The 143,101-nt window shown below is 39.1% G+C and overlaps 7 protein-coding genes, 2 long non-coding RNA genes and 1 other non-coding gene across 13 annotated transcripts; 7 read left to right on the plus strand and 3 right to left on the minus strand.

The window, feature by feature from the left end:
* The first annotated feature begins 19,493 nt into the window (after positions 1-19,493).
* LOC146484083 (uncharacterized) lies at positions 19,494-22,441 on the plus strand. The gene is made up of 3 exons (XR_014863685.1): positions 19,494-19,634; positions 19,751-19,786; positions 20,837-22,441. It is a non-coding gene; the product is annotated as an uncharacterized LOC146484083 (long non-coding RNA).
* Positions 22,442-23,429: 988 nt separating this feature from the next.
* LOC146484084 (acyl-coenzyme A diphosphatase NUDT19-like) lies at positions 23,430-28,031 on the minus strand. Of its 2 annotated transcripts, none has more exons than XM_085105425.1 (6): positions 27,825-28,031; positions 27,327-27,670; positions 26,825-26,984; positions 26,515-26,606; positions 25,095-25,197; positions 23,430-24,349 (listed from the first exon to the last, which is right to left on the minus strand). In XM_085105425.1, the coding sequence occupies exons 1-6, from the start codon at positions 27,951-27,953 to the stop codon at positions 24,074-24,076; spliced, it is 1,104 nt and encodes a 367-aa protein (XP_084961551.1). In that variant the 5' UTR covers positions 27,954-28,031; the 3' UTR covers positions 23,430-24,073. The 2 variants fall into 2 exon arrangements, with proteins under 2 accessions (XP_084961551.1, XP_084961553.1); XM_085105427.1 differs by having other exon boundaries at positions 27,772-27,964.
* Positions 28,032-28,075: 44 nt separating this feature from the next.
* Positions 28,076-30,311, plus strand: LOC146484085 (small ribosomal subunit protein mS33-like). The gene is made up of 4 exons (XM_085105439.1): positions 28,076-28,265; positions 28,757-28,892; positions 29,871-29,931; positions 30,049-30,311. The coding sequence occupies exons 1-4, from the start codon at positions 28,186-28,188 to the stop codon at positions 30,078-30,080; spliced, it is 309 nt and encodes a 102-aa protein (XP_084961565.1). The 5' UTR covers positions 28,076-28,185; the 3' UTR covers positions 30,081-30,311.
* Positions 30,312-34,813: 4,502 nt separating this feature from the next.
* LOC146484086 (uncharacterized) lies at positions 34,814-85,813 on the plus strand. Of its 3 annotated transcripts, none has more exons than XM_085105391.1 (54): positions 34,814-35,378; positions 36,146-36,306; positions 36,754-37,026; positions 38,395-38,581; positions 39,409-39,602; positions 40,299-40,430; positions 40,722-40,950; positions 41,975-42,081; positions 43,047-43,109; positions 43,209-43,346; positions 44,336-44,492; positions 45,149-45,382; positions 46,216-46,412; positions 46,716-46,850; positions 47,497-47,742; positions 48,316-48,399; positions 48,977-49,081; positions 49,689-49,796; positions 50,329-50,433; positions 50,657-50,764; positions 51,064-51,180; positions 51,525-51,632; positions 52,432-52,539; positions 53,239-53,307; positions 53,584-53,691; positions 54,908-55,006; positions 56,476-56,563; positions 56,843-56,974; positions 57,708-58,175; positions 59,083-59,303; positions 60,394-60,456; positions 61,376-61,423; positions 61,760-61,831; positions 65,035-65,117; positions 66,156-66,357; positions 66,660-66,824; positions 67,416-67,582; positions 68,078-68,381; positions 68,877-69,109; positions 70,205-70,362; positions 71,081-71,154; positions 72,534-72,669; positions 73,380-73,522; positions 75,012-75,095; positions 76,796-76,936; positions 77,022-77,105; positions 77,853-77,981; positions 78,310-78,366; positions 81,160-81,222; positions 81,342-81,452; positions 82,293-82,337; positions 83,081-83,852; positions 84,533-84,570; positions 85,448-85,813. In XM_085105391.1, exons 1-54 carry the CDS (start codon positions 35,225-35,227, stop codon positions 85,526-85,528), a joined length of 8,088 nt encoding a protein of 2,695 aa, XP_084961517.1. In that variant the 5' UTR covers positions 34,814-35,224; the 3' UTR covers positions 85,529-85,813. The 3 variants fall into 3 exon arrangements, with proteins under 3 accessions (XP_084961517.1, XP_084961518.1, XP_084961519.1); XM_085105392.1 differs by having other exon boundaries at positions 73,401-73,522; XM_085105393.1 differs by having other exon boundaries at positions 72,534-72,663; positions 73,401-73,522.
* A 13,630-nt stretch (positions 85,814-99,443) lies between these two features.
* LOC146484087 (uncharacterized) lies at positions 99,444-103,192 on the plus strand. Its single transcript, XM_085105384.1, has 2 exons — positions 99,444-100,024; positions 101,451-103,192. Exons 1-2 carry the CDS (start codon positions 99,937-99,939, stop codon positions 102,314-102,316), a joined length of 954 nt encoding a protein of 317 aa, XP_084961510.1. The 5' UTR covers positions 99,444-99,936; the 3' UTR covers positions 102,317-103,192.
* A 2,415-nt stretch (positions 103,193-105,607) lies between these two features.
* Positions 105,608-105,680, minus strand: Trnas-gga (transfer RNA serine (anticodon GGA)). Its single transcript has one exon. It is a non-coding gene; the product is annotated as a tRNA-Ser (tRNA).
* Positions 105,681-110,655: 4,975 nt separating this feature from the next.
* Positions 110,656-131,676, minus strand: LOC146484089 (medium-chain specific acyl-CoA dehydrogenase, mitochondrial-like). The gene is made up of 17 exons (XM_085105416.1): positions 131,522-131,676; positions 127,215-127,247; positions 126,295-126,361; positions 125,539-125,636; positions 124,972-125,041; positions 123,574-123,674; positions 120,447-120,527; positions 119,900-119,977; positions 118,137-118,189; positions 117,451-117,553; positions 116,989-117,060; positions 116,261-116,329; positions 115,370-115,465; positions 113,398-113,490; positions 112,892-112,975; positions 112,610-112,681; positions 110,656-111,611 (listed from the first exon to the last, which is right to left on the minus strand). The coding sequence occupies exons 1-17, from the start codon at positions 131,567-131,569 to the stop codon at positions 111,531-111,533; spliced, it is 1,299 nt and encodes a 432-aa protein (XP_084961542.1). The 5' UTR covers positions 131,570-131,676; the 3' UTR covers positions 110,656-111,530.
* Positions 131,624-133,647, plus strand: LOC146484090 (uncharacterized). The gene is made up of 7 exons (XM_085105492.1): positions 131,624-131,869; positions 132,256-132,330; positions 132,467-132,532; positions 132,621-132,686; positions 132,771-132,836; positions 133,303-133,383; positions 133,546-133,647. The coding sequence occupies exons 1-7, from the start codon at positions 131,738-131,740 to the stop codon at positions 133,645-133,647; spliced, it is 588 nt and encodes a 195-aa protein (XP_084961618.1). The 5' UTR covers positions 131,624-131,737.
* Positions 133,648-134,656: 1,009 nt separating this feature from the next.
* Positions 134,657-136,629, plus strand: LOC146484091 (uncharacterized). The gene is made up of 5 exons (XM_085105432.1): positions 134,657-134,689; positions 134,874-134,939; positions 135,271-135,564; positions 136,130-136,300; positions 136,402-136,629. The coding sequence occupies exons 3-5, from the start codon at positions 135,280-135,282 to the stop codon at positions 136,489-136,491; spliced, it is 546 nt and encodes a 181-aa protein (XP_084961558.1). The 5' UTR covers positions 134,657-134,689; positions 134,874-134,939; positions 135,271-135,279; the 3' UTR covers positions 136,492-136,629.
* On the plus strand, positions 136,627-137,966 carry LOC146484092 (uncharacterized). The gene is made up of 4 exons (XR_014863726.1): positions 136,627-136,658; positions 136,968-137,070; positions 137,186-137,230; positions 137,519-137,966. It is a non-coding gene; the product is annotated as an uncharacterized LOC146484092 (long non-coding RNA).
* Positions 137,967-143,101: the final 5,135 nt, after the last annotated feature.

Consider the following 143,101-nt stretch of genomic DNA (forward strand, 5'->3'; position numbering starts at 1 on the left):
CTATGGGATGAATAAGTCTCAATTGCAAACCAACAAACCTTGGTAGTCACTCTTCAGTTCATTAAATTCTTCGGTTTCCGCTAAAAGAAGAAAAGGATATCAAAAACATAAATCGATGAGATCTTTTAGGTCTCACCAATCATTGTAATTTGTAGGAAGACAAATGTGATCTCTGGAAATGGCAATACTATCTTTCAGTTAGCTAGAATACTAATTTTCATGCCAAATAGGCGGTTTTCTAGGTTCGTTTGAAATAAAAAAATGATTTCTATGGGATCAATGTGCCTCAATAGCCCTTTTCACGGTTGATTTTTCTCATTTGCATTACAATGTTATCCAACCTGGTTGCGAGGCAATTTCGGGCTAAAACTACAAAATAGCCCAAAATTGCCTCACACACATACTAGATTTCATTGTAATTCAAATGAGCAGAGTTAATCGTGAAAAGGGCTATTGCAAAAGCAACCAACCTTGGTAGTCACTCTTCAGTTCATTCAATTCTTCGGTTTGAGCTAAGAGAAGAAAGGGATATCAAAAACATAAATCAATGAGATGTTTTAGGTCTCACCAATCATTGTAATTTGTAGCCACACAAATGTGATCTCTGGAAATGGAAATACCATCTTTCAGTTAGCTAGAATACTAATTTTCATGCCAAATAGGCGGTTTTCAAGGTTCGTTTGAAATGAAAAAAGATTTCTATGGGATGAATAAGCCTCAATTGCAAAAGCAACCAACCTTGGTAGTCGCTGCTCAGTTCATTCAATTCTTCGGATTGAGCTAAAAGAAGAAAGGGATGTCAAAAATATAAATCAATGAGATGTTTTAGGTCTCACCAATCATTGTAATTTGTAGCCACACAAATGTCATCTCTGGAAATGAAAATACCATCTTTCAGTTAGCTAAAATACTAAATCTCATGCCAACTAGGCGGTTTTCAAGGTTCGTTTGAAATACCAAAAAGATTTCTATGGGATGAATATGCCTCAATTGCAAAAGCAACCATTCTTGGTTGTCACTCTTCAGTTCATTCAATTCTTCGGTTTCCGCTAAAAGAAGAAAGAGATATCAAAAACATATATCAATGAGTTATTTTAGGTCTAACCAATCATTGTAATTGGTAGCCAGACAAATGTGATCTCTGGAGATGGAAATACTATCTTTCAGTTAGCTAGAATACTAATTTTCATGCACGATAGGCGGTTTTCAAGGTTCGTTTGAAATACTAAAAAGCTTTCTATGGGATGAATAAGCCTCAATTGCAAAAGCAACCAACCTTGGTAGTCACTGTTCAGTTCATTCAATTCTTCGGTTTGGGCTAAAAGAAGAAAAGGATATCAAAAGCATAAAGCAGTGAGATGTTTTAGGTCTCACCAATCATTGTAATTTGAAGCCAGACAAATGTCATCTCTGGAAATGGAAATACTATCTTTCAGTTAGCTAGAATGCTAATTTTCATGCATAATAGGCAGTTTGCTAGGTTTGATTGAAATAAAAAAAGAATTCTATGGGATGAATAAGGCTCAGTTGCCAAAGCAATTAACCTTTAATTTAACAGCCAACCATTAACTGAATGTTAAAACCTTCAGTTAATGAAATTTAGTTAAGTGCCCGTTTTTACTTTGCCTCGCATTGTACATAATGTGCGACTTAACCCGAATGAGAATGGTAACGTACCAGCAAACTGATCCTGCAGCTGTGTCACTGTTTTGTTCAAAGATTCAAAGGCAGAATGGAGCTCTAAGAGATTAAAAAGGAGTATTAAACCTTAAAAATAAACGTTTTCCGTATAAACTGTACCAAACGTTACACAGCTCTTCGGTTTAAGCTAAAACTAAGAAGAAAGGAATGTCAAAAACATAAATTAATTAGATGTTTTAGGTCTCACCAATGATTGTAATTTGTAGCCGGATAAATGTCATCCCTGGAAATGGAAATGCTATCTTTTAAGTTAGCTAGAATACTAATTATCATGCCCAATAGGCGGTTTTCTAGGTTTGTTTGAAATTAATGAAAAAAGATTTCTATGTGATGAATAAGCTTCAATTGCCAATAAAAGGCAACCAACCTTTGAAGTCACTATTCAGTTCATTAAATTCTTCGGTTTGCGCTGAAAGAAGAAAGGGATATAAAAAACATAAATCAATAAGATGTTTTAGGTCTCACCAATCATTGTAATTTGTAGCCAGACAAATGTCATCTCTGGAAATGGAAATACTATCTTTCACTTAGCTAGTTGTCACTTTTTCTGTTCATTCAATTCTTCGGTTTGAGGTAAAAGAATAAAGGGATATCAAAAACATAAATCAATGAGATGTTTTAGGTCTCACGAATCATTGTAATTTGTAGCCACAGAAATGTGATATCTGGAAATGGAAATACTATCTTTGAGTTAGCTAGAATACTAATTTTCATGCCAAATAGGCGGTTTTCAAGGTTCGTCAGGTTTGAAATGAAAAAAGATTTCTATGGGATAAATAGGCCTCAATTGCAAAAGCAACCAACCTTGGTAGTTACTCTTCAGTTCATTTAATTCTTCGGTTTGAGCTAAAAGAAGAAAGGGATATCAAAAACATAAATCAATAAGATGTTTTAGGTCTCACGAATGTGACCTCTGGAAATGGAAATACTATCTTTCAGTTAGCTAGAATGCTAATTTACATGCCCAATAGGTGGTTTCCTAGGTTTCTTTGAAATGAAAAAAAGATGTCTATGGGATGAATAAGCCTCCATTGCAAAAGGAACCAACCTTGGTAGTCACTCTTTATTTCCTTCAATTCTTCGGTTTGAGCTGAAAGAAGAAATAGATATCAAAAACATAAATCAATGAGATGTTTTAAATCCTTTTCGTAATTGTGTAGACTGTAAAGAAATTTGTTTTAGTTACGCATTAAAAACTCATCTAATAGGCTTTTGCAACAATTGGCCACTTCACCAATTATCGTAGTTTGTTCTTGGACCAATAAGGTCTCTAGAAATGGTCTCTAGAAATACTATCTGCCTATGACCTAGAACGCCAATTGTCCACGATCTGAGGGTTTGGATACTTCAGAAATCATTAGATTTTGTATTGAGGCGACAAGGCCTAATAACACTTTTCTACTTAGTTTCTTGATTAAATAAAGAGAGTTGCTGTATAACTATTAGCAATAGGAAGACCATCATAGCAAGAGATTTTAGGCCAGTAGAGCACAACGGGGAGTTTTAATTAATGACAGTTCAACGTATCCTGTAGCCTTTTCTTTAGAGGATCAATTTTTTCCTTGATAACTAAGACGTTAGAAAGGAAGAAAACATTATTTTATTTAAATGTACAACTCTTAAAAACTGAAGTGATGTCTGTGAACCACAAAACAAAACTTTGTAAACTGTATTAACACTTGATTTGAACAGGGGACAACCAGAGAACAAACCCAGCTGGAAATCAGAACTCTGAACATCCCGATTACCAGCGCGCGGGTCTAAGAACTCGCCACACTTCAACGCCCGCTTAGTTTTAATCTTTTATTCATTATCAGAATTAAAGAAAATATCGATATAAAGTAATGGAATATGTTAAGCCTGGTGAATAAATGATAATGATGTATTTAACCAGTAAATGACACAGGCATACGCGGAAAAAAATCCGAGTGCTCCGATCAGGAGTCGAACCTAAGACCTTCCGATTACTAGTTCGGATGCTCTACCACTGAGCTACAGGAGACACGTGGGAGCTAAAGCCATTAAACAAGGTTCATGGCACAAACATCCTGCGTACTGCTAGGATTGGAATGTCAATGTGTGGCATATACGCAATGGAAATAATGTGATGTAATATGTTAATGTAACACTACTAAAGACACAACTAGTCTCAAAAACAGTTTATCGTACATCCGTTTCAAACACAACATGGAAGCTTGACTACAAGCATGTCTCGTCACAACTTACAACGCATGCCCGAGCTAACTCGGGCTCAGGCCCTACGCTACACTACCCCCTCCCATATAAGGTCCGAGGTTAGAGATTAAATAAATAAAAAGTTAATAAGCAATTGTTCCAACAAGAGTAAAAGGCCACGTAGGGTAAACAACAACTGCCCTAACATAGTCCTGGAGCCACGATGGCTCCCTTCTTCGTCTAACTGGAATTTGAATTGATTCATTGTTCTCAGAAGGGACCTCCGGCTGATAAGGTACTTCCGGGGGCTGTGCATCCGGACCAAGGGTAGCACTCGCGCCCCGAAGCGTTTGATGGCCCTCTCTGAACAGAACAACAGGATTTTCCAGCCATTCTAACTCGACCCCGCCAGTATCGTCAGCCCCTGCCTGAGTTGGCTGTAGCACATCTCTAGACTTTTATCGAGCCGCTTCTCCGGAAGTGGTTGCTGGAGGAGGTTATTCATGGACTGGCGGCAGAGTAAAACATGGTTTCAGGTAATTGAAATGGACCACCTTTCTGTTGCGTGGCTCCCCCACTTTCCTCCTCTCCTCTTCAATGCGATAGGTAACATCAGAAAGGGCTTTCACAATTTTCCAAGGACCACACCAAGGTTTAAGGAATTTCTTTCTCCTTGATCTGGCTCGGTTTCGATACCAGACTCGGTCTCCTACATGAAACCGCTGACCACGGCACTTGGTGTCGTAATATGCTTTCTGAGTTTTCCGTGCCCGCTTGAGGTTCTCTTTCACCATGTGCTCTGTTTCCTCCAGTTGCTTCTTCTGCTGAACAACATAATCGGGATAACTTTCCCCCACTCTCTGGGGCGGTTACGTCTCAAGCTTCAGGACTGCGTCAAAAGGCAAAATAGCTTCCCGGCCAAGCATTAGACAGTAAGGGGTAAATCCTCATGCACGCTGGTATTGTATGCAAGAACCGCTTTTAACACAAAGTCAGAAATGGTCAGAAATGAATTAGCACAAAATTTTTACCAGTGATTTGTTTAGTTTCTCCACTTGCCCATCCCCCTGAGGATGATATGGAGTCGTTCGAGTTTTTGCTGCATCAATTAAATCACACAGTCCCTTGAAGACAGCTCCATCCACATTGGCTCCCTGATCAGAATGTAAGCTCTCAAAGCAGCCAAACCGACATATATACTCGGCCATCACTTTCTTTGCAAGTGTTACAGCTGAAGTGTTCCTCATGGGAAAAGCTTGGGCAAATTTAGTGAAGTGATCGGAAACCACCAGCAACCACTCGTGACTAAAGCTTGACTTTGGCGTAGGCCCAACAATGTCTATAGCCACTCTCTGCAATGGCTGACCCGACTTGACGTTGATAAGAGGAGCTCTAGGCAACTTGCTTGGGTCATTAACTTCAGCACATGGACCACACTTTGTGATGTGATTTTCGACATCCTCACGCATGCCATGCCAGTAAAATCTCCTTCGCACCTTCTCTAAAGTCTTCGACACACCGAGGTGCCCGGCTGAAGGGCTGTTATGAAGGACATGCAACACTTGAGGCACAACGCTGTCTGGCAAACAAATCTGCTAGTAGACCTCTTGACCTGTGTTTTGTTTTCCCAGCGTCTCAACACCAGACCATCCCTGAGCAACAGTCTTCCCCACTGTGACCAGTATGACAGACGTTTGCGCCCACCTCCTTCCACATCACACGTTGCAGGTCTCACACCAGTCTTAAGCCAATCCACCACCTGCGACAGAACAGGATGCTGTTTCAGGGTTGCTTTTATACTTTCCCTTGACAGCGGCTCTACGTTGACAGAGTGGATCAACGTGGCATCCTCATCCTGTTCAGCGAAGTGGTACTTTCCCATGTCAGGCGAAAGAGTCCATCTGCATTTCCATGCAGTTGTCCAGAGCGATGTTCCACCTCAAAGTCGAAATCACTCAGCCTTTCTAGCCAGCGAGCAACCTGACCCCTGGGGTTCTTGAAATTCTTTAGCCACTGTAGAGCACTATGGTCAGTCCTAGCAAGAAATCGTCTGCCGTAGAGATATGTCTCAAAGTGCTCCGTTCCCCAGACAAGGGCTAGGAGTTCCTTCCGGGTGGTGCTGTAGTTTATTTCGGCCTTGGAAAGTGCCCGTGCCACATGAGCTCTAACACGCTCTTTTCCAACCTGAACCTGAGATAACACTGCCCCCAAACCCCTGTCGCTGGCATCAGTGTCTAAAATAAATGGCTCGTCCAACTGAGGAAAAGCAAGGATGGGGGCATTCATCAGCTTCCGCTTAATGCTTCCAAAGGCTTCCTCACACTGCGTTGTCCATCTAAAACGTTCACCCTTCTGAGAAGCACTGTGTAAAGGGGCAGCAATGCCAGCGTAGTTTGGCACAAATTGACGGTATTAACTGGCTGTCCCCAAGAATGCCTTCAGCTGGCTTTCGTCCTCTGGCGCTGGCCACTCCTTAATGACCCTCACTTTCTCTGGATCAGTAGAAATGCCATTTCCCGGGTCACCCCATGACCTAGCACAACCACTCGTTCTGACAAAAGTTTGCATTTCTCGGGGTTAATCTTCAAGCCTGCTTCAGACAAACGTGACAAAACCAGTGACAGTCTCTCTCGATGCTCTTGCAGGGTTCGGCCAAAGATAATGATGTTATCTAGATACACTAGACAGTCTGACCAGCACAAACCTTTTAAGACAAGGTGCATGGCCCTCATGAAACACGCTGGTGCATTAGTAAGACAAAACTTAACTTGCGGAATTGGTAAAGGCCGTCCGGGGTTGTAAAGGCTGTTTTCTCCCGATCTTCTTCCACAACATCAATCTGCCAGTATCCAAGGAGCAGATCAAGGTGAGAAAACCACTGTGCACCAGCTTAACTCTCCAATATGTCATCACACCGTGAAAGCGGATACAAATCTCGCTTGGTTACCTTGTTCAAAGCTCAATAGTCCAAACAGAAGCGTTGAGTGCCGTCAAGCTTGACAACCAAAACCACAGGAGAGGACCAAGGGGATTCTAAAGGCTCTATGATCTGTGCTTCAAGCATTTCATCCACTTGACGGCGCATTTTCTGGCTTTTATGGAAAGGGACTCTTCTAGGAGGTACCTGTATTGGCTGTGCTGAACCAGTGTCAATGGTATGTTTCGCACCTTTGGCTGTGCCTAAATCCCATGGTTCCCTTGAAATGCAGTCAGCATAGGTGGATAGGACCTCATAGTGCTTACGTTTTTCCTCCTCCGGAACTGAATCACTACTTATGGGAAGCACTTCCTCGAACGGAACTTTGTCAGCCTCAGAGTTTTCCACAAAAACTGCACTACACTCCCTAGCCCCCGACTCTCCCTTGACATTTTCTTTAGCACCCCTTACAACTTTGTAACCATCACTCACACCTTTGTCAGGCAGTTCATCGCCTTCCACTAGTGCGTGGAGGTCTCCAACACCGCTGCAGAGATAAATTTTGAGAGGCTTGTTGAGGCAATTAAACACACAAACTGGTATTTGACCTTCTTTTACAGTTACTGCAGTCCGCAAAGCTCCAACAGAATACCTTTCTGCGAACTTGCTTCCTGGTTCAACCACACCCACACATTCCTTGTGACCACTCACCCCCTCAATCACACAAGGTATATCAGCAACCATATTTGGTGATAATGTTACGGTTTCAGCAACAGTGATCCTGTAAACTTTATCAAGGGGACCATACACCATCCTATTGGGATCCCCTTTATTGTATACAGTTAATACAAAGTTAATAATACACTTGTGAGTCATTAGGAAATCTATGCCAATCAGCACTTGCTGTGGTAGTACACGACATACTATCACCTTATGTTGCGCTTTGATACTACCAAGCTCAAGTGTCAACTCTGTTTCACCAACAACATCAAGCGGCAAGTTATTGGCCCCAAGGACAGGCTTTTGTGGGAGTTCGTTCTTATTTGCATTAGTGTTAATACAATGGTAAATGTCATCACTGATAATTGTTGCTTCTGCACCAGTGTCCAGTAAGGTAAGGGACGGAACACCATTGACACGACATGGAATAAAGTCACCCTAAGATTTATCGGGGGGAGGGGGGGGGGGGTCACTTCTGGCTGCGCCCCGCCCGTCTCCAGTTTCCCTGGTCGTGACGAACTTGGTGAGGACAATTACGGATGAAATGGTTCAGACTGCCACACTTAAAGCATGCTCTGGGGTCCTGAGGGTACTCTACACTTTCATTCCTATCTTGCCTTCCTTGGAGAATGTTTTTCAACTTCTCTTAAATTTCTGCTTGTTGTTGAAAGAGCTACTGAGCCCATACGGGGGGTTCTGGAGTCGTCTGATGTGGAGTAGAATTCCCGTCCATCTCTTCGGACGTTGAAGAAAGGACGTGAGCACTCCCTTTGTTTAATACTTTTTGATTCGATTCATATCACTGAGCAACCGCCAGTGCCTCATCCAGTGTAATCGGGCCCAAATCTAACACCTTCTCTCGTAACGTAAGGGGAGTTAAAGCGCCAATGAAGAAATCTCTTGCAGTACGATCAAGTATAGCTGGTGGGTCGTCGGGATATGCCAGTTCGACAAGGCGGGAAATTTCGCATCGCAATTAATGTAAATCCTCGTCAGGTTGGCGTAACTTAGCTCGCAGAGTGGAAATGTACACTTGTCGTGATTCTTTGGGATGAAAACGATCTGCCAGAGCGCGTTCAAGAACCTCCATTGTGGATGTTTGCTCGGCAGTCAGACTGGGGTATGTCTGCTCGGTGAGGCCTTTCAGGTAAGCTGGCAAAATTTGACATCGAAGCTCAGCTTTCCATTTATTCAACGAAGCAATGTTTTTGAATTTTCGCAACCATACTAGCCAGTTTTCCCCTGAAGCAGCTGAGAAAGTCTCGGGTTTAATGCGAAGAGAATGATCCGCCAAAACGATCGGTGAACTCGCGGAGCCGGGCGAACTGGACGCTGTTTCGCCTTTCTTCGCAAGGTTAGCTTCCAACTGGGGCACTTTCGTCTCCAAAGCTTCCGCAGTTGCTTCCATCATTACAGATCCCACCGCTGCCACCAAATGTAACACTACTAAAGACACAACTAGTCTCAAAAACAGTTTATCGTACATCCGTCTCAAACACAACATGGAAGCTCGACTACAAGCATGTCGCGTCACAACTTACAACGCATGCCCGAGCTAACTCGGGCTCAGGCTCTACGCTACATTAAGCCTGGTGAATAAAGGAGAATGATGTATTTGTCAATGTGAGGCATATGCATTGCGCATATTTTTGTCCCATGAACCTTGTTTAATGGCCTTAGCTCCCACATGTCTCCTGTAGCTCAGTGGTAGAGCATCCGAACTAGTAATTGGAAGGTCTTAGGTTTGACTCCTGATAGGAGCACTCGGATTTCTTTTTCCGAGTATGCCTGTTTCATTTACTGATTAAATACATCATTCTATATATAGAAAATATGTTTTCAAAATCAGAAAAAAAGAACCAATCAACGAACTGAAAGAATGAAAAAGAACAAGAAAAAAGGAAAACAATTGAAAACATTTCGTGGAAAGCTCTAGATTGGTTGGTCTCGCTTACATTCTGTGCACTCTGGAGAACGCTTCTTATCCCTTCCTGCGTCTGACGTAATAAGCATGTGCGCCAGCAGGAGACTTACAATGAGAATATAGGTAGCCTTCATGAAGAACAGCTTACTACGAGATAACACGTTCAGGTCTACAAAAGCAAAACAGAAAATTTGTGAGAAAGAAAATATTAAGTAAAACAGCCATATCTTGGTTTGTAATACCTCCTTCCAACAGTAAATATACTAATTTTACGGCTTATTCGTCGACTCCTTCAAAAGGTATAAACTAATCAGGAGAAACAGAAAAGCAGGTACACCTCATTTAATCTGACTCCAGAAAACTCTCACGAGTTTTTTTCCCCAGGCTGTAGGCAGATTTCATTTAAGGGTCCTAACAACAAATCCAAAGTAACCACCCCAACCAATCGCAAAAGACGTAAACACAACAATGAACCAATCAGAACTCAAAGCATTGCTTGCGAGCAGGCCGTGATTGGTTTTGGTTTTGCTTCTCATTGGTTTAGAAAGTGGCCCGAGTTTAATTTTGCTAACCATTCACAATACATGGTGAAGCAAACGTGAATTACTTTCGACACCCAATTGAAAAGCGCTGGAATCTAGGCTTTACTGCAACGAAGGAGTATTGAGGAATTATGAGTGAGTAACAGACAAACTGGAGAAAGAAAGAGACCAGTTAGGGAAGTTTGATTAAAATTGAATTAAAAGGGCTGTTTTACAACTCCAAGCGTTTTGTTCTATTCTTTATATTATTACTAAGAAGATCTGTCATACGTTTATCAAAGCTAAGGGAAAAAATCCCTTTATTCACGCAGACATAATAAGTTTGGTAAGGATCTAGAATCATGAGTTAAAAGAGGACCAACGAATTCAGCTTTCCACACAAATTAGTGGTTAAAGAGTTGAACCAGAACCCAGAGAATGAAACTTCTGTTTTCTTCACATGATGCACGTGAACATTTTTTCCATCATATTTTCTCCGTGGTTTAGCGTTATTTTGAATCTCCCGGAGAACTGCGAGTAGTTTTGGGTAGTCATACATCAAATGTTAAAACCTTTATTAATTTAGACGTTTTTTCAGGCTTTCAAAGAAAAAATAGCAATATTTTAAAAACGCATTGAAGTATCATGACAATCAGCGGGGGCAAAAAATAAAATATATATATATATATATCGAACTTAAAGCTGGTGAGCATGACATCTTTTTAAAGCGAAATTGAAATTAACTGCAACTTACAGCTGGAATTCAGCGCAGGTGCAATTAAATAAGCCACTCCTCTTTAAGTTCTAATAATTCCTGCTGGTAGCTTAGACGATTCCACACTGCTGACTGTCGAGACTACGGTCTCAAATAATGACACCACATGATTCCACTTAGTAGTTCAACAACTCGGATAGAGGACGGTTTATAAATTACTTCGACCAGTAATCTGAGTAATTTCCTCGAAATAATCTATATATATATATATATATATTGGTTCAAAACCTTTTTTTAGTTGAAAAAGTTTCAAATCAGTTTGATTTTTATTGTAATGAAAACTGTACAGAGGAGAATAAAATTAAATTGGTTTGAAAAATTTTAAACCCAAAAAAATGTTAAACCACAACATATGCATCCTGCTTTTGTAATTCAAAACAGGTTAAACGAATGTTTTCCTTGAAATTGTAATGTGGTTTTCATTTTGACTGTGCCCTGTGAGAGTCAAAAGCACGCAAATGATGTGCGAAGAACTTCCAGATTGTTACCAATCTCGCTTTTTTTGTGAACCAAAAGGGAATTTTCACGATTTAAATGGTAAAAGAATGACTTAAAAGAAGATAAACTAATTCAACAAATTCAGATTGCCACAAAAAAGTTGTAAAACAGTTGAAAAACAGAGAACGAAATTATTTTCTACACGCGGGACCTTTCTTTTATGAAATTCTTCACCATTTTTGTGCATTTTCGCTAACAATCGCTGCGCTGTCTCATTATCGATCCCGCCACGAGTTGAAGCTTTTCAGCAATCTAAATTCACTGCTTATTTTTCCACTGTTTAATTTTCTTTGCCATCTCATCTCCAATTCGTAGTTATTGTCGCTAAAATACTGGAATGTATTTATTCACATCCAGAAATTTGTGACGTTGTTGGAAAAAATTCTAATGGGAAATGAACACCTTTTGAGGCCTTATCGAAAAATAAATTATTGTGCATGTAGACAAAGAACTTTCGCACAATTCCGACAAACCAAGAGCTGGGTCTTGCCTCTAAATGAAAATTCGAGTTTCTTTAATATTCTCTTAAGCTTCCGTCGGAGGTGCGATTTGTGTAGGTTCCTCTTGAATTGAAGACGGGTGAACGTCACGTTCTATTCATTTATGCTGACAAATAATAGTCATAGCTTCTATAACAGAAATTCAATCTCAAAACGTTCTCCCCTGCGCTCTATTGTTACAAGCAAACGCAATTACCAAACCTGTTAAAATAGCATTGATTACACAAAGAAAGGGAAATATAGAAGCTTTACAAGCCCAGTTTTATTCCCTTCATTTGACAAACAAATTCATTTATACGGTTTCCAAAGTGAAAAAAACTTGCTTTTTCCGCATCTAATAATTTTGCTCAGTAGCTTTACACAAATAATGATTTGAAATAGGATAAACGAATTCAGCTTCCATAAAATATTAATTGTAAAGCAGTCTTGTATTGTTACAAACAAACGCAATTACAAAACCTGTTAAAAAAGCATTGATTACACAAAGAAAGGGAAATATTAAAGCTTTACAAGCCCAGTTTTATGCCTTTTATTTCACCAACAAATTCTTTTACACCGTTTCCAAAGTCAAGAAAAGCTTAATACGTTTTTCACATCGAATAAGTTTGCTCAGTAGCTACACACGATTTAAATTAAATAGAATAAACGAATTCAGCTTCCCTCAAATATTAATTGAAAAGCATGCAGCCGAAGGTGTTACTCTGGTGTGTAGTAAGGAACAGACAACGAAAAGATTGTTTTTCGCAAGTAAAACAATTTCTTAGTTACATTTTTCACTGGTTTGCAGACCCACATGTTTTCATTCAGAATTTACACGCTCTACCATCATAATAAATCGCGCCCCAAGTTGAAGTTTAGAGTTCTATAAATTTGTTGGTTGGAGTTGTTTCTTGAATATCTAATTTTGTTTGAGTCCTTTACTTCTAAATTGTCTCCAATTTGTTAGTTGTTGTTACTAAAATACTAAAATGCTTTTATTTAGGTTTAGAAATTTGTGAGGGGAAATTAATGAATACCTTCTAACATATTATCGCCAAATAAATCATTAGGCTTGTAAACAATACTCTGAAAAATCAAGAAATTTAACTGGCACTTACTTCTGGATGAAGCGTATTCGAGTTTCTTCAATATTCGTTTTACTTTCCGAGAGAATTGCGACACAGTAGTCTCTTGTTGAACTGAAAAGCGTTAACTGACGAAGAGTTCTATTCTTCTATTCATTATGGGCCCGTTGCTGGGCATCGAAAAGAACATTGCAAAGAACCCAAACTGAAGTAATAATGCCCATCGCCAAACTGTGCAATGATTTGACATGCAATGTCAAAGTCTGTCACTAATCACTGAACGCCTCCAAAACAAGTTGGCAAGAAAAGTTTGTAATCTATTCAGACTGATGAGTTGATTTAAAATGTTATTTTATATTTTAACCTTGCAATGCCAAAAAAAGTACAAAACAACAGACAAATTACGCAGGTAGAAAGAAGAAAGAAAAAAAATATGAGGGGAAACAGAACTCTAGTCTCACTTTAACAAAACCTGATCAATAGCAACCGTCGAAGCCATTACCAATCAAAATACTATATATTTCCATTCGCTTATTATACTAGAAAAATAGAAGTCTGCTGTGTGCTGAAGAGAAACTGTGTTTTTCAAGAATAGTATAATGTAACGTAATAAGCAAAAGTAACAAGCACACACATTAGAGCATTATAAACAAACAGAGAAAAACATTAATAGTATATACAGTGTCAGTTTTATTCCCTCATTTATTAATGGTTTTCAATGTTACAGGTAAGTAAGAATTTGTTCTATGAGGTTTAGAAAGTTCACGAGTCGAAAAATTTGCTTTCCGTTCCAGAAGTAATAAATTTGCTGGGTTTGTAAAGGAATGAGTTAAAAAGAGGATGGACGAACTCAGCTTAATGCTACAAAAATTATAAAACAGTTGAAACGCAGTTTTATGCCTTTTATTTTGACCAACAAAGTCTTTTGCGCAGTTTGCAAAGTCAAGAAAAATTTGCTTTTTCCGCATCTAATAAGTTTCTTTTGTAGCCGCAAACATCGTGATTTAAAATAGGATAAACGAATTCAGCGGTTTCCACAAATCAGTATTAATATGTAAAGCAGGCGCAATCTTGTAAGTTACGCTCGGGTGTGTATTTTAGAAACTTAGAGAATGACACCTTTACTCTCCGCAAGGAAAACAATTTCTTGGCTAATTTTTTATTAGTTGGGAGCATTTTTACTTAGAATCTCCACGCTCTACCATCATAATCGATCGCGCCACAAGTTGAAGTTTAGAGTTCTATAAATTCGTTGATTGTTTTTTGGATATCTAATTTTGTTTGCGTCCTTTTTTATCTAAATCAGCCCCAATTTGTAAGCTTTTGTCGCAAAAATACTAAAATGTCTTTAATTTAGGTTTAGAAATTTCTGCCATTGCTGAAGTCCGAAAGGGGAATGAATACCTTCTGGGACCTAATCGCCAAATAAAACCTTTTCGCTTGTAAACAAGGCAGTTTCCCACTACCCTGAATCAAAGGGCTTTGTGAGGCTACTCGTGAAAACCAAGCTTGTTGATTTTGGCATATTTATACACGTCGGCTTTATTTCGGGCCATAGCGACACAAAAGGAGTTGTTGGCCACTATTCCACTATAATTTCACGCTATTTCTCTGGAATTGGTTTAACCCGATGTCTCCTGCGAGATTTTGGAGTTTTTGCAGAAATTTAATTTTTTCAAGAAAAGAAAAATTAACCCTACTTCGTAGTAGATAAAGAAAAACCGTAGGTTTCCTAATTTAACTTCTTCTTAAACTGGAATAGCGAAAAAGAATTTCTGATGCAAAAAGCGATGGTTACGTGTCAAGTCATTGGCTACAAAACAACCTCCAAGCCGTCACAGACTCGCGTTCACTTCTAATCTCGTAGTAAAGTAATCAATCTGATAATCCAGATTTTGTTCACCCTCAAAGTTTTTGCTTGTTTTTGCTTTGTTTGTGTCATTTTTTGGTTTGCATTTTGGTCTATATTTTCACAAGAATCGCGTGACGACACGATATACTCGGCTAGCTGTAGCCTGCGCACGGCGGATACACGGCAGAATTTTTTTCTTGCTGTGCGGGTTGCTATGCACAGACTAGAACTGTGGTTATCCAAATATTATGCAAAGATGATGAATTTTGCGATAAGGGAAAGCTGCATTAAATAAATAGAAAAAAATAGGACAAAGTAAGCCAAATTTAAACGAACAGGAAAGGGGGCATTTGATTTTAAGTTTTGAGCGGAATTTACATTATGTCTTGAAAGGCGAAGAAATCACTGAAGCTCGCGCGAAATGGATTGTTTGTTTATTTTTTTGTCTTTTCGTTACCCACTAACACTCACAGATATATGCACAGCAGAAGAAAACGTAGCCGCGTTCATATCGGGTCATATTTCGGAGAAACTGAACTGATTTCGGTGACGCTTCTGGAAGTGCGAACGCTTCTGCGCCCGCGATAAACGAGAACATAAAGTAGAGTTGGATGTTCTGCATTGCTCAGCGGAATTTCCAATGAAGAACTGAGTGAACGCCAAACCTGCACATTTAATAGGGAGTTTAAAAAGCTACCACGGTGAACGTCACAAAACAATAGGATATAATGAGAAAAACAAAGGCCCTGCACGTGCGTTATGAATTTTGGTACATTTCTCCACTTTGCTCGGCCAAACAACTGAACGTGAAATAACCAAATTCAAAGTTTTGTGGAGAACGTGACCACATGCATATGACAATAAATTGTTTAATCTCTGTCTCAACTTGAACGCCGTTTCCACCTGTTCTGTTACTGGATAGTTCGGGCACATTGTGCAAGTTGAACGAATTGGAAAAATCGCGAAGTAGTACAAGTAACACGAACTTATATTTTCATGCAAGCGACGTTTTCGTTGGCGTTGCCGTTTTGGTTTTCTAAAGTCCTTAATATACTTAGTTCCAACGCTATGCGTCTCCACACGTAAAAGGCACAAAATTCAACTGGGACTTACCTTTGAATGAAAAGCTTCTGTGAGAGTTGCGCGACTCTTCTGTGTAGACTCTTCTTGAACTGAAGACCGGTAACTGACGGATGTTTCTAATCATAATAGGACCATTGGTAGGCATGGTTTCGAAAATACAATTTAAATATCAAAAGCGTTCCCTCATTTGCTTTTTTTTTTTAGCAAAAAATGCCAATCACTAAATATTATTAAATTATTGGTGTGTTATCAGGTAGTCAAAGATACTGTTCTAATGTAAATATACAAAACATATATTTGAACTGCGGATGAAAGATCAAATAGAAGAAAGATTCTCGCAGTTACTACGCAACTTAGCAGTTGCGAAAAGAAAGCCTGAAAAAACCTCAGGCTTGAACGGGATTCGAACCCATGACCTCTGGGATGCCGGTGTAGTGCTCTACCAACTGAGCTATCAAGCCAACTGAGCTATCAAGCCAACTGGGAGCTGGTCAGCTCCCAGTTGGCTTGATAGCTCAGTTGGTAGAGCACTACACCGGCATCCCAGAGGTCATGGGTTCGAATCCCGTTCAAGCCTGAGGTTTTTTCAGGCTTTCTTTTCGCAACTGCTTAAGTTGCGTAGTAACTGCGAGGATCTTTCTTCTATTTGATACTGTTCCAATCTTATTGAATTGCTAATGTTATCAAGAAGCACATATCATTTGTCAAAGTCTGTCACTGATCATTATTCGTTACAAATGTCTTGAGAACTCAAGCCGGTAACGAAAAAAAACAAAACAAAAAAAAAAAACAGTAAAAAAAAATTCGAACCGTCGAAGCCACTGAAATTGGCCAGCTATCAAAGAACTAAAAATTTTTATTCTGTTACTTATGTCTGCTTGTGTGCTGAATTAAAACAATTGAAGTCTGGGTAATTAGCAAACATATTAAAAAAGAAAATTATTACAAAAACCAGTGCTAGTTTTATTCATTTCTTTTATGCATACGATTTACAAAATCCTGACGGAAAACTTGCTTTAGACAAAATGTGTTGCTCCAAATATGATGTTGTCAGTTTTACTAATTTTAGATAGGCAACGCCATATAAATATATTGAAATACCTTAATACATTGTTGTTGAAGTTAAGTCGTTGTTGTTTTTGGTTCGCATAGGCAATATTATTAAGATTCTCACCGAACTAAGGAACCGCAAAAAAACTGAAAGTATACGAAAGCTTTATGCAGAAGTGATAACTTTGCTGGTAATCACGAGCCAGGCATGAGTTGAAAGAACGAATTCGGCTTCCCTCAAAATTTCGTTGAAAAACAAATATATTATCATGTTAAGGAAAGACAGAGAATGAAGCCTTTGTTTTCTACAACAGAGGCATTTGCTTCGTGAAATTCCTCACCGTTTTGGTCCAGTACCGACTTAGAATCTCCCCGAGAAATTTCAGCTGCTTTCGGGGAAGACATCTTTTAGGTTTCAACAGTTATTGAATCGCGTAACTCTTGTTTTAAAATTGAAAGTCTTACAATGAATCAGGAAGGTGTGAAATATAAAAATGCAAAGAAGTTCCACAGTTGTCAACGGCGATAAAAGATTAAAACGACGGATTTAAGCATAATTGAACAAGCCACGGATATAATCAGATAAATCGCAATCCACTGGATACAGTACTCCAACTTAAAAACTTTTTTTGTTCGCAGGATAGCGACTTATCCGCTTGATTAAAAAGTAACCGCCTTGCTAACGTGGAATATCAACTCCGTAGTTATGGATTAAGGTCCTTTTCAGTAGCCTCACCCCAACCGTGGAATTCCCTGCCAAGTTAAGACTCATCTTTTTAGGAAAGTTTTTCTATAAAATTAAACTGACCACATTTAGACGTTTTGTACATTAGAAATATTAGACCTAAATATTTAAATGTAATTTTCTTTTTAATATTCAGTATTGTATGGTGTAACGAAATTTATTTGCTGTAATTGTGAAGCGCGATTGGACATCGCTGGAAATCGCGCTGTATAAATAGAGTATTATTATTATTATTATTATTATTATTATTATTATTATTATTATTATTATTAAAAACATTGAGAACATAATTTTATTTCTCAGTTTTTCTTATTTTTCTTGGTAGCCTTCCATTTGATGTTGGTTTTTATTCCCTTTTTTTCAAGATTTTTAACTTTGTATATATGATTGATTTTTTTAATAAGAATAGCATAGTAACTTTATCAAAAAAAATCGGCTTGAAAGTTGTCTCTTTTTCATCGAAATAATTTGTAAATAGCTTTTTAATAGTTCTTTTTTCTATTTTTAACTTGTGAATAGCAATTTGCTTGAAATATGTTAATAAAGAGTTCTCATTTTATTTTTTTTAATCAAAAAAAAAATTATTATTATTTTTATTAGCTGCGTGGAAAGAGCTTATTGACAACCATTTATGGCTTGGCTCGTTTCACTTTGTTCGTAGGATGAGTTGGGTTCACTCGGGTCCGATGAGCTTGCGGGATCATTTCCTGAACAGCGGATGGTAATCGAGCCTAAGGGATGCAGGGAGATTCCCAGAGACAAAGAAATTGAAGAAATTTAATTGCGTCAATGGTAAAACGTGGTCAAACGTGTAAAGTAATAGTTGTGCGTGTGTTATTGGGTGGTAAAAGATATACTTCCAATCTGATTGAATTGCTAAAGTTATTAAGAAGCGTGAATGATTTGTCAAAGTCTGCCACTGATCACTAAACGCCTCCACAACACGTTGGCAGAAAAAGTTTGTAATCTATTCACACTGATGAGTTGATTCAAGTTCCGTGCTCTTTACAAACATTTTGAGAGCACAAGCAGTTCAAAACTGAAAAAAAAACAATTCCCAACCGTCGAAAGCACTGAAACCAACAATGAAAGTACTATATATTTTCATTCGGTTTACTTTTTGGCCAGTCTTCTGCTCTGTGAACGCACCCTCTCGACTAATCAGAAAGGGACTGCTTGCAGTCTATTCGACAATCGAACACAATCGAACTCTCACAAAAAAAAAATTGGAGCAATCGAACCCAATCGAACTTTGATTGCGTTCGATTAGGTTCGATAGTCCAAGTTGGCATACATTCGATTAAAAATGGGAGTTATATAGGAAAATTGCGCGTGTTTTGCTGAAGGCTTCCTTTTTCTAGGGTGTCTTTATAGGATCGATGATAACAGTTGTGGATCATGAAATGATGTTTCAGTAAAGCTACATAAACTCATCTATTGTTCCTTTCATCTAATTCTTTCTTGTTCTTGCTTGCTAAAAATTTTTGTTTCAAAATATGTCTTGTCTATTTCGAGTGATGTAGAACGTTCCATTAAGTTCGATTGGGTTCGAAAATCGAACGCAATCGAACTCTCATATAAATTTTTTGGTTCGAAAGTGTTTTATTGCCGAACTCAATCGTACCCAGTAAAGCCAACCCATCAGGTTGGGCGATGTTATCACATGACTTTTCAAAACTGCCACATCGCCGCGATCAGCGTATAAAATCGCCAAGTGTGTCGCTGGCTTTAGGTCGCGTCACCGACCCTACATAATACTACCGTGATAAAGGTTTATAGGGAGGATGGCTTTGGTCCATAATTAACCGAATGGTAATTTGCTTAATAAATAACACAAAGTGAAAAAGGTACAACAGAAAGTTCCCCCGGCAATACCTGTATCACTGGAAAGAGTTTCGTTAATGCCTTGAGTAACTGTATGAGAACAATGTTTAAATACTAAGGGTATTACTAGGGGTACATGAAAAGTCTTACAAGTATCTAAGACCGTGAAACGATGAAGAAAAGTCAAACGGATCTACAACTCGGGTGAAAGTTAAACAATGAAGACTGCTGTGATCTTAACCATCTTGGTTATTTGGATGGTTTGTGTTGCTGTTGAAGCTAAAAGTAAATACAGTGATCAGGTTGATTGAATATATTGTGCTATGAAACAGCTCCTTGAAAGGAAATTCATACAGTCTTCCTTTCTTAAAGGTTTTAAGAATTTAATTTTCTCTTTTCAGATGAGATGGTGCAAAAACGAGACACATTTGTCAGAGGTAAGACTACCACTACAAAGCAAAAAGTATGAAATTAAAAAATGAAAGAAAAAAGAAAAGATATTGAGTTCACTGAGGTAAAATGGTACCATATAGCTGCGTAGTAAAGATAAGAGATGAGTCAAGAAGCCAAACTGTAGTGTCTCCCAAACAATAATAACATCATATCTGTAAGACAGGTACAGTTCGGTACTTTATTTCCAGAGCAAATAAATTATAACTAGCGAACATGTTTTCCGTCGTTACACCTAGAAGAAAAATTAAGTGAGATTCCTGTGTTTTGTTTTTGAAGAAGGCTATTTAGTTTTGTCTACACAACATTGCCATTCCAAGAGGGATAAACCAAAGAAAAGAAGAAAAACCTTTAATTTGGCAATATGGTTACTTGGCGAGGCAATTTATAGCATCTGTTCAAGTGTGCATCACGAATAAGGCGCCGACAATAGCGCACTCGGCAATTAAAATACCACCACCCTAAAATTACTTTCTTTTCCATCTCCTTTGGCTGTTTAAATATTTTCGTTTGGGGAGAGGCGGGGAAGAGAACTTGGCGCATGCGAGAGAAGCAAGAACAGACATCCTGTTTGAAGATAATTTAATATACCCAGGGCATCCCGTGCAATGGTAGATAAAGGGGCGGTGTAATCTATTTTTAGTACTACTTTAAAAAGCTGGAAGACATATTGGTATCCAAAGCCTGAAATCCAAATGTATAAATATTTCAGTTTTAATTTCAGTGTTTTTGCCGACAGATGGCCAAAGAATGGAAAAAGGTTGGTTCTTCCCTTTTGTCCGTAGAAACTTGAAATTGCTAAAAACTGATTTAAGTCCACTTGATATTTTCCCCTTAGTGCTCCAGGAAAACATCTGTGGGGAAAAGGTTCTTAATTTTATTTTCACCAACGTTTTACAATATCCACGGCCCCGAAACCTAGTATTACCCGCGCTAAGTCGAAGTTCTTTCCGGTGCTCAAATTCTTTATAGAAAATTGAAGGCCGTTGCAAACGTGCTGTGATTTTACTTGTGTGACTTTAAACTTAACTTTCCAGGGTGCAACGAAAGAGAAGCAAGAGCACAGGGCTGCAAGAACGGGGGCAGATGTGAAATAGTCGAGAGAGAAGGTCAGCAACAGAAGAGTTGCCGTTGCAGAAGGATAGGTTTCAAAAGATATGGTGGACCGAAGTGCGAAATACTACTTCCAGGAAGCAGCATTGGCATAACTTACTCTGGTTGATTCAGTATGTGACAGAAATAAATAAATGAATAACATAAAAATTAGCTTGCTAGTGACTCGTTGTTGATAAAAGCAATTAAGTAACTGCAAATTTTAACCAAAGAAAATGTTTGTTTACTGAAAGTCGTTCAAATTAGTTTAAAGAACAGCTTAGTTTCTAACGTCTTATAAAGATCGCTTGTTGCTTGAATTAATGATTCCGGGCTACCTGCCACACACGAGCAGTTCTATAATAGTTATGCAATGTTTAAAACACAGGCAGCAGTGTTTTATCGGGATTTAAAACCACGAGGCGCAGCCGAGTGGTTTTAGACCCGATAAAACACGTGCTGTGAGTTTTTTTTTTAACGGCTTCAGAAACATTCCTGGAAAAGCGTGTGTCAAGAGAGTTCATAGCAATGATACTTTGGCGAACGTTGTAAATTAGTATAGGAGAAAAACATAAAACTCCGCATACTAATAAGGAGGAGGTTTATCGGATATCAGACCACTGCACGTGATGTTTTATCGACCATTTGATAGGTCAATGGGCTTATGAATTATCAATGAATTTTTGAAGTGGTTGCACTTGAGCAAGTGAAATTAAGAAATGTTCAAATACTGGAAGGAAGCCAATGACACCAATGAATTTCATAATTCGTATCATTCAAATTTTCATAGTTATACTGCAGGGTTAATTCTCTGATCTCTCAGTTGTGTAACCTATGGTGCGCCGCACAACACTGCATTTAAAATATTTCCAGCTGGTCCGTAAAAATTGCACACGGCCTCATTTTGCATTGGAATGGAGCTCAAACTAAAGCGACAAATTTCAGGATACAGCTGTTTCGACAAAGGTTGTCCAAAAAAAGCGTAAAAGCGTACGCGACAATGTAGAAAGAAAGGCTGGGAATACCCAATAAATTTCGATGAAAGCTCAAAATCTATAATCACTAATGCCTCGACCGTACAGCGATGACATGAGATGGCAGGCAATATGGATTCTGAGCTTTCATTGAAATTTATTGGGCATTTCCAGCCTTTCTTTCGGCATTGTCGCGTACGCTTTTACGCTTTTTTTGGCCAACCTTTGTCGAAACAGCTGTATATTTTATGATATTTAAAGAAGTTGAGGTGATAACAGAAAAATACCAAACGTTGAAGTAAAATTGAAAAAAAAAAAAATCCAGATAATTTCGTCCTCAAGATGTTTATTTACATGATTCATTTATAAGATATCGGGAGGGTTATGTTGCGGAATTCTTTTAACCCCGCTCCGCTGGTTCAAACAAATCAAGAGGACTGTATCTTTCGATGTAACAACACGATTTAATCCAATCCGACAATCTACTGCGATGTACAATTCTCACATATTCAACGTTCGTAACACAACGATCAACGTAACTAAACGATCAACGATCAACGATCAACTAAAACATTCTAAGTACGGGCCGGGGATTTTGCGAGCTCACATCTGCGAGCTGCGAGCTGCGAGCTACGAGAAAAAACAAATTAAATAAATAATAAAAACAATAATAATAATAATAATAATAATAATAATAATAATAATAATAATAATAATAATAATAATAGGAAAAAGAATAGGACCGACCTTCAGTTTCCTTAGTAGCTTTCTTCCCATATCTTTTCGCAGCCGCTTATGTTGCGCAAACAACCCCTTTCTACTATTTTAATAATTACGAGATTTATTCGGCTAGAGTCATGTCGCCATGATGAGACGACACCTGATACAGGGAAGACTAATTACGTCGATTCCACACGCCAAGGACCTCTCACATGGACGTAGACACCCCCGTGGATATTCTATGATTGATTGTTTCTGTTTAAATCCCGGCCCGATTTTCAGCTGGTCGACTATCAAAGTCATAATACCTTTGAATTCAAAGGTCCACACAACGCTTCCGTTAATCTGGTCATTTTCTTATGACGTCTATATTTATAAATAAACCTAAAATTCGAAGAGAAACGACCCTCGTTACTGTCGGAATTAGCGGCAGCCATTGGGGCTCGCTACTTTAGGGGAGCAAAAAAACCTCATATAACGTCAAGAGATTTTCTCTTGATAACGTTCATGCAACTAAGTTTTTTTTTTCGAAATGTTAGTGAAATATTCGTTAAAAACAGTAGCATCCCTCCCAGACGTTTTCCATTTCGTCACGCAATCTTCTCCTCCAATCTTTGGAGAGGAAAGCGGGATTGCGTGACGAGGCAAATGAGACTCCCGTCGCGTGTTACTCGCGCTTCGCACTCTCCTCGTAAGGCCTTTTTTTTTTTGGTATTTCGAGGATGATACATCAATTCGCGTAAATTTTATTTCCTAATTTTTTTTTATGTAATTATCTTTTGTTTGCAGCTCGCAGCTCGCAGCTCGCATTATTTCAGCTCGCGTGTTCCCCACATTCTTCTAAGTATACAGTGGTTCTTCTACTATCCTTGCGCAAGGCAGTATTTTTACATTAATCACATGTACAGTAAAAGTTCCCATTGTAATGTATCTAAATTAAGTGTCTATTACAAAATCGCTCGTTCTCTCACCTTATTTAGCCTAAGAAAATGCATGCAGTTACATCATTTTATATCGTAAATATACTCGGACTTTGTTACCCTGGTCCCAGAGGTTTTTCTTGATTTTTTCCCCACGTGAGCTGCTACATTATAATTTAAGTTGTGAAATTTGCATGCATGTAGCTTAATATAACGACTGGTGTGTGTTATTAAGGAAAAAAATCAACAAAGTATATAACATTTAAATCCACTGTCCAAATTTGAGTCCATTCCATTCAGTATTTATGGTCAGGCGATCGGGGATCATTTGCGGTCCAATCTGGGGATCATTTCCCGTCCGGGGATCATTTGCGGTTCAATTTGGGGATCATTTCCGGTCCGGGGATCATTTGCGGGCCGGGATCATTTGCGGGCCTGTACAGTTCTATCTACATATGTATATTTTCAGCGTTTGACTGTCCGTTATGCTTTTGGGGGCAAAAATGTGAACCACCCTGTTAGGTTGATGATAGGTGAAGACCAAATCTCTCCAGAAAGACAAAGCTCCTTAAATATGCGCTTGTAAGTCTTTGCCAAGCTCCTGAATTTTCGTTAGATCAGCCACAGGTGAACACTGTCCGTGACGAAATGAAACATTACAGAGCATTTGAGGTGGATGACCAGACTGAAGAACTAATCGATTAAAATTCTTTCCTTTAGAATTACACTCTGCAATTGTCTCTGAGCATTCTTGAATTGAAGCTTGCCCTGAGCTGCTGTTTGACAACTCCTCTAAAACTCTGTCATAAAGTGACGGATAAAGATCATCAAGTGGAAGCAATACCTGAAACACAGAGCTAGGAACGTTAAAGTGCACATGTCAATATTGAAAATGAGCACAGGTTTTCTTTAATTTCCTTGAATATTGTATATTTTTCTGCTCCTTCCATGCCATACATAAATTTGTTGTTACGTGTCTGCCAGTTTCCACATAATCTCTCCTTTAGTCTGAAATGCCAGTCGTCTCCTCCCCCTAACCCACAGGGGGCGCTGGAGAGAGAGCCTCTCTCTCCCGCTCCCCCTGTGGGTTAGGGGGAGGAGATGGCTGACATTTCAGACTATCTCTCCTTCTTTCAGTTCCCTTTTGTACAGTTAATCTTTAATATTTTGCCATTATTTACAGTTTTAACCTTTCATACAGGAATGTCGCAAGTTTGAGACAACCAAACAATCTGAGCCTGGCCTCAGATCTTTTATTCCTTTTGCACATGACTGTTAATGTTACCACAAGTCAAATTTGTTATGTCCTAATTATAAAGCACACTACAACTTAAAAATAAAAAAAAATACACTGCAAAGTTAAAATTCAATGAAATTTAATCAATTAATTTTTGATAAAGGCCAGGTTGCAAAATCCTCAAAACTGCTGAACAAAGCACCATGAGATAGTTCTGGGAAATTTTATAGACATGTGCATGCTGGTGTCTGGGAGGACTGTGGGTGCCAGCAAGCAATCTAAACTTAGTTAATGTGCGTTCAATTGAGTCCACAAATGATAACAAAATTAAGACACAAAAGAACCTTTTTACCAGTGTTCCATCTGTGCACTTTAACATGATAGCTTGCCACTGTGAACAACCTTGAAATGCGCGTCCTTCCTGAAAGGCCTTGAGGTCGGCCCACTTTGGAAATCTGTATTAAAAATACAAGTACAACCAGAGTCATTATCAGTTAATTGAGTCGCTATATTTTGCTCTTCCAACAGAAGTTGTGGAGATGCACTTGAACTGGGATATACATAAGTTAATCAGTTGCAGGATGGTTGGGGAGAGCTGCAGATCTTTGTATCCTTCCTTGTTGCTTCCTTACGAAATAAAATAATTATTTTTCTTCATATTGTTTCAATTTCATGCAAGTCTATAAATGCGTACTAATAAATTCCAAAATCCTTTGTTTAATCCTGCAATGGACTTAATCAAACTTACAAGTGATAATATACACTCGATTGCAAAAACGTTGACACCTAAAAAGCATAAACCTTGAATGATGAGACCCAAAGGATTTGTGGGTAATTTTTAAACAATAATCTCATTTCCATAATCAAAAATTTACCATTCTCATTCTTTGCAATACAAAATACAGTGCTGACTTAATTCTTTCATATAATTTTCTACCAAATATTTCTTAAGTTCATTGACTGATTTGAACTTAGGCCAATCACTCAAATTGACCCTTGTTGGCCAACTTGGACACTTTAAGTAAAGCTTGGACAGTTTCCATCATTCACCACGTGCAACTAATTTTGGTTATCAACCATCGCACGAGAATAGAATATTGTGCAAATAAATTTAGTAAACTTATACCAATAAAGCTATCGGGTCTCATCGTTCACGGTTTATGCTTTTAGGTGTCAACGTTTTTGCAATCAAGTGTATACAATGTTGTTTAAAACTAACTTTCAAAATTTTAAAATACAGTCGAACCTGTATTAAGCGGTCATCCTTAGGGAATGGCTAAGTTACTGCTTAATACAGGCTGCACAGAATACACGATTTGATAACTTAGTGTGCAGTTTATGGACAAAGGCACTCACAAAATCACTTTCTTGGTTAAGAAACTGCAGCAATAAAATGGTATGACAAAGGAGAACATGGTATTAAGAAATGGACAAATAAAACATTAATGTCAAGATCTTACAGTCCGTTTTGTAGGTCAGTAGAAATTCAGTTGCCTGTGCATGCTATTTGGGACCATATTTGAGTAATTTCCTTTTACTAAGTGACCGTTTATAACAGGTCAAGACAATTTAGAAAAAGCACAATGGGACTTAGTAAAGGGTGACCACAACCGCTTAATAGAGGTGACCATTAATACAAGTCAGAATTACAGTAATTAAGGGATGTAATTTTCGGGACTTTAACAGTGGATGACTGCTTAATATGGTGCTACTTAACACAGGTTTGACTGTAGTATTTTCAGTCCAAGAGGATAGGTATCCTTATGGCTCACCTGCAAAATCGCAACAGCTCATAAAGCTGTGGCCATCCAATTTTTATTTGCCGAGAGATAAATTTTGAAGCTCCTTCCGCTGGCATCATCCACTATATAGTATGAGAAAAGAATGAGGACACCAATGGATAGGAGAATTTCCTCTTTGGTATTTAGGATTAAAGGATTAATATTTTGCTTTTCAGACCCTACCTGAGCCACCCTCCCCCCCCCCCCCCCAGGGATTTCCAATGATCCTCCTAAGGTGGGCATAGCTACACATATTTGAACAAAATCAACAAATATAAGACCACTGATACTTTTATATCACCTTTGAGTGAGTCACCTCCTTGTCGTCAAGAAGCACAGTGGGTTCTTTATCAAGAAAGCAGATGTAAAATAATGTGTCATATTGTCTTGGTAGACTGGCAGGTGTCAGCCAATTAGACCATTCACTAAGAGACCATACATCAGGGATGCACTCCAATTCCCTGCAATGAACATGAACAGCAAACTGTCACTTGTTCAATGCTAAACCCCACCAAACAACCACACCATGCAGGGTCATCAAGAGTAGCTGGCAGGTGGCGAAAATCACCATCTATTTCATGATCTCGGCCAGCTACTCCACTGGGCCTTTTGACTGATTCTTTACAAAAGATGGCAGAACCTGCTGCCTACTCCAACAGTAAGGCCACCTACTTCAAAACTTTGTGACAAGCCTGTGATTAATAAAACCTAGGCACTCCACTTATCCCTTATCTCAATAGCATGATTTAGGGACATTCATCGCTATAACTAAAATATTTACACCAGACATCTTTATTATGTACCTGCACATTGTAATGAATTTTGAAGCATCTGTATGAACTTCTTTCCTCCACTTCTGAATATTGTCGTCTGGTAGATAACCCTGGCATGTATCTTTGAGGCTTTTCAGCAACAAAATACCAGCCTCCTCAAATGTTTCTCTAATTGCACATATTCTAAAGGCGACTTCACTTGGGATGTCTGTGGTTGATTTCTTTAACACAGGTGGGCGTGGTCCTTGAACGTTGACAAGGGAGGTAAAATCTCTACCAAATTTGGCAAACGAGTGTTTAAACAGTTCCATCCAGTCATTTGAAAAGTCAGCTTTTTTCTCAATAATTCCACCAGGGAATACATAAATACTTGGCTGAAATAATTTAGAGAAGATAAGTCAAATGCGATAAGCAGATGTAATTTTAACCATCTTGTATGCAGCGGCGACGGTAGCTAATTAACCTTAATACTTACCCTCTCTGTCGTCTCTGATCTATGGTGGCCATAAAGTAAAAAAAAATAGTTACCATAAATGCACTTTTGGCTCCTCTCTCAAGCAACAAAACCCTGTAATCAAAGTGGCTGTTAAGTGTAGCGTTTCGTGCAACTAATATTAAGGTGGCGGCATCCCGTATCGTGGTTTTAATGCCCTTCATTTTTCTGTCGACCTGTGTGCATTCAGTCTTACAATCTCGGCAGACATATTGGATTCACCTGACCGTTTGAGATCTGGGCGTGAAACGTTTAGGGCAGGTCACCAAGCTCTCGATCCAGTCTTACTCTTATTACAAAATGGCGACCAACAGGGGTAAAGGATGACATTCTAGCTAAATCAGTAAATTATAGTGGTTTTGTTATTGCGAAAAGGATTAAATCTTCTGGATCAAAATGAGTGCGAGCTACGCGAGAAAGATGGACCTATTAAGATCAAGGATTTTTGGCAAGTTGACTCGCCAAGTCACCCCACAGTGAGTAGATCAAAGTTTTGATCAGAACTAGCTAAGTTTTTATTTTACGCCATCTACACAGTTTAGGGTTAAGCAACGAACGGTTTTCAAAAGATTTAGGTCTAAGCACTTCTCTATACTATTAAGTGTTAAGCACTTATTATACAGACAGTTAGCTTTTAGTTGTTGTCATGGCAGGCATTTGAGTGATTTGACATTATATCTAGTGTAAGAGATGGTGATTAAGGTTTGTGGTCTTTAAAAAACAATGAAATACCCAAGCAAAAGGAGCAGACAAGAAATGACTGTTGATGAAGTGACAAGTTTGTTATCGGTATGGCCTTAATTGCATGTTTTCATGGTTTTTCCCCAAGATGTGGGCATTCTGAGCTGTAGGTTAAGGCAAAGGGAAATTCTTAATACTACCAAATGAAAACAAGTTAACGCTGAACTCAAGATAGATGCCAAAAATTGTATCTTTGAAAGGCAACCAAATTCATTTTCTCACACAGGTCATATAAAGTTGTCAAGAATTTTGCCAGAAGACCCCTTGGAGGCGAGATTAATTCTTACTATCCCCCTCTAAAGAGGTTCCAGAGCCTTCTCTTTAGACTGCGGTATTTTGGATTCTACTATGATGAGCACTTGGTGAGTACTGTACATGCCAGGTTTATAATATTTCAACTGTAAAAGGGGCAATGTCACCTGCATGATTTGTAGCATCACTTTGAATAGCCAGAAACTACTTGTATCCATGGAAACATCAAAATAATGGTTCAGTTTTGTTAACAGTTACCCTGCTAAACTGCACCCAAATTTGTAATGATTATTTGATCGGTTTCCATGTACATGATGGGAGGATTGGCCCCATGCCCAACACCTAGCCTGGAGGGCCAGGTTTTTCCGTTAGGGTAGCTTTCCCTTAGCCACTATATCCTGGTATTTAGAAAGGCGCCGGATACTCGCCTAATGCCGTTGTCGCTCAGCTGCTGTGGCACTGCAGTACCAGGGTTATGACGAGGACATGTGACAGTCGACTTGGCGGCAGGGCCTATGACACGGTTGGCATTTCCCAGCATTTATGAAGCACACCTGGTGGCCCCAGTGTACTCCACTGGGACCCCTTACCACCCTTCAACCCCATTTATTCCTGTTCAATTTTATAGGATAATTACCAGGCCCCAGTTGTTCAAAAGCTGGATAACTTTATCCAGTGGATAAGTCACTATCCGACAGTTTCAATCTGTGCAAAGATTTCAGTATTTCATCGTGTAAAAGCGAATATGCACACTCTAACCACAGTCTAGTTTAGGAGTGTACGAAAACCTTGGACAACGTTTAACGTGAAGTATATTTTAGACCCCGAATAGTGCCTTATTCAGCGGATAATGTTATCCGGCCTTTGAACAACTGGGGCCTGTATTGCATAAATTTACGATTCATCCTCCATGCGTTTATTAAATGATCAGCTCCCAGTTGGCTTTAAAGCTTAGTTTGTAGAGCATTCCACCTGTGTCACAGAGGTCATGGTCTAGAGAGTGATTGAACAGACTAGACAAGGTTAAGGAGCAAAGAATTGAAAGAACATTTCATTGAGCCTAATAACTTGTCAAACTATCTTCACAGAATTTCCGAGAAGAGATGGCAGCAAAGAGAAAAGAGAGAGGCAAAGGTCCCCCCAAGAAAGGTAATAGACTGTATAGTTTACGTTATGCAAAAGTGTAATGCACACAGAATGTCTCCTGGTTTAGTTAAGTAATGATAATTGTTTTTCTTTTAACTAACGTAACTGTTTGTTTTTCAGGTGAAGGCAAGCGGGCCAAAAAGAAGAAATAAAGAGGAGACAGTTTTGTTTTTTCAGAGGATTGTTTATCCAGTAAACAAGTGCATAAATAGAAGTTCATGAACGTTGTGGTGTATGCAAAAAAAGTCTGGACTTATACCTTAACATTACGGACAAAAAGCATAAAGTACGAACGAATCAGTCACAACCAAATCATTCTTAACTACGCTATACTGTTTATTGAACGGAAATGAATAAAAGCCAGCCAGCAGAGTTTGTTCTCATCTTGTCTTTGTCCATTTTCTATTGTATAATCAACCGAAGTATGCTTTAAATAAGAGGGAAGGTTGACAAGGTAAAACTTTCAACACGGAAGACCTCCGGCTGCCCCATAAAATTGCTGCTTCCTTAAGCCTGGTAGCGGCACACTAGGCACTAGCGGCACAAGCATACCTGGTTTTTTATGTCAAGTGAAAACGAACGCGGCACAACCACAAGAAAAGGAAAAATTTTGATCCTTGTGCCTGTGCTTGTGCTTATATATGCTTGTGTCGCGGCCGTTTTCACGGTGAAATAAGCATTCTTTAGTTGTGCTTTTGCTTGCGTCTGTGCTTGCGTCGCAAGTGAAAAACAGGCTTTACGCTTCACGATGTAGTAAAAGTGCGTCAGTTGATTAAAAAAGGAAAAACATTGGCCATTAAGTGAAGAGATAATCCCAAGCAAGCCATGCTTAATTTCACATTTTCCTTGACTTTCTTAAAGTCCCTCGTTTCTGCTTTCCGCTCTCGGTGGTCCTTGGTCCGTAGCTCAACTCGTGTGTAAGTCTCGTGTTCACTGGCATTCTCTTTTTTTTCAAGGAATCCCGTAACTCTATAAGGCGTTCAGGCATTAATTATTGTTATGACGGTGATAAGATAATAGAGACGGCGACGACCAAATGGAAACTTAAAATTACATTCCAGTTTTTTTTTCTTTTTAAATAAATTCGCAGTTATTTCTACTCATTTAGTTTGTGTAATGTGGTGAACTATCCAGGAACTTACGTTGTAGGAGCGACTTTAAAGTTCAGAAAAAGAAAGGAAATTTATCATTATGCGTTCACGTTCTCCATGAAAACTTGAATGTAGTCATTTCACGTTGTTGTTTTGCAGAGGATGTAAAGTTCTGTACTAATTCAAAAGTACATAACGCATGGCAGAGTCAGTGTTTTGCTAGTTAAAACTATTGTTTCGGACGGCTCTCGTTGCTGTCCGTTGTCGTCACTGCTAAAGGTCCCTATATTAAAACTTGGAACCGACTTCGAAAAGGGAGCACGAAATGGATCGTGACTGCTTCCTTTTATATTGTTTTTTCAAAACTTGGTGCGGTCAGGAGACTACACCATGCTTTATTAGCGGAGCGAGCAGTCGCGCTCTTACTTCTTGATTCATTTGTCCGCAATCTGTTGACTCGACAATTCAAGTTTGTTAGATTGATTTGTTGACAATAAACGCAAAGTAGTGACAACCATATCCTAATTATCGCAAAACATACGTTGCATTTATTCTGAGACATAATCTCCCGAAATGTTAAAAATTCGGTTGGTCGAATTGCTGATGTTGTCGACTGTTTAACAGTTAGTTTCTAAAGAGAGTGCGCTGCCGAGTTGGTGGAGGGGGGAAACGAATGTTTGGTTTATCAACAGAGTTGATAACTAAACGTAAATTGGCCACCTTAAAGAGATTCGAGTGCTAATGTTTTACTTTCCCCGAAACGCTGTACGTGCAGAATTTGAGCTTTTAAAGGTTTTTTCTTTCCTGCCCTCTTACATGAAGGTACAATCGGCAAGTAAGATTTCCTTCTTTTCACAAAGCATTAGGTCATATTTTTCAAATCAAATCAAAGATGTATTAGTGTCACACTTTGGGTAGCCTCCCACGCAGTCGTTTTTAGGGGAGTCGTATTAGGGAGCTTAAGCAACGACGACGGCGACGGCAACGACAACGCCGCAAAACAATAGACTTAATGAGCAACTGACAATCACTCTGCACGTGCGTTTTACATTTTGGTACATTTCTTTGTCGTCCTCTGAAAAACAACAACGTGAAATGACCACATTTAAGGTTTTGTGGAGAACGTGAACGCATAACGGTGAATTTTTCATTTTCTTCTTTAACTTGTACGCCACTCCTACCGATTTGGTTCCTGGATAGTTCGCCATTTTGTAAAATTTGAGCGAGTTGAAATAATTCCGAAGTAGCACAAATGAAATAAAGATATATTTTCAGGTGACATTTTCGTTGCCGTTGCCGTCGTCGTTGCTTAAGCTCCCTAAAATTACGAGTCCCCTAAAAACGACTGCGTGAGAGGCTACACTTCAGGGTGTCCTTTGCTTTGCCGGCGACCCATAGCACAGGTGACAGCAGGGCAGGGAGATTGCTCTACAAGGCTGAGATACACTGAGTCCTAAAGTGTGACGTCATAAAAAAGTTGAATTAGTGGCCGCCTGGCACAAAGATAAAGCAAAGTACTGCACTTCGGGGGGTGAGATAGTGACACTGTTATCGGCTCCGATGACTCGATACAGATCTTTCTAATAATTTTGTCTGGGTTTTACGTAGTTACGTTCAAGACAAGATTTAATAACAGGATTTTGGCAATTTTATGCTCTGATGAATCCATAAAAATCCTTCTATTAAAATCAGACAAATTTAGAAGGATTTCTATCGAATCATCGAAGCATGACAGTGCCAATTTACCGACCTGGTTGTAGGGCTGACAGTACAGCACAACCGAGTCTTCTTCAGGGCCAGAGTAACTAGTTGTACTAGTTGAAATATTGGCCCAAATAAATAACCCCTTTGTCGTAGTGTCAGTCCTACAATCGGTTTGGTTTATTTACACGTAAAGTGACGTCTGGCACGTGCATTTCTACTACAAGAGATCCGGCAACGGGATGTATCTAACAGTTTATTTTGCGTCGTGTGATCCCCTCCCCGCCCGGGGGACTCTCATATGAAATGGGAGAGGATGCTCGTCGGAAGTTTTGAATTAAACCCCTAAAGGGGACCAATCTGGGCATGGCCCAAACTTTTTTGACCCCCTAAAAGAGACCATTTTAAAACACACACAAATAAAAATTACAGTAACTTTTCGCGTGCAACCCTAAACGAGACCTTCACTACTAAATATACTGGCTTTTTACCCAGAACACCCTGAGTGAGACCAAAATCCGAAATTTACACCCCTAAGGGAGACGACAAGCATCCCCGCCCCTTTCATATAAGAGTCCCCCCTGGGTCCCCTGCATCCAAAAGTTTCCTAAGTGCCAATATAATAATAATAATAATAATAATAATAATAATAATAATAATAATAATAATAATAATAATAATAATAATAATAATAATAATATTCGAATATTTATCCAGGATAACCCTTCAGTATAGGATACTGTTATCAACGGGGTCCTGTTGACTAAGAATTAAAAACTTACAAATAAGAATAATTAAGAACTGATATTTACAAGCAAAATATGCACTAATTTAGAACTACAGTAAAAATCTACAGATAAAAATCGTCCAAGGCTTTCCTGAATAAAAATCTAGAATTAATGCTAGAATTAATAACCCCCAAATTGTAATAAGATGCTAATTGGAATATCTTAGCAAATCCCACAATTTCAAATCATTTTTTGTGATGTCGTCACTTGAGGACTAAACCCATTTTGTGATCGAACCTACTCGGGGCCGCCGCAGACTTTGTTGCTGTAGCATTGCGCGAGAAAGCCTGGGAACAGGCCGCTGCATGCTGCACCTGTTGACTGCCCACCATCCTTCTATTGATCTAACCTCGTCTTTCATGCAATGAATTTTGCTCTGGCTCCTCATCCGGCTTGAACGTACCACCAAAATAAAAAATCCTTTTGGTTGGTAGTTCAAGTGAAGAGGAAAAGAGCGCTATCGTTTATTAAAACAATCGGCAAGAAGAATTCTGGAGTGATCCCAAAACTATCTTCAGAAACACTACTGTTAGAAAGAAGACTTATAAGAAAACTTAAAATTAAAAGTGACTGGGAAAAACTTGAGGATGAAAGGCAATCACAAACAAGGCCAAACTCAGGTGATGCTGCGCAAAAGAGTAAGGTCGAAGCATCAATTTTAGCAAGCCCTCCCATTCAGGGCAGTTGCTTCAAGCTCCCTGATGGCTTGTTAACAGGTGCTCAGGTCCGGGCATTTGTTATGAGAACCGGCTTTTAATGCGATAATTTTACATGCTGGCATGCTCCGTTTCACAGTTTTGAGGATGAATCAATGGTACATCAGTTAAAACCGGCTCCTGTTAAAGCTGATCTTGTTGTTTGACACAAGTACTGACGGCAGTAGAACAGTTCCAAGATAGCCGAGCTAGCTTCGAATGAAAGGAGATTTTCAGTAAATTAATTGGGAGGGCTCTACTGAAAACCACCCGGCTTGACGAGTTGGATTCCCTCATGAAATACTATTGTGCGAAGGCGGATGCGCTGTGAGCGCCGTCTGCCGGTACGCGCCGGAAGCGCCGGGAGCCCCGGTTCTGCAGGCTTGAGATTTATGTGTGTGGGCTTTGTTGTTTTCTGTTTATACCATTTGAAAATAAAACTTTTCTGTAGCTGTAACTTTTGTTTGAGGTTTTTCCTTTACTCAATCATCCAAAATTGCGACATTTTCCGCGAAAAAAAAGTAATAACTCACTAGGGTACACTACAGTAAAGAATACATGACAAGGCGTTGTTGATCTGCCCTCGACCGCTGGTCTCAGTTCAAAATCGGGGAGAAATGAAGTGAAAAATCAGGTGTGATTTCAATTGAAAATTAAGGTACAGTAACTGTTGAAACCTTCTGAAAACGACGAAGCAGTGTTCAATATCCTGGCCTGGATGTAAATACCTTGAACGTGTGTGGAAATTCCGGTCGATGTTGCATTCAAAATGCCCGCCCATAATATGCAGTTGATCCTTTCTTCGTTCGATGCTCATTTGTTTACACTCCTCGAGTGACTTTTGTGGCTTTACGTTGGCTCCAGCCAGATCGACGTACAGCAGACAAGTGTGTGTCTTGCGTTTACAGTCTTCTGGTATGCAAATATGTGATGAAAATTCAGCAAGGAACAAGATTACCACCCGTTGCAATTTGACAGCTCCTTGGTAACGCAATCACTGCAAGAAAGCGTCTAGTTTATAATGGCGTCACCTCCAAAGTCTTCTAGAAGTCGCAGACTTCCTTCTCCAAAAAGCAAAGCTATGTCTGCAAAGAACGATGACACTTTCAGCAAGTACATAACAGGGCCTTCTCAAAATGTAATCGAGGACAGTGGCACCTTGGAGGAGATAATTGGCAAGTTACTAATTTACTGCTTGAAATCAATAGATAAGCCTCAATGCAAGTTTATTTAGCTCAAATTATTTTATATTAAATTGTCATCACTACAATAAGCAATTTTTTAAATTGTTGATATTTTGAGTTTAATATTAACTCCAAACTTGTTTAATCCAAACATTTAGCTTATAAATTAATGTATTGTGTCCTTTGTGATTCGTTTTTGGTGGGACAATGTGCCTTTTTAGAATTGTTTTCATATTGTTGGGGACTGCATTTTTTGTATCGCAGTCAATGAGGGCTGCCATGAGGCTTTGGCAAAGCCAGTTCTACAAAAAAAGGAGCTGTTCATAAAATATTGCAAGCTTCCAGTACCTGTTTTTCTTAGTACTTTCTGAACTCTAAGTAGCTTGTCATCTTCGGGCCTGATACAGATGCGGCTCCACTCATGTGCTCAACTTAATTGATAAATTAAGTCCGGAAAAAGAGTGGCATCTGAATCAATTTGGTATGGCAATTTTAATTTAGTGCAGCAAATATCATTAAGTTTGACGGGTCTGCTCCATGATGAGACACTGGAACAGCACTTGATTTATAATTTATGCTACATGTACTTCTCTGATGTACAGTGTAGAAGAGTACTGAACCTAACGCACAAATTACTCATTGTTTTATGGCACTTGTGATGGGCTCATTTTGAGAACATTGTTATTATTTTATTGTGTACCTCATGGGAAGAATTATGTTTGCTAAATACACTGTATAAAATTAATATGGCTTTCCAGATTCAGATGAAGCTCCAACTAGAGACACAGCAAGTCCAAGCAAGTCTGGAGTAGCTTACTTGACAGAAAACTTGATCAAGAGACTGACTAAGGAGGAGAATATGGGACAGATAACAATTCTACATGTAACTTTGGGAAAGGAGCTCAACAAGAAAATCAAGGTATCACATGATTACATATTTCTTTCAAATGATATTGTCATCCCTAGTCCTGCACAGTCAATTTAATATACAGCCCTCTTAAAATGTACTGCTGTCTGCTGTACAGTGTACTTAAATTTCCTCCAAACTCCTTTCCATTTACTCATTTTGTCTAGTACAGGTGTAGCTCCTTTGACAAAACTGTTGCATACATGTGGGGAGAAGGGGGGAGGGGGGCAGGGGATTCGGGCATCCTCCCCTTTTTGTCAAGGAGAAAATGGTCTGGAAGGTAAAATGTACATTTTTAAATTTTACGACATTGTTTCAATCCAGGCAGCCATCTTGTTTGGTCATCCATACCTCACTTTACATAGAGTTCCTGGATACACACCTTTTATAATAATTACCATTAGATATTACTTTCACAGTACCTTTTGCTAAATCCTTTTTTTTTTTTTTCTGTTACAGTATATTGAAAATCTGGAGAATCTACGGAAGCTTCTTCACTTAAACTTAAACAATCACATGATTGAGAAGATAGAAAGACTGGATAATTTGACACAACTAAGAGAACTTCACTTGGCCAATAATTGCATACCAAAGATAGAAGGGCTTGACTTTCTGCTTCACCTAACAGTGCTGAATCTTAATGGAAACCTCATTGAAAATCTTCCTGCTCCCTTGTTTAAAAAACTCAGAGAACTTCAAACATTTCACATTGCTCACAACAGGCTTGGAAGTGTAAGTAAAGAAAAGTTTTAGAAATCTTGTATAGTCATTGCTTTTGATAAAATAATGGTTCATAATTTAAAAAAGAGGAAGTCATTATATTTTAGTCAGTAATTGTTTGAAGCTCAGCAGTACATAGGGATATACTACTAAACTATACAGGTTGTCATGTGCATGGGAATAAAAACTACGCAGTCTGGCCCAATATGGTGGGAGATGAACCATTGGCCTTTTGTATCCCAGTCTGTTATTTCAAACACAGAGCCACACTCTAAAAGGAATTTTGGCCTGTCTACAATGAAATGACTGGTGGCTTGGCCACTGAGTTGTCAGCACTGCCTTGCATGTGAATCCACACAGGAAGATATCTAGATAATTAAAAAAAAAATGGAAAAAGTTTTTAACACTGGGAATTGATTTCAAGCATTTATTTATTTTAGTTATTATTTTTAATTAATAATATCAAAATAATCTAATAATCTATTGATTTAACAATCTTAGGTTATATAAAAGGACTGAGAGTTTTGTTGAAAAATTCTGCAATTCAGCCTCAACAATTTTAATTGTTGTTAAGGCTTAATTGCAGAATTTGTCAACATAACTCTCAGTCCTTTTATATAACCTTAGATTATCTTTTTAAAAGATAATTTGGGTTTATTTCTTGAAATACTGATTCCACACCATTCACATTCTTCTTTCTCACTTTGTCCATCAGTACTGTAAATGAGATGTTGAAGCAGTGATCATGTCCCAGTCCCTTTTATAACATAGCGCGCGTGCATCCTAATCTTATTCCTATTGGCGTCATCATGGTACATTTCTCAACATAGGCACGGCCGTGCGTCCATCCCATGACGTGTGCAAGTCAGATGGGTTAAGCATGCGCGCGCTGTGTTATTAAAAAACCTTTACAGAGAGACAACACCATAAAGAATGTATATTAAGAGCTTGAAGCTTGATGACACGTTAAGATTAAACCAATATGGGAAACCATTTTCGCCTATTTTTTTGTACAGAGAATTTTGTAATTAATCGGGAGCAAAACCTGTTTTCCAGGAATCATTTACTTTATTTTCACTATGTTATAAAAGAATTGGTTCATGCTTTTAGCAGTGTGTATATCGAGTTATGGATGGACTTGGAAAGTTTGGAGAGCACTCAAGAAGCTAGAGTTGCTCTCGGCTACGCCTCGAGCAACTCTTACGCTTCTCTCATGCTCTCCAAATTTCCCGCGTGCATCCATAACTTGATATACGCACGCTAAGCATGAACCAATTCTTAATTATGATGCAGGTCTTTGTGTATTACCACTAAGCTAAGGATATACCTGGTCATTAACCAGAGCTATTGTTTTATATACTGTATGCACATCTTCTTTAGTTGATTGAGGTGACAAAACTGAGACCTTTGCAAGATCTCAGCAACTTCTCCATGGAAGGCAATCCCATGGCCAGTATGGAACATAGTCGACAGTTTGTCATCTTTCAGTTGAGGTCCTTGAAATGTTTGGATGGCAAGCAGATCACCGAGGATGAGAGACAGATAGCTGATGAAAGATTTGCTCAAGGTGAGAGCCAGAAGCTGGGCAACATTTGAGAATTAGCACCAATTCACAGTACTGTATGGAAAAGATAGCGGCTGACTATACATTTTACCACAATACCTTATGAACCTAACATAGCCAGAGGGCTCTTAGAATGCCATATTTTTTGCAAAATTCGTCCTTGTACTAACAATATTGCCATGCTATGTTTGGAGTTTAAGAACTTTTCTGTGCATTTTTATGTGTGTTTTCAAGGTTTTCATATGCTAAAAATTATGGATAAAGATACCAGTGGCCATCTTTTTCTGTATGGTGGATTCCAGTGAAGTTGTGAGTTACATGCCATCATTAATAAACTGACATTTCCAAATTCCAGTTAAGCCTGGAAACAGTGGATGGATAGCCACTCTACAGAAACTGAAATTTCCATTTATAATTATTGTAGTTATCATTTATTTGTAGACTTTATGTAACAGTGCGACGGGCCTTACCATGGCCACCCAACAAACTTTTTTTTACAAGTTAGCCAATCAGGATATGCAAATTTGATTAATGGTCATGCCTCCTTGCAAAGTCCAATAGGCAAGTGATGCAACAACAAATGGCCAGCAAATTATTGCAGTGAAGATTATCAGGCACTCAGAGTTTGCAAATGCCTTATTAAGACAATTGACATGGAAGGCTTTCTTTTAAGCCGAAGACAACTGTACTTCCCTCATCATGGAATCATGAGTGCATGAAATTGAATACATGTACACTCAGTTGTATAAATTGAAAACTTACAAATTGTACAATCATATAATTTTAATTTTATTATTGATTAACTAAATATTACATTTTTGTGTATGCAGAGGAAGTGAGAAGATTGGAGGGTGAAATATTTCGTCAGAAGAAAGATTTTGATGTATTACAGGAGGAGAAACGACAGGCTCTGGAAGAGTTACAGCAATTTAAAAAGCTTCATTCAGAACAACAATCATTAAGTTTGGATCAGTCACAGAAGATCAAAGAACTTCAAAGGCAGCTGGAAGCCAAGGAAGAGCTGGTAAAAAAATAATGCAATGATCATACATGTAGCTTGGAATCACAGTGATATGCTTGCTGGGCAGAGGGCATTGATGATGATGATGATGATGATGATGATGATGACGCCACTGCCAATGAAGATGATTAGCTAAACTTGTTCATTAACTTTGATTAGTTCTTTGGATGTCCATACACCAGAGTGTGTGTTTTATACTGTCCTACATGCAATTGGTGGATTTCTAAAGGTGTCCTCATTTCTCCAAATTTTTAACTTTTTCGTTAATCAGTAAATAGTGATACATTTTGCACAGTGTTTTGGGCATTAGAATGTTTACAACTCAGTAGAACTGAAAGAATAAGTTGTCTCAGTGTAAAATGAGATTGTCATGACAATTACTAAACTGAAGTAATAATAGTACTGTTACTTTAACCCCTTCATCCTCTATCAACATACATCAAGATTCTCCTCACTGATATCCTTATACATTGCTTTAATCGAGGTTGGGAGAATTTGTTTGAGTTATCTTTGGTGATTATTCTCTTTATTTCATAACCTGTAGGCTTGAGTAGAGGACTGTTTACATGTGTAACTGTGAGTAAAAAATACTGCTCTACATGTACCTGTATATTCAATTGCACTATGACAAGAAATCCTTCAGTGGTATTTTTTTAATTAATAATAATGAAATGGTTTCCTTTTGTTATTTATTTTCAGTTGGCAAGTAAGACAGTAGAACTTTCCAAAGCCTGTGAGAAGCAGTTCAAACTTGAACAGGAACTGGCGTTTTACAAATTGGATGCAAAGTTTGAACACCTTGGAACGTTGCCACCACCGGATGGATTGGAGGTAGATAAACCTTTCAAAAATGACAAGAAGTCAACAATAACAAAAATGAAGTTGATTTTAATGAAATCAAGTATCATGCTGGGCAATTTAACAGGATGTTTTTCTTGTTTCTTTTTTAAAAAATTCACAGGTCAGGATAGATGTAATCTTATCTCAGAAGCCATTTTAAACATGGTTAAAACATTTTCTATTATAATAATAAATAAAGCTTTGTATGAACTTGGGATTTTTGGGTGGAGAGTCCAGCGTTAAAACCCCTTACATGTAAAAGTGAGAGTTTTATGTTTTTAGTTTGGAGATGGAGAAGAAGATGAAAGTCCATACATTGGAAAGGCCAGATTTAAACCCAACAAATTTGCCAGGAAATCCAACATTGTGGGTGGCGAACAACATGCGCAAATGATGACAATGGGCTCAAGACCAAGTGATAAGTATGACGAACAGAACAAACAGGTTCAACAGGAATTACATGACTCGCTTATTCTTGATTTGCAAGATAAAGAGAGAGCGATTCAACAAGGTAAGTAATGTTGCTTTGCAGAATCTGCTTAATATGTGACTTACATTTAAGTGGTGACTCTAAGTCCTACAGCTGTAACTTTCAATTTACTTTTCACTGTCCAGAAAATTTAGGTTAGCTTTATGCCCTACTATGTAGGTTTGTTACATTATACGCTTATTTGTTTGATGGGTACAATAGCGAGTTTACGCAACAGGACGGCTGATGTGGTGGGACAGAAAATTGTGCTTGTGCGACCAACGTGACGGCCAAGTATTCATGACTCTAGATTGTAACATTCCTACCGCTCGTGGTTTTCATGTTGTCACAGATAAGAGAACACCAGTTTTAGTCAAAAATCTTCAAAAAATGTGAAGGTTTTAAGATGTCATGTTGGTCACACAACGATATTTCACCGTCCCTTTCCTCAGCCGTCGTTTTGCGTAAGCGAGTAAGGAGTGAGGAGTGTGTAATGCTTTTCCTTTCAATATTATTCATCAGTCACATGGAGGAAATTAATACAGTGTACACCATCAAGTTTAAAACAAAAAGAAAGAAACTTTGTTACGAAAGGGTCCTACCCTTAAAGATGCATAGTGAGGAAGTCTGTTAGAAGAAATTGCACGTACACGTATTAGGGACAGTGCCATTGATAGTGATTTTCTTGTATTCGGTCTGAATTTTGCAAGTTTATATTAATAATTTAAATTCTTTGCTCATGCATGAATCGCCTCTACACTGACCCCCAAGGGATGATGTCAATTTAGTTTTAAAAGAAAGAACAATAAGACTAGAAAAGACTTTGAAACTGTAACCCCAAAGTTTCAAGTTGGAATTCATTAAGGTCCGGGCCATCTTTTATCATCTATAGTCAAACACGCTAACCAGTCGTTTCTAGTTTAGCCAGCTGAACAAAACATAACAGAACTGGACTGATTTTTTTCGGCTCTACTGATGCAAACGCATCTTTGCTTTCCAAAGTGGTGTTAAAATTAGGTGACACACATGTACATGCAGTCGTAATGTTCTGTGAATTGTGTTGCAGCCGAGGAAGTTTTAGCCCAGCTAAATGATCAGTTAAACAGACGAAAAGCTCAGCTGCAAGATGCTGGAGACAAACTGGCTCAAATCCAACAAGCTATTAATGATCAGGTACACAGTTTTTATTTGCTCCGAGTACACTGTTCCTACATTGTATAACAGATTTATAGATAGTAAATGGTCATAAATGCGTTGTTACACGGAACAATTTTTAATGCAACATTGTTGTTATTGTGTAACGTAGCGCGCGGACAATTTCTTTTTTTACGGAACAATTTGTTTCGGCAAGACACGGCAAGTCTTCTACCTGTCTTCGCAAAACTTGCAACACGTTGTCCAAGTAAAATGTTGCGTCAAAAACTTGTCGGTGTCTACGCACTGTGTTGCATTGGAAATTGTCGTTAAAATTGTCCCTTATAACAGAAAGTCTTCGTTAAAGTATTTTCGCACTGTAAGTTAGCAATAATCTTCATCATTTAACTGTCGTTCGTCATACTGCAATACAGTCTCCGTGTCTAGCTGTTTGATGTATTTTCAATTTCAGCTCTGTATAAGTCGGTTTAACATCTTGTCTCTTAGCGTCTAATGATAATCCGTTGTACTCATGTGACGTTGCAAGACCAAGTTACAGGATGCACCATTGAGTATGCTGCATAACGCATAGGCTCGATTTCCGGGCTCATTTCCCGAACAGCAGCTTGAAAAATATCTCGCAGCGTCACCGTAATCGTTACGAATAAAACTCTAACCGACCTCTAACCTTTCACAACTACATCACGGAACATGTTTTCAAGCGTTGTTTAGTGTATGTAACAAGCTTCCAGTAATGTGTCTCGTAGCTCCTTGGCACACTAGTTTTAGCCATTGCGAGACAAGTTACACGAAGATTGCGTTTTATTTACGTCGTACCCTTGCAGCATCATTTTGGTTTCGGTTACAGAAGAAATCGTTGCTACATAACATACCATAGACACTTGAACGTGGTCAATAACGCTATTTTTCTATTTTGTTATTTTCTCCCTTATATTAATTGGTTTTTAATATACATGCTACTTCGCTTTCTTTGTCCTCTCTAGGCTCATCTCCTGGGAGAAGAGGAAAGAAAACTCATTGAAGCAATTGCAGATAAGAAGAACTATGTGAGTAGAGTTATCTTGGCTGAGCTATCTTAGTTTGTAGTGGTTGTGGTTGTGGTTGTTGTTGTTAGGTCACTGATTATTTTTTTCACTTTATTTCAGATTCGAAAACTTCAACAGGTTGCAAAGGAGTTAGAAGAGAGAATGAAAAACATAACAGATGACTTGAGACAACGAGAAGCTGAAACGGAGAAACTTAGACAGTCCCTCAGGAACACTCCCCCTAATGATCCGGCTTATGTATGTATACATGACCTGGGTATAAAGGAGATCCTCGCTTGGCCCTTTCACTATCAGTAATTTGCGTCTGAAGCAAGTGAATTTCATTTTTTCTCGTAAATTTGTTAATTATCCTTTAAGATCGCTTTTAAATTGAATGTAAGTAAGTAATTTCGATTTCGCTTTGATTTTGCTTTTCTGCGCTCTATGATTGGTTGGTAAAGTTCGCGCCCTTTTCTTAACCAATGGGAAGCCATCTACCAAAACCATGTTGACTTGCTCGCACGCGTTTTCCCGCGCTTGACGCCGGTTGCATGTATTTGCCTCAAATTATGATTGGTTCATTACGCTGTTTACATCTTTTGTGATTGACCAGGGTAGTAACCTTGGTCTTGGCTTTACGACACTCAATCAAAGACCACTCTGCAATACGCAGAGCTAATTATGTATTTACGCTAGGGTTTAGGGTGGTGATTCCATTGACAGTCATAACACCAAACAAGTTATCAATTTGGCTAGTCATACAGCTGTAACAGATAATGCAAATCACAAGCATACCACACAGACGTTGTAAAGCATAGTCAAAGAAACGCAAATTACCCTCAAAATTAAATTGAAAATCGTCCCATATACTACATTTCGCTTTTGTTATAGATTTCGTAAATTTATCTTCCCTTCTAACATGTACATGAATGGCTTGCATTTGTAGCCATTGCATGAAACGTGCCCTTGTTGTGCAAGTATTTGAAACTCTTGTTACAAATCTCTGTCCCGATATCTGTTTACATATAGACATTTTGAGATTGAACAGTAGTGGTACTAAGACGTGTTTCAGAACTTTAGTCGCCTCTAAAAGACGAACAATTCTGTCAGTTTTAATTTAAACAAGGAGATGCCCCCCTCCTTCCTATAGGAAATTATTCCCCACCCACCCTCCCACTCTTCCACCCAAAAAATGAAGACAAAAGTCCCAATGAATGTTTTTGTCTTCCTTGTGGGTTTTTTTTAAGTCACATCTACAAGCTCGTTTGGCAGCTAAAGAACGGCATTTGCTTGAGCTGCAAGATGAATTTGGCAAATTGAAACAGGATCACGACAGAGCGAGGGCAAGACTACAAGAGGAGATTGCTGCTGTAAAGGAATTGGAAGCACAGTTAGCTGCACTGAGTAAGTGTTTTCACTTTTGGCAAATCATTTTATTAATATTATTACAGAAACGCGCCGAGTTTTTCTACAAATACGTTCGAGACACTATGCTTAATCAACACTGCAAGAAAACCCGTAAGATATCCTTTGGAAAATGCTTACACTGTCGTAAGTCGTCTGAAGCATTGAAATCTCATCTGGTTTTTTCCAACATAGGAAAAATAATGCTTTTGTATTCGAAGGAATAAAACATCCGATTTTATGTATTAAAAGAAATAAAGTAAGAAGTTTTGGAAAAGGCAATATCAGCATGGTAATTCGAGGGTAAGATTTCTTCTCCTAAAAAATGTCTACGATGTCAAGCGATGGGAAGCAGTTTGATCAAATTGTGCAAACTTACATAAATATATTACAGGTCGAAAACAATAACGTAAAACAGAAAAAAGTCCTTTGCTTGAATTTTCTCTTTAGTTGGGACCTCTTACTACGTCAATACATAAAATACAAATGTATTTGGGCGTCTTACTGTAAGTGATATACTTATCGCACTGTAGCTGTAATGAATTATGTGTAATAATGGTTCATGAAAATAGTCAAAGCTATGAAAAAAGAATCAAACTCATATTTTTTGCATTTTATTGTTTGGTGAAGTTTTCTTTGTCTTTGTGTCCTCCCAGGAAAAGCAAACGGCAATCAGGATAAGTTGAAAGAAGAACTAAAGAACATCATTGATGATTTGAATGATAACTTGAACTCTATGAAGCAGCAAGTAGCACAGCAAGCGAAACAGATCAATCAGCTTCAACACGAAAAGGATGCTTTGGGTCAGAGACTGAAAGACATGCAAACACAGGCAACTAATAACAAACAACTGAAGGATAATATAGCCAAACTACAGCAACAACTGAAATGTAAGTCGTGTGACAGGCTTGTTAGGGAAGTGGTCAAAACTACTATACAAAATAGATGGTGGTCGCTGCCCGCACCCCCCTTCCTCAACCTCAAAAGATGGTGTCTTTATTGCATAGCCACCCCTTATCCAGCAGAAAAAGGTGACCATGAGATTCAAACCCCACTTTTCTTGTTTATCTAGCAATGCTGACTCTTGCTAGCTGAAATAGTTCTGTGTCAACTCAAATTTTAAAGCCAATAAAATTTTGACCATAATGTTCATGAAATAGGTGATGTCTTCAATAACCAACCCACCCCAGTCAATGTGGTTCCTCTTCGAAGAAACTTGTAATGACCAGTTCCCCTGTGGTCTTGAAGATTTTATTGTTGGTATACAAAGGTCTCTATGGCTTGGCCCCGGGCTACATATCAGGACTTCTCCATCACCGAAATTTTCACTTTTACTGCGCTCTTGTTCAAAAACACTGTTAGATGTACTGAAGTCTATGTTAAAAATGTATGGCGAGTTTTTTCGATTGTAGATCCAAGACTTTGCAGCGAAGTATCTTATGAAATCAGATGTTCCAATTCTGTTAAGATGTTTAAGAGAAAACTGAAGACTCATTTATTTAGATTTGCTTTTATGTCGTTTACTGCGTTGCCCCTTATGGGGAGAATGATGCTTTTAACTTTTTTTAGAATTCTTTGTAGATTGAACGTAACTTTGTGAAGCGCTTTGGAGAATTAGTCGAGTTAGGGCTATATAAATATATTTATTCATTTTTTGTTCATTTATGGTTGTGTTCTGTTTTGTTTGGTTAATTCAAACTACACCGGCGTTTCTCCCTTGTAGTGAATGAAGATGCTTTGGAGCGAGAAAGAAGGAACTGTGAAGGCTTGCGGCGACGTTTATCAGATGTCGAGGCCCAGGCAGCACAAGGGACGGTGCTGGAACCGGCACTAGCTGATGCAAAGAACAAACTAAAGCAAGCTGAGGCAGAAGTGGCGAGGCTACAGAACGCACTGAATAAACTAAAACAACAACTACAGGTGCCACATACAGTGTATTTAACTATATTAGGTTTCATGTCAACGGACTTTGTCATGTGGGTGCTTTTTCTTACGTTCTTGAGATCAAAACTATGCTGAATTTAAAACTAAAAGTACTTTTCTTACACGAAATGCTTCTGGAATCAACCCCACAGAGAGCGATTTTCTTTGTTATGTTGCGGTATTTTCATTCGTAGATTGCTCAATACTTCGTTAGCGTTTAGGAGTTTGTAGGTGAAAACGTAAGACTGAAGGTAAACAAGAGTCACTATAGCTGGGTAACTTAAGAGGCTTTTATTGCAGGATGATCGCCGAGCGGCAGACGATCGGTTAAAGAAGGAGCAAGATAAAGTTGATAGAGCTTTACAGGCTGCGAGGAATGCAGGGGATAAAGACAGAGAAGTGAGGGAGCTGAGTGCACAAGTTAATGCCCTCACAGTAAGTTACGTACCCCCATTCCAATGACATTGCTCTTTAACGAACACTTATTGATTGATTTCGTCTTTTACCCTCAAATGTAATCCACGGTAACGAAAAACATGGCCATTGGTACATATACCAATAATTCTTAGCGTATGAATCCCGAAAAACGCTCATAAAAATGCACAGAAAAGTTCAGAAAACTCCAACCCTAGCATACACAATGTTGCTAGTACAGGGAAGAATTTCACCAAAATATGGCTTTCTATGTGCTTGCTCGCTGTGTAAGGTTCGCAAGGTATTTTGGTAAAATGTTCAGCCGCTATTTTTTAGGTCGTATTCCGCATTTGGTTGTGTTGGTTGGGTTTTTCGTACTCTGTTAGTTAATCAAGTTTCCAATTGGCACCGACCGCCGTTGAAGCGCTGTAACAGTAATTATTTGACGTTTCAACCGTTGATTTGAAAATTGTTTTGCTGTTGCACTTAAACTAAGGCAAAATGTCAAGAGAACATGGCTGATTGTGCTGTTTACATCTGTTGTGATTGGCCAAAGCAATTACTTTGGTTTTGGTTTTACGACACTCAATTGAATAACGCTCTAACGTGTCAGTCTTGGCAAACCAAGACAAACTACCTTTACTAATTGGGGACACCTGTTTATTAGGCGGACAATGCTTCCCTCGCTCAGCGACTGAAGGATGCAGAAGATGAACTCAGCAATCTTGAAAACCTGTTGGACAAGGAAGAGGTGTTGGAGAGGTTGGACGAACTGAAGGGTGACATCAACAAGAGAAGAGGTGCTGTCCGTGAACCGCTTAACGATCAAGATGAGCTGGGGCGAGCTCTAGCTGAACTTCATAAGAAATACATCGACTTGATGAGGGAGCTGGAGAGAGAGCGACGTAAACAGGTTTGTCTTTTGGTTTGCGGATGCTCCTTGAATGAATGGGTGGTTATAACAGATAAGGAACAGTTAATGATGATGACGAGCGATGGGGCGCCAGCTTTACAATAAGCGCTTTCTGAAACGAGTTTCATTCCTTAAATGCCAGGTCCCAAACGTATGTGTCAATGCTCCGTCACGGCGATTTTGTAATGTTTTGTTCAAAACCGATCAAATGTTTGACAGAGAACCCTTTCTATAACGAGAAATTGCTCCTAGAACACTGCGAAGTAAATATTAAGCGATTTCTCCGAGAAAAAAAACTAACTATAATTAGGTTTTAGCGTTTTCTCTACAATACACAGGAGGAACTTGAAAAATCTGGCCAATTTTCTCAAGTTACAATCCACTTCCATCCAAGCCATTCGCAGCCAAACATAATTAATAGTAGTTTCTGTGCACTAATAGGGTTATTGGTAACAAAACTGAAACATTATTTTGTCGATTCCGTCGATTCAAATATGTTTTTTCGCTGTTCAAAGTGGCACAAAAATAGGTGACACTGCCCCATTAATCAATGCATGGTATCTTGTTTAACAGCCCGATGGTGAGATTGAAGGTCTGCAAGCCAGACTGCAGGATGCTGAAAGAGCTTTGAGGCAAGCAAAAGACAGAGCGTCACAGGTGAGCAGAACTCGGCTGGCAGCCATCTTTGGCTACTTATCACTTCGTACAATTTCGAGATCATGCTATCGTTAGCTAACTTGTAGACGTGCCCCTATTGTCTTTCCCGCCGGCCGGTGCGTGAAGGACATAGACGGCGTCTGCACGCAGGCAATGCTGTTTTGAGCGATTCGGTGAGTAGAATTTGCCTTACAATAAAACAAAAACTCGAAACAAGAGTTTAAATGGATAGGAAAGCGCAGTAGAATAACGGTATGCGCCAAAGGAGCACGGATAGTGAAATTTAAAAAGATTAAAATGGAAAGTAACAAAAAAAAAAAAACTACAGCGTAGATTTCTGCCAGTGTAATCGATAAGGGAGCTTTTCATCACCGACTTCCATACTATATATTTTTCGTTCGTCTTGAGTTTTGCCGTGGTGTTCCCTAACCAATCCCTGTGGTATTCGAGGTGTACTTCAATGTAGCAAAAATATAAATCTGTAAGCGTGGTCGGATTAACCCCCGCGCCCGCTTTGCGTTAAGTTTGACTTACTTTGCATCAACATTTATGAGTGGGTGCTCTTTTTCTTTTCAAGCTTGCTGGAGACAAGGAGGAGCGGGATGCTAAACTGAGGCAGATGGCGGATGAACTGAGGAAATTGAAAGACAAGTTAGGACGACAGGAACAGCTGGAAGATGAGGTATGACTATAGAAGAGCAAACACTTAACGAAGTAAGCCAACAGTCTTATATTGTGTGTGGTACTCGGGTTTCATGCGAGAGTTTTCTTTAGAAAAGATCTCCCTGTTTGATCTGTATGTTTACGAGCTACGGAGGTACAACTGTTAGTGTTGTTCATCCGATCTGTGTGCGGATAGATTCACTATTGCAATTAAAGCTTACTTCTTTAAAGTACCAACGTAGAAGGGTTTGAGTGCTGTTGAAGTAGGCCATTTAAGATAGTTAGGGATAGAACGGGATAGAGCGAGGCTACGGAACGGAACATACCGAGGCTACGTTCTCTTCAAGATCAACATGTACATTCTCCTCACTGTCTCCTATGTCTTTGTTATACTAGTGATTACCCCCGATTTTCCTTTTGGATTGCAGTAACCCTAGTCTCCTTCGCAGCCGTTTTTGGGATGTCACGCAACGCTGGGGGGAGCGTTGCATGACATCCAAAAAACGACTGCGAAGGAGACTACAGTAACCCTTGCTAAGATCTGCTTTTCCTGCAGAGCCATGAACCGCACAAAAATACCTTTGTCTTCGGAGGGTAGTAACTTACTGTTCTCCTTGCTTTTGAAGCTCGAAAATGCGAAAGCAGAACATGCCGAGGAGAGGATTGGACTGGAGAAACAGATAGCTCAGCTGAAAGATCAACTTAACAAGGCCAGGCACGGCTTACAGGATCAGGCAAGTATTTAGAAGATAACTGTTGAATTTTCCAGTGTTGTTAAGCTGAATGCCCGGGACACATGTGGTACAATATTGCTTGGAACATTGCAATTTGCACCGTTTGTTTTAAAAGTAAATAAAATAAATCGACTTTAATTTAAGGTGGGGGATAGTCAACTGTCTTAGGACTGACAAACTTGTGCGTCGGATTCCGGATCGAATTTGAATTTGGAAATCCTGGTTTTTGAGGAGAGAGGAAAACCGGAGAAAACGTCTCGGATCAAGGACGAGAACCAACAACGAACTCACCCCACACATGACGCCTAGTCCGGGAATCGAACCCGGTCCACATTGGTGGGAGGCGAGTGCTCTCACCACTGCGCCATCCCTGCTCCCCCTACATTGAGGGAGGCGAGTGTTCTCGAGCAACATGGTGCTCAACATTTATGAGAGTAACACTTTCAATTAAATGATGATATAGTGCCAGGAATAACCAAATGATTACACAGTGACCCTTTAATGTGTGCGTGGACATTTTTTTTTTCTACAGTTGGCGAATGCCAGGGCCCCGCTTCAAGCTAAAATAAGAGACATGGAAGATGAGATGCAACATTTACAGGACAAACTTGGCAAACTTAAAGCTGACAATGAAAGGGTAATATTGTGCTCTGATTTCCTTCCTTTTAGACTATATACCGTAAATTTTCCAATATAAGACCACCGTAATATAAGTCGCCCAAATCTCTTACGAAACATCCTTCCTATAACAAGCTTTCTGGAACTACTGATTATTTGGTGATCCTCGGGGATTGACCTGTAAAGCTTTTGTTTATGCCTAAAATGAAGCAGAGAATCGGTAGCTCAATTTTCCATTTTAGCTGAAAGGCGCAATCAAGGCCGCTGAAGCTGGCCGAGAGGATCTGGAAGAGAGACTTGCAGAGTTGATGGACAGACTGAGAGAGGCCCGGGCACAAGCCGAGGAAGCGGTGAGTCATCACGTGACCGAATACATATTGATACAAGTCATGCTCAGAAATCCGATGACGACTCTAGCTACGGATAATCCTATCATTTTAAATGACGATTAAACAGGGATTTAAAAAAAAAAAAAGAAATTAAAGGTGTGTTCTTAACCGTGTTTAAAGTGGTCTACCTGAATGTTTAAGCATCGTTAATCCTAACGGAGATCAATTTGGGGTAAATAATACAACTAGAATTCATCAAAATAGCGGTCAGTTTGTTGAATTTACTATGAATTCGTAACTGAATTGTTTTTTGTTAACAGAATGCTAGACACGAGCGACAAAGACGAGCTCTTGAAGACAAAGTTAAAGCTTTGGAAAATGAGCTTGAAAGAGCAAAGAATCGACTGCAATCTCTTCGTGCCCAAGCTGATGAACGGGTAGGCAGCTATACTTAAAATTATAAAGGATTGAAAAGTAAGATTTGATTTACAAAAACACTAGTTACTTCACTTCACTTAAATCACATTTTTAGTGTCAATGTATTTAGCGCCGAGCACTAGCTGCAGACACGATCGAATTGGAGTTTGGAAATGTTCGCTTTTGAGGAGGGGAAAACCGTATTAGCCGGAGAAAAACCTTCGGAGCAAGGACGAGAACCAACAACAAACTCAACCCGTATCCTCAACTCCCGCCTCCCACCAATGTGGCCCAGGTTCAGTTCCGAGTGCTTCACCACTCTCGATCTAGTGTACTCAATAATATTTGTCATTTATCCAAACAGCTTCAAGCTGAAAAGGGGAAAGCTGCTGCCAGGATTGATGGCCTGGAGGACGAAATAGATGGTTTAAAAGGTCGGCTGAGGAAACTACAGGATAAAGCTGATCGGGAGGTGAGAGTTATGAAAAGTTCTCAAGTTATGACGAGTTGGTTTTTAAAGGTGAGCAGAGATCAACTAAAGTTTATGCAGCTTGTAGCAAGCGCTTAATTTCAAAGGAAAACTCCTAGTCATACTTGTCACATGCTGTGACTACGGAGCTGCGACGAGAAATGTAGCGACCTTGGCCATTTACTATGAGGTTCAAAGATGTTTAAGATTAATTTCGCTTTTACTGGCGAAGTTTAAGTGGCGTTTAATAGAACCATGGTCGAAAGCGATTTCAATCAGGCATACCTAAGTAGTTGAACGTTATTTGTGCCAAGAAGGTGTAGCAGTGACCAGACATGTGTCTATTTGAAAAATATCTTCGGCGGTTTCTTAGGTCTGTTTATTGTCTTAACCCTTGTGAACATGTATATTCTCCTCAATGTCCTCCATATATTTCTTATGTTACTAGTTGGGAGATTTTGTCTAAAAATCAAGGCATTTCATCTTTAGTGATCATTTCCTTTATTCTCCTGACTTAAATGTTTAATCAAGCAGCGACATTTGAAGTAGAAATGAAATGTTGTTCACCACAGGGGCTTATAGTGTTAAAGTATGTCTTAGTTGAACTTCGATGTTCATTTACCAGCCCAGCATGTCCGAGCTACAACTTCATTTATCAACTCCAGGAGTCAACTCTCTCTTTTTGACGAGTTTTTGGTCGCTTTTTTGCGTTTTCACGTGAATTACCGAATCACCATAAGCATGCGGGAGATCATGCACTTTGGGTAAACTAGTCACAAAAACTATTTGACTTTATTTGAAGATGGACAGAATGAGAGACGCTGGAGCTCGCCAGGTGCATGACCTAGAGCAGAAAATGGCTGATCTCAGAAATCAACTTGACAGAGAAAGAGCGCGAGCTGAAGAACAGGTATCAATGGCTCCAAGCCTATCCTCAGATCCAGGATAGTTGTTTTCAAAGCTGGTGTATCTGTTGTGGTTTAATATATTTTTTTTGGTTAAAATTTTTCAAACCAGTTTAGTTTTTATTTTCCTTTGTGCAGTATTCATTACCATAATCTGAGACAAACGGAAATAAAAAATCAAACTGGTTTGAAATATTTTAAACCAAAGGAAGTTTGAACATGTGCAATCTCGAACAAGACTACTTAACTTTTGACAAAGGCAAAATGAGCTCGTCAAGTAAAAATAAAAAAAAAAATTAAAAATAAAGTTAAAAAAAATAATCATCCATCTCCCTGTAAAAGGGTCATAGAACCCCCCCCCCCCCCCCCCCAATCACTCAAGGACATTTTCATGATCTGACGGTTCACCAGGCCTTTTGGGCGGCATGGCACGTGTGTAGACGTGTGATATTTGCTAATAGTATCAGTTAGTAACAGTTTTACAGTTTTGTCCAGTATTGCATACACCATGAGCTGTTTGTAAGCCCTCCGCCCCCTCCCTCCCCTCCCCCACCCACTGTATATTCTCGCATGGATGGACCAACACCAAAGAAACCTTACCACCAAAAGTATTTTTTACAAAGGTAACGGGCATGTTTGACAGCGTAGAATTGGTACCTCCAGCAGTGTGGTTACTAACACTACCTTGCTTTTTTTCTGTGTAGCTGAGAAGAGCTCAGAGTAAGGAGGCAGGATTACAGAACTTGTTGGGCGAGACAGAAGCTCAGCTACAGGTAAATATGGCATACACATTGCGAGGCGTTATTATTTTAAAGAGACATTTGTCATAAGTAAGCGGGCTTGGAATAAAGAAACAATCGGAGTCCCTCTAACGAGTTCATCCCGAGACTTCCGGCACAACGACAGGATACAAAAACCATTGAGTTACGGAGAGAATTCGCTCTTCTTTTCATAGCAGACAAGCAGTGAATATATACGCATCGCTTTTAGCAGGAAATGTTATTAGTAAATTTGATAAACGCGACGTATTTTTCTTAAAATTATTTTAGAGAAGCGCTCACCAGAGCCACGCCCAGCAGGCAAAACTGCAGGAATTAGAGAATCAGATTGATGGATTGAGAAAGGCTTTGAAAGAAGCAGAAACTCATGCGATGAAGGTGAGAAGTGTTTTAGATTGCACAGAAGCTTAGTGCCAAACTTAAATACACGAGCAAACATTGAATAGTTAAAGCGCAGTCATTTCTATTTTTCTCCCTCGTTGTTATATTTGTCCACCGGTCTATAATGTACAGGGTTAGAGGGCTAACCGAAAGCTTAGCTTTGTTTCAGCAAGCAAATCCAGTGAACAAAAGTTTTAAAAGCCTTCTTTATTTATAATTTACAAATCAGTGGTAAACATTTCACCGCCGTAGCTGACGATAATTCAAGTTTCTGTGGAAACCATATCTTAAAGAACAAGTAATGAAGGTTAAAGGCCATTCTTCTTTGTTTCAGCAAGCAAATCCAGTGAACAAAAGTTTTAAAAACCTTCTTTATTTATAATTTACAAATCAGTGGTAAACATTTCACCGCCGTAGCTGACGATAATTCAAGTTTCTGTGGAAACCATATCTTAAAGAACAAGAAATGAAGAGTTAAAAGGCCATTCTTCGAGTCCTGTTTTGTGTTGAGCGCCTTCTGTTCCCACATTGTTACCCAAGATGGTAAAGCAGGTTAAAATTGCATCCCACGAAGAGACGCGACGCGCGAGATTGCTCGCGTGGCTTACTCGCTTTACGATCCCTCAGAAAAAATAAGGGATTATGCCTGGAGAACACTTGAGGAAAGAGCTGAGCAAACTGCCTCACGAGGCGATTAGCTCAGCTGTTTTATCACGTGTGTGGTTACGTTTTGGGAGTTTTTCGCCTCGCGAGGCCATGAGGAAAATATCTGTCGTGTTTGATATTTGAGATTTCGCCTCGCGAGGCGAAATTCTCATGAAAACTCCACCGCACACTTGAGGAAACAGCTGAGTTGATTGCCTCGCGTGGCCTCGCGATTCCTCGCAAGGCAGTTTGCTCTTTCCTCAAGTGTGCGGCAGCAACTAGCTTGTTTAACTGAAGATAGTATTTAACCGAGGGCAAAGTTTAACGAACGAAGGGGTGCAAAATTTGCCATCTGTTCTTCGCTGCTTCGATACTTGTTTTTGTGGATCCGTCCTTCAAACTTTGGCTTTATTAATACGAAAACAAATCTTCATTTACCCATTTTCAGTTAAAAAGAAAAGAGCATTACATACACAATTAAATTACGCGAACAACTAAGCCATGTAATCCGCCAAACGCGCATTCTTGACTCACCCTGGCCCTTCAAATATCCAACTTTTGTCCACAGGATAAGCTGGCTAAAGAACTGGACGCAGTGCAGGCGGAGCGTATGAGAGCTGCTCTACAAGCGGCGGCTGACAAACAACTGGCTGATGCACAACAGCAGGTATCAAGGCGATCAAAACTCTTCTTTAGTCATGCCAAAAATAATCCAGGGTTCGTACGGGTTATGGAAAACTTGGAAAGTCATGGAATTTTAGAATTTCATTTTCCAGGCCTGGAAAGTCAGGGAATGTAGGTGTGGGTCGTGGAAAGTCATGGAAAATGATGTTTATCAAAAAGTTCAAAATAAATTGTTTTGTTTTTTTTTTTTTGCGAAGAAAATAGTAAAAACATACCCAAAATGAAAGGTGATTTCCAAGAAAATGGTCAAAGTTAGGTCATGGAAAAGTTGGAGAAGTCATAGAAAAGGTCATGGAAAATCATGGAATTTCAAAAGCTCAAAAGAGTGCGAATCCTGTAATCGGGATACAGGTGTTTCATGATTTCCCGGATTATATATAGGACGGCAGCCAGAGACAGTAACACGAACAGGGGTCTGTTTCTAGAAAATTCCGATAACTCTTCGGTCTGGAAACCTTGTGGCCATTTCCGAGTTGCTTTGGACCTCATTATTAAGGCGAGGTTGAGTGCAAAGTTTTTATTGTGAAAATTAGTTTTCATTCATATGCTCAGCCAAACTAATAATGAGGTTCAAAGCAACTCGGAAATGGCCTAGTTTGTTTATTTTGAATTCTTAATTCTTTTACAGACTACATTGCGCACGTTTGCACTAGAAACTGTCACTAACTGATCAGAGCCGTTCAAGAGGAGAGGGGGGGGGGGGGTACTCAGCAAAATTGTATACAATGAGGCTCTGCCCCGTGGTCCAAACCCTTACCCTTTCATATAGCAGGTTTCTTTTTAAGAAAATATAACCCTTTCATACACATAAAGTTTGGTTCACTTTATTTACACCCTCCATAGAAAATGGTACCCCTTTCTCATTCCCGCAGTAGTAACACTGTTTCTCTTTTCGTTGGTCTGTGCGAGATATTTTGAACGCCCTTTCAAATACCTAAATGACAGTTTTCCCTACCGTTTTCTATTCTTCAGCTCGTGAATTGCCTACCTTTTTTATACCTCCATCCTGAAATAGGAATCCCTTTCAGGCGGAGCCTCCCGTATAAACCATTATAGGGAGAACAACCCTTCCCCCGGCCTAGCCTGTACCAGGCTCCTAGAGAGAAGCGCGAGTGAGAGGGCGAGGGGACGAAAACGAGGGGGGCCACCCCCGTCGTTTACGTCCCCTCGCCCTCTTCTTCGCGCGTCTCTCTAGGAGCCTGGAACAGGCTACCCCCGGCCCGGCCCCGTGGCCGGAAAAATCCGTCTGGACACAAGCGATATGAGTTGACAATTCCTTTGTTCTCCAAGTAAAATATTAACTCTGATTACAAACCGAGCGCAACAGCCCCATACTTCTTTAACTTCACAATACGACAGGTGCTCAGTAAGACATAGCACAAAGCTTTGTGGAACCCGACCGACTTTCACACCTAATGAGATGACGAAGGTATTTTATTTAACTGTTTTTAGATAGCTTCGTTGCAGTCGTTACTTGCCGGCAAAGACAGGCAGCTACAAGACGAGATGGCACGAGGAACACAGAATTCATCTGACATAGGTATGATGTTTGTCTTCAGGCAAGCGTGAACACTTCAAGATATTGAGAACTAAGATTAAAAGTTCTACAGTAGAAGAAGAGTTTTTTCAGACTTATGTTTTTTTTCCAGTTGCTCGCTTTCGTCTTTTTCGTTTGTGTCGATTTCTAATTGTTTATTGCTCAAAAGTTATTGCTCAAGTTACAGCGTGTACATTCGTGTAAATGGATTACTGTGTTGTAACTTCTTGATATATCTCAGCCTGATCTGCGGACTTGTTCTAATTTCCACCATGTCTACAGCTAACCAGCGAGCAGAGATAAGGAATCTCGCGTCAGCTTTGACCGAACAAAATGACGAACTTGAACGGCTTAAGGAGGATCTTATGCAACTGTCCAGAGGTCCAGTCCATCCGCAGTATTTTAATTATCCAGGTCAGTTGTCAGTTCTTAAACTCTCCATTGAGCGTGACGACGCACGTGTGTACAGGTGTTTGTCCGTTGAACTTTACTACCTCGACTGTAAGTCGTGTGTGTTCCTTGAAAAACCAAACAATTGCACGAACAAACAAACAAACGATTTAGTAACCCTGGTGTTACTTTTATTTTGAAATCTCAATGGAGGGCGCGTTTCGGAGACCGGACACTTAAGAGACAAAAACAAAAACAGCTACGTATTTATATAGCCTAAAAATCCACACAATGTTTAAATGCGCTTGATAAAGAAAATAGCAGAACGGGTGTTTATTTTTGTTTGACAGAAACACCCGGACAATTTTAGCAAGTGGACCTGCGACAACATGGTGAAGATTAAATAAGATCAGTGAATGTGAAGAGTATCTCACTCAGAATACTCACTTGCTTTACTGCTTCAGTAGTTTCACAGATATTCCCGTCAGTCCAATTCTCTCACAACAGGGATGCTTATTGGAACAGGGAACGTGTACTAGCAAAAACTTCCTTGAATGAGTGTTTTTAGAAAGAGGGCTTTTATTGGAATGAAGGCATTAAATCGAATTTTTGCATTGTACAAATGGGTACAGAAAAATGTTGGACAAACCTGAGAAACATTTGGTAATGGACTAGCAACCCTTCAAGGAGCTGCCCTGCTGAACAACCACGCTCCTTGTAAATTACCAACATGCTGATGTTTTCTTTCTTGTTGTAGATCCCAGCCTCACTGCTTTAGCCAGTGAAGTCGAAGCTTTAAGAGCAGCTCTCTTACAAAAAGAGCAACAAGTGGCGAGCCTGGCGAGACCAATCTCCGTTCCTATGCATCCCCCTTTAGTCACTTCCGGTTTAGCAGCCATGCCTGGTCTGATGCCTACGCAAACATACGTTCCCCAACCTGTGACATCCGGTCTAGCAACCACGCCTGACTTCACTCGAACGTACGTTCCCCAAGTCTCAACTTCCGGTTTGGTAACCACGCCCGCTGTGGTACCCACACAAACATACGTCCACCCGGTGGTCCCAGCTGTCGCACAAGGAGTGCTGAATGGGACCAGTCCAACGCGGACAGTTCCAGCCGTGTCTACACTGGTGACAAGTCCAGGTGGCCTGGGCACTAACGGTTATTTGGCCACTCCTGGCGAGGTTCATCACCATCATTATTTTACAAACAAAACTACTCGAGGTACGGCATGCACACTTTAGTAGTAACTTATGGAATAACCTTTTGGTATTTATAGTGCTGTAGAATTAGAAGTGTTTTAAAGAAAGATAAGCACTTTTTACGAATCTAGGCTGAGACAAACTACGTAACTGTTATGCTTGGTGTTCTTGTACACTGAGACTTTCCCGTCACTAAACAAATGTCGAAAAAATGAGACATCATAGTTATGGAAGAAAGCAAGTTTGAAAAACATTCAGGTTTGAAAGGGATTCGAACCCATGACCTCTGCGATGTCGGTGCGGTGCTCTACCAACTGAGCTATCAGGCCAACTGGGAGCTGGTCAATAAGAGGTGGTGATGAAAGCAACAATAAAATATAACAATATGAAATAACATATACAGACGAAAGAATGATTAAATAAGAGAATATATCGAGAATAGACTATGTATCATTGGCTGTTAATATCGGTAAATGTGACGAAACAAAAGTAATAATTATAATAAACTTCCTTCCTTCCTGGTTTAAGCTTAAAAGTTCCTCTGTGACTTTATTTTAGCTATGTACGATTTCTTTTTACTTCCACACATCAGTTGAAAGGTGCACGAAATTCTTAACTTGAATTGTTCTCAATAAAAATCACTTTTATTTAAGTGTCAACGTATCTAGCGCAGAGCACTAATTGATGCCACTTTCCAGATCGAATTGGAATTTAGAAATGTTGGTGTTTGAGAAAAGGGGAAAACTGTATAACCCGGAGAAAAACCCTCGGAGCAAGGACGAGAAACAACAACAAACTCAACCCACATATAACGCCGAGTCCGGGAATCGAACCCGGACCACATAGTGACATTGCTTGTGAGGCGAGTGCTCTCACCACTGCGCCATATCTAGCACTCTTATTGAATTACATATTTTGTTTTCTCACAGGCGTGAAGAAGCCTAAATCAGTGATGGTAACAACCTCCTCACCCCTCTCCCCAGAGTTGTTAACCGCTTCTACGGTAACCGCACCTATCTCATCTGTCCATCATCATCATTATGGTGACGTCACTAGTCAGGATGGAGAGAAACTGAGAAGAAAGAAGAGAAAAGCCAAGAAGCAACAGCAAGACATTTTGTTCTGCAATTTTCCGAATCACGAGGGGCTAGTAAGTCAAGTAATTTATCGTTACCTTTCTTATCGGTGAAGACTATTACTTAGAAAATATATCTTATTCGATGGTTTTACATATAATACGCGCGGATATTTTCGTAGTATACGAGCAATGAGCAAAATGTCCGCGCGTATTATATGTTAAGCCATTGAATAAGAGATTTATTATTCCACAAAACAAGATTTTGCTATTTTGGCTTCTCTTTTCTGGTAATAGTGTTGAAATACACCCGGCATTATCTGTTCATCAGTATATGGCGCGTGTGAATGACCTAAACAACACAGAAAGCCAATGAAATATCTTTGTCCGTATTCTCTCCGTTGTAAACTGGTCAAACCAGGACACTACAGTGTATTACGGTCTTGTATTTTGCGCGTTCTCTTGACCTTATTTGGTGAAATGACATAACAGTGGAATAATAAAGACCAGTAAACCTGCACCTTTCAAAAGCTCTATTTTCACTGGACTCTGATAACCTGCGGCTACATTGCTTTATAGGATTGGGAACATTGTTCTGTTGTTCGTTCTTTTGTCCCCTCGACCAACCATATAACACGTTGCAAACGATGCAGGTCGCCCCGAAAAGACATTACTTGTATTCTTGCATGCATGCTGGTTTCGTTTTTAAAGGTGTTGTTATACGGGACGATTTTTAACGCAACATTGTTGCCTAAAAAAATTGTTATCGTGCAACAGCGCGCGGACAGCTTTTAACGAAGCAATTTGTTGCGGGAACACGTTGCAAGTTTTTTCGATCTTCAAAACCACACTACGCGTTGTCGCAACAAAACGTTGTCTTAAAAGTTTGGCGCGTGCTATGTTGCGTTTAAAATCGTGGTTAAAGTAGTCCCGTATAGCATAAGCTTAAAACTTTCGACAATTACCAAATTTGCATGTTCGCCTCTTTTGAAAGTCACTGTAGAGCCCAGTCTGTTTCATTCAGTATTTGGACGTAAACGCCCGTCTGTAGAGACATGTGTCATAAGTTTATTGTAGTTTGCTTTTCTTGCTTTTCTTTTTTTTTTTTTCGTACGCTCCAATACCATTTAGTCTTTTCAAGCGGTGTTGCTAAATTTCCTTTCAGGAATACGAAGTTGGGAGATTGGAAGGTCTTTTGACTTCTTCAATGCAAGTTCAGAAAATTCAGGTATCAGGAAATAATTATTTTGTACTATACTGCCCCTGAGATGTAAAGAATTATACGTTCATTACCAAAAGAGGTATTTCTCTTGTAAGAAGTTTTTTTTCCGCCACTTTTCGGCGGTCCTTTTGGTAGGATATTAACAATTCAAGAATTCAAGTCGCATAGAAACTCACAGCCACCGAATTGGCTGTCAATTCATGTACGAGATGGCCATGGGGTGCAATAATTGTTTATAAATATACTCAATTACAGAGTAAAACACCAGTTACTGAAGGCTTTTTTATATAAGACGCGGTTTCCAAATAAGAAACCATTTTGTTGACTCAAATATTGAGTACTGCAGGATGTTCTTCGGAGTTACTTTCGCACTTTTCCAAATAAGGTAGTGACTGTTTGTTGTGTCATATACTGATAGCGAACCAATTAGTGCGTTTCATGTAAATTTGTCTTTTTAAATTAAGTTGATAGAGAGTAGGAAATGCAAGTCATTTTCTTGTCATAACGTGTTGATTTAACCCCACGTGGTATTTATTCAACAGCATGAGTAATTATATGCGATTTTCGTTCTCACAATTGTTAACCGTCACAATCTATCAACATACGTTTCTTTCTGAGCAACTGGCGACATTTGATATCTCTTCGCTTGTTGCATGCAGTCGTGAACTTTCTTGCCGGTATATCTTAACGCCCTTAAATGTATCAGAAAATTTCAAGGTCAAGAAAGTCGTGGATTGAGACATTTCGGTGACAGAATCTTTCAATAGAATGTCAGAGAAAGCTCATGGTAAACCAAACCGATTTAACGTTCGAAAATTTCCAGTGAGAAAAAGAAAGGTATTTGGTTATTGTTCTGTTGCGCGTTAAAGCATCCTTAATCTATTGTTGATAGTTAGTGATAATTGCAGTTAACCTTTTATTTCAGGACCCACGAGACTCGCTGCGAATGGATTTGAGAAAATTGGAAAACGAGGTTAGTTAATTGCTTGTTACTCTGTTGTTGTTCTTCAAGGTGAGTTATTAAACACAACAAATGCTTATCACAGTGGCTCGTTTATTTTAGATGAATGCAAGTTTAATCCTCCATTCTGTTTATACCACTTTTTGTAAAGCCTTTTGTTACACTGCTAAATTACTTCATTATCATGTTATTCCGTTGTGACTGCCCGACAGTACCAGGAGTTTAAGCGAACAATTACGTAAAGACGCCATAATTCAAAAGTGATTCAGTTGTAGAGACACACCAGCCTTACACTGATTTTCTTTTAATTGCTCCGACCTCGAATGATATTTGCCTTTATGTTCAAAGGTCGAAGATTCCTTGAAGCGGCGAGCGACGGCAAAGTTAACGCAGAGACATTCGCTGGACGCTAATTTAGCGGTAAGTTGTAATTTCAATAAAAGAAATTAAAGGAAGGCTTGTTTGAATTTACATCATGTGAGGCAGTGAAAAACATATTCGTCATCAAGTAGAAACAAAAAAGCAATGTGAATTCGGCTTTGTTTTCTTTTGGCTGGAGCTACCGAAAGCGACGAAAATCGTCTAAGAGAAGAGTTGGAGGACTGAGACGTTAAAGTCAAATTCCTGCGTTGTTGTTCATTGTAATAACTGCTAAGTTATATTTGGATTTATTTTTCGTACCGCTTGCAGTAAGCCATTTGATTATCAGGCTTTAATAGTTTTTCTGGATGTTTTTTTCAAGAAAAACATCTGTAATTAGTTAATAGTGAATTATTATATCTTAAATTAGTTCTTGTGTCTTTTTTTATGAACTGATAACTCATGAACAAAGCGTTCACTGATTCGATTTTGTACGTTTGTGTTTATTATTTTAGCGCCTTCAAGATCATCTCTTGACTGTCGTAGATCACAAGTCTCGCTTATCTTCGTCCAGCTTAACTTAGTTCGGTTTAAGTCAAGCCCTGTATATTAAACAGCGCTGTAAACACTCTCCCTGATGAGGGAAACGTGGTAATAGAGTTAATTCTTTCTTTTTTTATTTCACCATTTTCTTGTCTGGTTAGCACAGATTAGCTCTTGCAAAAGTATTTTTATGAAAGAATTCATTTTATATTTCAATTTTCTAGTCTTTGGTTTAAAATTCAAATCGATTTCATTCGTTTTGTTGATACCTTTGACATTTTGTTCACGGTCGGTATGCAAAAGTAAACATTCTCGACTGAAACAGTTGGTCGGAATAAATTTGATGAGTAACAAAGGAACGGTAAAAGTCGTTAGTGCTGCTTGATATGTTGACTGAAGATTACTTTGATTGAGTGCACATTTTACAAACTTTTCCAAAGTCTGCAATTTTGGGACGCTAATTGATGAGCCGAGCTATTAGTCAGTTATTTATTGACTAGCAGAATTAATTTAAAGTCTTTACCGAGTACAGCAAATACTGAGGGTAAGCGAAATTTATTTATACATGAAACAGTTGCTAAAAATGCTAAACATGACAAGCTGTAAGGTATGCTTAGTTCAGCTGGGCCAAGTTGCTCGAAGCATGGTTAGCGCTAACCCGGGTTAAACACCATTAATACCTCTTAACCAATGGTTAGCGCTAACCATGCTTCGAGCAACTCAGCCCTGAAGGCTGGCCTTCTCATTGGCAAAAATGGTGTCGTAGCTCAGAAGAGCAAGTCGCGTATCAGAACGTTTGTGAACGCGTATCAGAACGGTTGTCATGGTAATGGATGACGCCGTTTTGTGGCATGATACGATAACCACGTGATTGAGTTAAGTTTGTAGCACTTGCCCGGCTAAGAAAAAAAGGCCCCTTGGAATATAAAGGTTGTCCAAAAAAATGTTTATTATTCCAGAAAACTTCCCACTTATTTTGAACAGGCATTTTGTGTTTAAACTAATCAATCTCTCTTTGGTTTTAAATCGTGTTCATCCCACGTGTTTTATCTCTAAACGGAAAAAATGTTTCTAATAGAATGTTTTAGGACAAAGTTATAGTGTCTTAGGGACTAAGGAACCTTTTTGGGAGATTGTTTGTCGCTATTTAGGTAGTTGATTTGTGTATTTATTTAATGGTCGGAGTTAGGATCAGAAAGCCAGTCTTTACTTTGACGCCTTAGTTGGTTCACAGCAAATTCACAACCAAACAAATATTTATTTTTCTTTTGTAAATAAAGTAAGCAAAATGTAATTTTCGACCATACCTGAAATAAAACTTGCTATTTTATCAAGTTGTGTTTGTGCATTTTCTCGTTTGCTAACGGGGCTTCTAAGCAGGGCTGGCCTTCTGATAAACGTTTGGTCGCGTTCACATCCGGGCATTACAGAGATGGGTGTAGAAACCTTTACTACGACACCATGAATGTGGAACTTGTTAACTTTCGAAATCACGAGTGAAATTATTGATGTCTTCTCGCTTATTTCAAAGTTAACAATTCTTCATATTCAGCCAGCCCTTTTTGTTTTCGTCCCGGCTAAGCAAATCACAAGGAATTTCTGCACCCAGTTCTTGCATTGCCCAAGGCTGACGTTTCTGGATACTACCCTTGGAATCTTGCCATCTTTCAGGTTTGACCGGTTTAAAGAACTGGTTCTCACTGATCTTTATGGTAAGGCATGGTTAACCTCGTAGCTAAAAGCTTTTTTGAAAGCTTTGTTAGTGATCTGACGCTAGAGAGAATCTTTTACTTGTCCCTCTCGTGCGTCTCAGACTCGAAGGTGTAGTTCCTTTGTAACACGATGTCTATTTTGTCACTGAAAGATAGGTCCTTGGGGAGGGGAACGAATTTTCCAGAGAAATTCGATATTTTCTGAGCTTAACTTTGCAAAAGTAATTGGGGGATAAAAGAAAAGACTGATTACTTGTCCTTGTTTTGCTACATGGCAGGAAGACTCACGACAGTTTATAAGCAGATGCATCACACACAAAATTTAATCAATCTAAAAACTTTAATCTGCTTGGTTAAGTTAGCTAAGTATTTACTAAGCGACCAAAAAACAACCAATAAGAGAATCATGATGCCTTAAGTTTTAAGGGCTATATGACCATTTCATATTGACGTGATCATCACCCTCCCCTCTCAATGTCTTTACCATCCTCCATTGTCTGCCCGCTCGTTCTAAGCACAGTTAATGGAGAAACTGGTTATGAAGCCTTGCCATGACAACAGTGGTGCTGCAATTTATGTTGGAAGGAACGCGACCCTGCACAATCCTTTGTTTTAACGTCCACACTACAGTTGAGTAACTGGGCGTTCCTATCGGTCAGTTGCCCCAACACATTTCGAAGCTATTGGGGTCTGTGCACGGTCAAGGCCAAAAACGCTACCAAAAACACATAACAAAGAATTTTGTCAGGCTTCATAACCATTGCCTTTTATTAACTATGTTCTAAGCGAAATGCGGAACTTTCCTGGTATAATTCAAGATAACTATCGCTGAATAATTTTGATCTTTTACCCGTTCAAATGTAACATTGGTCCTGCCTACTTCTGGGATCAGAAATGTGGTCTAGTGTGTGAAAATTGTTCATGGTCATTATATTAAAGCTGTATTCACTCTGTAATACCAATCTGTGTTTTTCTGGGATATCCGTTGATTGAATCCTCTTCCAGCAGGCGGGGAGAGGAAGAGTGTACATCATGAGAGCTGTAGACGAAGAGGAGGAAGAGAACTTTCCAATAAAATATCTTCAACAAAGGCAAGTACTTTCACAATTTGTTTAACAATACAAGCCAGGCATTTTCGTGTTTTCGTCATCATTATTTATAACTATTTTTCTAATGTTTTCATATATTTGGCTTTGGATGAAGCATAATGATAAGTGATGACGATGAACACAGTAATAACTCTAATAACCGACTCCCCGGCCCTCCCCCTCCCCCTGTTTCATTCTGTAAGACTGAAGCCAGTTTTTATGGAAAGGACAAGACAAAATAGCTCGACTGTCTGTAATTAATGATCTCAAATACGTGAAGATTTCACCTTTGAAGATGTTTTTGTCGGTAGGTTAGCTGAGGATTGCGACTTGCTGAACTATTTTTAATTCTCGCAAAATTTCATATTTGGACATCGCGTAAACATACGGTAATCCCCATCATTGGAACTTTCATAGGAATGGTTGATTTAAAATACAAAACAGAAAAGTACATAGCGACAAAGAATAACAGGAGAAAAACATTTCAGACTAAATGACAAGAGGTAGGCCTAAGTAATTATGATTACATGTAGGTTCTATTGTTATGTTGGTGTTACTGGAAACAAGTTAATCTTTATTTTTATTGATAGTATTGTACTTATAACTATAAATAGCTCTTCTGGAAATAAAATGTGGAAAACAAAATGAAGCCAGTGGTTTCCACTGTAGACAAATCTGGGATTTTCTTGGTTCGGCGAAGGAAATGTTTTATAAGTTTCCTTCGAATCTTTTCATTTTCGTGGCCTGGCCCCAGTTGTTCAAAGGCCGGATAACTTTATCCAGTGGATAAGTCACTATCCGACAGTTTCAATCTGTGCAAAGATTTCAGTATTTCCTCTTGTACAAGCGAATATAAACACTCTAACCACAGCTTAGTTTGGGAGTGTACGAAAACCTTGGACAACATTTAACGTGAAGTATTTTTTTAGACCCTGAAAAGCGCCTTATCCACCGGATAAAGTTATCCGGCCTTTGAACAACTGGGGTCAGGTGACTACAACCCCAAGAAGAGCTAAATCTGTATGTATTTTTGCACTGTAGCTCGGGGCCAGAAATGGAGCCTGCGCAGTCGTCGTCGTCCGCAAACCAGTTGAATTATTCTGCCCCAGAGGTAAGCTGGGAAGACCGACTGAGTGACCTGGCGCGCGTGGAAGGCATTTTGAAGAAAAGAAAGGCGGAGCTGCAAGAGGTGGATGCTGTGCTAATGGAACGCAGGCGCCAACTGGAGGATGTTGTTCACAAGGTATTATATTTTTTAAAAAAATCAATGTGGCAAGTAATTGAACGGCTAAAAAACACTGCAAAGAAGGCGAAAGATTCTCCTTTAAACAGAGGAAAAAGTATGTTAATTTTCCCATAGTTCCCGCTTTCAAAGGCGAGCTTAGGTCGAACTTGTTCAATGAGCCACACGAAATTCAAATAAGTATTTTGTCAGTTCTTTGCCTTCGTGGTAAAATTTAAATGTAATTAATCGATCTAATGTTTCTCTGTATTCTTTCCCCTTCTATCTACCTTCGTTTATCAAAACTGTTTTTGTCGTCTTAGCGCAAGATAGCCGAGGGAAGGCTGAGGCGAGCAGAGGAGGATGCTGGAATTATTGAGCAGAGAGCAGCGGAGACCTCGGTCGAGTTAATTCGCGCAGGAAATCAGCTGATTAACCTTGAAATCAAAGAAAAAGCGTTGAGTGAAAGACAAGACCACGTGAGCAAGGTAATAAAACAATATCACTGGAAACAACAAGACAGACCCTATGCAAAAATGGCTGAGATTTTAATATTCCTTTCTTTTTTCCTTTTTTTTTGGAATTAAAATTAAATTAGCCGCAATTACCTCGTTCTTGAGTTCAAAAAGCAAAAGAATATTTTACCTTGAACGAGGCTAGTAGGACTAAACTGAATGCATACAAAACAATATTAAAATGCATGTCAGCCATTTTTGCATAAGGTCTATAGTAGCTTTTAATTAAATCAAACATTTTCTCCTTGTTTGAACATTTCCATGTCAGGACAAATGTGGCTGGAATTGTCCTTTTTCTCTCGCCTTACAATTAAATCAAATCATTTTGGAATTGATTTTTTACTTGAAGTAGTCTATAAAAGGCTGTTCACTTACTTTATAACTTCTTGCCTCACCCCTACACTCAAGAAAACTGTTTCATGATAGGTAAGGGTTTAAAATCGTTAAGTTCCCTAAGTAAACCTCCTAAATCCAAAAGTAACGAGGCGGTTTTCTTTCAGTTGCTTATTTGTGTTCTCTGAATTTGTTAAAATATTCGATGCTAACCGCAGCTCTGCTTTTAAGACTTTACAAGCCAAGAGCCGAGAGCTGAAAGAAGTCGAAAACTCATGCGATGTTGTGAAACAAAATGTCGATAAACTGAACGAGGAGCTGAGGTGTAAGGTGGAAGAGTTTGAGAATAAAGAGAGTCAACTGAAAGACGTGGAATCAAGAATTCAACTGTCATTAAGGTTTAGTTTCTGAGCTTTTAGAATATTGTTTTTAAGGCTTGCTATTAAGTGATTCAGATTGGCATAGAATACTAGTAAAGTGTGTTAGTACAGGACGTCCGGCTCGGGAAGGCAAATCTTGTTTGGATAAGAGCAACAAGATGGTTAAAGTTAAACAAGAGAAGGTAAGTTCAAAGGAGCCAGTCTAAATTTTCACAGTTCATATTCTACAAAACAGCAAACAGTATCGTGTCTTAAAATGCACTAGATTGTATCCCGTATATTATTCTTTCTGACACGGAGAGAAGTGATGTAGAGAACAAGATCGTTTTTGCAAAGCTTTTGTCTTCAGCTTATTCGTTACTTCTACCCGAAGGAAAAAGTCTTAACATTCTTTCTCTGTTGGCCATTTTAATAATTCATGAACTAGTGATTATGATGGAATTGTAGGTGGTAGGGCCTGAATGATTGTTAATAATATCTTAATATCAATATCGTAATCAATATGAATCGCAGGGTTGAAGAATTACGACAGCTAGTGGCACAAACGGAAAGAGAGGAGAAAAACCAGCAAGAAAAATATATGCGAGCTCTGAAGGAAGGCGAAAAAGCGTTAGAAGAGAAAACGTTTCAACTGGCGAGAACAAGGAACGAAATACAAACGCAGATGACTGAGTTTCATGAATTGAACAGCAAAATAAACAAACTGAGGACAGAACTGAAAGAAGTAGAGTTGAACATAAGGAGAGGAAAGGATGAAGTTCAAAGACTGGCCGAGAGAAGGCAAGAAGAAAGACGAATTCAAGAGACAAAGATTCAGGTAAGTTTTGATGCCTCTTGGACTTTCTCAGAACTTTATAATACCTGGAACGATTTTGGAACTAAGAATAAGGGCGATTTTTCTAGACACTAAATAAAATCTCGCGAATGTAGAGGTTTTGCTGAAAATTTGCTCTGGTAAAGAAGTTTCATTATCATATCGAATTAAACTTTTGTGTTTTCAAAAAACTTCCCGAAAGGCAAAATAATTGACGTCGCGAAAATTTCATGTTATAAGGTAAATTTTTTATTGCTCAGTTTTCAATGCATGGTGGTATGGGACGTGGAAACGAGGTAACTTTGTTATCCGGTCTTGCATTTTGTTCGTGAAATTGCGTCGCTTCCATGTTTATTGTTTTAATCGGTGAAGGAACATTTCTCAAACACTTTGAGGGGCGTTAAGCCGTTGTGAAAGTTTGAAACAAGGAGTGACTGTTTATTTTCATTACAAAGTTTGTTACAGTTGATAGTTTTTGTTTTTCGACTTTCTCAACAGGAAGCGGAAGAAAAACTTGTAGAAATAAACAACGCTAGGAATGAATCAATGGGCGCTCTGAAGAGCCACCGCGAGGAATTTGCACTACTGAGAAAGAAAATTCACGAAAGTGTGGACAAAATGAAGGAATGCGAGGAGATGAAGAGACAAAAGGAGGCTGAATTGAAAGAGATGCTATCCATGATGAATGATGGCAAAACTCAACTCGAAAATGAGTTGTCACGATTGAGAAGGTGAGAATGACTTTTTCGTTACTTGTATAAGATAGGAGAAGTTAAAACACTAACGACGCTGTTTCAAAGAGAAGGAGAAGTAGTACTTGATGTTTTTGTGTGGTCCTTTACATGTGTTCGTTGGCAGATTGTTACCGCGGCTTTTGGAGGACCAGGTAACTTCACCCATCAGTTGAATTATATTAAGTTCTTTTTGAACAGTCATAAGGGCGTGGGATCGGAAATATATAAAATCCATTGTGTTTGCTATTTGGGTGAGTTCTTCAATGAAGGTACATCACCTGTTTCTTTGTCATTTGTGTTGTTTAACGTTTTTATCAAGTCACGAGTAGATGGTGAACAAATCAGTGAAACTGGATAAACAGAATGATCGCGCTTGTAACTTGAAGATGACATGTCTTTTACGAGCAAACAACTTCACACTGATATTAACAATTAGTTCTTAAAGAAATCCTTAAAATGTTTTTGATACCATCAACAGGTGAAAATACAAATTGTCAAATGACTCGCAGCTTCCAGTTGCCTAATAACTCAGTCGAAATAAGAGCAGTCACTGTTGCAGTGCATCCGTATTGTAGGCTCTTTGACCAGCCCCCAGTTATCTTATAAGGACGGTTGGTTATTAGCCTATTGCACTGGTGTTTGGGGTCTTTGACTACTGGCCTCCCTTTGGCTTAAAAAGCCTGTTGGTATTAAACGATTGCACCAGCATTATAGTCCCAGTTTGAACAGGTTCCGTTTGGCTTGATAGCTCTGTTACTCTTAGACCGTTGCACCGGTATTGTGGACTCATTTCGAGTTTGCGCTATAATAATTTCAGCCTTTCTTTTTATTTGCTGAATTTGCTAACATCACCACGAAAAATATCGTCAGGGATATCTTTATGCGGGAGGAAACCTGTCTTTAAGTCGCGGAACAAATACAAGACTGATAAAGGAAGAAACTGAGTGTCATTCATGACTTGGGTTTTGGATCACACGCTTAAGAAGTTTGTCCGCCCCATCCCCCACAAAAAGCCTTCCGACGTTTATTTAGTGTGATGCCTGTTACAAAAGTAACGAAAAAAGTGAAAACAAGATATTGCTTGTCTTCCAGTGAAACCCAAGCGGCCGAAGAATCTCTGAGCCAGATTAACATTGAACGAAGGCAAGTCACAACTGAGCTGCAAACTGCAAGAGAAGAATTGCTGGCTTCAAAAGTCACCAAAGACTTGATTTCTAAGGAGATTGGTGAGCTACAGCAGGCCATAACAGGTAGGAAACGCTCTAATAAGTAAAACTAAAGCGAGTAATTTAGCTCGACGGTTCACCGAACAACTGAACGTTCTTCCAACAGTCGCACGTTTATTGTAGACCTGAAGCTTCATGTCTGTAGTCGTACAACAAACATGGGGAGATTAGTCGTAGAACATTTTAAGCATTTTAAGTTTAGCTGCCCGTGAGCGCGAACTTTTTCTCTTGAATTGAGTTGTGTGCCCTTCTAGGCGACATTAATAATAATAATAATAATTTATTATTTATATAGCGCGCGAATCATAAACAGATGCTCTCGCGCGCTTTACAATAAAGATATCCTAAATAAATATAATTTAAAATTACAATGGCAAGGTCAATGGCTAAAATACAATTCTCAATAAAGGTCAAAGGCTTGACGAAATAAATGAGTTTTTAACCTGTCCTTAAAAGATTGAATACTTTGTGCGCATTGCAAAGCATCAGTGACTTAGGTAAATATTGTAGCAGTCAAATAAAGTCAAACTGATTTACTGCAAAACATGGTTGTAAACAGCACTCGTTTGTGATCAACAGAAACTAAACGCTATGTTTTGATAACAAATTATACATTGCTTTTAAGTACTTGTCGACGCCTTTGGAGCAAATCTATAGTACATGCCTAACGGCAAATTTGATATGTTGTCTTCAATTTGGTTTTTACGTAAAGAAAAAATCAATGTTTACTTATCTTTGGCAGAGAAAAGAGAAGAACTTAGGAAGACTACTCAGGAAATTGAAGATGCCTCCAAAGAACTCGAAACAGCAAAAGAGGTGATGTTCCTAATTCATAGATGCTCTCTCTTCTTTGCCAAGCTTGTGGCGATGTCATCCGCTCCTGCAAAATCTGCCAGATACGTGTCCCTAGATCCACGATTCATTCGTTAATTGTCCCATACAATCTCGATCCCAAATACAATTAGGAGTGCGTTCTTTCTACATCAACGCAAAAATTGAAAAACGCCTGAGAACGGCTACTTATCAGTGGTAAAACATCGACATTCAGACCTCGGGGCGGGGTAGATGTACTCATATGGTGGGCTAATACAAGGCAGCTCCGGGTAACTTTTTGTTCCTCCTCGTTTTTATGCAAAGGATGGTAAAATTTGGAATTAATTTTAGCATTTTAGATGGTCGCAAAAATAAATCGTGAACGGAAATGGTAGCAATTGAATCCAAGCATCAGAAAAGGTAGAAAAAACTGAGCAGAAGGCATTCTTGGAAGAACTAACAACGCAATGATAGTTCTGTTGTACAGTACCAGTAACGGCGCGCCTATTCCTCTGTCGATGAAGGGAACGAATACTATTTTTGGTTTCATGTATGTGAAAGAGTAAATAATGGTAATTAAACTGAGTGGAGTGCAATTTGGTCTGAATCTCTGAGTCAGAATCTCTGAGTCGAACGAGCGCGCAGCGCGAGTTCGATTTGAAATCACAAGTATGATTTCAGACCAAAATTGCACAAAACGAAGTTCAATTACCACTTTATTACACCCGTTTTGAAATCTCACTGTTTTTTTGTCATTATTGATATTTATTTATCCACTTCAGGAAACACGGTTTCATTTTCATTTTGATGGGCTAAAAAAAGAGGCAATTCAGAGCAAAAAATAGTGTGATTTGTGAATAAATCGCACAGTTGAGAGCCAATCAGATTGCTAGGGTCACCAGTGATTTCAAAATGGGTGTACTAAGGGGTTAAATCTCCGGGCGGAGCATCCCCGCAGGTATGAAACTTAATTGAGTACTCTCGGAGAGCTACCCTCCTCAGCCTACTTACCTTGTACAGTGTGACACTCGTGAAATGACGGAGAGGACATGCTGTTGTCTCGCTCTTGTTGATGACCGTTAGGATTTTCCACCTTACTGAATTATCTTCGTATTAAACATCAGTGTATTCTCCAAACGTATAAGGCTTCATAAGTTCAGTTGGTAAAGAATCACACCGCCAAGGTGGTCGTTATTCAAATCCCGTACAAGCCTTTTAATTCTTCGAACGCCTTAGCTGCAATTGGGGCAACTGCGTTCAAACCTGCGAGGATTGCCTTTCATTTAATTCTATTTTCATGTCAAACTTCCCCTTAGCTTGTTTATATTACTGATAGATAAACAAAGACTGAGAAGTAATGTTATTCTCTCTTTTCTGAAAAGACGATTGTAGGAATCCAAGCAAGTCATGTTGAAATGGCCGCAGACATGAAAACAGAACACCACAACGGATTATATCCTAGAACAGACAGTTTACCTCACGACTCTTCAACACCTAGAAACAAAAAGGATGGTGATGGTATTGTAGTAACATTCAATGTTTCCGTAGGTGTTAATTCTTGTAACAGACGCGTCAACAACCTTTCCGATAGCAAGGAATATCTGACGATTTAAAACTCCAATTAAGGTGTATGAGTGATTTTATTTCACAATTTCGCAGTCATATTCGACCCTAGATCCCACACTTTTTCTACCCGTTTGTTTCAGACGCGTGTTTTTTTTTTGTTGCTGTTGTTGTTGTTGTTTTTGTTTTGTATTCTTCTTCTCTTTCATTCTCTTTTTTCGTTTTTGTTTACAGATAGACTGTAAACGAAAACAATGTGATTATGACACTCACGTTCACATGGCAACTCGCGAGGACGCTGTAAAATATAATGAAAACAGCATGTTTCTACCGTGCCCTCAAAATGTTGTGAATTATTTAGCCGAATTCGCCCGTGCGAATTGTTGTAGCCGTGGCGCACGGGCATCCCGCAATTATGCTTATTTTTCTACTATAAAGGTTTCGAATTCATCTGTATTAGCACATGGTTTTTAGTATATGGTTTGTAAACCGTCAAGAAATTAAACGTCTCGAGTTGGTATTTGGAGTCGTTCCTGTTTGAACTTCTTGAGACACAAAACGCCCTAATATACAATAATTATATTTCATGTAAAAGGTCAAAAACTTTTGATCTGTACCTCTTTTATTCACTCTTTGTACTGGTACTCACCACATGCGTAACACAGCTGTTATCGACTGTTCCATAGACGCCGTTATTAGCGGGCTACAGGAAAATATTAAGCACCTCTCAGCGGAAAGCGAAGAAAAACAGATGGCTTTGGAAGATGCAAAAGCTGAAGTAAAGGAACTGAGAGAATTCATGGAAACTGTGAGTGTCAACAGTTTGATCGATATGAGACGTAACAGTTCAGTCACGTGTGTACTTTCCAAGTCATGCTGCAATGTAAATAACCATGTACTCAGCCTTTTTTTCCAGTTGGAGTTCTCAGTAAACAAGCTTACGTGGAGGCAGGCGTGGTGTTGTTAGGGTTACTGCGTGAGGCTTGTGATCGGATTTTCTATCACAGCTCAGATGGGCGTGTTGTTTCCTTAGACAAAAACGTAGATCCAAATTGCCTCTCTCAACCCAAGTGTACATGTATAAATACGGTACCGGTGAACCTAGACAAATCCCCGGCTGCGATGGACAAACTACACGCTAGGTCACAAATGTTGTAACGGTCCTCTTCTTTCTTTCTCCCTCTCCCTTTCAAAGTTAAATTTGTTTATTTTATCAGCCGGAAGTGAAAAAAACGCTGTGAATGCAACATTTAAGGAAGGGAGACGGGCAGTACATGCTATATGGGCGAGATGTGATAAATCAGTGGTCTCAGTAAAGTGTTTCAACAAATCATGGCTGCGGTTGTAGCATCCCATGCAGGGGGTCGGGGGTAGAAGAGTATCCCTATATAAAAAGCTTCATTCCTGTAAAACCGGAGTTGAACACCGGTCGTGTGGCCCACGTATATATGTTGTGGTTCAGTTTTATCCTTGGTTTAAATTTTATTTCGCTTTATTTTGGGGTATGGTAATGCATGATAATGAGTTTAAAACAATGGGAAATAAAAATTAAACTAAGGATAAAATTGAACCACAACATATACATTGAGGACTGTTTACACAGGCGATTTTTGATACGGATTTGGTGACGTTTTTGACACAATGTCACCGTCTGATATCAAATCACCCGAGTAAATTACTGGTGATTATCTTTGCAATTTCTCGGCGATTTAATTGCGATTTTGTTGCGATAAGAACAGTGCGCATGTAGTGTCAGCAAAAAAGGTACCTTGAGGGTCCCAAGGGGACTTTGACGTGTTTTGTGCTCCCATCATATGCACCCTGCTGATAAATCACGGCGAAAATCTCCCATAGTTTATATAAAATCTTAATCGCACTTAAACATGACCGCAAAACAAACACTTGGCTCTTTTTCAAAAGTTTTTTTTCCGCTAAACTTTGCCTCAACACAGTCAAAATCTTTGTTGTATGTCGCTCATTGATGTAACCCCCCCCCCCCCCGAACCCCTATTCAATGTTGCAGCATTAGCACCTCGCGTAGATTCGTGTTTGTTCATCACATTTAAGAAGGGAGGGAGGGGAGGAAACCATGTCCATATCGGCTCCACAGAGGGCTCCGTGCCGAACATTTTAGCCAGATTATAGCTGCTAAAATCACATTAAAAATCGCTTGAAAATAATCCCTTCATATTTTGCTTCTGTGCTGAATTGGGATGTAATGCGAACTTTAGATAAAATAGATAGGCCAATGCATTTTTATTAACATGGATACAGAGTCTGCTATATTTCATCTTTAGGAAAGAAAGAACTTCCAGGAGTACTTACTACAAATGGCGTCCGAATCAGAGGCATACAGAGAACATCTTGAAAGACTTCAAATGGTAGGTAGTTTGACGACAAGGAGAATCAGTGAGGAACGTTTCTTTTCCAACGTGATTGAAAAGACAAAGTGCGGATAAATTTTTATGCATATGAGATACAGTCGAACCTGTATATAACGGCCACCCTCGGGACTTGAGTAACTGGCCGCTTAATACAGGTGGCCGCTTAATACAGGATCACTAAAAATACTCACTGGGCGTGGTCTAATGTCAATTTTAATGGCGTATCATACAAAAACACTTCATGCAAGGAAACAATAGAACAATCAACACTCTTTCAAGTAATCAATACTTCAAACAAAGTTCAGTGCTAACTTGTAACTTAACGGTATAATATACGTAACATTGTGTAAAAGTACTATACCATAAATTGTCCTCTACTCTCCTACGGTATACAGTGCTCTATTTCTATGACTTACAGTTCACAACAAAATATCTCATTCCGTCATTTCATAGTTGTTACGCTCACATGGCTGAAGAACAAGTTAATTAAAGAGGAATTTCTTGCGAAAGAGTGAAGCATATTCAAAACAAACTTTTTTTAGCGTTCGTGATATGGTACTGTACTTCAGCACACTGTAAAGCGTTAACTGTATTAAACGGCCGAGTATCAGCTTACAGTAGCTTTGTACATGTTATTTCTTTAGTAGTGATGCTGGATCGCATTTTAAACACAATAAAATACCGCATAAAATAACCTATGGCTTAGTTTCCATTCAAGGGTGGCCTGTTAATACAGGTAAAAATAACAAAGAAAGACAAACATAGGACTGCTACAGGGTGGCCGCTGCCGTTTAATAGAGGTGGCCGCCTAATACAGGTAACAAATACAGCGTTTGTATGAGCAAACAATCGGGACTTTAAAAACTGGCCGCTTAATAGAGGGTGGCCGCTTAATACAAGGCCGTTATCATATACAGGTTCGACTGTACAAAAATCAGCTAACAGCTCCATGTATTCTGTTCCTATCCGTTGCCATCATTTAACTTCAACTGAAGCCTCGGAGAATCCTCGGACGCTGGTTTCGTAAGGTGAAATTCCCACGAGTGGACGTTCACGAGAAGGGGTGGCGTTCTGCTGTTCTCGTAAACGTTCTTTCGTCCCGATGTCACCAGTGAAATCTTCGGCACGTACCTTCTGTTCTTGACTGGATCTCCAAGGATTCTTTACGGTTACCTCGTCTTCAGACGGGTCCGCTATCGCTATGAAATGCGTGTGTGATAAGGGTACGCGAGTTGCCATCAACCTCCGCGTCTTATGATTTAAGACTAAAAGAGATGACTAGGGAGTTAGGCTTCAGGAGGTTTAGAAGGTCATATTCATAAATTTTTATTGGTGAATAGGTCCAAAGCCTGTCCATAAAATGGCGGATGCCTAGATGGCAGTGTTATGAGTACTGGAGGGTTTCTGTACTGTTTAAGAGCGTAGTAAGCAAGCAGTATTTCACTTGCACTCGATGCGGAAAGGACTGCCACTCCAGTTTTGGGTTGTCAAGCCACACCTGACACTGTATCGCGGTATCTCTGTATCGCTGTATCCAGAGCGCGATTCCGTAGTCTTTTTAGACTGACGGATGCCTACCAAGCAAGCACGACTAGTATAACTTAAGCTCCTTCCAACACTATTCTTTCGATCCTATCAGTATTCATTGTTTACTTTCTTGCAGAACAAATTTAATTACAGCTCAGTTTGTTTTGCAGGAGCACATCGCTGAAAAACAAAATTATTCCAGGGAAAAGAACTTGCTGCTTCACAAAGCAGAAGAACATCGTTTGAAAGCGAGAAAGCTGTCTGATGAACTGAGCAATTTAAAACAGAATCATTTACAAACAAAACACCAGGTATGTTTGTGATGTTGGGTGGAGTGAGATAATTGAGTAGTGAACACATTCTTCCATGGTATTTTAAAATTTCATTTGATCCCAGTTCAACCAGCTGAGGGACACTCTTGCAAAAGACGTGAAAGAACTGAAGAAACACATCGAAGGAATGACTACACAGATGAAAACAGTAAGGATTTCTTTTTTTTTTTGCGAGATGGGTAGGGCTGGGGAGGTAGGGTGCGTAACGTGCATCCTTGACAAGGCACTTCTCTATACTTTCATGTACACCTTTAATGAGCTTGTCTCAAGGAATTGGTTAGGACTCGGACATGGAATTGCAACCATTGCCGTTTTCGCGCACAGCAAAAGACGGACAAATTTTTTGAACGAACAAGTCGTCTCAGGCTTGACACGAAAACGGAACGGATATGGCTAAGTCGTCGGAGTTTGTTTTCCTATTAATTCGTCTATTGAGAGCAACAACATTGATCAGAAAATGAGCCGGTTTGCATCCAAAATCACAGCTGGTGTTCCCGTTTTCTATGTAGGACATGTGGCAATGGCTAATGTTAAACTTGGGAAGCTTATTTAGTACATTTAGAGTTTACTATTTAGTTCTTTTTTTTTAATGAAAAATATTTAATACGTAGGAGATGGAGAGAGAATGAGACAACCTATCGAGCAATATTAACTGTGAGCGTGGTTTGTTTGTCAATCAGTATTTCAGATAAATAAAGGCACTATGAGAGATAGTTTATTTAGTTTCAGAACTAATCATTTTTTTGAAAACACATTGGAGAGCCGAGTTGACTGTGTTCCTGAGATGATTAAATTAAATCCTCAAACGATCTTATCAAATTCTTTCCTGAATTAGTAACTACATGTACATTATTGAAAAGAAAGGTTTGAATAATTCATGGTGTGATAATTGCAGGAATTGGCTCGGAGTTTGAGGCAGGTAGAAAGCTCCAAAGAAGAAACCTCCGAGGAAATTGAACACCTAAGAGAAAAAGACGTCAAAATGGAAATCCAGTTAGCGGCAATACAGCAATCTATTAACACAGTGAGCTTTTGATTCTGTTCGTATTGGTAATGTGATTACCAAGGGGGGTATTGTCGTGCTGAAAGTTTAGACAAACGCAAAATATTTTTCCCATATTAAGCACTGAAAACAGGAAGGTCCGTTTTTCACGCTGGCGTTCTTTTCTTCGCTTTAAAAATAATCCACATTCTACTTGACAGCTATAGAAACGGTTGTTTTTGTTTTTTTTTTTTTTTTTTTTTTTTTCTATCACACTAGAATTCTAACTTATAATTCGTAAAAAATAATAATAAAACAAGCAAAGGAAACCAAAAAAAATCTTATTATAATAATTCGCGTTCCTCTTCAGGCCAAACAAATGTCTTTGATAGCCGGAAAAGAAAAGGCTGAAGTCTCAAAGCGAGAGGTGAGGGGAGAAAGAATTGTAAATTGCCAATGGACTCCATTATGCTTTGTTGCGTGGAATCTACGTCTCCTTTGGAACAAAAGTGAACTGCTGGGTCCATCTGGGTGACATATAATCTCGTACCCAGATCTCACTCCATTTCGTTAGACTGATCGATCTGTGTACGAGATTAGTTGGCATTTAAACATCTTTTATTATTATTATTATTATTATTATTATTATTATTATTATTATTATTATTATTATTATTATTATTATTATTATTATTATTCAAAAATTATTGAACGGAGTGGAAGTCGACAGTGATGGATATTTAGGCGAAATAAATATTTAGCATTATTTACCGACACTGAGGTGAATAACTGTATATACCAAACCACTGGATAGCGAGCCCCAATAAGCTCCTTTCGAAATATTAAAATGCAACTTGATGTCAAGGTCCAGAGGACACAAACAGTAGATTGAAATGAATTAATAACTGCATGATTATTCAGTTTCCTTTGTTTGTGCCCTCTCACCCTCGTTGTGGAGCTGAATTTTAATTATAGAAAGGAGCCTATTAGTCACTTTAAATTTATGACAAAAAAAAAGATCTTTTGACTCTAGTACGAGTACAACCACGAATACAAGATGTAACTTCAAGGTTATAGCGAAGTACTAAGAACAGATATACAGTCGAACCTCCCTTTGCGACCACCTCTTGTAAGCGACCACCTCTCATTAGCGACCACTTTTCCAAAATACCAAAAGTTTTCAAGTCAAATCACTATAGATGGAACCTCTCGTAGGCGACCACCTCTCGTAAGCGACCACCTCCCGTAAGCGACCACTTTTAGAGATGATTGTTTAAAAATTTCTATTGTTTTTAACCTGCCGTAGGCGTCCACTTGACACACAATCTGCTGTATCTCTTACGGGAGGAAATTGCAAAATGTGTCGCTGTAACATACTGGCCACATCATTACAGCGGACGCCGTATTAAAATCTCACAGCCGGAGCTACCGAAAGTGTCTCCCGAAGTAGCTTAATTTAGCATTGAAACAATTGACAACATACACATGCACTAAAGTGTACACTGAAATAAACTTTAATTAGGTTGAATCCCTTGTAGGAAAGAAACTCTCTTATCTTGTAAATTACATGTATGTACATGCATGACCGGTGATGACTCTCTCTCAACCTTGTATTACTCAACAGAAAAATTGTGGCAATAAAGAACGTCAACTGGATTATGTAACAAACAAACAAACAAACGCGAAAGTTGGAGATGTTTTACGCTTGAAATGTAATATTGCAAAATGCCGTTTACTTTCTGCTCCTAAATCAGGCAGTCTAAAGATTGGATTTCGATAAGCACTAGTAGTAAGTAAGTAAAGCCTTTATTTAAAGAGGGTGGCACTTAATAGCCAAAGGCTAATAAATTTGTGGCCCTCACTGGCAAAAGGGTTATGTCTCCACAATTACCATTTGTAAATTACCCGAAATTAGACCACCTGTGGTCTGACCTCTGGTAAGCGACCACCTCCCGTAAGCATCCACATATCCTTGACATTATGGGTGGTCGCTTACGGGAGGTTCGACTGTATTCAGTACCAGGAAGCTTCATTTTACTCGTTGTGAGCAACGAACTTGACGCAGTTGTTTTGAATGATGATAGCTAAGCCCTTTCGAGATTCCCAAAAGAAAGTCGAGATCATCTCCATTTCAGGGATTTGTTTTCGCCACTACGCCGTTCACACCAAACCCCGTTGTAAAATGACGGCCGCTATCTCGTTTTCCCGCCAAAATGACACCTTAAGGCACCTTCAGATTTGACTAAAAGTACGTGATTGAGTACGAGTACGACTTTTCAAATCTACTTTGCGTGGTTTAGATAACCGCTTGTCACACCAATCTTGTTTCTAGGGTTTCCTTATCTGCTGGTAAACAACGGGAAGAAGCAAGAGTTCTGGACATGTGACTGATTTGAAATTTGAAAGTTGTACTCGTAGTCAATCTCGCACTCGTACTCTGATATAGAAGGTTCCTATTGGTTCATGTGCACGCACTCTTTCTCTATTATAAAAACTCGTACTGATACTCGCGCTTGTACTAGAATCTAAAGGTGTCTAAAATGGCGAAAAACAACACACGTGCGTAATTAAGCACAATACCAGAAGATGAATTCAATCCATAGTTTGAGCAGCCTGTCAGGGTAAACAAAAACCACTAAAAAAAGTCTATGATTTAGTTTGAACTAAATCCAAATATTTTCGCTTCCCTGTGATTGGCCAAAATGTAATGCCCAGTCCCGATCAAGTTGACAAGTTGTAATTTTACTAGGTTTATTCTTTCGTAATGTAATTACTCAATTCGCCTTATGCACGACGTCTTTATAATAGGATGCTCTTATTATGCTCTTATTAAATGGGTCGAGGGAAGCAATAAAAGGACAAAATGTCGTGCCCGCTTTCAGTCAACATTCCACACCTGCGCTGTCAGTCAGCATTCCCACTTGCGCTGTCAGTCAACATCCTTCGTTCGCTGTCAGTCAACATTCCACGCTTGCGCCTTCACTCAACATTCCCACTTGCGCTGTCAGTCAACATCCTTCGTTCGCTGTCAGTCAACATTCCACGCTTGCGCCTTCAGTCAACATTCCACACGTGCGCTGTCAGTCAACATCCCACGTGCACTTTCAGTTAACATCCTTCGTTCGCTGTCAGTCAACATTCCACACGTGTGCTTTCAGTCAACATCCTTCGTTCGCTTCAGTAACTAAGATATTTTTATTATCCATTTTCCTTTTTTCAGCAAGAGGAGGCGTTAATCAAAGACCAGGGATTTAAACTGTTACGACAGCAAACATACCTCAGAGTAAGTTGCAGCTGGAACAAGAAAAAATGTAAAGCAAACTTTACATATTCTGCCGTCATCTGTGGCCTTTCCCGCGTTCAGCAGGCTTCTCAGGCAAAATTTTTCTTCCTTTATTGTAGGCTCAAATTAGACAACAAATGTCAACAAGCGCAGAGGCTTTGGACGAGGAAAGAAAGAAAGCGGAGGTGTCACTTGAGGGTCTGAAAAACAAACTGAAAAACTTAGAAGAGGTGCGGCTACAAACAGTTTAGTTCTAAGTCATGTGAATTCAAAATGTTATAAAATAGACGCTGTAAGATGTTTGAAATATCTTACAGTGTCTATTTTATAACATTTTGAATTAACGTTTATTAACTACGCTGCGCAGTATTACAATCTTTATTACACAGTTCTAAGTCATCTCTGGCCAGGGTTATATAATAAAGAACTGTTCAAAAGAGGCCGAAAGCTATTTATTAACAATTAATCTGTCCGGGAAGTTTATGTCCTTCTCATGGAGTATAGACTCGTTTTTATACAACAACGGAATGTCGGTTGAAGGAATCGAGCTTGGTTTAGACTACGGCCTAAATTTTAAGGTGATTCCACTGCGCATTGCGCATTTTTACTGCGCATAATTTCTTGCGTCAAAAGGCCATTTTCATGATGGCGTCATTTGACTATAACTACCAGAATTCATTTCGTTTTCCTTTTCAAATTCAAATTTTGTAATCCCAGTGGAGAGCAAAGAGCAAAAACTCTAATTAGCATGAGAAAGCAAAAAACTGAAGGATTCTGGTAGTTGTAGTCAAATGACGCCTTAGTGAAAATGTCCTATTAGCGCGCGCATTGGAAACATAGCGGGTTTTCTCAGCTAATTACTGAATGGTCATTTTCTCCTAATCGAGTGCCGTGACCTGCTACAAGAGACTATGATCTTTTGTTAAACGCTATTTAGGATTCCCTCTCTTTTCAAATAGAGCTTTTTTGTCGCTTTCCTCCACAAAGTGTGTTTACTTTTATAATTATATTAAGGAAACTTTTCACTTGTTTTAAAGATTATTTTTCTATGTTTATGCTTGTCTCATTAGGTTATTTCACGAAAAGACTCAAGTGTGGAGGATTTCCGTTTAAAAGTATGAATAGAGTGCTTTTACAAATTTCATTGCTTTCGTTAGCTTGTTAATCTTACAGTGCATGCGCACGTGCTTTTTTATAAAAATTTGGCGGCAGCATATGACGAGAGAAGCCTCCCAGATCTCTCACAACTTTCTTTAGATCGCGGAATGAAGTAAAGGGACCATATCTGATGTTTATAGCAGAATTTTGCAAAGGCAAAAGCATTTTTCAATCCACGGAGCCTAAACACCTTATTTCAGGAAGATCTGATCCATCCATTTTAAACTCATGATGAAATGTCCCTGTGAATTTCCAATTAATTTTTGTTAGAACATAACCGAATATAGTTTTTTGCCGTCCACGGTAAGGAATCGCGAAATCTTTTCCACCCTACCTCTAATATTTCTACAGTAATGTGGTCCAGGAATTTGCGCGGCAAACTATCGACTGCCATTTTTGCACTAGGTCAAACCAAGGTGTATAAAGGGGTCCTCTCTCTTCCTCCCTCAAGAAGGGCACTACCACCTGCAGTACACTGTTAGGAGAAGTAAACATGTGGTAGCCCTGCGATGAACTAGGATGCCATCTAGGGTGGGAAGGGGGGTAGGGGGCGTGATGGTAAAGCTTCATGTTACAGATGGTGCAGCTGGCCCGCACGCTCTGATGAGCCCCTTGAATGGTTAAATTGCTACTTGTCGGTTACGCCAGATATGAAATTTTAACTTGTTATTACTGAATTATTGCGTCCTTAAATTTTTAGCTACTACGGAGCAAGGTCGAGGCTGAAAGAACTGCTGACTCCAACAAACAAATAGATGAACTGAAAAGACGATTACGCGAACTGGAAGACGAAAAGGACTTGATAAAAAGCCAAAGGAATCACTTGGTTGCATTGAATGAAAGTGGCCGTGTAGACCGCACAACATTTGAGTTTGGAACACTTGATGAGCCAAATGGCGACAAAACTAGAGCGCCGTCTACACAACTAAGACGATCCCTCGATTCTTTAATTGATGGCTTTTTTCATACAAAACCGGAAAAACTTGAATCGGAGCTGCCTTGCCGAGATGAAGTGAAAGTAAATACAAGTTTACCACTTGAAGTCCACAGCAGTGAAGCGAGTATTCCACCTGATCATGATCACAAACCCAGCGCGGAACGCTTCATGTCAGAGTCACGTGACGCACACAAACTTAAGCGGGTTTCCACGACTAATTTGGACCACAAAATTGGGGATAATTTAGGTGATAATGTGGAGAGAAAATCTGACAAGAAGCGAGGTCTCAAGAATGGACAGGATTCTTTTCACAAGTCCAATTCTTCATCTCGAATGTCACGGAAAGAGTTGTCAACAGACTTAAGTGGTAAAAAAGCATTTTTAAATTCGCGATCGACAAATCCTGAAGAATTTCAAATGGAGAAGTCTTGGCTGTTGGTAAGCGGTCGAACGTCTGACTTCCGTGGACTGGCACGGGAGGAAACTGAAAAAGACCGGCAAGAAGATCCGAAAGACAGAACACGACCAACTTTAGGTAATTGTTTTATTTTAAAATTCATTAGAAGTGTACTCGTGCTTTAGGGACTTGGCAACTCTTTCGAAAACTAGTGAAAAAGTTAACTGGTAGACTGGTAAGCAGGGGTGCTTACCATTTACGCAAACCCCCCAGATGGAAATTTTCGGCATAAATACGAAATGATTTAGCAGAAGATGGATAACATGCAAAATGTATGAACATCAGCTGTAAATCCCAAAAGGAGTATTAAAAATGCATCACTTTGACCAGAAGCCCATAATTTCAGAAGTACTCCATATGGAGTGACGCGTGCCATTTGATTTTCCGACTGGAATTTCCGGGTTTCCCATGTAAATGGTAAGCACCCTAGTACTCTTCTTTTATTTTAGGGTTAGGGTTACTCGCTCGAAACTGTAGCGGGTGCGCGGGGAAAGACTCTCCTTCCCATAAGCCGCTTCGCGCTCGTTCCAATGCCCCGTCAGCTCGTATTCGCCCTTATTCCCAAACTCCCTTGTATAGAAGGGAGAAGACTGTGGAGGAGGCAGTTACAGTGGTGGGTAGTTACGGGATATGGCCCAACCCCCAACCCCAAACCTGGAGGGTTTGTCTGATCCCTTACCCAAAATCCCATGATACCAGATAGAGACGATCATACTGGATAGACTGTTTACGCTTCTTATCTTCTTTGTATCACTTAGGATCTGCTTCAACTTTCGCTGATGACAGGAAAAGTGAGGTAAGTATCTCAATGAAATATTTATAGACTTGTGAGAGAAATGTAACGTTTATGTTCTAACTCCTGGTGAATAAATGATAGATGATTTTTTTTTTCAATCAGTGACAAAGGTATGCTCGGTAGAAGAAAATCCAAGTTCTCGCAAGAGGAGTCGAAACTATGACCTTCCGATTATTATTTCGGATGCTCTAGTTCCCACGAGTCCCCTATAGCACAGTGGTAGGCCGTTTAACTAGGTTCATGTGACAAACATCTGGCATACTGCTATTGGGATTTGATTTCTTTCACATATTCCACTCATCGACATTCAAATCCTAGCAGTATGCAAGATGTTTCCCTCATGAACCTAGTGTAATGCCCTTAGCTCCCACGAGTCTCCTGTAGCTCAGTGGTAAAGCATCCGAACTAGTAATCGGAAGGTAATACGTTCAACTCCTCTTGGGAGGACTCGGAATTTCGTTATCCGAGTATGCCTGTGTCACCGTCTCCCAAAACGTTTCGCCGGATTTTTGGAACACTGATATTCAATTCTCTTCCACAAATCAAGGGCGCAACCTCCTTAGCTTCGTTTCAATCCCAAATAAGAAGGCACGTTGCATCGGATTTATAACTCACTTGCAAAAGAGTTGAAATCAGTTGACCCATGTAGTTATAAATGGTAGGTATATCCTGGAGGTTTTTGTTTTATTTTTTAGGACTGTCACTGTGTTGTTCATAATTAATTGTAAATTGGACCAATTTTTAATTACGCAAGGCCCCTATGGACTCGGTAAGCCTGGCTGCTGACTGGGCCACTCTGTATAAATAAAATTTCTATATTCTTCTTCTATTCGGAGTAGTGTCGTTTCCTGTTGATATCTGTTTTTGCATATTTTAGTTCCTGTCCTCGGTGCATCGCCTCAAGAATGAAAAAGTGAGAGAACTGGAACTCAGTTTACAAAGACTCTTTCTCACGTAGCTCGCGAAGAGGAATGCGGCAAAGAAAGGGCTGAAGAGTGTCCCATCGCGCTTCAAGAATCCAAAACGGCCAAAAGGAAAGATATACAAACACAAAGGATCAACAAATACGACATTGATTTGACTGACTGGGGAGCAAATCTTTTAGTGGGACTGATAGCATGCCAGCAGGATCATATGTTTGCGTTTGCAGGAGTGTTTTGTTGTTGTTGTTGTTGTTTGCAATTCGCCCGAAGCACTCCGTCTTCGGAACAACCCGACACCCAAATACACACCAACAACAGAACACAGTGGATTTCTGATTTCCATGAGTGCTTGAGAAATACGATGAATCAGTTAAATATACTCTTGGTAAGAATCTAATCATTAAATCACGCAAAAGATAAAACAACAAACCAAATAAACTCTAAAGAAGATACGAAACTCTAACTGCAGTGACTGCGCATGGGTCTCTTTTTTCTCGTGCCGTAGAAGCAAGCTCTATTAATCCTTACACCCTCCTCTCTGATAAGCGCCTGTTTGAAGGCCAGATTTTTTTATAAGGCCCCACGTTTCTCAGTGAGCACCCATTTCCTTCTTCCTTGTTAGAAAACATATCTCAAAGCTCCGACATACCAATGGTCAAATTATCAGTCAGTTTGTCCATAGGAAAGTTTGCTCTTCGAAATGCAGAAATATTTTTGTGCCAAGCTAGAATGACATTGTGATAGACGAGCCATTACTCAGTGCTATTTAGGTCAGTCATGGTCACTGGTTGTAAAAACCGTTCAAGTTTTGTTCAAAGTTCATGATTTGTAAAAAGCTCACCACCCCCTACCTTTCTCAAGACCTGAAAACTAAAATTCCCCCGGCGTCTTGTTTTCAAAAATCCGGGTAGATTAACATCTTTGTAGTTATATGTTGAAAAGCCCTCTTGGGAACATGTGATCACATGGCGCGTTTTCCTTTGTTCTTCCAGGCTGATTATATTGAATAAACCCTAATTAGCAACTGTCTGAAAAGCTGGGGGCGGCTTTGATTGTAACAGGGGAGGACGGGGGCTGATATTCTAATATTCCCCCTAGGGGAATATTACAGTAATATTCCCTCCGCAGCAGACCCGCGCACATCGCATTTCAGGCACTGACTTTACTTCAACACAACTTCTTACACAACTTTACTTCAACAGCGCTGCATTTATTTTGCCTAGACTGCTACAGAGCAGTGGTCTTTTGGGATCCTTTCGCTATTCCTCGTCAGCAGGCAACTCTTTGTCATCTACGACGATGATATCCCTCCTCGACGTTTTCTTCTCGCTCGTTTCAACCCCCTTTTCAACGCTGCCGATTTAGACTTCTGCATACTCATCCGCCTGGTGAAAGCTAAACAACCCCTCTTTCGCCTCTTCAATGCTAAACTGAGTGTTTTCGTAGTCGTCCTCTTCCAGATTCTTAGAAGATAGCAATTTCTCTAAGTCATTGCCTGGATTTATCGCACCGTGAAAACTACTTTGCGTAAGAAAAATTCCTTCCTCAGACTCACCCGTTTCTGTCAATTTTGCAGTAAAGTGGTGAAAAAAAGTGGTCGTAAACTTGTCAGCACTATTAGGCAATTACAACATCCCAGTGCGTACTTTCGGAATCTTTAATCTATTGTAAAGCTTGTTTGGTACGCATATTGCTTGTTTTGGTCGGCGTATCAAAAACGGAAAAAAATAAACCTGTTTATTATAAAATTTTACAATGTGGAAACCCCAGTGCGTCTTTTCGGAACCTTTTTCGTATTGTTAAGAAAATGTTTGTTTTCCTTCAGCGTACCTACATCAAATCAACGAAAAAAAAGTATGTTTCGTATTGTTTTACGCCACAGTTGATACTTCGCCCATGTGAAAAATAAGCCAGCTACATTTAGGGCACCTCAGGGATATGTGATTTATTTACCTCGGGCTGCACCCTCGGTGAATAAATCACATATCCCCGAAGTGCCTAGTAACCGCGGTTTAAACGTTTCTGAGGAAACACGCCCCCAGACCCACCTACAGATTCGCACCTTGGGCGCTTGCATTTGTCTCACCTCTCCTAAACTGGCTTCGGTCCAGACGGCATTGTCTGAAGTCCTTTCTTATCCGGCGGAAGTTTTAATTGATTTAATTTCCTGAAGAAATCAAATGAGTATACGAATGCGTGGGTGCACTCCAGTTTTCTTTATATGTGGGAGACGAAGATTGCACTGTCGTTTACAAGTGCTCAAAGGTATCTGGCGAAATGACAGATTTGTTAGCCGCAAGAGGTTGTACATGTTAGGCTTGTTACGTTTTGTGTTTGTGGTTAAGCGTTAGGTATGTATTTGACTAAAATTGATGTGGTATCAATTCAACTCCCATTCGCGAACAGAAACCTGTCAACCTCAGATAATAAGACAATTTCATTATGGTCAGTTAACAACAACTAACTACAACTCCTTCAGTGTTTTGTTTTCTCATGCTAATTAGAGTTAGTACTATTTACGTCCTTCTTGTAGTGGTCAAATCACGCTATCATGAAAATGGCCTATTAGTCCTATTCAGCAAGTCAGAAACCTTCCAAAATATACTGCTGGTAATCTGAAGCTCATGGTTTGTAGAATGTTCCGTCTTTCTTGAATTTTGGAAGGTATGCTGTAAAATGATGTGGGATAAACGCATATATTAGTCACGAGTCAGTTATTTTCGCTATTTCAGAAGGACAACATTAGCAAAATGCATTGTGTGAGTTTACGTAATGGTTCAAGGCCACGTGCTCACCTGTCAGAAGTGTCATTATCTTTTTTCAGAAAGAGAATAGGGACAGATATGTGATCTGTAAATACACGGGGCAGAATTCGGGAGGAAGCACAACGCACAAAATAGAATTTGATCTACTCTTGGGTAATTCGCAAGCATGAAGGTTATGCGTCGATCGATTGGAAACTTCAACATCCCCTGGACATTTGAACTTTTGAAAATTGCGTTGTTTCAATTAAATTTTCGCCCCGCGGGGACAAAAAGCCGTTCAAATGCTCAATGCTGACGCCGACATTGACGATCCAATGCCCCTCCCAAAAAATACAATTTAAATGCAAATATTTACAGTTTTAACTATGAAGCAATGCACTCGTTGGGCGGGAATTTATTTGAGAATTCAGGCTATAAAATTAAATAAGTTATTACACACTGGTTCTTCTGCATACCTACGAAAAAATCCCAAGGTTTGTGGGGACCTCTTTGGTGAGCCAATCACTCATAAAATCTGCACTTTCCCCTGATCACAAACCACGTGTATTTCGCGGGACACCCAGCCCCTTAACCAGGTAAAGTTCAAATCCCACACTCTCTGGAAGGTCTTTCTCGTCAAATGCCCTACTCCCCGAGCACAGAAAGTAGTCAAATTCCCGGGGTTATGCCGTAAGGATTGAATTAAACGGCGCATTGCCTTAAATTCAGAATATAAGGATTTTTATAGGGACTTATTTTCGTGGTAACGGGACATCATTGTAGGGAATTTTGCGTTTCAAAAATGGTTGGGTTTGGAAATAAAAAATATCAAGCCCTTGAAACACTAGCTTATGAGCTAACAGCGAAAACAAGCGAGCTACCAGAAGAGTCTATCGGGCTTCTGTTTGGAGAAGGAGGAGAACTTATCTTTGGAATATACACATCGAGGCGGGCATATTGTTGTGGTGTTTAAACAAATAAAGAAAGCAAACGAAGGGAAAGGTTTATATTATATTCTTCGTTTTTGACGGCTTTGTTTTTGCTTGTTTATCTGTTTTGTCTTTTTGTTTTTTGTTCTTTTCTTCTTCGTCGTCTTCTTCTTCTTCTTCTTCTTCTTCTTCAAGTTTAGTTTCAAGTTTGTTCTTCTTCTATCCTAGGCTTTCCATCTCACATGGTGAATACAATCGCCAAATTCGTCAATGAAGATGATGGTCCAAAAACACAAATAATTAATCTCGGTTTAGTATCAAGCAAACCTTCCTTCCCAGCTAAAGAATCTAGACCCGTCAGCTGTGCAAACTGCGAACGCTTTTTTTTTTTTTTTTTTTGTAATTAGCTTTGCGGGTAAGAATCCTTTGTTGTGCTTTTAAAAGCATCCCAACAAGTGTAAAAGTACTGTTAATGTGCAACGCAATTCAATGGTGATTTTTTTTCCTATCTTCTTTACGGCCTCCAGGGCGGATAGGATTTTGGGATCGTATTTCCATAAAAACTTCCCTGAATTTGATTTCCGTTTCAACTTATGGTAGGCTTTCTAGTGTTTCTTTTAACTTTTTTGTTTCTATCAAACCGAATACTTTGTGGTTTTATTCAATTTATAAAGAGCGGCTTTTATTTAACACGACTTAGTCCATTAGTCGTTTAAAGTTTCTAATAGGATAGCTTATCAGAAGCAACACGCGGAATTGAAAATTTTACAAAGGAATTGTCGTAACAAAGCTTTGCTACAATGAAAATTAAGCAGGACAGAGATTGATGGTAGCATTTAAGTTCGCTTTAAATTCTCTTTGATATTGTTTCGTTCACCCACGTTGCACATGCTATGATAAGACGTTCACATGTGAAACGGACGGAGCTTCATTGACTCTTGTGTAATGTTTAAAATCCGCAATTAATTAAAAGCAGCACTTACAACGCGTTGCGTAAGACTGGTTAGTGTCATATACATCAACAGCTGATACGCTGGAAGAAGCAACATGTGCTTCGTCCGGTGTGTGGGTGGAAAATAAGGTTATTTTCTTAGTGGCTAAGAGCTTCCTCCCAAACTGACTATCGCAGGAAATTGTCTGTGTATGTTTTTTCTCTGCAGTCCATTATTTTAATTCGCAAAACGTTTACACTCGTATTACAAGATGGGCCCTTGTTTTTACAAGGGCATGCGCTTATGAGTTGCGCTTATGCGCTTATGAGTTGAAGAACTGTGGTGCTGCGTCAGTGGAGGGTGGAAACAAATGTTTAGTTTTCGCAACAGAGTTTGATAAAGCAGACGACACACCTGGCGATTTTATACGCCGAAAATTGCCAGGTGTGCCTGGTACGGCGATTGCGATTTTCGCCGATCGCCGCGATCGGTGTATAAAATCGCCGATATCTGGCACATCAGACATCGGCGATTAACATGATTCGCCGGCATTCGTCAAGTGTGCCCGTTCCAGCGATTTTCTACGCTCATCACTGCGAATTGCCCGTAAAGTCAACCCATCAGGTTGGGCAGTTTTATCACAATGACTATTCGAAACTGCCCCATTCCCGCGATCGGCGAAAAAATGCCAAGTGTGTCTGCAATAATCGGAAGCGAAAATCGATTTTCGCTGGCGAACAAATTCCCCGCAATCGGCTTAAGGTAAAACCAAACATTAGTTCAAAAGAAATGCTTATTGAACTTGGTCACTCACTCATTCGCTTGTAACAACAATCTATAAGACAATATAAAGGTTAATGTATTTGATTGTCCCAGAAGCATATTTCTGTAAAAGTGTAAACTCCGCACATTTGTTCAAAGCGAGCGCGGGATTTAATTCGACCAATCAGAATCACAGAAATTTCTATGGCCTTACATTGAAGGATTGTATAGCGCAGAATTTTCGTTTTCATAGAATTCGACAAAAATATTTTATTTTAGTCGAATTTGGGTACAGACTACATATCCGCAACTGTAAGAAGCTAGAAATGTCGGAGTATTTCAGATTTTTCGACAAATGTTGATTGTAAGTTTGTTTGCCTCTTTCATATTTCTTTTTTTTTTTTTTTTTTTTTAATTTTGGACCACGACAAAAGCAGTATTTTTGGTTACTCAACTGAAACTGTTGTCATTAAAAAAATAAAAAGCCTGCTTTATTGGCTTGAGTGTTGTGGAAAATAGGCCACTGATTTCCGAGTTACTTTGATTCTCGCTATGAATGCGTGGCCTAGTGCAACGCTTTTCATATGAAAATTTATTTTGTTGGCATAATTAAAAACATATATGTATTTTTATAGTGGAAATGCATTTAGCTACCCAAAGCTAGTTTACAGAAATTCCACTCAGAAATAACAAGAAACAAATAATAATCAAATTAAACATAACAGGTTAAAAATCCCAACTGGCAGGAGGCAAACCAGCTGGCAATATACAAGCGTGGCCAAGGACGGGGCTTGAACCCGGGACCTCCGGATTTAGCGAGTCCGGCGCCCTTAACGGCTGGACCACGGCGCCTTTATTTAATATGGTTCATAATAGGGTTCAAGTTCAAAGCAACTCGGAAATGGCGCATGGCCTATTCGCGGATTGCTTTTGTTCTAACCACACAACAGCTGTGCACTGTGGAGGCCAAGGATCATTTTCAACTGAGGCGCTAACGTGTAACAATTTACTGCTTTCATGTTTTAATTAGCTTTTCAGAAAAGTCTAAGTTAGCCTTTCAGCTAATAAAAGTATTTGCAAACCCCCTCCCCTCCCTCCTGTTTTTATTTTTTTGTTTGTTTGTTTTGTTTTGTTTTATTCGGCTGTATAAGGATAACATTATGGCAACGCGTCCTCTGACGCGTCCTCTGATGTCCGCGCTCCCTTTTTTGTCCGCATTCGATCAGTTTTGCTAGAATAATATTCTAAACGAATTTCAATTTATAAAGCAATAAATAAAGAAACATCTGAGTCAGAAACCTTGGCAGAACTTTCTTACGCTCAGTTCTTGAAGCGAATCGACTGGCTCTTTCATTTTCTTGCCTGTGTTTCATATTAATCTACTATGATCGACCTTCTCTCCTACGCAGATTCAGTCATGACCGCTTTTAGAATCTAATGTATTTTTTTGTTTTTGCTGTTGGTAAAACCTGACCACCCGAAAAATGTGTTTGTCTGATATTTAGATTAACAAGCATCGAGGTGGAAAATCTTGCTCACTCGTGTAAGACGCGCACGTTTTGCACACTCATGTTAGATTGTTTCTCCAGATTCTCAAAATAAATGCTCTGAACAAAAGGCGTGGTAACTGAGGGCGGACACCTTTATTTCCCACAACCACCTTTTGGGATGGTTTCTATGGCGAAGTAAAACGTGGTGTTCCACTGCGGGGTTTGAAAATTACTATTGCCTTGAGGTCAAAATTTCTGACCTTATTCACATAACAAAACCTAAACTTTAACGCAGTTATGGAGACAGCTTTCTTTCTCGACCAGGTTTTCTTTCTTTCCCTCATGGCCGCTTTAAAAAATCCTATAATTTTTTTCTTGTTGAAGTAACCTGACCTCCCAAAAATGCAGTTGTCCGGATATTTGCATTAGCAGGCATTGAGGTGGAAAATGTTTCTCACTCTCGCAACGCGCGCACATTTTGCACACCCACGTTAGATTGTTTCTTCAGATTCTCATGATAAAAAATCTAACTTCGAATCCGCTAGTCCCACTTTTAATGTCTTACCTCTCAAATCTGTTACTTCATTCATTTCTGCGCTAATGCAGCAAGACCTGTCGTAACTCGAGATTTTACATTGCCTTATTGAAATCAAGAAATGGTTACCGCTATCAAACAATTGCGCAATCTCGGTACGTGTATGGTGTATTTTAGGTACCACGTATGAACAGGACCTTACGCAGTTGTAGGTGAGATATGATTCTTACTCTTATCATGGTCCATGGGTGTTAAAAACCGTTATCGTTACAAACCTAGACTTTAAACCGAAAGAATACTAATTTAAAATGCCTCTTAACATGTTTTAAGTTTTAATATTTACATTAGCAGGCATTGAGGTGGAAAATGTTTCTCACTCTCGCAACACACGCACATTTTGCACACCTGCGTTAGATTGTTTCTCCAGATTTTCATGTCATGATAAAAAAACCCTAACTTCGAATCAGCTAGTCCCAGTTTTAATGTCTTACCTCTCAAATGTGTTACTTCATTCATTTCTGCTCTAATGCGGCAATACCTGTTGTAACTCAAGATTTTACCTTGCGTTATTGAAATCAAGAAATGGTTACCGCTATCAAACAATTGCGGAATCTCTGTACGTGTATGGTGTATTTTAGGTACCACGTATGAACAGGACCTTACGCAGTTGTAGGTGAGATATGATTCGTACTCTAATCATGGTCCACGGGTGTTAAAAACCGTTATCGTTACAAACCTACACTTTAAACCGAAAGAATGCGAATTTAAAATTCCTCTTAACGTGTTTTAAGTTTCAAGAAAACGTTTATTCTTAAGAGCATAGGAGCACATGAAAAAGGCACTGTTGTGGTTTATCTAGTAAAGCTCTAAATCGGGCTGCTGTAGTTTCTGTGATTTCTCTGAGAATGTTTCAAAAGCTATTCACTGACTCACAAGCGGATAAATTTTCACTTTGGCCGGTCATATGAAAAATGAAAAAGTGTGCTTTCATATGTCCACACATAGGATTGTATACCGCAAAGACTCCTAATCAGAACTTCCTTGCACTGCGTATATCGTAATATATTTAATCAACACTACAGGAAAATGCCTCTTAATCATGATAGCTTTCACTTGCGATACCTTGCGATGGTTTTCACTTTGATCAAGCTTAAATCAGCGTTTCGCTACCCAATGCAAGTCGCCATTCTCGCTGTTATTTATCCTATGGTAAAGGCAAGCGCTGAAGGCTGCGCTAAAATGGCTGTTTTACAAACAATTGCGACTACTGGCGAGTCCCTTGGTCACAGGAAGAAAGTTGCTGTACGTAGAAGATGGCATTTCATAAGACTTGCAATGCTTACGACTCCGTTTCGCCAGGATTTAGGAGTTCATTGTTAATTTAAAACATTGGAATACTTGTTAATTAGTTTACGTGCCTGGTGTGAAGTATAAATATTTTGCACACACTCGGCTTCTGTATCCTCGACTCATATGACCATATGAAGTCGTTTAGCTAATTTTGTTCCTCTTTTCCTTGTCTCTAAAATTAACCTGCGTGTAGACATCAACGTCTTATGTAACTTTTTCCTTCGTCACAAAATGATAGTCTTCTCCGATTTAAAAGTGTTCCTTTCACGCAGGATTTGCTCAAAGCAGCGAGCCGGGTGTACTTTATATTTTTTCGACTGACTTCGAGAAAGAAGAAATAAGGCGCACTTGGTTAAGATAAATTTAAGAAACCGAGACAGTATGTGCCACGAATAAACGAACCAATAAAGGCATTTTCTAGAGAGTAACTACTAAGTTTTTGATCAATATTCCTATTGTCATTTCCATTCTATTCCCAAAATCCTGAAATGGTTTTGCTCACTGTAGTTCCACTTGTCAAGTGGAAAATCATTGACCTGTATAACTTGAACTATTACATAAAAGAAGCTTTTAACCGCTTGCTTCACTGACCATGAGTTGCCGGTGGGCAAGCCAAAGAGGCCTTTCTCGTAGACTATTAAATCAATAATGGAGAGTGTCAAACTCCTCCCGAAGACTGAACTGATGCCTTTTTATGATTCAATGAACCTGTTTTGATTCGTTTGTGCAATTAGTCGGCAGGTTGAATCAAACTCTAGCAACTGGGGTTTACAAAGAGGAAGATCACACTCATGTCCCAAATTTGTACGTGTGATTTAAACGAAAACACGTGTTTCGAATGCATTTATGTAACGTACGAGTGTTAACGTGATTTTTATACATCTTTAGACCGAAAAAAAAAACTTGTGAGGAACTTTTGCAAATACTTTAACGGCTAAACTGTGAAAATATTGCCAATACAAGCGAGAAAACCTTGGGAAACGATCTTTTTTAAGTCTTGTATCGTTAGCGTGGTAACTAAACGCTCTGAACAAAAGGCGTGGTAACTTGAAGTGGTAAATAGGGGCGGTCATCTCTTTCTCTTATAGCCACCCTTTTGGATGGTTTCTATGGCGAAATAAAACGTGGTGCTTCCAGAGGGTTTAAAAATTACTATTGAATGAGGTTACAATTCCAGACCTTATTCACATAACAAAACCTAAACTTTAACGCAGTTATGGAGACAGCTTTGGATGCTCCCCTATTGTGGGTGAGAGGCCAAGTCTCGTATTTTAGCGAGTAAATGTGATCATTTCTATGACAAATGAATGAAGCACCAGTCAACACCTGATGCGGTTAAGAGCAGTTCATACTCACAATTAGCAAGTGCATCTAGCCTCATTTTTTTTTCTTCCTCAAAATTGCGGATGGATACAATGAAAACTTCCAAAACTCTACCATTCATGATAAATCTTTCTCCCTTTCGTCGTATTAAAATTGATTGCAATGACGTAGTGTTCATTATATTTATTTAAAAGTGAACGGCAGCCAGCAAAAGCGGCAAGTTACAAAGACTAGTGTTCCGGTCGCTTAGCCCACAAAGAAAAGAAGTATTTTATGTGGACAAAATTACAAAATGTTATAAACATCAAACTGGTGGTATATGGAAAGTTCAGATGTGCCTGCTTTTCGTTGATGTTAGAGAAGTTTCAGGACGCTTCTGAAAGAAAACTGAAAAAACTTGTGAAAGTCGCATTTCCCACTCCTCATCAAAAAAATCAGTTCAGTTCAGTTCAGTTCTTCTATAAGAGAAAGGCTGGATTTTTGTGGTTTTAAAGTGTGAAGATTTCACAGCCATTTGTAATGTTAGGTGCATGGCGACTATCTTTAGAACTTCGAGCGATCTTTGGACATGCCATGTAACCATGCCTAAGGCCTGCCAGTGTGATCACAATTGATTTATTTACGGTTGAACTCGACTTTTAGGCGAGGAAGGACGGTTTATTTGTCTTTAGACTGAGAAGTCAATTCGAGATCGATAAATTTGGACGGTTTTGAAATTGAACAACCTTACGAACAAAACGGTCGAAATCTACCTGAGGTTAGGGAACAGAACGGATCTAAAGCGATCAAATAGCTTGAGCTGTCCTTAGAGTCGTGCAAAGTTAATCAGCCATAATAGGATGCAGTAGTTGTAGTTAATTTGTCGCTTCTTTTACCAATAAGTGGAAAATTTTCGGCTTGATAGTTTCGTCTTTCAAATGTTTATCCAGCATGTGGAAAGATAGCGATGGTCGCTGGCGTTTCTCTGCTATGCAAAAATATAATAGTGTCATTTAATTCACTCCAGCCTTTTGTTTTTAAAGATATGTGCTTTATTTTGTCTTCAGTGCACGCCTGTTGTCATAACTTTTTAGTCTGCTGGCAAAAACGGTGTACATAACATGTAATGATAGATTTTATCAACTTTGTTGTTACAATCGGCTAAAATATATTTGTACTTTCTTTTGATCGCTTGTAATCGCTCCATGGATACAAACCGCTTTCTTAAAGTAAATTGCATTATTCAATGGACAAAGAACAGACTTAAAATGTATCAGTGGTGTAATTTAGCTTAGTCACGAAAGATGCCAGTTAGAAATTAAGCCGGAAAAAAATCAAATTAGAAAATTATCGCCACTAGATACGCGTTATACTTAATTTGTGCAATGGTAACAACTGAGACAATATTGTCTCGGGACCCGTCTGTCTCTCCTTACGATTTTTGTTACCTCCTCATTGCGATAATCGGTAAGCTGCTACAATTAACTGTAAACTCAAGAAAATTAACGACATTAACTTGATAAGATGGCATGATGTTCTAACGATTTATTTTCTTGCTTCTGTGATCGGAAAAAGGAAAAACAAAACAAAGAAATAAAACTGAGAAAAAGTTGCTTGTTTGCTGTAAAGTACTATTGGATCATACGTTTACCGGCGAGTCGTGTTGAATCACAAGAAGCCTTAATGGAGAAATAATAATGGTGGTTGACTTTTCACACCAAAACGTGCTAAAATAGTTTCACGTGCGATGCGAAAACTAAATTTAGACTCTGTTTAAATAACTTGTTAAAAAAGAAAAGGTCTAAGTTGTGCCGTACCTACCGTCACTGAGCGTGAGTTAATTTTTATGCAAATATTCCTGTATTTGCATTCAAATGTAAAGTGCGTAAAAACAAGAGAGCACGTGGAATTACAAGGATTTATATAAGAACGGCAAGTTAGAAAAATGAGCCTGTTACCCAACCGTGAACACACCACTTCATTGAAATGATAACAACGGATTAAAGCTTTTGGGGTTTCAAATCACCACTTTGTCATGAAAGAGCTACACTGTAGTTAAAACAATGATGCCGCAGTTTAATATATTGACCAGTTTCAATATGCAGCTAGCTACAGGTTTAAAATTAACAATCCGAGCAATGAAATGCTTTGCGTCATAGTTAAATAGTGTAAAAACACCAATTCCGTTATCAATAAAAAAGATAAGACCCTCGCCGAGGTACCCTGCTATTTTTTAGACAACATTGATAAGCCCCCTCCTGTGAAACATTCATTACTTGAGTTGTTTAATACAAAACACCAAATACCTTCCTACTTTGTTTACAAAATCGATCTATTTTTTACTTTTATTTTCACTACTTTTCAGTTCAACGTTTGCCGAGAAAATACGAGATTTTGTACTTCCACTTAGTTCAGAAGGCCGGTTTGAAAGAAACAAGGACATTACTCACGTTCAAAGAAGAGGTAATTTAATCGACAGCAGTGAACGCAGTATAACATTTGAGAACTTCGTTTTAATGAAAAAATGGCTCAAGAAGTTCACAGGTTAGGTTGCGAGTTCGCGCTTCAGTAATTAAACTTGCCGTTACCTTATCCGATTGCTCGACTCAACAATCGCAAATGCGTCAGCCAAACCGACAATTTCCAGGGCAAAATAAAGTTAAGTTTGGTTAACAGAAAAGCTAAGTTACCTTCCACGATTGTGACCAATATACACAAGCCAACTCAAAGAACACATGAAGGAACAATAGAGTGACAACGAGCTCCTGGAGTGCTGCGCTAGCTAGCCTTTCATTACACACTATCGCAATTCCTCCCTCACTCTTTTGTTTAACTCTCAAGACAAAGCTGAAACCTGTCACGTCCCATGAAAACGATACCTCACAAAGGAGAAACTCCTTTTAATATCACCCCCGAATTAGCCAGTCGCCTTTTGATTCAAGCGAAAAAAAAAATAGCTCTTAAAGTTTCTTCGGCGACCCTTGAGTTTAGAAAATGGAGACAATACGCCACAAGCAAAAGGACAACATAGACCCAACGTTACCGCACACAACACTCACAAACGATTTGGCTAAACAGTGTACTCTTTTGAAATTCTGTGGTTATGGAAAGTGACTCTCGAGCCTTGTTCGTTACCAAGAGACCTGGTTAACTTATTGTAAAGTTCGTATATGGTTCGTGGGAAGACATATAAATTAGCCACGCTGGAAATTAAAAAGCTTCGCTTGTGTCTTGCTTTTCAAACGCGGCCGGCACACAGTGCGCAAATTTTGTTTACCAGCGGAAATGCAACATGAATGAATCGTGTTGAAGTACGAAGTAACCAACGAATACGAAGGCCATGTTTAAGCCAAAAGAATGCAGTAACTAAGTGATTTTAAACAAGGCGTATTGAGTATCCTTAAAGAAAAGGTTTCCATTGACTAATGTAACAAGCGAAAATACCAGGAGAAAGTGAGAAATATTTACGATCATGGGAAGCTGTTTGCTGCGCATTTTATAATGCAGCAGTAGTATAACGTTCAATACATACTTCATTGGGAAGTCTTTTATGGGATTTTAGCATTGTTGTGACTAACCAGACAGCGGAAACTAACCACCTGCAGAGTAACCTAGAGCGCATGTGTGCTCTACAGAAGTGTCAGTTTAGAAACAAGGATAGACTTTGTAATATATTAAACAATAAAATACACGTCATTCTTATCTTTGCGGGGAATTTTCTGGCAAGAGCACGTTTGTCCAAATTTTACGGCAAATATGACTTTTACCTAGCCTCTAGTTCTCCAACACGTTTACATTTATTTTATTTAATTAAACAGAAAAGTGCCAAAATCTTAACGTGCCGGCTTTCTGTTTGCTCTTATCGACCAGGCAATTGAACAAGAAAAGCTTTCAAAGCATCAAAACACATTGATGTAAATTCTGCTGGATGAAAAGGGATTGCTTAAGGAATCGGGGTTTAAGCGATACGAAATTGTGTTTAAATAGCTATTGTTTCTATCCCCATCTGTTTACCAGTGGTTTGTTCTCTGATAGTTATGATAATAGTTCTAAACAAAACAAATGACCAATTTGAAAATTTGCAAGAAAATACCATTTTTATGCGCGGTGACCAAGACGTAGGAGTACATATAAATGTTATCTTATGCGTAAATCCGCCAGAAATGCTTTTGCGGTGGGAAATATTTTTAGGCCTAAAGAACAGATAAGTTCTATAACAGCTCATGAATTCAGTACATACAATAATATCGCGCACATGGGCATGGCTATACAAAAAGGTATCCAAATGAATGAAAACTAATTAAACTGCAATTTACATATTTGCAGAGGATTTTAAAAGAGCAGCCCTTGTAATTGTCTGTCATTTACAAGACAGTGCTCAGAATCGCAAGAGGAGAACATGCCGCGTTCATTTCTCGTCAGGGGAAAACAGGCCAATTCTGCTTTTACAGACAAATGTTCGAACGCAAATCAAGTGAAGATTGCAGGTGAGAGAGAAAATCAAACAGTATGCTTATTTTAATAATTTTCAAGGTCATGTTCTTTTCTATAATATTTTGTGAATGATCAAGAGAGATGTGCGAAATTGAATTGAACATGATTTGATCGTCGAGAAAAAAGCTGTGATGTTTTTAAAAACAAGTCGGAATGTTTCGTATTCAAGTAATCGCCCTTTCTGGCAAAGTTCGTGCAAATACCCCGCACGGGAGTGAAATCGCACAGGAACTCTCAAATAAAGGATTACTCTTCGAAGCGAGAATGGTAACATCGAACAAAACTGAGATTTCATTGCATAATCCAGTGCGAACCTTAACCGTGGACAGGTATTGCGGAAATTACTGACAATTAGTTTTTTCGTAACCACTTGAATTGGGATTGAGGAAGTATCTTCAGGGACCGTCTCCAAGACACGGAACGTCTTTTTGGATAATTTTTCTCCATGATCTTTACAGCACTTTTGTGAGCAAAAATCTTAAGCCGGCACGGATAATTACCTTTTCAGGAAATGAATTTTGGCTTACGCTACTGTTCCAGCATCTTCAGTTACTTTAGGTTCGGGGCACGTCTATTTAGCACAAGTATAATTGTTCGATGCCGTAATTTCTGTTCGCTGTATTGACCATCAAACACTATTAATTTGCAATGTTGAATACCTTAAATAAAATAAATCATGCAAAAATAAAACCATTTAGCGATAGAAGAGAAAACTATTATTACAATGTATTTTTTGGTCGTCAACAAACTTTTTTGTAAACTTTGGTTAGGTATCCTCTGGGAGACGTTTCTAAAGAATTGTCCCCATCTGGTATTAATGGCGTACTGGTTTTTCAATCCTAATACTGTGGTTAATTGCTTAGCCGATTAAAAATTGAGGCTTCCGTCCACAAGTTTTCTCTCACTTTCAGACCCCGAGACAAAATAACAGTAAAAAACAATCAAATAATTGAAGATTTAGTTTATTCTACAGAGGATTTCCTAATAGAGAGTGTTGATATTGATTTGAAACAAAGTCTTTGCAACGGGGATATTGTAATATCCATGCGGGATTTTTTTTCAAATCTGCGTCACTCCAAATAACGCATAAAATTGTACTCCCATTTCCTACGGAAAATCATTTATTTTCTGGTACAATAAAGACAAAATTGAAGATAAAAACGGCGTGAAGATTTTAAACGTTATTTTAAATTAAAAGAAATAGAAAAGGTTGTTTTTCCGCGGTGTGAGGCCGTTACTTGGTTGCATTATGGACCCGAAGCTATGTACTTCCAACTCAGCGAGGCCGATCAATATAAGTTTTCAACATCATTGCTTGGAAAAAAAATTACGGTCTTTTGTTCAAGGTTTCCTCCATTTACCTTAAATCGAATGGAACTGGACGAATTTTGATTAGTATAAATCCGACCTCTTTTGCAGAATTGAAAACGGAGAAGACCCTTGGAGATGCAGATTCGTGTGTTAATAAGACCTGTCCTACAGCGTCCACCCCGCTTCACGATTCTACATTTAGCCATGTTCTACACACAGATGGTAGCCCTCCAACCCGCCTACCCATTCTTTATAGACGTCATGGATCAGAGCTCTTTGACTCCAAGCTGCAGTTTGGTTTTCCAAAGGTCCCATATGCCCTGACTCCACCATCGCCGTTTGTTTTCAGACCCGTACCAAGATATGGCGGCATACAATACCCCTTCAGCTGCCCGAACCTTTCTGCCAATCCTCCTACACTCAACTTCAACCATGTACTTCATCATTCCCCGTTCATTCCAAGACCTTTTCCAAAAGAAGCCTTCTTTCCTCCAACTGGGCAGCTGTGCTATCGACCACCGACGAATTTAGACCGCAAGCTAGACGCTGAACGAGAACCTTCAAACACCGAAGAAATGACACCTAACGAAGCAACCGTCTTGAAAACAAAAGTCTACAAGTGCTTAGAATGTGGGAAGGAGTTCAAGCGACCTTCGAGCCTCTCCACGCATAAACTTATCCATTCTGATCACAAGCCTTACTCTTGCAGTTATTGTGGTAAAAATTTTCTTCGCAAGTCGGACATGAAGAAACACACATTGATGCACACTGGGGTGAAACCTTTCCAATGTAAGCAGTGCGGGAAGGTGTTTAGTCAGTCGTCTAACATGTTAACCCACATGAGGCGACACACAGGGATCAAACCGTTTCCCTGCAAGATTTGCGGCAGGCGATTCTATCGAAAAGTTGATGTGCGACGGCATACTATGAGGCATGAGTATAAAACGGGGTTGGAGGAAGACGGTACCCAATAACTGAGCCACCCTGAGCAGTCGCTGATCACGATAAACTAACCTTGTACAAGAGCTGGAAGGACAAACTATTTTAAAGAACAAATGAAGGTGGAACACAGTCCGCTTTGTACAATGTGAAATAAACAGTTAAGCACTTTTTATTGCAAAAAGAAATGCGGCATTGAAATATAAGAACCGAATCGTTGCATTTCTTTGTAAACAGCAACAAATAGTTGTTAGTTTTAAAGCCACATAAGTAGATAGGAATGATTTGTTTAAAAATTTCTCATCAATTCCCGAAATGTATATAGGATTATTATTTCTTGTTGCGTTCACATGTGTGTATGTATGTCATGTAGGGAAAGTGTCGTGTTTTAAAGGCATTTATCTTTAACCTCATTTATTTCGGTTTATTTGTCTTTTAGTTTCATTCTTTGACTGTTGGGACATTTATAGAAATAATACTCGGCTGTGAAATAAGCTCAACTAGCCTCGTGGTATTGAGAGCAGTGAAGAGACCCGCCATAGCTCAATGGAACAAATTTGCATGCAACTTTCGTTTTGTTCCCACAAGAATTTAAGTCAATTTGAATTGAACTTAAGTATAAAAGCACATTTAACAGGTAACACGTTGTGTGATTGTTAATTGCGCAAGAAATTTGAATTTAGGATGTATTAGAATGATTACCGTTTTTTAGACAAAACCCAATGCCATCGGATCAGTTGTGCTTTTCTTTCACAGTAAGTGTTCTGTTTCTTTGAGTGCAATTCAAGCGATAGGTCGTTTAGATATTGATTCTGTATAAAAGACAGCACACAATGAATTTCTTCCCAAGCGATTATGTTACTTTAGAAAACAGAAAAGGGTTATTCAATAAACAAACATGATACAGACTGGCCATGAGATGCTGTCTTCCTCGTCAATACAGGTGATCCACGCCGCGAGAATATCTACAACTGTGAAGATGGGAATTCGTCTAAATAAGAAAAAAAAAATGAAGGAGAAGAAGCATTCGCTCTTACCTTGGAAATTTGCACGTTTTATTGCAGGGTCCTTTCAACAAGAAAGAAAAACAAAACAGAAAAGGGGTGAATAAGAGGAAATGAATAATTGCTTAAACAAAGCGCAATATCTTGGTCATTTAGCACAACCGCTCAGAAAAAAAAAACATGAATATTAATAGGCCGTCACTAGAATAAAACACTCAGCTATTTTTTAAAGCTGGGGTAAGAATTCAATTGAACAACTTCAACCATGTACTTTTTTTCTTCCTAAAAAACTTTTTATTTTGCGAGAAAAAATGTCTTTCCTTCAACTAGATAAATGTAAAGGAAAACGGCTTGTTTCTACGATACCAAAATGGCACTTGAAAACACTTTTCACAATGTGACAATGACAAACAGGCTACATGAGACCTTCCTTTATCATTTGAACCCAATACTTCAATGGCGATGTCTCTATAACGTTGCTTCCTTTCCGACAATGAACGGAATTCTTACAAAGTTTTGTTAAAAAGAACTTCATTGAGTTTATACCTCTTTGTGTTATTATGTTAATGATCGGAACTTACAACTCAATGGCCCGTCACTGATTTTAACTTCTGCTGCCCACCAAGGTAGCATATCTTACGAATGTCAACAAATTAGTACTATAAACCAACGTTTGCTTAAATTATTTGCGCGCAATGATCCAGTCGAACATTTTTCTCTCTACCGTGGTGTGTACAGCCCGTATAAACTGACTAGAATTTTCATGCTCAGGGACAAAACCATGTAAAACGAACTGTTGTGCTGGTTATGCGTCTAGAGAAGATATAGCATCTTAGCTGATGGTAATGTGATAGATCTATTAGCTTATCTAGTTGCCTTTCAAAGAACTTTCAAAACAGGTGGAAAATTTGAGGATGGATTAATGAGCATAGGAAACAACGCTGACGTAAATGAAAATGTTTTTTTTTTCACCTTATTGTGAACCCCCGCAAAACTGTTTTTAAAAGCCAAAGAAATATCAAGGCCCCCAGCACTTATTTGTTGTGATAAAACTGAACATCTCTCGGACGCCAAGCAACAAGAAACACCTCGCGAGAATGCAATTTGAATGGCTTATCACTAACTATTGTTGAGATAAGGACATCTTGATTACATTTTCACAAAACAGGGAGTCGAAGTGATGGCACAATGGTGAGAAAATAGAAAGCAGAACTCTTTTACAATAATTTCAAAATGGATCGATTTCAAATTAGGGGCAATTTGTACGACATGCTGACTACCACCAAAGAGCTCGCTTTGAAAATATTTACCTTAAGTTGTAAAGAAAACGTTTTAGTAAAATATGCCCATGGAACGATAATCCGTTCGACGCGTGGTTTAATAGGAGATTGAAAATTTACCTTTATTAGGGTATTACCGTAGTAAACCTAAAGGATTATTTTAAGTTTTTTTCAAATGCAATTGGACATAACAAAACAACACCGTGTATTACGAGATAGTTTTGTTTAATGAGCTGTATTCAATATTGCTTAATGAGGCACAAGTTTTTATTTAAACGCGCCTCCCATTCCGTTTGTTGATTGCAGCTATTTCAGGGGCGGTGGGCCTTTTGTGAAGACCTCCCAGTTGCTTACACATAAAAACTTTGAAAATCCTCCGCGCTAATCCAGAAGTGTAAACATTTTACACAATACCCGAACGAGAAAAGAAAATTACGCATCAAGGTTTCAATAGACGCATACAAAACGGCGCGTTTAGTTAATGGCAAATATATTAAATTCGCAATTAGCTTTAATATTTGATTTTCTTTTAGCGGCCGATCACGGTACAGCCCACCTTTTCAATTTCCGAACCGCTTTGTTTTAAGTTCCCCTATTTTGAAAACAAAGTTACAATGTCAATTGTTTCAAAGTTATGCTAAGAGATGTATCTGAGATATTGTTTATTCTTGTATAAACTTGAAATAATATCGTCAATGTCGTTTCAGTAAAAGCGAGCGAGCGACCATGATCGTAGATTCTTCATTTGCTCCCACAAATCTGGGGTGGGTGGGGTGGGTGGGGATTTGACGCTCTCCTTGAAGGCTGTGTCCATTGTGCCCGGAGGTTAAGCCTGACATTGCCTTTTCACAAACCAATTTTTACTCACAATGGTACCTCTTTCAGATACATAAAACAAAAAAAATGTGCCTCGTTCTTATTGCCAAATCGGGTAGAATACATATATTTCAACTGCGGATCATAAGAATGAAGTGGATGGGCCTCGCAGTTATCTACGCAACTTAAGTAGTTGCGAAAAGAAAACCTGAAACAAATTAAATTCAGGCTTGAACGGGATTCGAACCCATGACCTCTGCGATTCCGGTGCAGTGCTTTACCAACTGAGCTATCAAGCCAACTGGGAGCTGGTCATATTGTGAGTTCGTAATACACCCCTAGAGGTGAATTGAAGTGGGATAAGTGAAATACATATATGAATGAATTAAGTTGTACACAAAACTGCGATGTTCATTCACTAAGAGCCCCATGGCGAATTTCAGCCCGGTTGGGGGACTGAAAATTCATCGCGATTGCATGAGCAATATCCGAAGCCCGCCGCAAAATTTAAAATCGCGCAGGAAGACTCCAAAATGGCGGCCGAGGACAAGACTTTTGTCATGTTTTCGTCTTCTCTAGATATCTACTATCTCGCCTTCTTCGACCTGGTATAAAGAAAGTCGGTTCGCGTTTATATATACGATCCCTTTGTCTGCATTGAAGCCACTGTTGCTGTATTCCATCTTAACTGTGTGATCAGCCAGACATCGAAAAAGATTCTCCACCTTATCCCACCTAAATATGTCCTCTTTGACAGCCGCCACTCGGCTTCTTTCATTGAAAACAAAATCATTGCGCATGCCCAATTAATTTCTTTTTCAGCCCTGCCTGAAAGATTCGATCATGATTACATGAGAATTTGCAGCCCGTTTGACCAGGCTGACATTTCCAGACCAGTTAGCTCAAACTGAGCTAGAAATATCTGACAGCTGGGTTTAAATTCGGCCCGGGCTGAAACTTTCATGGCATGTAATCGTAGTCTGACATTTCAGACTACATGTAATCGCAACTTTCTTTTCAAGAGGATTTGTTCCAGAAGCCGTTGTATTGTAATTTCCTCTCATTTTTGGCTACCCTTTCTAGTTACTTGGATTAATTGCCACCGTATTTTTCTACAACCAAGTGAAAAATGTTAAATTTCGCTACCCGGTCTTTTAAAGTAAGCCTTCATTCACGTACAGCACACTGTGGAGTACCCCCACCCCGCCGCGACTCGCCAAGCAAATGGAGCTAAATGGAAACTGGAGGCCAGCCGGTTAACAATTCCACACAAGCTCATACATTTTCTTGTAAATGCTTAATTTGCGAGATACGAGTTTGTCAGGAAAGTCAGAGAAATTGCAGCCATTGGGTTATAAGAAGGTTTTTGGCTGCTGAAAGGTGAGTAATTGTTCTCCATTGATGTCGTGTTATCCGATAAAATACCTTATACATATAATTGACATTTTCGCGTATAGCACACATTGGTCACGTTGCGGCTGAACTAGTGAGTAAACAATTTATGAATTGCAAACCTTAGGGCCTGTTTACAGGAGGGAGGGTGCTCCGGCAAACCGAGCTACCCTAGGAGAGCCAACTCTTTTCATACGTTTCTTTAGAAAACGCATTGAAACGTTTACATGCTAGACAGGCTAACCTGCCTTCCCGAGGCACCCTTCTAAGAGGACTATCTTTTTACGATGTAAACGGCTCGTGCCGGGTTACCTCCTGGCCGAGGTTAGAAGACCGTCAAAGCAGCGTTATCTCGATTCCAAGGCAGCTTTTAACATTAACTGCCTGTGGGGACTACGCTCAATTAGTAGAGTGCGAAATAATAACCCTTGACACTGAAAAGTGGCCACTAACGGAATGAGTGATAAAAAAATTTAACTTGCCGCCAAAACGTTTCTTTTGTCCGCCATCTTGTTTGTTGTGCTTAGCGGTCGCTCAAAAGATAGCTCACTGACTATCGGCCCCTCCGTTAGATGTTGCGGAGTATGCAGCCCAGTACCTTTCACGTTCTTGACTCATGTGTAGCCTGGGCACTACCTTAACCGATGACACAACAATACAAGTTATCGACGTTGACGTCATAATATCGACAACGTATAGGATCGATTTGAAAAACTGGTGTCCACATACAAAGAGGAATGAGTTTGAGGAATAACATGTGCATGATGACTAGTGTGGTCTATATAAACAATAGCCTCCATTTGGCGCGAAAATATGCTCAGATATTTGTCCGCGGCCATTATCTGTTCCGAGAAGCGAACAGTTTTCCGAGAGCGAAGCTCGAGGAAAACTGTGAGCTTCGAGGAGCAGATAATGTCCAAGGACAAATATCTGAGCATATTTTCGCGCCAAATGAAGGCTATTGTGGTTATTATCCTTCAAATATTTTTCGCTACATGTAGCAACGAGCTTGAGTATTTGAACATTTTGTTTAGGAACAGCTTACCATCAAAAACATTTTGAGGGTATGTTAATTTCTGATACTACTCTATCGACCAGCAGGTTTATCTCTCCTTCTGTCACAAAAGCAAACCGTTCCCCCATCTTGACATTAATTTTAATTGTAAACAAGACACGCCTTGCAGTTTTTGAAATTGGGGAATATCACTTGGGGAATACCGTCGGATATTCCTCAGTTTTAGCTGGGGCTGATATTCGGTCACGTGAGGCGTTTAGACCAATCGCGCGCGAGCGAAAATATTTGATGGATTATAATTGTGGCATATTTTTTAATATGCGAAGTAAGATTTATGCGAAATTGGATAAAAGACACGAATCAATCAAGCGCCCCCTTTTCTGGCCAGTCGTGCTAAGAGTAGCAGCTTTGTTGGCTGTACTACGACAATAGAGGGATTTAGGATCTGGTTTACGGCAAATGGCAAACGTGAGATTCGTGTTTATGTTCTCTTGAAAAAATTAGTGCACAGATGAGAATAGTGCAAAATAATTCTGAAATTGATGCTAGCAAAACTTCTCAATTTTACTGAGAACTGAAAACAGCGAGCGGCAAATATAGGATAAACATGGTCACGTGAGCAGCTGGTCACGTGGTCATTTCTGCTGTTAGCCGCAAACGTAATTCTAAAATTAACCGACTCTTGCGCTGCCACACTTTCGCGCTCCCCCGAAAAAAAGAACGCCTGATCGCAGGTTAATTCTAAATCTCTCTTAATAACAACGAAACAATGGGGGATCGAGGTTCGAAAAGACGAAAAATTCAGATTTTTTTTATTTATGCACTACTTCAACAGTTTACTTCTAAAGGAAATTACGATGCATCACAAAAGTAACAAAAAGACAACATTATTATATAAATCATCAAAGGTAAAATGTGCGCAGTGACCAAAGGAGCTAAGGCTTTCGAGTTGGTCACTGCCACGTGCAGCTAACTGGCGTATAACGTGCAACTAACAGCACAAAACAAAAGATAAGAAAAAGAAGAGAGCATAAAATCATACTACAATTTTTACATAAAAACAAAGGAAATGATAAAAAGTCTGATTGTAGGTTAGGAACAAGTGACGGATTAGAAAAAAAGGTGAGTACTGTTTATATGTCACATTCTGCTGTACGGAAAAGTTCCCCTTTCACCTTGGGACTGAAAGGTGTTACTTCAGAAACTGCTCGAGAAAAAGTGCGAAATTGTAAAGGCCATTAGCAAGTAGACAAGCTTAACAAAACGTAAAGAGTTTCTAAGAGAATTGGAAACCTAATTAAATGCACTTTCTCAAACCTTCAAGTGTGAAAAGGTCGGTGTTATATAAAACAAAAACGGCAAATACGGCATTTATAAATATTTAACAATTAATGCTTGAAAGCAAATAAAACCCCATCTGTTGTCTGTCGGTAATTACCCATAGACCGATTCGGCTAACGATATGTTGTACCCAATTCAAATCCTCTGGGCATAAAATGTTTTGTTCTAAGTATTTCCATATCATTTAATTAAATGTGAATGTTACATTATAATGCAAATGCCATAAACAAAGAATCTTAACCCCTAGGGATCTGAATTGGGTACAACATTGGGTAAGCCGAATGGGTCTATTACATGCATCCCTAAGTGATATATAAAATCCACTTTTAATCCATTTTTATCTCCAAGTTTGCAGACCGTCTCCCAGTGTACAAGACAGACTATTTTGGCCGACCTCTTTCCTGTCACCTCATACAACCGGCTTAACTTGACGTGAACAACAATGTTTATTTGTCTCGGGTAAAGCCTCGCTTCCTACTTTCGCAAAATGGGAGAATTAATTAGCGCGTCTTTTGTTTCACCAGAAGCCACAAAGATAAAGATTCACTCCTTGTGAAAAAGCAGACCAGCTGTGATTTCCGATCAGAAGAGATAACTTTATTTATTCGGGAAGCAAGATTTCTTTACTTTCCAAGGCAATATAAACTCAACCATTGGCCGACTCTTGTTGAGTTTCCCTCCCTCGAATATTCAGCTAAAGTGATACGGAAAAGACATATCAGCAAAATTAATTATGTCTACGTTAAATCCTGTCGTTTAGCACGCCTCCAATATCGTTTTAACTCAAAACGTCTTCAATATTCTTTTAAACTTAAACGAATCGTCCGAAAATGATGTTATCTCTGTAATGATAAAGGAAAGACGTTACATCTGCATGTCGCACTAAAGGTATTGTCTGTGGTGAAGTGTTTTGACTAGCCAGCCACGCTTTGTTAGTAATGCCATGTGTCATGTGAGGTTCGGCCTGTGATATTTACCGTATGACAGCTCTCACTCTAGTTCTCTGAACTCTACACTCCATTTTGATTGCATGGTTATCTCATTTCAAGGTTGCTTGAGTTTAAAGAGACTTCTATGAAGGCATGAGAAGCTGACTTTTTTTTATCATTGTAAACTATTGTCCCACCCGCTTTATTGTTTGCAGTCTACGTTTGGTTCGTTTACAGAGCTTTTCCTCGTTTTCTTAATTTTCCACGTACTCGCGAACGTCCTATAGGAAATCTATAGAACTCCTGAGAAAAAGCTGAAAATAATACGAAAATAAAGCCTTGGTGTGTCCTGGTCGGTTTAAACGTTTTTTTAAACGCTTTCCCTCAGCTAAGCACGAAGACTCGAACCCGGGCCATGATGGTATGTGGGAGTTTAGGCGCAGTCATCTATCGAGAGGCCTGGGACCAAATTGTAAAGTTCGAAGTTATGGCTGGGTGATCTCCGAAGTAAACTCGCGCTCATACCACGCGATGTCCAGTAATCGCGCCTTAGTTATTCCAAATGGCCACCTCTTGAAGAAAAGACACGAACAAAACTTAAAAGTAATCAAATTTTTATTCATGCTTTACTCATAACAGATGTGAAGGCTTACTGTGCAAATCATGAGCGACAAGAATAATCTAACCAACCGCGGGCAGAACGCGGTCACCGTGATCAAAACGCGACATGCGTTCGGTCACCACCGATTCCCACCTTAAAAAACAAACTCTGCAAAGCGGTGAATTGTGGAGTCCTCCACTGTAAAAACAAAACTGAAGAATACTTCTGAAAAATTACGCTTTTTAAGCCGGGTGCCCGTTCAATAGTTTTCCGGCGTGAAATTCAGTTTGCCCTGAGTATTTCTAATATTAGCATGTTCTCTTTTCTTTACACTTGGACCACGTGATCAGAACAGAGTAAGATTTAACAGGCATGTAAGTAAATCTACTAGTTATTGTTTACGTATTCTGTTGATATTTACAATGGACAAAATATGCATCTTTCCTCTTAGGCAAATACATTACAGTGGTAGTCAATAAGTTGATTTGCAGTGGATGTTGACCACCAAACACTCACTCCGTTTAAAAATCCAATGTATAGTTCAGAGGCGGTCCCCATATTAGTTTTAACTGAAAAAAAATGTGAGCAATGCTTGGCTTAACAGAGCGGACACTTTTCCCCGATACAATGCTACTACAATGCCGAAATCTCTTCAAAAAACGAAATCACCAGATAATTTTTTCGAGACAAAAAACCAAAGATGTTGTCTCAATCCAAGGCCAGAACTAAGACGACAAGGGATGTGATACCGGACACCTCAGCGTAAGACAAGAGCTTTGAATTCATCAAAGCATGTCAGTTTAAAAATTGGAAAGAGTTCTTACCAAAACACTATTTCATAAATGAGTTATATCGTTCAGTTTTTTTTTTTCTACATTGTTGTCATCTTGGCCTTTTCTATCAGCTCCCGTCCGATTATCATCCGTTGAATTTGCGCTGTACCTTCGTAGATCTGAAAGAAATGGACGAACGCGAGAGTTTGAATAAACTGAAGAAAAAAGGGTTGTACTCGAGAAAACAACGGGGATATGGGAGAAGGTGATCGAAAGATCCCACCCCTCCCCCAAACAATTCCAGTGGCTTGTTAACTGGCCATTTCCGAGTTGTTTTGAACCTCAGTATGAAAGCGAGGCTAAGTGCAAAGCTTTTTAAAAAATGAGTTGTTTGCATTGGAATTAAAGCTAATTTTCCCAAAACTATGCGCGAAGCCTCCCTTTCATAATGAGGTTAAAAGCAACTCGGAAATGGCCTATTTATGAGCCACCGAGCCCTGCCCCTATCACTGAGATTCTTGTTTCGTTCAGTCCCATTTATGTCATTATCGCTGAGAAAATCCTCATGAAGAAAAGATAATCAAGTATTGCCGATAACGACGACGACAGGCGCCGACGGCCGACGACGGTGATGGTCGGCTGTGGATATTTCAAGTATTTCTACATTTCACAAGACCACGTATGATCCCGCTCCCTAGCACCAAGGCTCTGATATCGAGTTTGTAGCCTTACGATGACGTAGCGCATAGATCAGCTCTCTGGCTAGGCTACTTAGCTGGCGTTTTTGTTGAGGATTGGTGGCGAGCGGCGGAGCCGCGAGAAGAATGGGGACGAAAAAGGGAAAAATCTCGTCCTCATTCTTCTCCCGGCGCCGCCGCATGCCACCGAACCCCCACAAACCGCCAGCTACGCAACCTTCTCTCTTGCGCGCGTTAATTATCGTCAGTTACGCATCTTCCGCGCTTCGCTTAAGGTAAAACCAGCTTCTTCTTTCTTTGCAAGTATTTGGTTGTGCACCGGTGAAGCAAGAACAACAACAAACAAGGGTTCGCCACGTGTACCACTATACCACTTCCTACTTTCTTGGAAAAACTTCAATACTGAAGCGCGCAAAGAGCGGGGCCTTCGTTCTTTTTGATCTAACGGATTTCGAACCCTCTGCTCACACAAGGCTCACCTGGAAGATCTTCGCATCTCTCATCAATTTCTCCACAGGGTAGTCACAGTTGAATCCATTTCCACCGAAAATCTGCAAACCAGAAAATGAAAAAAAAAAAAACACAGTTATAATTCTAACTCCCACTATTTTAGGTGGCTTCCCCCCCCCTCCAACGTCGGGGAAGGAATCCGGGACGAGCCCAATGAGCGTCTGCGTAAGAGGCTACTTCTTCGTCCGATCGAACCGAATTTTTGGCCTCATATATGCGTCCCGGATTTCAGCTTTTATACAAGAACTTACTTGAACGGCGTCTGTGGCGCACTTGTTAGCGACATCTCCGGCCAAACACTTGGCGATGGACGCAAAGTAAGTGTTGCGGCGGCCCTAGAAAAAAAAAACACAAACACATTGGAGCTTTCGCGACTTAATTAGTTTTTCCACAGCGCTAACACTAAAAGGATAGACAGATCTTTGTATCTTTTCCCTGGCTTGTTCGTTCGTTTATTTGTTCGTTTGTTTGTTTGTTTGTTGAGTGATTGACTGGTTGTGTGTTTTCGCAAACTTTTACATTTTTTTTTTTCAAGATAACGATTAAAGTTAATAAGCCCCCGGCTTCTATATAGGCTTCCTAGCCTTTAACCCTTTTAATATTGTAAATAGTTAAGTATGAACATTGTAATAGTAAGAATATTGTGTGTCGTCTATAATGTATTTATGTTGTATTTTTTTGGTTAATGGCAAATAAACGAATGAATAAACGAATGAAGGGTTTGTTAGCATAAAGGTACAGGTAGGTTCGTACTAACCTGATCTACCTCCCAGGCGGCCCGATAAGTCGCCAGACGAGCAGTCTCCACACCGATCGCCATATCAGCTAACATAAAGCTCACAGCCTGATGCTAATGTACAGAATAAAACAAACAAGAAATATCGTATGAGGGCGGTAATCAAGCAGCTAGCTATTAACCCGTGTGTTAAGCGCAGTTCAGTTTAAGGGGGCGATACCCCTGAACGTAGCAAGGTTAAACAAGATTCAGTCCTGTTTCAGCCTTGTCTAGGTATCTCTTCGAGGTTTCATTCGACGCAAAAGGCCATCATAACTTTGCCGTAGATTCAAAAATGCCATCATGATTTTTGGATTGCTTATAAAGAGGAAAAGGGAGAGGGAGATAAACGAATTTTAAAAATAGAGATAAAAAGATTTAGGGCCTCTTCATATGAGCCCGGTAACAGGGCTGGCCCGGTAAGCGGGACGAATTTCGTCTTCTGTTCATACGGGAAATTTAATCCCAGTTACCGAGATGAAAAATGTCCAAAAGGCCCCCCAAATACCCGTGGAACCGCGTTCCGACTTGTCAGCTACCTTACAAGCCATTCGCAGTTGAAAATGTTTCGTCCCGGTCAGTCCCGGTATCCAGGCTGGAGTGTTCATATGGGAAAAAAATTCCAGCTCGGTTACCGAGATCTCGGTAACCGGGCCAGCCCGCCTTCTCATATAAACACATCGACATTTTTGTAAAGAAAAGAGTGGCGAGGCGAGATCTCGGAAACCGAGCCAGCCCGGTCGACCGGGCTCATATGAAAAGGCCCTTAATGTAATTAAAGGCTAACTATTAACAGATGGACACCAAAACACTTGGCTTTCAAGCTGGAGTGTTCTGGGGTGGTGGCGGACTGTCGGGTGGTGTTAACGTCCTTTTATCACGTACGTTTTCAAACACAATCGCGTGCCCGTATAAAGCGCGTTAATTGCTCTCTGATTGTTTTCAACCATTTAGAAATCTGGGTCCTGTTGTTCGAAAGCCGATTAACGTTATTCCACCGTAGTTTTTACCTCGCTCGTCGCTCGTAACCTGCGTAACAAACGTTTCCGTTGGGGGTTTCGTGCGTTTTTCGCTCTTACAGAAACGTCTGCGTCAACAATGAGGGACAAAAATCCTTTGGAAGAGTCTTTGTTGATTAGTAATTAAACTCGAACCGTAGTTAACGTCAACCCAGGATTGGCTTAAGCGTGCATTGAACAACTAGGACCTGGTTTTTGCGGGGAGCAAGTTGTTTCTAGGATCTCGGTGAAGCCATATGCAATAGGCCATTTCTGAGTTGCTGTGAACCTCACCATGAAAGAGAGGCTAAGTGCAAAACTTTTCATATGAAAATTAGTTTTGTTTGCATAGGAATGAAAAACTAACGTTCATAACAAAAACTTTGCACTTAGCCTCGCTTTCATAATGAGGTTCACAGCAACTCGGAAATGGTCTATTGCAGCGCGCCGCAAAAAAAGATTGACAATTTTAATTACAATGAAAAATACCCGACACGTTCCGCGTTTTAATCCGAGAATAACTTTCACTAATCTGGAACTAACCACATCATTCGTTTCAAACTTGCAAAGTTGAACTGATTATTGTAATCTTTCAACAGTAGCCTCATTTGAAAATCTCATTTGAACTCTCGAATGTCGATTGGATTACATGATAATATTAGAACCTAATATGGAAGTGGAACTGAAGCTCTCGACAGAAATGTGCTCTGTGGTGTTTACGAACCAGGTAAAGCACTTTCTATCCTTACCAGAGAAGATATTGTAAGTTTATACCATCAAGTGAAATATCGTGGGATATTTCGTCGAAAAAGCCAGACGAAGGTAAAGTTGCTGAACCAAAATAGCGCCAACTTGCTAAACTCTAACAACTTCGCAACTCGTACTTTGTAACATCAAGAAGGACGTTTCTTCGAGGAAATTCCACACCGAACAACCTGCATGGATTTAAAGCATACCTGGACTATGGGTCTTCCCATCGTTTTTCTCTCCATTGAATACTTGGTAGCTTCTTCTAAAGCTCTTTGAGCAAGACCAACAGCGCTCGCGGCAACCTGATAAACGGAGAAACAGAACAAGTTTTCTTGTTGATGCTGTTCTATTTTTTTCTTTTTTTTGTCGCTTACGTACAGCATGGACTTATTTCGTCGCGAACGAAGTTCATAAATGTTAAGCTCGGTTATGAATAAGAAAGCTGTATTATATTTTTCAATATTTCACGAGCATATAACAAAGTTAAAATCTAAGTCCCGACTAGAATCGAGCCCAGGACCTTCCGTACACCGGTCAGCTGCTCTAACAACTGAGCTGCTGGGAGACTGGTAAAGAATCAGACGGTCAGGCTTATGCGTGCACGCTGAAACAATACACCTTTCTAATACTCATGGAATTTTCGGTGTAGTTTTAGTTTGAAAGTTGATGAATTTGAGGATTGTGGGATTTAAGGGTACAGAAATAAAGCCAATTTGTTAAGTGATAAAAGTTGCAAGAATCGTTGCCTAGTGTAAAATGTTCTGTAAATAAACACGTCTCGCAAATCGCTGCGAGGAGTATAAGTCGGTTCCACCTCGTGCAACAATGACTGTAACTAGTCAGTATAGCACCCGTTGATTATTTCTGGGTCACGAGTTTTCAAAGAGGTTTCACATGTATTAAGCGTTGTTCAAAAACAGGGCAGAAAGCCCCATACTACAGACATGCATGTATGAATGTGGTTAGACTATTGCGGAAACGTTCATACACGCGGTGCTGGCAAGTTTAAAATCCATATCTATAGCTGTACTCCGCTGTATAAGTGAATAAGCCTGCAATCAGGCAGCACAAAATAAACACTGTACAAACGCCCTTACCGGAGGACGCGTCTTGTCAAATGCTCCCATAGCAATCTTGAATCCCATGCCTTCTTTACCAAGAACATTCTAACAAATGTAACACGCAATTGATAAGTAACTAACGCACGGCGCAAAGGACTACAAAAATATTTAGTCTGCGAACGGTGCGTCTTAAGAAAGTCTCGCGTGGAAATTACACGGGTGTGCCGCACTCCAGCCACACTGAAACGCGACACATGGGTAGGGCGCGCCTCCTAACAAGCGCGTCACGTTTCTACGACGCATGCAATGTTCGCGCACGGTTGCGTGTTTATCTCGCCAGCCAATCCAAAGAGGGCTACAAGCAGTCCACTACAAAACAGGCCAAATTTTCACGCGCGGTTGCGTGTTCATTTCGCCAGCCAATCCCAAGAGGGCTGCTAGCAATCGACTACATAACAGGCTCTATTTTCGCGCGCGGTTGCGTGTTCACCTCGCCAGCCAATTCAAAGTGCTATTTTCCCGTGAGTTAGTTCGGCATAAAAAAGCGTTAACGCTACCTGTATCTTCTCTCGCTTCATAAGTTTTATTTGACAAGTTAACATGTATCTCTTCTTGTGATGTGTCGACAAGATTCGTGTCTGTTTGTGAACTGGTTACGTTTTGTTGTACCCGATACAACTGAAGGGATGTGGTGAAACTTCTGGAAGAAAACTTTGCTTTAAGTCAAAAACGAAGAAAATAATATTAATTACTACCCAGCTAACCTCTTTAGGAATAACAACGTCCTCAAATGTTATGCCGCGAGTATCGGACGCTCTCTGACCCATGTTCCATTCCTACCAGGGAAAATGAAAGAAGGAATACACCAAATAAATATTATGCATAGATACAATAAAAAGTTCATTTCATTTTTGCGAATTGTTTTTGCCAGTTTTCAATCCATTTCAATTCTGGCCATCTGTGGCCAAAGATAACTAACCCTAATTTATGTGTGGTAGTAGGGTTATTGTTAACCAAACTGAACTGTTATTTTAATGATTGACCGTCGATACAAATATGTTTTTTAGCTATTCAAATTGTAGTCTCCCTCGCAGCCGTTTTTTGGCTGTCACGCAGCGCTCCCCCCAAAAGAAGCTTCTTTTGGGGGGAGCGTTGCGTGACAGCCAAAAAACGGCTGCGAGGGATACTATTCAAATTGACACTAAAAATATTGTAGGTGACAGTACCTTTCGTCCAACTGTGATTCCAGGTGTGTCGGCTTCTACTACGAATCCTGTAAAGCCTTTACCAGCAGGAGCATCTGGATCAGTTCGTGCAAGGAGAAAATACCTACATGTAATCAAACACAAATAACATTAAGGCCGGTGCCTACTTTTGTTACTGCGCATACGTTCTGCGCATCTCGAGATACTCGGATTTCCTATGAGAAAACAGGGATATTTTTGCGCGGTTTAAAACTATGCGTAGAAAGCAGAACTGAGCAAGTTCTCTTGGTATCCAAAAAGAAAACTGGGGGCAACCATGCATTTTTCAGAGATAATAAAGTTTCAATTTGGAAAAAAACGCCTTACATTCCTTTATATTTTACAGCTTTTTAGAATTATCGTTGCTTAGTTATCTCTAAAAAATGCATGGTTACCCCCAATTTTCTTTTTGGATTCCAACAGCCCTTGCTAAGATGTGCTTTTCCCGCATAGTCATAAAACGCGCATAAATATTTCTGTATTAGTAGGCACCGTCCTTAAACACTGGCACCATATAATTCCTCAGCAAGACTGACTACAGTTCCTAACTTCACTTTTCAGGGATTTGCCTTCTTGATTATACAATTTTATTTTCACTAAACAATTAGAGGACCTAATTAAGTTTTCTCCAGTGCTGGGAAAAATACGCAGTAGATGCGAACACTCACCAGTTAGCGACACCTCCGTTTGTTATCCACATCTTTTGACCATTGACAACATACTGAATGAAACAGAAAAAACAACACTTTAAAGAATCAGTTTAACATATAGAGGGCAGACATGTTTACAGTCAACTCTCGCCTTGAAGACACCTCGCTATTACGGAAACACCGATAATACGGACACAGCTAAATCACGGCAAAGCTATATCACAGACGTTTGACTGAATATATAAAATTTCGCTATTAAGGACCCTAACTCTCGGTTCCGAGGGTGTCCGCAATAAAGGGAGTTGACGGTACATGTATGTCAGCACCGATTTTTGGTGGCAGTTATAAACTCACAAAAATTTCACAGGGACTGAGCTACAGTACATGTACAACGCTTGAAAGCCGCTTGTACTATTGGATAAACTGTTTAACAAATCAAGACTTTGATCACAAAGAGTCCTTGTACACGTGTACCCTTGCCTACATTATAATACTTTTCCTACACCAGCTCCACTCCTGTTATAACAGGGACTTTCATATCAGAGTAACAGTTCGAGATTGAGTACGAGTACGACTTTCAGATTTCAAATCAATCACATCTAACTAAAATAATTATCTGTACAAGATTACACTAAAAGCTATAAACTATTTTTTATTAACTAACACTAAATTAGATCGAACTTAAATGCATGATTTAAAAGAGCTGAGAGTGGGCTGTGTCTTAGCGCTCAAAGGCAAGTTGATCCAGAGAACAGAACCGCGATATTGATAACTTCCTTTTCCTGCTTCAGTACTTGGTCTAGGAACGAAAAGGTTGCATTTTGAATTTTTAAGATTATGTTAGTGAACACTGGACGTGGCTATAGGATATAGGATGTAAAGATGATATTTTAATTTCAGTTCAGTTCGGTTTATTGTTTTGCCATAAGTTGTACAATAGCAAGAAAAAAACTAATAATTTAAACACTAATGACGAGGAAGCCCAAGGGAAGCCACCGGGCTTACATGTATAAGGAATGGACCAAAATCGATGACAGAACTACCGTAAATCTTAAGGTGATTCCGCTGAAATAGAAAGAGTATTTAAAATTGTCTAAGACTTGGTCCAGTTCATTACTATGTTATGAGCATTACAAAAATGCAATAAAAAATGGGGGTCACCGTGCTCGTGTTTGTGCAACCTGGATGGCTATTATAGTAAATAGATGACCTACGAGGTTTATATTATTTAGGAACGCTAGTAATCAGAAAAGGGAACTATCGTTTCTAGAAAAATTAATTTCTTGCATTAAAATATCGAAGCAGTTCAACAAAATTTACTTTCATCTTACACAACAATCTATTTTCATTGAACTGGAATTAAAGTTATGAATGAAATTAAAGATTTTGCTGCGTGTGCACGTAAGCAGCACTACCTAAATACGTGCTTTTTAAAGCATTCAAATAAAAATATCTCAAAGTAGAGTATTAAACTTTTCTTTAAATCGCGATGTATAGTGGTCATTAAAAAATGGGGGTCACCGTGCTCGTTTAGAAGAAAAGGACCATTTATTTTCCTGCCGAGCTTAACCTCAGGGAAATCCCGTAATGTTGTGTGCGCGCGCGCGCTCGTGCGCGCGCTAAATGACGCGAAAAATTATGCGCAGCAAGGATGCGCAATGCATTTCGATGGAATCACCTTAATTTAAACGAGTCAGAGAATGATTATGGAGAGCCTTAAAGAGAAATGTCTCTGATGTAAATCTAAAACGCTTTACTACACTGCAGAAACACTTTCATACCACATCTCCTTTCTTTTCAGCTCGGGTTTTAATTCCTGCCACATCAGAACCTGCCCCTGGCTCTGTCACACAGTATGCCTGGAAAGTAACACAATCTCACTTACTACAGTGTAACAAAGGCACCTGGATGTGTCACACATACGTCTAAAAGAAACAAAACATCAGTAAAGATAATGACACCTGGATGTGTCACACAATGTATCTAAAAGTAACAGTTTTAATGTCTTATCCGCTGCTTTGTACTTCGTTTCGTGAGAAACATGGAAATCTTGCCTATAAGGTTTTTATTGCAAATGAACTGCAAAGTAGAGGCCATAGCACCAACGTTTCCTGAGCAAATTAAAAGCCACATGCATAAACAGTTCAGTGAGTCAAGTTATGGGCTTCCATGGACAAGCTACATGTATAAATGTGTCTTCAAAAATAAACCAATTTCCTGATCATTGCTAAATTGGTCATAAAATGCTATCAATGTCTAAAGTTAGGCTTTTTGAGGCCTACATATTTTTGAATAGCCTGAGCAATAAAATAAGATCTTGATACATACTGCCATCAAAGGTTCTTCCATCATACGTCCAAGGAACTTCTTCTGTTGTTCATTGTTGCCAGCTAAGATTAGTGGCATTTCCTGGGGAGAGTTTGTTGAATTTAGTAAAGAGAATTACAGTCAATATTGTTATATACCTAGACTTTCACTCAACAAAACAAGCACTGTGATTGGTTGATTCTTGGTCACGTGTCCCAATCAAATACAAATGTATCCTGACCGGGATACAATTCCGCAGTTGTTGCTCTCTCAGCTGTTTGTTTGTTTTGCTGTGATTGTTGAAGGGAAAGTCTAAATATATAACAAAGCACTTAGTGCATGGTCCCTTGGGAAACTAGTTAGTTTTGTTTTCCCTTGAGTCCTGCTTTTCCTCAGGACTCTCGGGAAAACAAAACTAACTGTTTTCCTCAGGTCCATACAATAAGTGTATAATATAACATCGCTAAGAAGCCACATGTTATTAAAGTTCTAGGGAAACAAACTTAATTTAAGAAACAATTATTTAGGGAATGAAGTATTTAATGAAATTATAATTCCAGCTAAACAATCTTCAAAGCGCTTCATTTACAACAACTAACCACAGTGGAGCAATCTTTCTTCTCTACGGAAGCAGTATGGCTAGCAGCAGCTTGAACAAGCCCTAAACCACAGACCTATATGGTTTTCTGATTCAAAACATGATATAACTAAGCCCAGTGTAGTACAGTCTTAGACTAGCCACTAAACCATTGAGCCTCAATCCATGTACAGTCAAATGACAGATGGGAATGAAACAGTTTACCTTTGGCTTTAGCCAAGACAACATCTGTCTCGTCAATTTCCGTTAAGCTTTATTTTAGTTTTCAGAGCAGTTTTGAGTATCATAAAACCATAACCATATACCTGCCAACTCTAATGCGTTATACGTGAGTCTCACACCTGTGGACTGCAGGGTTGTCGCTAAGCGACGGCTGCCGGCGAAATTAGCCAGCTGGGAAAGAGGTCATCGCCGGCTGAATTTTGGGTGGCAAACACTCGGTTAAAAGGGCAATGAACAGTTCTTTAGTTACCCACTAGCAATTGTTCGATTTAGAATAATATATTTTAAGTGAAAAGGTTGAATAAACTCCTGACTACCTTGAGTTTCGATGCCATAAAGTAATTGAAATAAAGTCTTGTTTTGAGAACTAGTTTACCGTGTCCTCTTTCCGTTTTCTGCGTCCGCCATCTTGTCAACACGAAGCTTGGTAGCCCCGATTAGCCCCCGCATTCAAGGCGTTGCGAAAGATTGGGAACGAGTTTGTTACCAGGTATTTGTGTCAGATCGGAGAAAGAAGAAGTCTCTCTCTGTAGCATGACAGAGAAAAAAAAACATGAAGGAACTTCTTCGTAATGTTTTAATACAGTTTTTAATTGGCTAAATTTTATTGTTTATAACATGTTTATGCTCATGAATAGCAAGAAGAACTGGGCAAACGGAGGAACAAAAGAAACCAAAAACCAGAAAGTCAAACGTAAACGGTCTGCCGAGTGCTCGCCGGCAAAAACGAAAGAACGAGAAATCGAGTGAACGAACCCGCGAAACTGGATGAACAGCTGAACGACCGAGTGGACAGCTCTTTCGTTTGCAGTTCTAAGCATTTATAAGAATCGATTTTCTGGTATTCTAGTGCAAACTTAAAAGCACTTAATCTTCGGAACGAATGGAAAGCGATGTAGCTTTCGTTCTCATTACTAAGTAAATATTGAAAATCTTACGCACGTATTTTCATTTTTAATGTTAGAGTATACACGGCATTCATGTTAGATTAGATTAGTTGTAGTTAGGTTTTGAATTTTGTTTAGGAGAGTTAGGTTATTTCTAATTTTTATACTCCTGATGGATTTTACCGTGTTTAAATAAAGAACTATTCTAGTGAGCTCACCAAAAAGGGAATTAAGAAAACAGCATAGATTGACGAAATGTAGTAAAACAAAGCACTGTCTGCTCAGAAGGTCTGTCATTCTACTTAGGGGCACAGTGAACAGACCTGGTAGAGAGTTCAAGGAACGCCAAACAGCAAAAACCACACGAAGGAAATATGGAAACGTCAAAGCGAGGGAGAAATTTTTGAATAGTAAATTCAGGGTGAATCTCTGTACCACACGTTTCAAACTGCGGCACCACAGCTGACCTTCTCTTTAATGGTTGTTTCTTTTTGCATAAAAGAGCCCCTAGATTTCACCAGAGTGCACCAAATTGAATTAAAATTTTCAAAATTTCCTGGGGAGGTCCCCCATACCCGGACTGAAGACATCAATCTCACACAGCGAGGACAATTTCTCACGCCTAAGTCACAAATCCAGACGAGTTGTTCTAAAAAAGCGTCATTTCATTTCAGATTTTGTTATGTATTATTTCTTTGCTCTTTATAACAAACTCAAAAGCTTTCAAATGTCTCAATCCATTTGAATTGTAAGTGTACAGAATATCTTCGGACTTTTTCGGCAACCTTCAAAACTCTTCGGAAAATCGTCGGAAATCTTTTCGGAAGTGGCTCGGACATTTTAAGAAATCCCGGTCATGACAAAACAAAAATCTCAGAAAAAGATGGCAGGTATATAACTACATGTAAGGTACTCTGACCAAACAAAACAACCAATCAGAACCCAAAGAAAATTCATAAACCAGGTGCCAAGTGCAGGAAAACATGCGACCAAGTCATGATTTGTTTGGTTTAAATCCTCTTTGGTTCAGAAAGTGGCACCAGTTTTGCCGTCCAATCACAGACCATAGTATAGTATAACCAAAACAAATGATGTAAATGAACATTTCTGAGTTTCTTTGATCCTCATTATGAAAGCAAAGCTAAGTGCAAAGTTATTACTACGTAAATTAGCTTTCAATCATAAGCAAACAAAACTAATCTTTAAATGAAAAGCTTTGCACTTAGCCTCATTTTCATAAGGAGGTTCACAGTAACTCTGAAATGGCCAATTACTCTTGACACTCAATCGAAAACTGTTTTTTTATTTGAGTTAATTTTGTTAATTTAAGTTTGTTTGTTGCATGACCACTGACCATCTTGTAGGATTTATCTTTTAAAATAAACAGAAGGAGGACATGTAAAATAAGGTAAAAGTACATAACATTCAAGATCTGACTTACTGCCAAAGAATTAGCTTCAATAGCAACTTGAATGCCAGTGCAACCATAAGCTAACTCTTCTGTCACAACACATCCATCAAGGACACCCAATCCAGGACCACCTAAAGACATTGTTGTAACAAACAGAAAATAGAAAAAGGAAGAACATTATTACATGAGTGTACTATATTACATAAACTTGACAAAGCATTTTATAAAACATTTGAGATAGTACGCGCACTCTCATTGGTTGATAGGCGTGTTTAGATGAGAGGTATGTAAACACGGTTGTGACGTCACGCTTTCTGTGTCTCCCAGCACAATTTGAAAACATTTCATAGCTTTCACAAGACTTGCAAAGTAATTTTAAGTACAACTGTTAAGCAAATGGAGAAAAATTTCCCAAATTTTGACCAGGCTTGCTTATCTCCTACCCCCTGAGGCTGAGGAGAAAAAAGCAAAAGAAAGAAGAACCACAGCACTTTGCCTGCCTCGATGATCGTTAGCTAGACAACCTCGTCAAGGGAGCTCAGCGAAGACAACAAAAAATGCAAAAAATACATGTACGCAGTAAACATTTTTCAAGGTAATTTTTGCATCTGAGTACTTACCACAATAAAATTCTCTTAAAGACATTTTTTATTCAAAAAATGTACACAAAAACGAACGCAAATGTTTTAAATCAAACTTTATATGGCTGGTTGTCGTGTTTTGCCTGTATATAAATTTGTATAAAATGTATTTTCTCTGAGACATTCTCAGCATAAAAATCTACTGTTAAGATTACTATTTCCAGCCACAACATCACCAATCTGGGTCCGCTATGATTCTCAACCATGTTCTAAGGCTGCCAAACTGGGCAAGTTCACATAACTTTCACGAGCAACCAAACACAGTGACATTCATTGTCGGCTTCAATGAACTCCTCATCTTGAAGTACTTTCCTTACAGTCATAAATTTTGAACATTTCCTCTAGTTTTCACCGAAGGTTTGGAATTTTCCTGTAAGATTTACAAGGATTCAAACCTGAAATCACCGTTTGCTACACAAGGCTGCTGACGCCTGCCACAAATTTAAACTTGAGTTTGACTTTAAAACGCAAATTTTGATTGGTTCATGTGTTGTCAGATGCGCAGTTTTATTTCCTAGTAGCAAATATGATTAACAACTGTACTGAGAACATCTATTTTAATCAAGAAATAAATAAACACAATTTCCCTTCATTTGTCAAATTATTTTTCTAGAAATATTTTATTAAAGCAATAGAGGACTTTTTTCCCATGTTCACACAGCCCATCTAAACACTCGGGGGATGGGAGAATTCTCAAAAGTTATGCAAAGCACCAAACCCCCTCATGTTTAGATGGGGCTACATGTATGTAAACACGGAAAATGTCCTCTATTGCTTAGATACATACCACAGCGCTCTGGTACATGACCATTTATCAATCCAAGAGGGTGAGCCTTCTTAATGATTTCCCAAGGATACTGCAAAATGAACATGATAGTTCTTAGCTCACGATCAAAGACCTGGCGCAGTGGACAAATGATATAATCATTTAACAGCCTTAAGTTAGAATCCAAAGTTTCTTCAAATAAATAAATATAAAGCTTGCCACTCACTTCTAAAACTGTATATATATATTTTTTTGTACGCATCACTTTTAAATTTTCCACTTCCTTTGTGAGTAAAATTGAATGAGAAAACTGGTGTATTTAGAAAGTTAACTACAGTATGTGTAAAAATAATTATTACAAGCACTAAACTGTTATCTAGAACTGAAAACACTAAGAAGAATGGACTCAGAATTAAACAGAGAAACACTTGTCTAATAAATTTATTGTCCAAAGTACAGTAGGTTAGGACATCCTTTGCCCTAAAAGTGCATGTGCATTCTGAATAGGAGCAGACTAACAGCACATAATGTTCCGTGTATTTCACATCTGAGTAATGATTAAAGTTTAGTGACTGAACATCAGCTAACCTCGCCAGTTTGATCATGGTGAGCAGCAACAGGGACAATTTCCTCGCGGCAGAACTTCCTGGCCATATCACGCAGCTGCTGCAACTCTTCAGACAACTCTTTGAAATGAAGATTAAAAGATTCAGAAATATAAATTTCTCACTGTCCTGTTAACTTACAAAATCAGATGTAGGGATTCCCTCGCCCCATTTTCTCTCATGCTTCTGGTGAGCTGTGACTGTTCTAACAACAATGATTATTACAAGTAACAATTAAAAACTTTTGCCGATGTCACACAAATTGCAGTTTTGTGTGTTGCTCATAAAACTGAAAATCACCTTCACAGATCAACTTAGCTTATCATATCAGATTTAATAAAATTACAGATGCCAAAGTTTCCTTAAAATCCCTTGCAAACTTGGGAATTACGACAACCCAAGTTCACTGAGGATTTAATGATTAGAAATTATTTTTACACAGAAAATCAAAATGTTCTGATTTTTTTATGTTTGGAAGCACAAAAATCGAGAGGGTTGGCAGGTACGCAATTGTATTGTGCTGTAACACAGAGGCCTGTGGTGTGTAATCTGCTGTAATTTTGCCTCAAGTGCAACAGGATGTGGCAATCCCCAAGCTCTCATGTTATTCACAGGTAGTACACTGTATATATCAGGTCAGTAATTACTTAATATGTTCAATTTCAAGGCTATTAATAAAACAAGGTACATTAATAGTGTGATTGTCTTGCATAACACCCTGAAAACAGCTTTTCCTTACCAAAATTTAGGCCAGAATTAAATGACGATGACTCCAGCTGTATGGCCTCTGTACTGAACTTGGACTTCTGCAAAAAACAACAACAACCAACAATACAAAGTAATCCTGAGAAACACAATGTTTACACTTTGAAATGCCACAACTATGTAGTTTATCACAGGTACAGTTCTGGATGTTCTGCTAGCCCCTCTGACAATTTTTAGGGGTTATTTATACATCTAGTACAAGAGTCATTTCCTCCTGTGATAATTTTCTTGCAAGCAACAGCTTCACCTGAGAAAAAGTAATTTTTCCCACTTTTTACATGATGACAAATGGGTCACAAAATTTCATCCAGGCATGAGCAAATGAAAAACATTCTCTCATCCCATCAAGTAAATGCAAGATGTCTCTGAGTAATATATTTTTTCCCAGGACGGGAGGAAAGTCATTCTTATTTCAATCTAGAATGAATTCATTTTATAACATAGCCTAGGCCATAAACAACTCCTCTCCCAGCCCAACTCTTTCCTGGCAAAGAATGAGGCCTGTTGAAATACATCTAGTAATGCAAGAATCTATAGAACATTATTTCAAATTACTGACTTGACAGTTTAAAAGAGATCAACAAACAAATGTTGTTACAATCCCATGTATACCAGAACAGGTAGACAAATAAAATCTGACTATAGACGTATATCACAATGTGTAGTTCACGAAAATATCTGTTCCTCCCAAAAGAGGGATTTTCTGTAAGACCCAACACCCTTCTGGAAATTTCAATGGACCTTAATAATTCTTTTACATCTTTTGGTCTGTTTTGCCGATCCCCCTGTCTCCACCCCACCATCCTGGAATTTCTAACCCCTTCTGTAGGGAGGGGGGGATACCAACAGGTATTGTCTGGAACTACACAATAATAAAATGGAAACAAATCTTACTAGAGCTGTCACTCCAGCAGAAAAAGTCCCTTTCTGAAAAACAAAGCAAACAAACAAACAAAACTTTGGATCAGGATCAACAGTAGATTTAAGTACAATACATACATACTGTAAACTGACATTGACTTACAGTTGTACAGTGTATGAACATTAAAAAAATATACACTAAATATTAATGTTTAGTTTTAAATGCTATTGACAATCTTGGAAAATAGTAACACTGTACCATAGTGAACATATTCAAAAATTGATACCAATACAACAGACCCCCTCTCCACCGGTTAATATTAATAATTAACCTATAATTTTGTTTTTACGGCTACAAATATTTATGCAGCCATAATACGTAAAAGAACTTGTTAATCTGCTCAACCCGCTAAATGTAACAACATTCTTTTACAGCCTGGTGATAGTTGTATTATTTTATTAGGGTTCCACTGGAGGACACTTTTAACAGGGCTTCTGATATTATGCGATGTTGCGATTTCGCATAATTGACCTAAAATTGCAACAAATCGCATAATTCATGAAAAATCGCAGAATTTGTACAAAATCGCACAATTTAAGAAAAAAAGAGCAAAAATCTCGCTTTATGTTAAGTTCTCTGATAATTTAAGCGTTATCTCAAGGAGTGTTTTCTTTCAAAAGGTGTCAAAAACCGCCTGGAAGCGTTTGTTTGTTGATTAAGCGAACAAACAGGCGTTCTATGCTTCATTTTACATGCTGGGGACCTGGTGATGGTTTTCAATGTTAAACAAGTGTTCATTGGCCCAGAATGAACAATCCTTTAATCTTAACACACCAATCACAATCATTGATATATTTTCAAGATGTCATTTGATCCCTTCACACTTGCGATGTAGGCATTGGCGTGAAAACTGCTTGATAGTCGCTTGCAATATGTAGTTATTTTGTTTTAACTGAAACAAACATCCTCATTATGGATAAGTTTGTTGTTAAAACGCCGAGCATTACAACGCAGGAGAAAAAAAAAGATCACACCTTACTGTTAATATTTCGGCAAAAGACAGGGCAAGAAAGTACCAGAAGGAACATTCCATGTGGTAGACTGTTGTTTACCCTTCGAGCAGTGTTTCCTTCGATCTTCCTAAATGTTTTGCTCTTCGTGCAACATAGTGGTTGATCATCTTCGAAAGTTTGTGGTTGACAAGCACATTGAAGCTGAGTCACACAAGCGGAACGCGGAAAAAAATGTGGGTGGGAAGCAACCAACGCTGACTTGACCAAATTAAGTCTTAGCAATATCTGATTTTCGATAATTTGAAATGGGGCAACAAATTATTTATTTCAACTGTTTCTTCATTTCTCTGCGCTCTTATTGCTTCTTGAACAGCAAAAAATGGACTGTGCTCCTCTTAGACCTAATAAAACAAGGTTAAATTAGCTTAAACGAAATCGCATAATTTGTCGCATAATTGACCATTCTTGCCGCATAATGAGACTTAAAAGTGCCGCATAAATTCCAAATTTTTTCCGCACCCTTTCAGAAGCCCTGTTTTAAGGTTACCGGATATCTTCGAGAGTCATTTTTTGCCAAAATACAATGTAAATTTTGAGGCCAAATTAAACATTTCTAGTCTCGCTTCATTTTCAAAAAAAAAAAATTACAAATCTTGAGGCGTGCGCGAATTATCAACAACAAAGTTTTTTCAAATGAAACTCTATCACCCGCCAGAGTGCTATAACCCAATTAAAATGTGTCAGCATCAGGGCTTCCCATGATGTTTTTCGCGGTAAAACATCCGGAGTCGTTCATTTCATATCGCCTCTCTTCCTTTTGTTTATGTTTGCAACTTGCGTAGCGCATAAGCCCAGATACAATAATCGATACATGTATATCGATTTCTTTGAGGCCCTTTCCCTCCCCACATATTGCACTCAACGCTGGTCCCCAGGTTGCGGGTGAAAATATCTCCATCAAACCTGCAAAGCAGAAAAACTCGGATATTGAACTGCAAGCTTGCGACGGCAATTTATTTGCATGGACAGTGGTATATATAAATAGTCCTTCAACGTACCCCAGTGACCGCATTTCTACCTGCAGCTATTCTTTCGGATCAATGGGGGCCACTGCAGTTTTCCTTTTCTTCGAAGAATTTTTTCTGCCCGCCATTTCGCGAGGAAATTGCGAGTAATTGCGCGAGAAATTCTGACTGGTAATAGAACTGCCGTCATGTACTCAACTCTTCCGGCGCAACACCAGTAATCTCAGGGGAATCAGCAGTAGGTCTCCTGTAATTCTATTGGCTTTTGATGTTGGCGGCATCCACAGTGTTGAAATATGAAGCAGCAAGGGCATGAAATGTTTGTAAACCTCTAGAAGCGAAAAAACCTGTGTGCTAATTTATACGATACAAGGATTTGACGGATTGCCTTGAAATTTGGCCCGAATATTCCCAAGACACCGAACAAAAAAAAAACTGTGTGAGGGATTTCCGTTTTGTAAAGTTGATCTTCCGCAATGGCCTTCGTCGTAAAATGTATTGATGAGTTTTTGATCGTCAAAATTGACAGTAAAATTGCGAAGCAACCAATAGGAATATCGAAAAAGCCACACACAGTTTTGAAGATTAATGCCTTGTGATTGATACGATGCAGTAGTTTTGATTCTGCGGTCGAATTCCATACCCGATAAATTCGCTCAAAGAGACATCGGTCATTTTGGGCTTTTGGGACGCACTCTCCTTACGGCTAGAAAAAATCAAAGCGAAATAATTTTTACCGGATAGTACATTTCATAAGCTTTGTACTGATATATAGTTTATGGTTGTTGCATTTAGGACAGCGCGCAAATATTTTTTTTCCCGAAGGTCACCCGCGAAGGTATCCCGTAACGTTAATAGTAATTTTCACTGTTTAAGAAACGCTTGCTGTCCATTTTATTTAAAAATAAATTTCTTGACTGAAATTTTACCTTTAACCTGATTCATTATACCTTTGCCACAAGAGATACATTGACATGTACTGAAAACACATGCACAGAAAAAAGACGCCATATTATAAATTATATATACAAGTGTTTGTGCACAGTGGCCCAGAGAAAGCTAGTGTTTAGAAATCGGATGATACACTCTTTTAAGTGTTTGATATGACTAATAGCCTCTCAAACCATTAATCATTCTTGGAAAAATTCAAAGCAAAATTTCACCAAATTTGATGATAAGTAAGATCACTTTTCTAAACCTCTTTCATGCTAGTGATTTCCTTTGCTTTTTCTTCATGAATTTATTCATAAGTTTGACAAGGTATAAATGAAAGTCACTGTAATTATTGTAACAACTATTTCACAAAATAATGTTAATTGCAGCAAGGGAATATCAACTCTCCACATTAAATATTCCGTTAGTGAGATGGTGCTTTATAGTGAGATAGTGCTTTTCAGTTAGTGAGATAGTGCTTTATAAAATGAAAAGAGAAAATGTAAAAGTTTATTTTATATAGGTTTTTATTTAGTTTAATTAAAGATGCAAAGTCAAACCGCCACATCACATTGATAATTAGCCTCCTCTGGAAATACTGATGTAAGCTTATGTACAAAACATGGATAGCAGACTGATCCCAACGGCGGAGGTAAAATAAGCAACAAAAGCTAGAATAACTGAAATACAATGTATATTTGTTTTGAAAAAAAAAAAACAAATTCTTGCCCAATATTTCAGTTTGCAATACAAACCTTCCTCGGGCGCTGAATGAAAATTAAAAGTGAGAAAACTTTCTCACTTTTCTTTTTTATTCAGCCCCCGAGAAAGGTTTGTATTGCAAACCTAAATATGGGGCAATTTTTCTTTTTCTAACTAAATATATTTCAGTTATTGTAGCCTTTGTTGCTTATTTCATCAAGCTCGTCATCTCTGCCGTTGGGATCAGTCTACCGTCCATATTTTGTATTTGAAATAATTTGCTGATCCAGGTCTACAAGTGATTCAGCACCACTCATCGGTTTGTCGCTGAGGAATTGCAGATTTTATTGTAAGTTTATGTAATTGACGTCACGTATGATATATTAACGTAAGACAACATAATCACGCAACAAATGAGAACGGTACATTATGAGGCTACAAAACAGAGATTTTTCAGAGTCGTATAACTGAAATACTACCAATGAGTTCCAACGCTTAATTTAATCGTCCTTTAATAATCCATGTGTAAAGTTTAGTAAAGGACTTAAGTCTTATAATTACGTAAGGATAAACTTTACATTTTGTCCTCAACTTAAGCTTATTTCTACGTTAATATACACTGTGGAGATAACATAAAGAGAGGATTTTCTAAACGTATTGTCGTACCTGAAGGCCAAGACCAACATGACGTCGAAGCAGACTCAAAAAAGCCATGTTCCTGGTTAAAAGGCTGTTTTAAAATCCAAAAATGTAGCTTGAGCAAAGTTCAATGTTCACAAACGAAAGTAATCTAATCAGAGACGATGAGAGACTGGTACCAAACAAAAGATATACCGCTGACCGACCGCTTACCACAATCTTCACGGCGGCCAAGATTCCAAAATGGCGGCTGAAACGACAACAGATATCAAGGATGCGGAAGGAAATTCATTTGCTGAGGAAAGCCAGAGCGCATTTGCAGATGGCCTGATGCAAATATTTAAACCAGCAGTTGAGGAGCTTGACGACAAAGTTGTAAGCGTGACTGTACTGTCAGGTTATGTTGTGATCAAATGCTCACATAATTCAAGCAGAATCAGGTTGTTATTAGCAGTGGGAATCCCCTCTGCTACATTGTTGCTTGACACGTTAATAAAGTTATTATTTAAATTATTATTATTATTATCATTATCATTATCATTATCATTATCATTATCATTATCATTATCATTATCGTTATTATTATTATTATTATTATTATTATTATTATTATTATTATTATTATTATTATTATTACTATTATTATTAATATTATGAAAAGGTAAACATGTCAAATTGGGTGTGCTTCTTTACAATTATACCCTGCGGCTGAAAACTTCACGGTCCACAATTAACTGTTGTTTTCTGCTCTTCTGTTGTAGAACATAGACATGCTTAAGGAAAAAATAACTCAAATAGAAGGGCCCATGCTAATGGCAACTTTGGGAGGTGATAGTGTGAGTAAAAACGTTTCTTTCTCTATTACCTAGGTTTGCGTAATCAGATGGGATAACTTTTTGCGGTTGGTTCAAGAGATGCACTAGATCAAATTAACAGATAGCACTAATAAGGCAAAAATGTGTTCACCTGCAGGTGGAGGAGCCGGAAGGGGAAGTCAAGAAAGCGAGATTCACTGAACCACGTGGACAAAATGTGAAGGTAGAGACATGAGACCAAAAAACGTTTTTTTCTCAACGCCCTGATTTTTTGTTTTTCATTTGCTTATTATTTTTTCTTTCTTTTATAGGCTGAAAAGAAGGGCTCTCGCTTGTTAGAAAAACGAAAGCATGAAAGCATAACCAGAACGGTTGAGGTGAATGAGTTACTGGTTTGGGCCTTGTTAGCATTAGTGTCCTTGCCCGTTCATACTTCTCATTCTGTTTTCTTTGTCACGAAGGTGAAGTCCAAAAAGTTTAACCTCTTGCTAGAGGATGTAAGTTGTGTCCCAGGAGGTTCCACCAAGGTAAATTCCTGTACAGGGGTATTTGAGTATTTCCTATCTATTTTGACTACTTACAGACCATATGTAGAAGAACGTAAAATATCGTGACTGAACTAAAGCTGAACAAATTTTCTTAATTTAACAAGTACTCTTTCATGTTTTTGAAAAGTTCTTTAAGGTTTTCGTTTCTTTACGAATCCATTCAATGAATATGGGATGTTTTTTTTTTTTTCACTTTCAAATCGCCGTTCCTTTTCTAAGAAAACACCTACTTTTGATGGTGATCACGTAAGAAGGTGAAATCCCTGTAGTACAGCACATGGGAGTTGTCCTTTTTCGGAGTTTACAGCAATTTGTTATCTTTTTCTTTTAGTCATTTTCTTGGCAAGACGACGCGTTTGACATTATAAGGTTTTATGGTAAAAACAAGGGTACAGCAAATAACTTTTTTAAGCCTTAACTTTTTTTTTAACCTTTTTTATCAAAGGAATCTCCTGATTATAAGAAAAAGGAAGAAGATGACGGTGAAAGCCCTGTTTACTTGCAAGAGGATACCCAAAGCGAACATGTAAGAAAGGCCAATTGTTGTAAACAACTTCCCCGTTGGCTAGTTTTGCAGTGTTAATGTCCTAGTTGTAAGGGTTCTTAATACTTTGTACTACGCTTAATGTGATAAAAAATTGCAACAAATGGAATTTTCCTTTTTGAAACTCGCTCTTTTTTCCCAAAGGAATTGGCGGAAAATATCGATTGTGGAGTTGATGCTGATGAACTTCAAACAGGGCTTCTGATGGGGTGCGGAAAAAAATTGGAAATTATGCGGCACTTTTAAGTCTCATTATGCGGCAAGAAAGGTCTATTATGTGGCAAATTATGCGATTTCATTTAAGCTAATTTAACCTTGTTTTATTAGATCTAAGAGGAGCACAATCCATTTCTTGCTGTTCAAGAAGCAATTAGAGCACGAAGAAATGAAGAAACAGCTGAAATAAATCATTTGTTACCTCATTTCAAATTATTGAAAATCAGATATTGCTAATTTGGTCAAGTCAGCGTTTGTTGCTTCCCACCCGCATTTTTTTCCGCATTCTGCTTGTGTGACTCAGCTTCAATGTGCTTGTCAACCACAAACTTTCGAAGATGATCAACCACTATGTTGCACGAAGAGCAAAACATCTAGGAAGATCGAAGGAGACACTGCTCGAAGGGTAAACAACAGAGCATCGTCAACATCAAACCTTCCTTCGGGTACTTTCTTGCCCTTTCTTTTGCCGAAATATTTACAGGAAGGTGCGATCTTTTTTTTCTCCTGCGAAGAAGCGCTCGGCGTTTTAACAACAAACTTATCCATAATGAGGATGTTTGTTTCAATTAAAACAAAATAACTACATATTGCAAGCGACTATCAAGCAGTTTTCACGCCAATACCTACATCGCAAGTATGAAGGGATCAAATGACATCTTAAAAATATATCAATGATTGTGATTGATGTATTTACATAAAAGGATTGTTTATTCCGGGCCAATGATCACTTGTTTAATATTGAAAATCGGCACCAGGTCCCCAGCATGTAAAATGAAGCATAGAACGCCTGTTTGTTCGCTTAATCAACAACGAACGCTTCCAGGTGATTTTTGACGCCTTTTGAAAGAAAAAACTCCTTGAGATAACGCTTAAATTATCGGAGAACTTAACATAAAGTGAGATTTTTGCTCTTTTTGTCTTAAATTATGCGATTTTGTACAAATTCTGCGATTTTTCATGAATTATGCGATTTGTTGCGATTTTAGGTCAATTATGCGAAATCGCAACATCGCATAATATCAGAAGCCCTGTTCAAAGTTTCGTGCACGACGACTGCACACCAAAGCACGTAAGAAGGGCCAATTATTCTAATAAAATTTGTAGTAGAATTGTTTTTCATTTTAATTTAAATGTCAGAATCTCTTTTACTTGCCTACTAAATGTGTGTTTTTAATGTTTTGCGAGTAAGGTTCATTTCAATTGAAGCAACAAATTGAATTGTGAAACTCACTTTTTTACCCCATAAATTCCAAGAATCGGAGAGGGATGTACATGGCAGTGATAGCGAGGATGGAGCCTCTACAAAACGAGCGAGAAAGGTAACTTGAAAGGATCCCAGAATCAATTGGTATATGATTCAAATGAACCTTTGTGATTGGATGGCCATCGGTGGCTTCTTCTTTTTCCTTTCACACAAGGCACCTATGATAGTCGCACCTGTAATGTGACATAATTTAGTAAGCTTTTTTTTTTTTTTTACCATTATAAGAAGTGTATCATTTGCCGTTAATGTACCATCTGTGACTGTGGGCAAAAACTCTTAGTTTAAGGAAACCTCTGCTATTCTCAAAAATAAACAATTGAAAACATCTTTCAAGTTGATCAAATTCCTTGAGTTTCATGAATCGCTTGAATGTTTGGTTTTTATAGGACTGTGAAATGACGCTCGAGCAGTGGGTGGCAGTATATTTCCCAAACAAGTTCTACGTTGGCAGAATAACCAAGTTCAACCACGATGGGAATGTAATTGTTAGATTTCATGACCAGCGTCCGAACGACAAGTTCGAATACAGAAAGGACGTCGAAGAAGTGGATAAAAATTGGATATTTTATCGTGATGTGAAGGTCTTTTTGGAAGGTAAAAAGTCCTTCGTGATAAAAGATATGGAGATTCTCCGCAAAAAATATGCAGAGTTCAGGAAGAACTGCCTCTGTAGAGCAAAGGTAAGGTGCAAAGGTGGCGTAATAGTTTTGGCTTTCAACAAACGCTTATTATGCACTCCGAAGTGAAGACACCCTTATTGAAGTTAGTTCTCCTATCAGTATAAATAGCTACGTAAAGCCGTTGCAATCCAAGTTATGTCAGTAAAAGAATGGGCCTGAAATATCCCCTCTTTGTCCGCAACTTTTTCTCACGAAGAAGAATTGCGTTGCGTGGCAAGTTTCAGCAAACGCAATCTTTGCAAATAGCGGCTTTCCTTATGGGAAATCTTCATGACCAGTACCTTGCGTTCGACCCTGAGAGACTGAAGTGTACTTCATCTGAAAAGTTCATCTAGGTCTTACATTTCTAAGTTGTTCCAGTGCCCCAAAGCTGTAACACTTTACATTTTAATAAACGTTAATTTTAACGAGTGACGTCATGTTAATCCCAAGTGACTGACAGCGTTAGAGTACAGCAGACATACATTGCAAAGAAAGATCATGTTCCGTAAATGCTGCTTTACTAAGCACTTCATGCGATTGCAATTACACTGCATTGATTGCATACACTCACATATCCCTCCAGGTGGATTCAATGTGGGATTTAAAGAGGCACGCCGACTTCGAGGAGGAAATTGGAGACGTCGGCATCACAATAGGGGACTTAAAAACCCTGCAGTGTACCTTCTCAGAAGAAGATGAAGCAGTCCTGAAACGTTACAAGTCCGGTTTTACTGCTGGCTGGTTAAACGACGAGGTATGTGCATTTCATGCCAAATCTTAGTCAAAGGTGGGGAACGTTCAGTGGGTTTTTCGGCAGTTATAATAACACGGTTTTTTTTGTTAATTTTTCTTTAGGTCATAAACGCTATCCTCAAAATTATAGAAACTTTAGGGAAGAAGCAGGTACAATGCATCGTCAATTTATGTAGATTCGTGGTAAATTGATTTTAAAAATTTTCTTAAGGCAAACAGAAATACTGCCTAACGTACAGCAAAGTAGGGCATTTTGTTATGAACCGAGTATGATTTGTAAACGATCTCATTGGATTTTAACTGGGTAAAAAGGTTTTGTGTACAACTACTTATTTGCCCTCATTCTTTAGCAACATCAGGTATGTTTTTGGAATGAAGAATTATAATTCTAGTGAATAAGAAATTAGCGCTAATGGATGAAAGTTACTGTAACACGGTATAAACGCTCTACTTAGGTATTAAGAATTAAGCATGTGAAAGGGCAACAATTGGCTGTACAGACTTGCTTAAGAGCTTGCTGTCGTACTCAGTTGAACAGAATTAAACCAATAAACTAACTGGCAAAGGATAGTCCATTAATAATGAATCGTACACTTAACTCCAACTGGGGCAAGGGCAAAAAAGCCATCTAGATGGTTTGAAACAATCATATAAATTATGCTCCCCAGGAATTTTTTTTCCGCGCACGGGATTCGAAAGGAATTGAAGACAATTCTTAAAAGAAGCCCCAAGCGAGAAGACTACAATAGTTGTGGAGTATTCATGCTTGAGGTGAGTGAAAAGCTGTTACAGGTATGAACTCGGCATTGTATGTACCTTAAACCTTTATTTCACAACTCAGCATAACGGCAAGTAAATGTAATTTCACCGTTGTTTTTTTTATCAGAATGCAAAACGTTTGGTTGAAGGAAGGCCACTGGATTTTCGACAGGTATGAAATTTTAAGAATTTGATCGTCAACTGAAGTTAGTATGCTGTAAAGTGTAATAAAAATTACCGTATAGTTTTCAACTCGTTTCAGGACTTAGAATTGCTTTTCTCGAGTGGCATACATAAAGGAAGTAGTGCGCCACCTCCCCCCCCCCCCCCCAAAAAAAAAAAAATCCCACCAAATTGTCTTAAATTTGAAAAGTTTAAGAAATTTGCTGTTAAATTTGCTACTTTATTTGATGATTCTTTCTTCCTTTTAATTATAATCTATTTATGCTATTTTGTGCAGGAAGATGTAAATGATCTGCGGTATGAGATTGCCTTTGCCCTGTTGGAAAACAACAAAGAAGTGACGGGAAGCATCTAATTACGCTTTTGGACTATTCAAGTTGACATTACTCGAGAAACTCGGTGTCACCGATTTAGACATTCGTTACAAACGTGCACATTTTTCAAGGTGATTGTTAGTTTGTAGATGAAGCGAACTACCATAAGTCTCAGGCTTCTGTACCAAACAGATAAGTTTATTGCTTTTAACAAGCCGGTAAGTGTTTACTTGATACACAGTAAGGTTATACATGAAGAAATTACTTACACGGTATTCACTATTGTCAGACTTGCTATTGATGATATTCGTGCAAGGACTAATAAGGTTTTGAAATATACGATAATACGTGTAATGAGGTATAAATACACTAATTCAGTTAGAATAAAATTGGATAGTATAATCATCATCAGTAAAGCATTTTCAGTTAATGAGAATATATCTTTCATACATATGAAGGGAAAACCTTTCTATGGCCGCAACAGTATGACGTCGATTATCTTCAGAATCCCCATCGTCATTCCATCTTGAATGCCCACTCTTCCTAGTATGACGGGTTAATGAAGGCAAATGGAGGAAGTTTTTCCCACATTGAGCACAGTAAAACGGGCCGTGGTGTGTCTTTTTTAATTGTACTTTCAAGAGCGCTCTTTTCCTTGATTTTGCCGTGCAGTTGGGATACGGGCACCAGTAAATTCCATGAGGGTCAGGAGAAGTTATGATAGTATTCAGTTTGCAAAATGAACCTTCGGAACTTACATAAAATTTGACAAGAGCATTTTGCTTTCCGCCACGCGCTATCGTTGCGGCGAGAGTTATCGAGTGTCTTATATTTTCTGGAGTAGCTGGTGGTACCGTAGTATCCAAAATGATGGACTTGGAATTAAGACCAAAATCTAAACCTGTTAAGTCCTTGCAATACGAGAAGTCCTCATTAACGACGACTCTCAGGTGTGGCAATATCGTCTGATCGTGGTCAAATTCGTCATGAAATTTATTTGTGCTCCCTGAGACCTTGCATTTAACTTGAACCGATAAGCGTAAACAATTGCCACAGAACGCAACAGTACACAACAATTGTCTAAACAATTGCTACAGTACACAACGGCAGAAAGGAACTAATTCAAACGGCTCCGAATGATAAGGACCTAAGAAAACCTCCATTCCGTAAATTTGAGTAGTTTCCTTCATGATCAAAATCAAAAGGTCAACAGAGAGACCTCACCACATTTTGATCGAAAACGAAAATCTCTTAGAAACGTACTCAGGAAAGCACTTTATCCAGAAGTCTAAGGTGCATTAAGCAGCCAGCGGGAGTCGTGTTTGGCCTGACCCCTTTTCAAATATTTGTTGCAGTCTCACATTGTGGTTCGTGAGTAGCAACGCTCTTCAGAGTTTGATGACAGCAAAGTTTTCCAAGGAGCAACGTGATAGGAAAGGCAGCCCTCACCATTCAATTGTGAGAAAAAAGAAAAAAAAAAGGATAAAGAGCAAGCTCTAAAAAGGAATTGCCAACGACTTATTGACTGACGTGATTCGCGGGAAACTTCAAAAACGTCTTAAATGAACGATGTCGTCGTTATGATGGAAAGAAATAGAAGAAATAATCTTACAGCTAATATTCCCGGGGGGAGGGGGTACTCCCCTATATAAGGTATATAGGTATGTGCCGCCCCAAAGGGTATGGTTTTTGAGCCGTTTTGGTCTGAAAATGGGTATAGATTTTGACAATTACGGTCTGAAATCGGGTCAGGATTTTGGGGCCGGGAACATTTATGAAAGCTTACAAACATATTTTTCTTCTCACCACGTAACTGGAACGACTAACTGATAGCGAGAAAAAGAAATAGATAAACTATGTCATTCCAGCTTACTTTTACTCCTAGCGTCAACCTTTCGTTCGGCACTGATGCATAATGTTCAGGTCTGAAAACGGGTATGAATTTTAGAGGTCTGGTCTGAAAACGGGTGTGGAAAATGGCATGTTTAGGTCTGAAATAGGGTCGGGATTTGAAGACCCGGGCGGCACACCCCATCCAAGAATTCCGAGGAGTACCCCTCCCCCCTCCCCGGGCTAATATTTCTCGCGTGACCAAAGACCAGTACAAAGAACAGTACTCAGATTTGCAGTGAAAATTACATCCAACTGAAAATGTCTTTTTTTCGTCGAGATAAAGGGCATGAAAAAAATTATGACCTGACCGGGATCGGGATAGGGCTAAAACAGCTGTCGGGATTACGGGATTGAGGGAAAATTTTGTCCGGGATGGCGGGATTGAAGAACCCTATTGGGGACCCTCGTACTGTTTACATCTGTTACATTCTGCTGTAAGGAAAAGTTCACTTTTTACCTTGGGACTGAGAGGTGTTACTTCAGAAACTGCTCGAGAAAAAGTTCGAAATTGTAAAGGCCACTAGCAAGTACACAAGCTTAACAAAACGTAAAGACTTTCTAAAAGAATTGGAAACCTAATAAAATGCACTTTTTCAAACCTTCAAGTGTGAAAAGGTCGGTGTTATATGAGGCAAACAACAAAAACGGCATTTATAAATATTTAAAAATTAACCTATGACAAATGCTTGAAAGCAAATAAAAACCCATCTGTTGTCTGCCCGGTAACTTACCCATTACATGCATCCCTATTTATAAATGATATTTAAAATCCACTTATGCGCCGATCAACTCGAAACTTCAACATCCCCCCCCCCCCGGGCAAACCCCGGGCATTTGAACTTTTGAAGATTGGATCGTTCAAATTCCCTCCCCTCGGGCCAAAATGGTGTTCAAATGCCCCACCTTATCGTCGGATTTGTCTGTCAAATGCCCCTCCTAAAGAACAATCGTTGTCGGCTCCTGTCATGAGTTACTACAAAAACCACAACTCTGACAACTAAAATCTGACAACTTTAACATTGAAACTAATGATTGGAAATTGAATTTATTAAGTTAAAATGAGTTACCCGCTACGTAGACTGTTCGAGTGGCAGGGTATTCTGCAGTGTAAGCCAAAGGGGCGGTTTTTCATTCGACAATGTTTTTCTTTTCTTTAACTGTTCACTGCTGTTAAGTGTTTTATGGCTATTCAAAAAAACCTCTGCAGACACAAATGCGGGAGAAAGGCGCAGCTTGACTCATTGCATAAAAAACTACATCGTTTAAAGAACTAGAAATACATATTTTAAAATTAGTTAGCCGGCTACGTAGAATGTTGTTCGAGCGGCAGGACATTCTGCAATTTAAGCCAAAGCGGTTTTTCATTCGACAGTGTTTATTTCTTTCACTATTCAAGTGCTGCGGGACAAAGCCGCAGCTTGACTCATTGTATAAAAAATCTACATCGTTTATATACAATCTATAAAAATAATTAATATTTAAGCACTCTCACTTTTGAAGACCTTTTTTGTAAGCTTTTTTTGTAATGCTGTATCTCCTCCTTTAAAACTCTTCCATCTCGTCCAAACACGTGTTTATAGCTGTTAGCGACTTCGCCCCCCCCCCCCCCCCCCCAAAAAAAAGCGATTTGAAACCTGACACTTCCGGTTCAATTTTCCCCACCCCACCCAGGCAAGGTCAAATTCCCCACCCCCGGGAAGGCCTTACCCGTCAAATTCCCCACTCCCGGGCACAGAAAATAGTCAAATGCCCGGGGTTTGCCCGGGGGGGGGGGGGATGTTGAAGTTTCGATTTGATCGGCGCATTATAATCCATTTTAATCTCCAAATTTGCAGACCGTCTCCGAGTGTACAAGACAGACCAACATTTTTCTTGTCACCTCATACAACCGGTTTAACTTAACGTGAACAACAATGTTTATTTGTCTTGGGTAAAGTCTTGCTTCCTACTTTCGCAAAATGGGAGAATTAATTACCATCTTTTGTTTCAGCAAAAGCCACAAAGATAAAGATCAGTCACTCGTTGTGAAAAGGCAGACCAGCTGTGATTTCCGATCAGAAGAGATAACTTTGTTTATTCGGGAAACAAGATTTCTTTACTTTTCAAGGCAATATAAACTCAACCGTTGGCCGCCGCTCCTGCTGAGTTTCTGTTGCTTGAACATTCAGCTAAAGTGATACGGAAAAGACAACAGAAAATAATACAAAAATCTGTCTACGCCTGTATACGTCTCGGTCGAATAGATCGTCCTTAAATCCTGTCGTTTAGCGCGTTTCTAATATCGTTTTGAACTCAAAACGTCTTCAATATTCTTTTAAACTTAACCGAATCGTCCGAAAATGATGTTATCTCTCAGTAATGATAAAGGAAAGACGTCACATCTGCATGTCGGCGGAAGTTATTGTCTGTGGTGAAGTGTTTTGACTAGCCAGCGACGCGTTGTTAGTACCATGTGCCATGTCAGCCTGCATGTGAGGTTCGGCCCATAATATTTACCGTATGACAGCTCTCACTCTAGTTCTCTCCACTCCATTTTGATTGCATGGTTATCTCATTTTAAGGTTGCTTCGGTAAGAGACCTCTACGAAGGCGTGAGAAGCTGACCTTCATTCAAAAACTCATAAATAATTCGTAAGCCCATTGACCTATTAATGGTCGATAAAACATCACGTGCAGTGATTTTAAAACCCGATAAAACCTCCCCTTATTAGTATGCGGTGTTTAAAATGTTTTTCTTGTATGTTAATTGTCAACGTTCACAAAACATCATTGTTATGAATTCTCTTGACTCACGCTTTTCCAGGAATGTTTTTCAAAAACTCACAGCACGTGTTTTATCGGTTCTAAAACCACTCAACTGCACCTCGTGGTTTTAAATCCGGATAAAGCAATGTTGCTCGTGTAAACTATTGTCCCACCCGCTTTATTGTTTGCTTTGCGTTTTATATTGCGCGAAAATTTAAAATTAACACGCAGTCTGCTTTTGCTTTATCTACAGATCTTTCCCCCGTTTACTTAATTTTCCACGTAGTTTACGGTTTCGCCTCGTGAAAGTTCTATAGGAAATCTATAGAACTCCTAAGAGAGAAATAATACGAAAATAAAGCCTTGGTGTGTCCTCGTCGGTTTAAACGGTTCCGTCAGCTTAGCAGGAGGTCTCGAACCCGGTCCACGATGGTGTGTGGAAGTTTAGGCGCAGTCATCTATCGAGAGGCATGGGACCAAGTTGTAAAGTTCAAAGTTCTTCGGAAGTTTCTGGGCGGGCGATTTCCGAAGTAAACTCGGGCTCATCCAACGCGACACTCATCGCGCCTAAGTTATTCAAAATGGCCACCTCTTGAAGAAAATACACGAACAAAAATTAAAGGTAATCAAATTTTTATTCATAAGAGATGTGACTGCTTACTGTGCAAATCATGAGCGACAAGAATAATCCAACCAACCGCGGGCAGAACACGGTCACCGTGATCAAAACGCGACTAAAGAGTCGGGCTATTCAAAGAGCCTCCATCCTCTCAATCACCATCATAAACATTAAAGAGCGAGACAATTCATACTTTGTAGCTGCCTTAGCAGATTCTTTCACTTCAAATCAACGGTCTTCCCAACCCTAGCTCGTAGCTTCGCAACAACCTCGTTCCCAGGGTCCTCTC

The sequence above is a fragment of the Pavona decussata genome, unplaced genomic scaffold (assembly GCF_977016875.1).
Source record: "Pavona decussata unplaced genomic scaffold, jaPavDecu1.1 SCAFFOLD_37, whole genome shotgun sequence".
Taxonomy (NCBI): Eukaryota; Metazoa; Cnidaria; class Anthozoa; order Scleractinia; family Agariciidae; genus Pavona; species Pavona decussata.

Bases quoted from the DNA above. Each gene is read 5' to 3' on its own strand.
- LOC146484090 (XM_085105492.1), top strand. From the start codon at position 131,738: ATGGCGGCTGAAACGACAACAGATATCAAGGATGCGGAAGGAAATTCA. The intron at 132,533-132,620 runs GTAGAGACATGA...TTTCTTTTATAG, and splicing joins CACGTGGACAAAATGTGAAG to GCTGAAAAGAAGGGCTCTCG. The intron at 133,384-133,545 runs GTAAGAAAGGCC...TTTTTCCCAAAG, and splicing joins AGGATACCCAAAGCGAACAT to GAATTGGCGGAAAATATCGA.
- LOC146484084 (XM_085105425.1), bottom strand. From the start codon at position 27,953: ATGAAGGGCATTAAAACCACGATACGGGATGCCGCCACCTTAATATTA. The intron at 26,607-26,824 runs GTGATATAAAAG...CATACTATATAG, and splicing joins AGGAGGTGACTCACTCAAAG to TGGATGATGCCAGCGGAAGG. The intron at 24,350-25,094 runs GTAAAAAGGTTC...TCTGTGTTTCAG, and splicing joins AGTGCACAGATGGAACACTG to GTATTGCTTCCACTTGATGA.
- LOC146484086 (XM_085105391.1), top strand. From the start codon at position 35,225: ATGGCGTCACCTCCAAAGTCTTCTAGAAGTCGCAGACTTCCTTCTCCA. The intron at 46,851-47,496 runs GTAAGTTACGTA...CCTGTTTATTAG, and splicing joins CACAAGTTAATGCCCTCACA to GCGGACAATGCTTCCCTCGC. The intron at 59,304-60,393 runs GTAAGTCAAGTA...ATTTCCTTTCAG, and splicing joins TTCCGAATCACGAGGGGCTA to GAATACGAAGTTGGGAGATT.
- LOC146484087 (XM_085105384.1), top strand. From the start codon at position 99,937: ATGCCGCGTTCATTTCTCGTCAGGGGAAAACAGGCCAATTCTGCTTTT. The intron at 100,025-101,450 runs GTGAGAGAGAAA...CCTCTTTTGCAG, and splicing joins AAATCAAGTGAAGATTGCAG to AATTGAAAACGGAGAAGACC.
- LOC146484085 (XM_085105439.1), top strand. From the start codon at position 28,186: ATGAGTGCGAGCTACGCGAGAAAGATGGACCTATTAAGATCAAGGATT. The intron at 28,266-28,756 runs GTGAGTAGATCA...TTTCTCACACAG, and splicing joins ACTCGCCAAGTCACCCCACA to GTCATATAAAGTTGTCAAGA. The intron at 28,893-29,870 runs GTGAGTACTGTA...CTATCTTCACAG, and splicing joins TCTACTATGATGAGCACTTG to AATTTCCGAGAAGAGATGGC.
- LOC146484091 (XM_085105432.1), top strand. From the start codon at position 135,280: ATGACGCTCGAGCAGTGGGTGGCAGTATATTTCCCAAACAAGTTCTAC. The intron at 135,565-136,129 runs GTAAGGTGCAAA...ATATCCCTCCAG, and splicing joins ACTGCCTCTGTAGAGCAAAG to GTGGATTCAATGTGGGATTT. The intron at 136,301-136,401 runs GTATGTGCATTT...ATTTTTCTTTAG, and splicing joins CTGGCTGGTTAAACGACGAG to GTCATAAACGCTATCCTCAA.
- LOC146484089 (XM_085105416.1), bottom strand. From the start codon at position 131,569: ATGGCTTTTTTGAGTCTGCTTCGACGTCATGTTGGTCTTGGCCTTCAG. The intron at 125,042-125,538 runs GTTAGCTGATGT...TTCATTTTGCAG, and splicing joins ACCATGATCAAACTGGCGAG to TATCCTTGGGAAATCATTAA. The intron at 123,675-124,971 runs GTATGTATCTAA...CAATGTCTTTAG, and splicing joins TCATGTACCAGAGCGCTGTG to GTGGTCCTGGATTGGGTGTC.